The 144,179-nt window shown below is 41.0% G+C and overlaps 2 protein-coding genes across 3 annotated transcripts; one reads left to right on the forward strand and one right to left on the reverse strand.

Moving 5' to 3' along the window:
- Positions 1 to 22,819: 22,819 nt before the first annotated feature.
- Positions 22,820 to 77,034, reverse strand: arfgef3 (ARFGEF family member 3). 2 transcript variants are annotated; one of them, XM_029521566.1, is made up of 43 exons: positions 76,587 to 77,034; positions 73,506 to 73,557; positions 68,358 to 68,439; positions 68,124 to 68,264; positions 67,711 to 67,779; positions 64,430 to 64,546; positions 63,945 to 63,990; positions 62,153 to 62,237; positions 61,867 to 61,971; positions 60,307 to 60,385; positions 59,816 to 60,052; positions 59,517 to 59,629; positions 58,950 to 59,082; positions 58,494 to 58,848; positions 58,241 to 58,376; positions 54,954 to 55,306; positions 53,011 to 53,165; positions 50,389 to 50,397; positions 47,266 to 47,431; positions 46,956 to 47,063; positions 44,785 to 45,000; positions 43,529 to 43,639; positions 42,908 to 43,058; positions 40,922 to 41,233; positions 39,601 to 39,734; positions 39,019 to 39,164; positions 38,716 to 38,895; positions 38,492 to 38,633; positions 38,282 to 38,404; positions 37,841 to 37,944; positions 37,586 to 37,730; positions 37,371 to 37,499; positions 35,608 to 35,784; positions 34,885 to 34,999; positions 34,398 to 34,500; positions 30,377 to 30,508; positions 29,703 to 29,833; positions 28,218 to 28,436; positions 27,929 to 28,100; positions 27,017 to 27,118; positions 26,524 to 26,935; positions 25,159 to 25,541; positions 22,820 to 24,316 (listed from the first exon to the last, which is right to left on the reverse strand). In XM_029521566.1, the coding sequence occupies exons 1-43, from the start codon at positions 76,669 to 76,671 to the stop codon at positions 24,125 to 24,127; spliced, it is 6,657 nt and encodes a 2,218-aa protein (XP_029377426.1). In that variant the 5' UTR covers positions 76,672 to 77,034; the 3' UTR covers positions 22,820 to 24,124. The 2 variants fall into 2 exon arrangements, with proteins under 2 accessions (XP_029377426.1, XP_029377425.1); XM_029521565.1 differs by lacking the exon at positions 50,389 to 50,397 and having other exon boundaries at positions 25,159 to 25,645; positions 26,535 to 26,935; positions 52,999 to 53,165; ... (1 more) ...; positions 59,816 to 60,063; positions 60,261 to 60,385.
- An 8,567-nt stretch (positions 77,035 to 85,601) lies between these two features.
- On the forward strand, positions 85,602 to 88,092 carry htr7 (5-hydroxytryptamine receptor 7). The gene is made up of 2 exons (XM_029521384.1): positions 85,602 to 86,068; positions 87,204 to 88,092. The coding sequence occupies exons 1-2, from the start codon at positions 85,602 to 85,604 to the stop codon at positions 88,090 to 88,092; spliced, it is 1,356 nt and encodes a 451-aa protein (XP_029377244.1).
- The last annotated feature ends 56,087 nt before the right edge of the window (positions 88,093 to 144,179 follow it).

The raw sequence follows: 144,179 nt of genomic DNA on the forward strand, positions 1-144,179 counted from the left end.
CATCATGGATACAGGAGGGCACAGTGTGAAAGTTACGTGTGTGCACAGCCATGGCATAAACAAGTTCCATTGGCCAAGTCTCTGGGACAACATCTGTTGGTTCCATGACTGGCAGGTACTTTGCCTAATACCAGAATCTCAGGCTCTAAATAAGTGCTCTGTACAGATTGAAGCGTCTGCATGGACGTATGTGGAACAGCAACTGCAGAACTGAGCCATGTCTCTGCAGAAAGGGAGTGACTGTTTGGAAATGCGTCCAAGTGATCTTTCTGTAATATTCAGTTTTCCAAATCAACTGTTGTCCACTTAAAAACATTTTTCTTCTTCTACAGTTGAATGTTTGATTTTCACTGTTCAGAATGATGTACAGAGTTTAACGCTAGAAGGCCACATTAATGTCTCATTTTGGGCATCTATTCAGTGGCTGCATGCAGGTAGAGTGGATCAAAACCATTCTGTTCAACTGGTAATTTCCGCCTACATGGCAAAAGGCTTTTTTTTTTTTTTTTAACATAATATCCTTGCATTGTTCCTTGCATTTATGAGGCCCTTCAATGAGATTTCACAACGTGTCCACCCTGTCATGCTCAAGGTCCAACATGGCATGTCACTGTCCACCCTGTTATTGTCATGTTCAATGAAAAACTATTTTCAGTTAGCAAAATCTTGTGTGATTCCTTTGTAAACAAATGACGGCCAAACAGTCCTGTTTGAAAGTTTGACCAAATATCGTTGTTGTTAGATTTTTTTTTTTAGAAAAGAAAGTATTTTCCTCTATTAAATCTGTGAGAAATGCAGTTTGCCATAATTTCATTATTATCAAAATACTTTCGATAATAATGATAATAATAAAAGCAGGCAGGAGACCAGAATGGATTGTGACAGCTAGTGTGTTTCCCTGGTGATCGTGACAAAGCCCAGGATTAAGCCTGAAGTTGCCTTGCTAAAGTGAAATCCAACTTTGTGATACAGGTCTCATAACTTCTCATCTCTGAATTTGGCTTTATTGCATTTGTTTTTACACTGATAGAGACCGTGGCTGCATGTGTCCCAAACGTACTCTTTTGAACAGACGAGTTGTTACAACAGAGGTTGGTCGGAGGTAGCTTCTGAAGGGGTTTACAAGGCCTATTGAAAGTCAGTAAAACTACTTTAGGTCTGGCAAGATGCAGGAATACAGCACAGCCTGAGCAAACCTGAGGAGGAGTATCAGGGATGCTGAGGCAACATACAGGCAAAGGATCGAAGAAAACTTGGACCCTTGGTGCAAGGCTGGCAATTCATCCAGAATAACACCAGCTGCCTGACCGGCAGCAGTGCTTCTCTGACAAGCAGCTAAATAAGTTCTTCTGTCACTCTGAGGTTAAAAGAGCTGAAATTGACAGAAAACAAGCTCCAAACACTGACAGGAAAGCACTTGTCCTCCAATCTCCTGACGTGATGCGCACATGACATCAATGCATTAGAAGCAGCTGGACCAGGCTGCATCCCCAGACGCATCTTGAACGAAGTTAGCTGAAGTACTCACAAGCATCTTTAACCACTTTCTGCTGCAATGCACCGTTCCAGCTGCCTGACACCATCGACCATAGTGCCAGTCCCAAAGCAGGCAGCTGTAACATCAGTGATAACAACACTTGTGATTATGATCATGTGTCTGGGGGGACTGGTCCTCCAACATATTAAAGCTGCTGCCACCTAGCCTGGATCACCACCGGTATGCCTATATATACACAACAGGTGGACAGATGATGCCATCTATGCCACCCTCCACACCGCACTGCTCCACCTGGAACTGAAAGGGGCATACCCTCAGCGCTGCATTTAACCCTATGGAGTGTATGATCATACCTGCGGGATCAGATCACAACATTGATCCAAGATGATGTCGCAGTAAGACGAAAAGAAGCACAGACTTCAAACCATATACCAGTTTTACCAGATAGTTTAGCAAACCACAGCATGTGGCAAAAGACAAATGAGTGAGTGATCAAAGTAATAAATGGTGAGTTTTGAGATAAGAATAATACTTTGTGAAGCATCTGATTTCTTGACAAACAGGCAGTTAAGTCAGTGAGGACACACCACTGTATTGTGATGTGCAGCACATGGAGTGGTGTCTTTGAAGAGGAAGCCAGATCACCACACACTGCTGCACATCAACCAAGTGGTGGTGCATCATGAACAACAAACACCACGGCACTGGTTGAGAGGGCACAGAAGTAGCTGTACTCCCTTAAAATGCTCATAAAGGTAAACATCCCCTTGTGTCCTTTTACCAGTGCTCCATAGTGTCCTCACACATGGCATCCTGGTGTGGTATGGGAACAGGACTGCAGGAGACAAAGACAATAAGGAATGTCTTTATACATTAGACAAAGTTTGTTCCTTATTTCCTTATATTTTAGTACAATGCTTAGAGCAAATAAGTTTCATTGTATGTTTGTACAGTGACAGTAAAGAACCTTGGAAGGCTATGACTGTGTGCACTGTGTGTTGGTCTCTCTGACAGGCAACCAGGGCCGGATACAGACAGCTAATCAAGTTGTCTGCAAGTTCTCTTTTCAACCTGCCAGGGTTGTGCTTTGTCACCAATCCTGTTGGTGATTTTCATGGACAGGATATCGAGGCGTAGTCGTGGGGGAGGAGGGCTGCAGTTCGGGGAGCTGAGGGTTACATCTCTGCTCTTTACGGATGATGTGGTCCTATTGGCTCCATCGGCACCTCCATTGCTCACTGGACAGGAGTGTGAAGCGGCTGGGATGAGGATCAGCACCTCTAAATCTGAGGCCATGGTTCTCAGCAGGAAACCAGTGGCATGCATACTCCAGGTAGCAAATGAGTCCTTACCCCAAGTGAAGGAGTTTAAGTATTGAGTGAGGGTAAGATGGAGCATGAGATTGGCTGGAGAATCAGAGCAGCAGGGGCGGTGTTGCGTTCGCTCTACCGCACTGTTGTGATGAAGAGGGAGCTGAGCCAGAAGGCAAAGTTCTTTATCCACTGGTCGGGCTTTGTTCCTACCCTCACCTATGGTCATGAGCAATGGGTCATGACTGAAAGAACAAGATCACGGGTACAAGTGGCTGAAATGGGTTTCCTCAGGAGGGAGGCTGGAGTCTCCCTTAGAGACAGGGTGAGAAGTTCGGCCATCCGGCCAAGGACGAGGTGGGGAGATTATATCTCCACACTGGCCTGGGAGCGCCTTGGGTTCCCCCAGTCAGAGCTGGCCAATGTGGCAGGGGAAAAGGAAGTGTGGGGTTGTCTGTTGGAGCTGCTACCTTGACTACCCAGCCCTACCTCAAGGCCTGGGAATCAAACCCAGATTCTTCTTGCAACAGCACAAAGCCCCACAATGTTGAGGATATTTGAAGCTTGATTCATCGCGGAGAAAGGAGGATTCATCAATAGGTCAGAAAGGAATGTGTCATTGGTTCATCAGTCATAAAGAAGGAAATGTGATTATATCCTCCGAAATGCAGATTATCAGAACCCCCAACCACTTGTTACTGACTATCCAATGTTTGCTGTCATCAGCAAAAACCCTCAACTGTGGCATTGGACCCAGGACATCAGACTGACCTCTGACCCCCAGTGAGTCATTCACAATGTGGACATGAGCAAACTCCTTCAACCTTTTGTTCATTCATGTCCTTTCCTTTCAATGACCAACTTGAGACAGAAGATGTTGAAATGATCCAGAGAACATTTAGATCACCAGCCATCTCAGTAAAAGCACACTGTGGAGCCAAGCTCTTATATGCTGTGCAGTCTGGGGTTATCACACCGCAGTACTTCAACTGTGGGATATTTCTCTACAGTTGGGGAGATGCTGAAGGTCTTATCAAGGCAACTGTATGCGGAGAGATGAGGAGAGCTTAGCTTGCCCTGAGGCATTTTTGTAATGTCTTTGTTCCTTTCCCAGGATGTAAGGAGACAAAAAGGGTCAAGTAGAAATTCTAAACAATTGCAAGTGTGTGACAGACTTCATTCAAGGGAGCATTCAGGAGCATTTTAAAAGACTTAATTGCATCAACCAGTAATGGTGATGCTGACTAATGTTCAATGCTCTCTCAAGCAAACTAATTTCTATCTTTTAGTTCACGATCTACACTTATACAGGATCTGTGATGGAGACTGCTTACTTTGTAACACTGGGGAAAAAAGGTCAGGCTCTGTGCATGACTGCAGGATCTTTTGAGCAACCTCACTGGCAGAGAGGTTTGCACAAGGCAAGAGAACGTTATTTATTCCCACAGTTTTGTGATGGCTTGTGTGCAGGGTGGACCCAAAAGGCAGGGAGACAAGGTGGTGGTTTTCTTAGGTAAAAACCACAACTCAAAAAGGCTGCTGACAACCAAAGAAAGCAATAAAACATATAAAAAGAGACAAAAAACTCAGTAGACAACATTTTTTTTTTTTTTTAAGTAATATGTACATTGTAGGGGGGTGCTGTTGTGGCTTTCCTCGACAAGTGTGGCCTTAAAAAAGAAAAACTCCTGGGGATAGGGGCTCACAATGCCTCTGTTATGACAGGAATTAACAATGGGGTCCATAAAGTCCTGAAGGAGAAATATGGCATCAAAGATCTTGTGCTTATTCGCTGTGTCTGTTACTCTCTGCAGCTTGCTGTTAGTTTGCTTCAAATGACACAATCCCTCGTAGTGTGGAATACTTGGTACGAGAGACTTACAATTGGTTTTCAGTGTCTCCAAAGCGCTGGGATGAGACTATCAACTGTGGTGAGAAACCCTTACAGATAACTGAGGTGTGTGCCACATGTTGGCTCTCCATTGTACCTGCGGTTTCATGCATTTTGGATGAGTGGGAGGAACCTAGGCTGCATTTCTCAGTCACAAAGTCCAGTGAACACCGATACATGGCTGGGGTTTTATACAACATGTACAACGATCCTCAAAATATCTTGTATCTAACAGTTTTAAAGTCAGTGCTGGGTTAGGCACAGTTGGCCATCAAGGCTTTTGAGGGAGAGTAGGTTGATCCTCTTAAGCTACTTGACAGCAGGGTGCTGAATCCACTGGCAAATGTTGATGTGCTCAAAGGGCCAATAGATGGACACATCAGTCCCAAACCATACCTTGGTTACCTTTTTGAGTCCAAGGAAGCTGAGCTCCACCTTGTGCCTGAGGATGAGAACAATGTCAGAAAGCAGTGTGTAACCTTCACCATCTCACTCACTAATGAGTTGAGGGTGAGAGAATGCTGAAGAGAGAGAGTATTTAGCCAGATGAGTGTGGTAAAAATCTTGGTATCATCATGGTATTTAAAAAGACATGCGCTGCCCAGGGTGCTCAAGTTTAGCGTCTTTTTCTCTTTTTTGTAGTTTCTAATTATGTTTCTTCAGTGTAGTACTACGTAAACAACAGTTGCACTTTGGGCACCATAATTGCGGTGTTGGTCTACAACTTTCCGTCAACTTTAAAACTCCGTGACCGGACGCCTCGTGAAGCAGCCATGGCCCCCATTGTTTACACCGGGGATCAGCTGTTAGTGCTCCTTTATGCAGCAGTGCTGCCCCACAAGATACCCACATCCCCAACCACTTTGCCCCTGAGCCCCAATCTGTCCCTCTCTGCTCACCAGGTGAGGAGAGAGCTCAGGAAGATCAAGGTGAAAAAGGCTGCAGGTCCAGACGGCATCAGTTCCAGGCTCCTCAAGTCCTGGGCACACCAACTCTGTGGGATTGTGGAACATGTCTTCAACCTGAGCCTGAAGCTGTGGAAAGATCCACAACTGTGGAAAACATCCTGCGTGGTGCCAGTGCCCAAAGACGCCACACCCCAAGGAGGTCAACAGCTACAGGCCAGTGGCGCTGACATTGCACCTGATGAAGACACTGGAACGGCTGGTCCTTGTCCATCTTCGCCTGCTGTTGGGACCATTGATGGATCCACTGCAGTTCGCCTACCAGCCCAGCATCAGGGTGGATGACGAGTGGATCACCACCTCACAACTTGGATTACGGACTACCTCACCAACCGCCCACAGTATGTAAGGAATAAGGACTGTGTCTCAGACATGGTGGTCTGCAGTACGGGGGCTCCACAGGGAACAGTCTTGGCTCCTTTCCTGTTTACCCTGTACACTGCAGACTTCAGGCACTGTTCTGCACACTGCCATCTCTGACAACTCTGCCATTGTTGGCCTCATCACTGACGACGATGACAGGAAATACAGAGACCTGATCAAGGACTTTGTTGACTGGTGTCAGTGGAACCGCCTCCATATAAACACGGGGAAAACCAAGGAGCTGGTGGTGGATTTCTGCAGACACAATCACACCCCCCCACCGTCAACGGTGAACATCCAGGGAATGGACATAGAGAGAATGGACTCTTATAAGTACCTGGTAAGAAAGGTCAGAGCAGACTCTTCCTGCTGCGGAAACTCAGGTCCTTGGGAGTGCAGGGAGCACTCCTGAGGACCTTCAACTTCATCTTCGAAACTGTGCAGCTCCTTCAGTCACAGACTCCTTCACCCCAAGTGTGTGAAGGAGAGAGGTCCTTCCTTCCTGCTGCTGTCAGACTGTTTAATGACCTAAGAATAATACTGTGCAATACATAATGTACAATAACAACTGTGCAATATTGTTCTAACTTCCCAGGTGCAACTGCTGCTATGGGTAGCACTACTTGCTATTGTGTGTCTCTGTTTGTTTGCTTCTCACTGTTGTAAAAACGAGAATTTCCCCATTGTGGGACAATAAAGGAAATCTAATCTAATCTAAAAGTAAACTCAGAAATCGGATGTCCTTGCAGACCCTTAACATCCTTTCCTGTACATCCGATATGGACTGAAGCTGTCTGGCGAGGCTTGCTATGAGCACCAGCTGCCTAATAATGTTTTGCAGCTTTTTGGCACATCAGCTGCTTACTCAGTTAAGTCAGGTCCCTCAGTTGCTGAACCTGCCATAGAGAGCCTTGCCACTGACAGTTTTTTTCTATTGTCTCTTTCGGGTCCATTTAGAATTAGATTGTACAAACTGTTTAAAATGTTATAGTTAAAATGTTAATATGTTACTGTGATTTGTTGTTTAAAACCAAACAAAACTTAAAAAAACTAAAAAAAAAAAAAAAAAAAAAAAAAGTAAACAAAACAAGGCAACCAAAAAAAAAAAAAAAAAAAAGTAAACAAAACAAGGCAACCAAAAAAAAAAAACCCAAAAACATCAGTAACTCTGCCAAATTGTCTCAATTGGGTCATTTTTGCCAGTCCCAAGCTGTCTCTTCATCAAAGTGGCCTTTTAACTGCATAGTTGCATGTAGCTCAGTATTTTACAAAAAAAAAAAAAAAATACCACCTACTTTCACATGGGTTAGGTGTGGCTTCTGCATCTATGGCTGGAGGGTCCTGCAGATGCAGGTGTCTCCTCTCACTCCGGGGTTACGGCACATCATTAGTGTTTACAACTGAGAGAAACTGAAATATTAACAGCTGTGGAAGGCAATTGGTGTATAATACCTCCAACATACTGTTCCTGAGCACACTGGGAAACAATTTGTAATGATGTACCAACGTGTGAGTTTGATGAGTGATTAGCTTTAACCAGCGCTGTTTCTGTGCTAGAGCCCATCATAGCACAGAAACAGCGCTGGTTAAAGTCTCCAATGACATTCTAATGGCTTCAGACAATGGATCAGCCTCCATACTTCTCCTTCTAGCTCTTAGTGCTGCATTCGACACCATAGATCATAATATTTTACTACAGAGACTGGAACATGAAATTGGAATTAAAGGAACTGCACTAAGGTGGTTCAAATCTTACTTATCAGATAGACATCAGTTTGTTCATGTTAACAACAGCTCCTCCTCATGTACTGTAGTCAGTCATGGAGTCCCGCAGGGTTCGGTACTTGGACCAATCCTCTTTACGCTTTATCTGCTTCCTCTAGGCAACATTATCAGGAAACACGGCATTCTTCCAATGCTATGCAGACGATACTCAGCTGTACCTATCAATGAAGCCAAATGAAGTCGCTCAGATAGTCAAACTGCAGGCATGTCTATAAGACATAAAAGTCTGGATGACTGGAAATTTTTTACTTTTCAACTCTGACACAGCAGAAGTTATTGTACTCGGCCCTAAGCACCTCAGAAAAATACTATCTAATCATCTCATCAGTCTGGACGGCATCACTTTGGCTTCCAGCTCCACTGTAAGAAACCTTGGAGTAATTTTTGACCAGGACATGTCCTTTGTCCCTCACATAAAACAAGTTAGTCAGGCAGCTTTCTTCCACCTGAGAAACATTAGAAAAATCAGAAACATCCTTTCTCAGGATGATGCAGAAAAACTAGTCCATGCATTTGTAACTTCTAGGCTGGACTACTGTAACTCATTACTATCTGGATGTCCAAACAAATCTCTAAAAGGCCTTCAGTTAATTCAGAACGCTGCTGCACGAATATTAACAGGAACTAGGAAAAGAGATCATATCTCTCCTGTTAGCTGCTCTTCATTGGCTGCCAGTAAAATATAGAGGAGAATTCAAAATCCTTCTTTTAACATATAAAGCTCTTAATGGCCAAGCTCCATCGTATCTCAGAGAGCTCATAGTTCCTTACTGTCCTAGCAGGCCACTCCTCTCTCTAGATGGAGGTTTACTTGTGGTTCCTAGAGTCTCCAAGAGTAAATCTGGAGGCAGATTGTTCAGTTATCAGGCTCTTCTATGGAAAGAACTTCCAGCATCGGTCCGGGGGGCGGACTCTTTAGTAATTTTCAAGACCAGGCTTAAAACTTTCCTGTATGACAGAGCTTATAGTTAAAAAGTTAAAGTCCTCTACTCTTTAGCTATGCTGCTGTAGGCCGAGTCTGCTGGGGGAAGGACTGAGCTTCTCTCTCTCTGTCTGTCTCTCCCTGTTACCCTCTCTCCCCCTCTCCCTCTTTCTCTCTCCCTCCCTCTCGCTCGCTCTCCTTTACTCCCCCCTTGCATACGTTGATAAGAACCATCCTTCTTAAAAAACACAGTTTCACCCAGTTCTAAGCATTTATACTGCATTTACTAACCATGTTCTGCCAAAGTCTCTGTCTCTCCCAGTTCCTCTCTCTCTCTCTCTGTCCTCATCCTGCAGGTGGTGACTCATCTCCATCCCATGTTCCTGCAACACCTGCTGGTCCCATATTTCATGAATTCTGTATTACAGCTCAACTCCATGAACTTCATGCAGCAACATGTTCCTGCCTACACCCTCCCCCCCATCCAATGCCTATCTCTCTCTCTCTCTCTCTCCCACTCTCAACCCAACCGGTCGAGGCAGATGGCCGCCCCCCCGAGCCTGGTTCTGCTCGAGGTTTCTGCCTCTTAAAGGAAGTTTTTCCTTGCCACTGTTGCCTAGTGCTTGCTCATCGGGGGATCTGTTGGGTCTCTTTGAATAAATTTATAAAGAGTTTGGTCTAGACCTGCTCTATATGTAAAGTGCCATGATGTAACTTTGTTATGATTTGGCGCTATACAAATAAATCTGATTTGATTTGATTTGATTTGATTAGCTGCATGCTGTAGCAGGGCAAAGTGGACTGGGCTTCACTCAATAAACAAGTAAACAGGCTAATGTACTGATTATCAACATACTAAAAATGTGAAGTGTTAGGTTTAGGTACCTTTATTACACTTATTGCAATTGTGCTCATAAAGAAATATTAAGTCCTTGATTAACAACGGTTAAAAGCATTAGGTTAAGAGAGTTCAGCAGTATGAGACACATGAGGCAGAATTGGGAAATAAGAAAGGAGGTTGCACTTGTCGTTGTTTCAGGGTGCCATCCAACTGGATTGGACGTGGTCATGTCCCAAGAGGCTGGGATCAGCCTGTGCACCGACGAAAGGAGGGCTAAGTCTAAACCATGGCTCTTCCACAACTTAGCAATCAATCATAATGTATTTTGTGTGTGTTACGGCTGTATGAAGTGGATACAGCGGTCTGTGATGTATGCGTGTGTCTTTCTCTCGCTCTCTCTCTCTCTCTCTCTCTCTCACACACTTAGCCACGCCTCCGTCCCTCCGATTGGAACGGCATCTTTCCTACGGTGGCACCTTGACAGTTCCTCCTTGGTCGGATTGGTGCGGCGCCTGACCGACTGGCCGCGCCTCCTCCCCATCGCCAGGCTAAAGAGGCAATTCATCAGTCTGTCCGGGCGGCTGTCTGAGACGGACGGTTCGCCTTGACTGTGCCATCATTTCATAACTTTGTAATCAGAAAGTCCTGAGAGGGGAAGTTTCTTTGTTCCGGAGAGTTCTTGTTAAGTTCTGACTGAATAGATTCCACCTTACTGTCTGAAGAGTGGCCAGGATTACCTCCTTGTTATTTGGTATATCTGGCGACTGACCTGGTTTCCTTAAATATTTGACGTGTGGTCTTCCGAGGTGCAGGGGTGCTGGTCCTTTTGTATTTTCGGCTTTTAGTTAAGCAGGTAGCTTTTGTGTTAATTTCTTTTGAAATCAAAAGTAAGACAAGAAAATAGCTCAGTGAGTCCTTTTTGTTGATTTGACCAGCATCCACCGGCCCTCTTCCTCAGTTTGTTCCCTTGGTTATGTTACCGCACTTCTTTTGCCCCCCCCCCCCCCCCCCCCCCCCCCCCCAATGGCAATAAAACCTTGATTTGCCTAACAACATCTGGCGTTTGTGTTGCGTCCTCCGTTCCCCTCGACCGGGGGCTGTAACATGTGAAAGAAATGAAACACAGACTTCTGTTTCAGTGACTACTTGGGTTTTAACAAAGAGGCTTCAGTTTTGACCAATGCATGTTCTCAGTCGGAAAAAAACTGTAAATGGATCATATACTGGACAGTGTTTTTCCTGTTTCTTGCATTAATATTCACAAAGCAGTCTTAAACTGTTTGCTCATTTCTTTGTTTCCTTATTGTTTGTTCTTGTGGTGCAAAAAGGATGTGCTTGTAACCAATTTGTATGCTAGATTAAAAGTCAGTGAAAATTTATAAAATCTTTCATAACAAGCTGATTTTTATTATTGATGAACTTGAAATAGGCTGAACTCACATTACAATCCCTCACAGTTCCGACAGAGCAGTGTTAAGACTTAATTTACTCCATACATTTCATTCATTGATACACATGCAAACATAGGGATTAGGCCAGCAGGTGTCGCCATTTTATATTGTATTTTATGATTTGGAACATTGAAACTTTAAACACTCTCTCTTCATCGTGATTCAGTGGATGAGAGTATTGTGCTGCCTGTTACCTGCCTTCATTTTTTCTTCAACGGTGGGGCTTGTGTCTCCATTTGATGAATCCTTTCAGACATTTTAACAACAAAGCCGTCTTGAAATGGCCTGTTTCAGAATCAGTGGTGGTCAGTGGGTCGTCCTCATGTCCGACAGTTTTGCACCAGATACAACATCAACTATGGAGATCCATGAACATCTGATCCAAATCAGTTCCGCAGCCTCTTATAGGACACAAAGCAGCAGCCTGGCACCAAACTGCCAGAACCTCAGATACAGCATAAAGAGTTACTCCCAGTGGTAGTTGATTGAAATATGGAGCAGGGCTATTAGTAAACAATTATAATGATCAGCGGATTGTAAAAGAAACTGTCCTTGACTTGGTGAATGCTGTCATTATTTGATACCTAGTACTTTTTTGTTACAGTGGAATTGTTTTCATTAAACATTACATTCATGTGGTTAGCGCTGTTGCCCCACAATAAGAAGGTCATGGGTGTGGTTCCCGGCCCGGCTCTTTCATGTGCGGAGTTTGTATGTTCTCCCTGTGTGGGTTTCCTCCCACCGTCCAAAGGGTTAACTGGTGACTCTAAATTGTCTGTAGGTTTGAGTGTGAGTGTGAGTGGTTTTTGGTCTCTGTCTGTCTCTGTGTGTTGGCCCTGTGATGAACTGGCGACCTGTCTAGGGTGTACCGCGCCCTCGTCCAATGTGAGCTGGGATTGGCTCCAGCAACCCCTGAGACCTGGAAACGGATAAGTGGTTGGAGATGAACGAATGAACATATGTGGCTGTACATTAAAATATGTCTTCTTTACAGCTAATTCTTCTTCCTGTTTGCCAAAATGACAGTGGTCATGGATGATTTTCTCTGACTTGAAGATAATAAATCTAAGCAGTTTGACAGATGAGTTAGAGTAAGGGCTTCAACAGGTGCCTTTAATTCATTTCCATGCATCCATCCATTCTTGCTTCCTTTCATCCTCTTCTGATTATCTGGGGCTGGATCTCGGTGGCTGCAATGAAGTATATTGCAGATGTGGCTTTTAGTTTGTGTCTTCTTTCTCATTCTTGCCAAATCAAATCAGATTAGGTTTATTTATATAGCGCCAAATCATAACAGAGTTACATCAAGGCACTTTACATATAGAGCAGGTCTAGACCAAACTCTTTATAAATTTATTTAAAGAGACCCAACAGATCACACGATGACAAAACACTTAAACTTCCTTTACGAGGCAGAAACCTAGGGCAGAACCAGGCTCGGGGGGCGGCCATCTGCCTTGACCAAATACATTTGTTATAGTTTTCCAAAGCTGTTGCTGCTGTTTCTTTAGCTATAGGCTACTGTATATAAAATAACTTTGTGTTGCTGCATATTGTACATAAGAACAAAACAAACAAACAAAAAAAAAGATATAGGAAAATAATAAGAAATTATTTTGATTGTCTCACCAGAAAGCTAAATCCTTCCAAATGGAGCTGCACAGCCAAAAACTGGACAGTAACAAGCTAGAATACTTCAGTCATGCAGGAAAAATTAACTGTTTATATTCAAAAGGTCAATGCTGTACTGTTTTCATGAAGGAGGAAACAATATACAGAAAATGACCGTAGACTACACTATAAACATGTATTTTCTGCTACAGTTGGACATTTTGGACATTTAAACATGGGAGTTTATTGGGACTGGTTCAATGTTAGAATAGGACTCCAGTGAGAACAAGTTCTCAGTAGAGAACTTGCACTTTTTGGTGCGTTAACAAATTGGGTGAAAAAACCAGAGGAAAACATGATTTTATGACTTTGACATCATCAGTATTTCTATTTATTTATTCTTGTTTGGCTGGTTATGTGTTCTTAATCTTACTCATATCCTGAGACATGATATAAAAGGCTGTTGGACACTGTTGGAAATTTTTTTGGTTTATTTCATCAGCCAGTGTATCCACAGATCAGACGTCAACAAAGAATTACTGCAAATATCACACAGCAAATGTAAATACAAGCATTGGTATTAGAAAATAAAGATTTGCCTGTTTCTATAATGCTCATTTGGAGAGAAGGTCTTACACTTGGAAAATGGAAAAAAAAGTAACACAACAAACACATGAGTAAAAAAATTTCCACCCAGATGTATGTTTGTAGTGAAAACGTACAATTTAGTAACGTTCTTCTGTTGGGGTCGAAGCAAGGAATGAACGTAAAAATGTGAACAAACTAAGAAAAACAAATTAGCATCTTCAGCCTCTTTAGGGACATCAAGGATGTTAACAGCTGAAACATCAGAGCTGTGATTACTGTCATGAAACAACTAAATACTGTATCAGAGTCTCAACTGTTCAGTAGCGGTGAACTGGTCTGTTAAAAAGAAAATCACTGGAGCTATGTCATCCCATCAGAGGTCTGAAGACAGCCTATGTGTTCTGCATAACTCACCCAAAACACTTCCTCTCCACCACCCACCAGCCTGTACAAACGTTGTGTTGGAGCAATGTCATTGTCTTCTAACATTTTTCTCCAGATGTAGATTCATGTATGGTCCAGTCCATTCTTGGTATTCGAGGAAGGTGATGTTGGATATGCTACTATCCTTTGATTTCTCTTCTTGTTTTCTCTCTGGGTTCAGTCCCTGTCTTCTTCCTCTATGATTGCCTTGTCGTTCAGCCTCAGCCCTTCTTCTTCTCCCCTGCTGCCTGTCTCTGGGCTTGGACTTGGAGGTAGCAGCTCCATGTCCTTGGAGCTGCTGGTGCTGGCTGCTCTGGCAATCCTGGTCAGGGTTTGTTCATATGGCGACGGCAGGTAAACCATGAGGAACACGCCGTCTGTCACGTCCTGCTCAGAACTGGAGCTTGGGACCTGGTATTGCCCCCTGCTGCGGCGGATGGATGACAGCAGTTCACAATTTCTCTCTGGGTCCTGCAGGTCCTCCAGTGCGATCACATTGGCCAAGCCCAGCTTGCCATTTAGACTGAAACCTCGTCTGCGGCGCCATAGCAGGAAGCCAAATATGCTGAAGAAGAGGAGGAGGAAGGAGACAGTTGCTACAGTGATGTAAGTGATGGATCCTACACTGAGGATGGATTCGCCGGAGCTCTGGCCCTGTAAGTTAAACACAGAAAGATTACATAATTTTAACGTATTTAGTATTATATCTCATTTAGCCAAAGAAAAAGCTTTTTTTTTTATATCTTTTTTTTGTTTTTTTATTTCTAAAATTGCAACATTGCAAAGCAAACTAAAAAAAAAAAAAGTGAAGCTACTTGATGCTAAGAGAAACAATCTTCCTGACATCAAGCACAATCTGTTATACACAGACACATGATAAAAATATGTCTACACAACACAATGAAAACATGATGACTGTCTCTTATATCAGATTCAAATCAGATTTATTTGTATAGATTTGATTTGATTTGATTTGATTTGAATCTTGTATCACCAGTAAAATCCAAAATAATTTATATTGGGTTTTTTTTTTTTCAGGTCATTCAAATGCTACAGGATGCAAACTGCTGTAGGCTATACAAAACACATCAGCACATTCAGTAACAAATGCAATATTTCCCATTTTAACATTTCAAAGGGGGCTGTCAGCCACAAACATCTGTGTGGCCCCATTCCATGAGTTAATCTGTGCCACTGAAACTCTGATGGCATGAGCTGAGCACAAAGACCCTGAACATACTCAGCATATGTTTTTATTGTAAACATTTCCATTTTCTTTTTTAAAGGCCAGCGTTATTGCTCTGTTTTCATCACCTCTTGAATTGTAATCAAATATTGATTGATTTTATTGATTATAAAAAGTAAAAAAATTGAATGGTATTTTTCCATTTGGTATGAAAAAAATGAAGAAAATTGTGACTTTATCAGAGGAATAAAGAATGCAAATGTGCCATCATCACCTTTGTATTGCGTAAACTTTGTAACTTCATTACTAAAATGTGTCAAAATTGTGTAATTTTAGTTCACAATATTTGCCATTAAAGTGCTTCTGAAAGCTTCTCATTGGATCATTACTCTGCTGCATATATATGTTTCCTGGAATTTGGCATTTCACAATTTTAAAGACCAATAAATTATTAGAAAAACAAAGGCATTCACAAATAAGGAAAATAATCATAAGTCCCCAAATGCACTCTTTTAACTTCAAAACTTACCGATGCCTGTCTGTCGGTGGAGGGCAGAGCTGAGGGGCTAGGCGACCAGTCCAGAGAGTCCCGTCCAGCTGGTCCAAACTTCATCCAGCTGCTTTCCAGTAAGGACCGCATTGTGGACAACAGATGGAGGATCTGAAACCCACCCGGAGCCAGGGGGAAGGGGGGTTGAGGTGGTCAGGAGTGTTCAGAAGAGGTGCGGTCAATGGATTTAACAAGGAGGATGAGCGCACTGAGAGCTCAGAGGGGACACTGACCAAGAGCACTGAAGTGATCAGCCTGAAATAATAAGTCAGGGGGAGGGAGGAGGAGAATTGAGGGCACCAGACAGTCCATGTGGGTCTGGGTCTAGAGTTTGGTCTAGACCTGCTCTATATGTAAAGGGCCTTGATGTAACTTTGTTATGATTTGGCGCTATACAAATAAATCTGATTTGATTTGATTTGATGTGTCCAGCTGAGCGGTCCTGATGGGAGGATTTACAACTGCTGGGAGTAGTCAGCTGCAGCACAACACACTTCTGTGTGTGTGACTGTGAGAGACCTGAATGGACAAGACTTACATTTATTCAATTTGATTAATTAAACACACGCACACATACCTGACCTTAACCTCTAACTCATTTAATAGACATGTATGCTTTTTCCTCAGTAAGTAAACTATTTTCCTTCCTTACTTCCTGGTTTTTGAAGGAAAGACTGGTTACTTAAATAAACAAAGGGTGACTAATGGCCACAGCTGGACATGGTGATGATTTAAATGTTTCCACTGGTTTAAGCGTTCATATCAATAGGCTTTTGTGTTTATCAAATAAAAATACATTTCAGACTCCTCAAAGGTTGAATAGCAGGTGCAGGTGGTTGATGGTGGTGACTATTTTGTTGTGACATCACAAAGAAGCAGCAGCTGATTTTAAGGCTCAGTTTATCAATAGAGGCTCTGGTTATTTCTCTATGGACTGAGACCTTTGATAATTTCACTGTATTAATACAGAACTGGACCTGATTTATAATCAAAGACCACTTGGAGGTCTACCTTTAGACTGCATGGATGTTTAACTAAGTTCTCACACGGGAATATCAGCTAGTCACACAGAGGTTGGTTTATCCCTACATGCTTTGCCTGTGGTTTATTTTGAATGTCCCTCTCTGACCATTTTAATTCAACGTGTGGAGTGCCACAAGGTGACCAAGGGAGGTATTTAAACACACCGCGCATCAGAAGGATCTGAACATCATGACATCATGACGAACATATGAGACAAACTGCTTTTATTGTGCAACACGGAGAAGCCGAGGGCTGCAGGGAAAGCGCTTTGAAACATACAGCAGTAAACACACCTGTAAGATTGAGCTCAGGGGAAAAAGACGGCAAAGTCTAGATCAAGTCAGAAACATCAGCAGAAAAGTGTACAGAACTTCTTTCTTTTTTTGAAATATCAAAGGCAGAAAAAAATACAACTTTAGAAATCACAGCCACATTAGCTGACTTGCTGACATCTGCCTAGTAGCGGGGCGTTCAGGTAGGTGGACAGAGCAAACCTTACTGAATGTGCAGAAAGCAATCATGATAGGAACTTTCTGCACATTCCACTGGCACAGCTTTACATTTCAGCCATTTCGGTCTCACAAAAAAGCATTCAGTTCTTTTGAGTGTTGAGTTTTTTCCTCTACTCAAACACAAAGCTCTGAGTATTTGTATTAAATATTTAAGTGCCATCCTGTCTGTGTATCAGTAAAAATAGGCACTCCCGGGACTAAATGAAATAAATGGTCTTGTTTTATGATTTCCCCGTTAAGGACACAAATGTAATGGAGGCCGCGTATGGTTGGAACACTGAATTTTTGAGCTGCAGCGCTCAAACTTTTACACAAAAAACCCACATTTGTTTACGACAAATGGCACCTATTCAAAATCTAGCAAGAATATCCTAGATCTTGTGTGTTAATGTCAAATACATGTCACAACCCACCCTGGTAGCAGGGTGGGTTGTGACACATGCTGGGGGAGAGTTTTAACAATTATACCAACTGTATTGGTATAGTGGTTTTAAATTAGCAGGCGGAAAATACATCACATTTTGCCTCAAGAGCTCAAGTTTAATCTCATGATTTTACCTACAATAGTGTAAGTACCAATCAAAATTTTGTTTTGGTCTTATTTTCTTAAGTCAAAATCAGTGTTTTCTCAATAAAATTTGCATGAACCGGTTTCCAGCCTTGACAATCACCACGTGAGATTGGGGATGAAGCGTGTAAACACTGAAATGATCATATGACTATCTCTTCCCTGATTTGTGGAACTGGTGGTGGTACAACCATACCCGATCTGCCCTTCACCAAACACCTTGTGATGGGAAGAAAATCTTGAATATATCATTCAGCTACAGTGAGTTTTTGGATCTTTGGACAGATTCAATGACCAAAGTTCCAGAGACTTCAGTGTGAGCTATGATGCTCCGAAAAATCAGATTTATTGAAATGTTTCTAAACTAAGTATGGACGGCTGAGGGCTGGAGGTTGAAAAAGCCTTCAGGTTAAGAGAACATCATCAAATGTAAGGTCCTATGATTAGAAATTATATTATGAAATGGTAAGTTTAATGTGAGATCTGTTTAAAATTCACTCCAGCAATTTAGTGCTCAAGCCTCACTAAGTGGGAGAAGGAGACTCAAACTCTGACGTTTGTCATGATGTAATATGTCACAAAGAAATCTAATTTATATACCACTGTGGAGTAATATAGTTAATGATGAGCTCAAAATTAGTTCAGGATCCATTTCAATCATGATACCTTGACAGGGACATCCCACAATCTTGATTGTAATGCCTGTCTGGGTGTCGTTGCTGTGAACATGGTGATCCAGCAATGACAATATCAGGCACTTTTGACGATGATACTGTTTTCCGGACCAGCTCAGTGGCTGCAGAGGATAAGTGAGGAAACACGTACTGAAAAAATGCCCATAGTCAGAAAGCAATGAAGCTTCAAATGACACAGCAGACTTTTTAAATCTGATTATGGCCCTAGTCCCTTCTTCTAATGAGAACTGTGTCGAACTTGTTTTTCAGAATGCTCTTTGGCTCCACCTACTTTAGTTATTTCTGCCTTTCGAACTGCTCGGCCTGCTTGGTCACAGCAGCAGGAATATAAGGAACTGCATCGCTCATTACAAATAACAAATACTGTGCACATACTGTGCAGAACTACAAGTGTAAAGTTGTCTTCTTTGCAATTTAGGAATTTACTTTCACTTTCTTGCTATTTTTCTATTGCTATTTTTCACTTTCAGCTATTTAATTTTGATCAAAAGACAGATCTCCTTTTAGCTGAAGGCTGATGTACCTTTTACTTATCTCCCTCTATACATTGGCGTGACAGTTCCTGTTCGGTTATCTAGTCCATTCAGAAACTGTGTCACATGCCTGGGTCATGTATATATTTTCTCTGTTAGTGTAAGAAAACTGGACACACAGTTAAAGTTGCTTTGCATTCCCTCCTACGCTCTCAGACAGTTGCTCAAGTTCCCTGCAACTGTCAGGAACTGTCAGGAATAACTATTAGGAATTCAATTATTGGGGCAACAAAGCAGTAAGTCAGTCAATCAGTCAGTCTGTCTGCTGACCAACAAGCCATGTCACTAACTTCTGAGTTATAGCCTGAGCTCTGTTCAGAGCAAGTATAGTAGGTCACAGCCTCTGCAATCTGTTCAGAGTCCAAATAATCCTTCAACTGCACAATAAGAAACTAAACTGTAGATGATTTTACTTGTTGGGAGAAATGCGATTAGTTTCCTGGCACAATGACTGAGGAAGGAGCTTGTGACTGGAAATCAGAAAGCAATCAAAAGCTTGAAAAAAATACTTCATAAATTCTTTCTGATGGTGGAGCCTGTGACAAATGGGCAGATTTGGAGACCCTGCACACTGCTCAGTTATGCCTATGTGCATCAAATCTGCTTAGAGGGAAGATGAAGTTTGAGGTTGTTATGATCTTCATCATGTCATGATTCAATCTCTGTTAATCTCAGAGCCACATTAGCAAATGCACATTTGAACTAATACTAGGAAGTGCAGACATAAGATTTATCTTTTGGGGTTTTAAATAGAAGATTCATGGACACAATGACAATATCTGAGAGGCTGGAAGAGCAGGACAATCGTCAGAACAAATGGCTAAAAAGCAGGCAAAGTTGAAATCGACACAAACTGCTGGCAGAAGATTGCTGAATGTCACCAGATTAGTCAAATGCTTTTTTTAGATGGAAAACACTGTCATGGACTTAACACCAGCTAAATCCTTCTCTTTGCTGCTGATCATACTGATGCCTGACAACATCTGTCCAATCACTGCTTGCCCTCAACCAGCAAGAAATAAGAACAAATGGGGATGGGTCAGGGACACTGGGAGGAGCTTAGGGACAGCAGAAACAGGACAAGACAGTCTGATTTACTAGAAAGTCGCAAATGATTTCTTCCTGGGAGCAGATGTGGAAAACAATTGACCCGAAAAGACATGAGAGATGTCCAAGAGGGAATTGATATTATGATTTCTCTAATGTGTTAAATATGAAGTGTTTCGTTGTTTCATTGATGCTTGTAAATCCAGCAGGCACACAAACATTTAAATCTGTACTTTTATCCAAAAAAAAAAAAAAAAATCAAACTGAAGAAAAAAGTCCACGTTTTATCGTAGGAAGAATTTGACAAATTGGAGAGCCTGTAATTTATCTAGTTACCATTAGGTAGCAATTGTGAGATTGTATCGAAGTCTATGTAAAAACGCCCCTAGTTCTCTCTTGATTTATTAGTTTAGTGATGTTTCTTCAATAATTTTATGGCCTCAGTCTCTTGGTTCAAGGATTCAATATGACATAATGTTAATTTTTTAAATGATGGTCTTGTTTAGAGGAAAATAGACCATCAAGCACAGGATATATAAAGGGGCAAGGCTAATGTGCGATTGAAAGACAGTACTACCCAACCCGGATAGGGTACTGAGACGGTAAGTTCCAGCCCCTTCCCCTCCTCAGCTCCACCTTCTCCTCTGCATAGGATTTTGACTGGTTCCAAAAACACAAATGGCCAAAAGATTCATTCCAAACTGATAATGTGCATTGTTTTGGGATGGTTGAGGGGTGGGTGAGGGCTGACTTGTTACTACCAAAAATATACAAGTGACTGGGAATACTGAGAAAAATGAGCAGCCTGAACAACCACACAGTATTTTTTAAACCATCAGATATGATCCATTTGCACCAACCATTTCCATATGGTTATATGGTTAAATGGCTTGGTTAGAGCACTTTGGTACTTTGTGAACATTAGACAATCTTTGTTGTGAATAAGAACCTTGTGGAGAAGGCATGTATTATAGCATAAACATAAACTGTGACTTTGGGAATCAAACACCACTATGACCACAAATGTCACCTTGACACAAAACTAACAAAACTATGACTCACAATAACCTGCTGAAAAACGGTGGCCTTGTTTTTATACAGAGGAGCCATCTCAGGACATGTCAGAGTGAATTACTAAATCTCTAACTAAATCCAAATGATAAGATGTAAAAGCTGAATGTTCTTTTGAGGGACCTTAAGGCCTGTGGCTGATTTTGAAACAGACACTCAGGTTAAACCAGGAGCTTTTGCTTGATCCAATTTTAGTTTAGTCAAAGATGAAGGTGAAGTATAAAAATCTACCAGAGTCCACACTATTTACTGGCCAAGGAGAGTTCTAAGTTTCATTCTGGAATCAATTGGTAAATTGGCAACCTTGTTCCATCTACTTCAAGATAACCTCTGGTATGTTGCATGATAGGCTGGAGTTGCATATCAAGTTTGAGCCATGTTGACACAGAGAGAGACATGGGACAAAGCAGTGAATGAGAGGAAGCGAGGGAGCAGGTGGAGAGAGAGGAGCAAGGGCAAATGAAAGGAACACACTCAGATGTTGACAAACTGGATGAAAAAATAAGAGTAAATCTTCTTAGGCGTTCAAATGACCCGCCTTCCCTGACCTGCCCTCAATATGGTCCAAGCTGCTGAAGTTAGCAACATGTCCCTCTTTCATTCATTCAGTCCTAATCTGTCCTTAAGTGCACAGCGGCATGAATGGAGGTTAGTCCAATCGACTGACTAACAACCAGCAGAGTGAGCAGCAAGTCCAAGTTGGGATCAACTGCTGATCTTCTTTGACATGACTGCATTTTCAATATCATCTCGCTGGAAGGTGGCACAAATGTTTAGGAAGACATAAGCTACCAAATAACTATCCTCAAAGATAATATTCTACCGCATATTAATTTCTGGGTTGCAGGAGAACTGGAGACAATCCCAGCTCAGATTGGGCAAGGTACACCCTGGACAGTTCACCAGTCCATCACAGGGCCGACAGACAGAGACAACCAACCACTCACACTCAGAAGGTGGAAGGAAACCAGAGTATCCGGAAGAAACCCACGCAGGCACAGGGAGAACATACAAACTCCACACAGAGAGGCCCCAGGCCGGCAACCAAACCTGCGATCTTCTTATTGTGAGGCAACAGCGCTAACCACAGTGCTATGCCACATTATCCTCAGAGGAACATGAAGAATGTGCTCATTAACATTTCAGGCAACTATGAAATACTAAAATTGAATATATGGAAGTGGAGATTTGGCTTTGCGAACATATAAATAGGATTTTTCCTCTAGGGACTAGGACAAAAACCAATTACATACAAATACATGCTGGTCTAAATCGAAGTTGGGGAGATGCGGGTGAGCATTGTCACTATTTTCTGACGTTTAGTAAACAAAAATAGGAAACAGGGATTAAAAAAAAGAGAAAATGATAATAGTATGCTAAAGTTGTATTTAGTGACTGGATGGTTGAATAATATATATATATATATATATATATATATATATATATATATATACGTATATACGTATATACGTATAAGTATATATATATATATATATACTTATACGTATATACGTATATACGTATATATATATATATAGTGAGGAATGGGTTTACAGTGATGACAGATTCCTTTAAATGAAGCAGCACCAGCAGCTTTAAAACCAAAACATCAGCCTGTGTTAGAAGAGTGAAAACCATCATCCAAACCCAGATGCACATTTAACATTAGCATGGATCGAAGCTCAAACAGTCTTTTGCTTGCTCTTGTCAATGCCACTCACAAACAAGCAGCACAGCATGAACAAGTCAACACAAAATATGAAAAACAGCTCAGACAAATAATAAATTATGCTCAATTTGAGAAATTAGATATTTCAAATAAAAAAACCCTTAACAAAGCAAATGCATAGCATATACAGTGCAGTGATATTAATATATGCATACTGTGTGTGGTATTTTGTTAAAATATAAAACCAGATGGTCCCACTTTGGTAAAAGACTAATTTCAGAAAGTTTAGGAGTAACTCACGGACAAAGACATTCAACTGTAGGTATATGATAGAAAGATATTGCACAGTATTTGAAGCTGGATACAGAAAATATATGTCTAAGAAGAACATTCTTATACAGTCAGGTCAGATTTAACACACAGACTCTCAACAGTGTCACATCTATCAGGTCTCAAATGGCCTCACGGTCTGATTGATAAGAAATAAACTAGGTATTCTCATCTTTAATCAGTTTTGACTATATTACTGATGCTACTAATTCAACAATTAAGCTTTGGTATTGATGCAGCAGAGGCTGTGGTGCTGCAGTGAGACAGTGTATTTGTCCTCCTTGCACTTCCTATTGAGAACGTTAAGCTCTGATAATCAAACATCATTTTCACAACCAGGTGCGGCCAAAGCACGAGACCCAATCTGGAAAAAAAAAACAAAACAAAACAAAACACAAAAAACACAAGAACTGAAAGTTAACTGTGAATGTTTGGAACTGTGGAGCTGTGGAGCAATGTCCTGAGGTGCTATACTGGTACTGTACGTACGTAATGCAGACTTGACTGCAGAGAACAATTCTACTAATGTGAATGCAGAGGAAACAAGGAAGGGATGATGTTGAACAAGTGAAGCCTGTTAGTGAACTCAACGACGACAGCAGACCAAGAACTGTAGCTATGCAATGAATGGAAATCTAATTGTCTATATATACACACAAACTTCACAGGCACCAAAACCAAAAACGAATGATCATACAGTGAAGGAAAAAGTATGCAGGTGAACCACAGTACCCATAATTCATTGCACATTTACATCTGCATCTGAATTAGGATCAGATGATAATTTTTTACTGTTACAATATAACAATATAATGAATTTCATGTCATAATTATGGCCAATTTTACAAATCACATTTGAAACTTTTCCATAGTGTGTGTTTGTGGATGTATGTGTGGGTTTTCTCTCAAGAGGCAGAGATTACGCATTTACTGTCAAATTCTTTGCAAACCAACAAAATCCTTCATTACTTCTCATCACATCCTTCATTGGCCAATCAATTTATCTGTCTTAACGTCACATAACGTCTGCCAGTGTATTCCTGGTTTTCAGAAAGTGTTCACACAACACAATCTGAGGCTGCCAATCAAACCCATCGTCATCATTCCACCAATAAGCTGCACTGTAATGTGTTGATGTCACAGGCTGCTGTTTCTCCTCCTCTGAACAATCTACCACATAGTGATAATGACACAAGATGGTGTCAGACAAGTCTGCTGCAACACTCTAAATGATGCTATGACCAGCCATCTGCACCCCAAATCTGGCGCGTTAGTATTTCTCCGCTGCAGCATCACATGATGATGTCATAGAGTCTGCCGACACGCCCCAGCCACTCGCGTAGCCCCTGGCGCACTCGGGCGTCAGTGACGTGGCAGGAGAGCTGGCTGAGGCAGGGGTAGAGTGCTGGCTGGAGCGCCAGGAAGGAGGAGTCTGACAGAAGGAGTACTTGATTGAGGAGAGTCAAGACCATGTTGGTCCAAGCCTGCAAGGATTGCAACAGATTGAAAGATGTTTGTCTCATACATATTTGTCACACACATTCATTTTAAAAAAGGTTATTAATGAATTCACGCCTTCTTTTCCATGACAGAAATCTGAATTCACATTTGCTGGTCTAAAACAGTCAATGCCACGAATGTCAAGACTGTAATGTGACGTGATTTAATTTTTTCTCTCATATCTCAAACAAATATTTGGAGGTGAAACAAAAATTCTCCTTCACTTGAATGCTATCTTGATTTTAAAAAAATCTTCTTAAAAGGTCCCATATTTTACACATTATTATGATATTTTTTAAAAGTATGCCAATAAGAAGAGTAGCCGTAAGTGTCTCTTCTCATTGGTTGATTGTCATATATAGCACAGATATAGCTCATGTTAACACTAAGAGAAACCAAGCTTGGATGGTGGGCATGGCTGAGGGAATTGAATGATATGTGAAAGGTCCCAGCAGTCCTAAGAGTTGTATTTAAGGCTCAGTTTTCATAAACAGGCTCTGAGCTCTTTCTCTGAAGACTGACACCTTTAACACCGTATTAATATAGAACACAGACCTGTTTTATAATCAAAGACCACACGGAGAGCTAACTTTAGAAAACAAACAAACAATGCCAGAACTTTAATTAACATTTACATTTGCTAGTAAAAAATTTTGATCATGACTAATAAGAAATAATAGACTAAAATCAATTGAAAAATTGATTCCTAATCAAGGTGTATTTTATTGCATTTATCTCAAATAAATGTTTGTGTTTTTAGTGGTAATTTCCCTGATAAGCCAAAAACACATTGTAAGTGTGAATCTCGTCAGCTGGCACACAGTACCTGAATCTGAGCCTCAGAGTCCCTCAGGGAGATGCTGTGGGAGCTGATGGTGGATCCTGATCGCGGCCTTTTTTCCTGTCTCAGGACCTCAGGTCCTGCACTGACTGAGTGCCTCAGAGGAGGTCCCTGCTGGTCCACTAGTTGCTGTGGTCTCTGCAGGGGTCTTTGTGGGTCCATAGGACCCCTCCTCTCTCCAGCACTACCTCCTGCCGATGTGGCTGCCCGACCCTGCTCCTTCATGAATAGGTTGACATGGCTCTGCTGTGGCTGCTGCTGCTGCTGTTTCCTACGTTTGTACTCCATCATCAGCTTGCTGATGGTTTTATCTGTTGCGATGGTGTACAGTTTGTTCCCGGCACTTTCCCACCATTCCTTCCTTTTCCCTGACCCAATGCAACCAGGTCCGCTTCCTAATGAGCTTGCTGTGAGGGTGGATTCCCTCCGGTCTCCGCTGGTCCGGAAGTGGTGGGGCAGACTTCCCGTGCAGCTGTAGAGATCCAAGAAACAGCAAATCTAACTTGACTGGGGACTCAACACACCGTGTAAGAGCAGGAGGCTGAAGCCTCTCAACAGTTTTTGTGACGCAACTGGAACTGCATTTTGCAAAACACAGGTGTTAACGCAGGCAAAAAATCCTCTGGAGACCAACACATCTCTGGTTCATCCATACTCCATCCATTAAACTGAAACTGAAGGAAGTTGGAAATTAAATCAATCTCTGATATTGTTGGATCTTAGGTCAGAGGATGGGGAATATATGGTGAGCAAATTCAGTCCAAATGTTCATACATATCACTCTGAAACGGATGAAACTGATGTTGGTGTAAAACTGCATCTTTTCAGTGCTGTAGCATCTTTAGACTCGGATCCCAAAAGATAAGCACATGTATATTATTGTACTCCAACCAGCATCATTTCTATGAACTTCATGCAGCATCATATGTTCCTGCTTGCACCTGCATTGAATATCCCCTCCTCATGCTCTTATCTTTGCCTACTCTACCCAACTTTGCCCCCCCGTGTCTGTGTGTGTCTCCCTCTCCCCCTCTCTCAACCCAAGTGGTCGAGGCAGATGGCCGCCCCCCACGAGGCTGGTTCTGCCTCTTAAAGGAAGTTTTTCCTTGCCATTGTTGCCAAGTGCTTGCTCATTGGGGGATCTGTTGGGTCTTTTTAAATAACTTTATAAAGAGTTTGGTCTAGACCTGCTCTATATGTAAAGTGCCTTGATGTAACTTTGTTATGATTGGCCGCTATATGAATAAATCTGATTTGACTTGATTTGATTTATAGAAAGTGAGGAAGGGAAATTTGCGAGGTAAGTCAGAGTTATACCATAACAAGAGAATAAATTTGTGTCACAGTGACTAGAGTCAGACCTGAATCCTGGGCTGGGTGTGGGCGTATCTCCAGGGGATGCAGCACTTAGGTCTGCTGTGTGACACCTGTAGCCGCTTTCCTCCGACGGCGTCCCCCTCGCTGAAAGCCCGCCTGCCGATGACGGGGTGGAGGTCTCTGACTGGAAGAGAGGTAGGAAGAACACATGGTCCCCTCCTCCTCCACCTCCTGCTGCGGTCCCTCCTCTCAGCAGAGCCGTCTCCTCCAGAGTGCTCTCCAGGTCGCGGTGCATTTGGATGTAACTGTTGCACAGATCCATGCACAACTTGTACAGACGTTTAACCAGCCAGGCCCAGTCGGCACTGCCCAGTGGCTGCACACTGAGTGACGGGACAGGGGCTCGCCACTGGTGACGTTTGTCCCGGCCGCGAGGGGGGCTGACCTGGCGAAGAGACAGAGTGTAAAACTGATGATATAAAGATGTTCATTAGTCCTTATGCACCTTGCTGTGTTGTAGCCTCACCTGTGCTGTCTCTTCAAAGATGTCTTCATCCTCTGAGGAAGCAGATCCAGGGTGAGAGGAGTCCGAACTTCCCTCCTCCTCCTCATACAAGATCCTCTTCACCTGCAAAGGAAAAGGGTCAAACTGTTGATTTTCCACAGCTAAAGACTTCTAGATCTAGGTCTAAATGCTAGAGGCTATATAGCCATTGCTGATTTTTCTAAGATGTTAATTTGTGGCATTTTCTGTATGCAGCAGGTAACGACCTCAGATGGGAAGATGTTCAGGTTGAGAGATGCAAAAGGCATAGTGGTTAGTGCTGTTGCCCCACAATAACAAGGTTGCAGTTTGGTTCCCAGCCTGGGGCCTTTCTGTGCAGAGTTTGTATGTTCTCCCCATGTCTCTGTGGGTTTCCTCCGAGTACTCTGGTTTCCTCCCACTGTCCAAAGTCATGTTTGGGTTAACTGGTGACTCTAAATTGTCTGTAGGTCTGAGTGTGAGTGTGAGTGGTTGTTGGTCTCTGTCTGTCTCTATGTGTTGGCCCTGTGATGGACTGGTGACCTGTTCAGGTGTACCCTGCCTTCGCTCAGTGTGAGCTAGTATTGGCTAAAGCACCCCCTGCGTCCCGGTAATATATAAGCGGTAGAAGATGAATCAGTGAATGAAAAAAATAATTCTAATGTGATATTTTTATAACACACACACACACACCTGCATATAAACTGCATTTATCATGTTTAAGCTCAAGATTGTCCACATTTTTGAGACATTACAGCCTCATGAAGTGGATATATACAAGATGACTTAATGTCCTACACTAAAACTGACACTACTCCTTTAATGTCAATGTAAACATGTACCCATGCAGCTTCAAACTAAAAGTAACTTTACAATTAATTAAAGTTAAAACAGCGGAAACGTGTTGTTTTCTACCTGCTGTGCAGTCATGCTGTCGGTCTGGCTCAGTGTGGCGCACAGCAGGGCCTGGAAGTACAGGTTGAAGCTCATGGCAGACTGACGGTAGAGATTTGCTGCTCCACAGACACCTGACACCTTCATCAGCAGGTACTTGAGACCTGGCCGAGTGTCAAAGTCACGTGCTGTCCTGCAGAAAACAAACCAACAGGCTCTATTATGTAAAAGAGTGTCATCAACCTTTTCTTTTTGTTTGGCTATTCTTCTTTAATTAAATAATTAGCAGCAAATCTCCTGTTGCAGTCACCTGTATGAATCCAGCAGCAGGTCCAGGATTATGGCTAAATTGGTCATGGAGATATAACGCAGGAAGCCTGCTGTGGGTCTGCTGGGGTCTGAAGTCACAGGGGTAACCGTCTCTTGACTTTCTGGCTGTTTGACGAACTCTTCCAGGAGGATGTCGTAGAGGTTTTGGAGAAGGACCTGGTGGGACAGCAAGCTCACCACAATGGTCCGAAATGGGATCCTGTACAATTCCAGAAACAAGATCAAAGAAAATCCAACTTTTACCTGAAATCCAAAATACCAAAACCAATAATGTTTATCTGCTGTAAATGCTGTGATAAATCATTTCAGTTGTTCAGGTTTTATGTCTTAATTAGAAAATAATTTAGCTGTAACTTCCATTATAGAGACTAGTATTTATTATTTATAGATGGACTAATGAGGACAGGCTGACAAAACTATTAAATCATCACTATGTTTGTCATCAATAACAGATTTTTCTTTGGCTGTATCTAGGAGCAAGTCACGCTCAGCATCTTAACTCCATAAAGTTGTCATATCTGTTACTGACAAAAGGCTTCATCATCCTGCTGACCACCTCCTGCTAAATCTATGATTATTATTATTAGCTTAATTTGTCTTTTTCTTTGTCATGCAACAGAATGAATAAATGCAGGTACTTGCACTACTGTATGCATAAAGATAAATATACTCGACTTGACAGACCTACACATTTAACATTAGAAGTTTCTGACACACTCCCCAGATGATACATGAAGAATGGAATACACACACATTCACATTTCAGCAGGACTCTCATAGTTTCTGCGTGGGTACAGAATCTGATTAAATGTCTGCTTAATAAAGTAAAAACAAAAAGAACACACATGACACAGCTGTGCCCTAAATGTGACTGAACAGTCTTACCCAATTTTCCTGTGACCAAGGCAGCAGTAAGAAAACATAAAGAAAAGGTAAAGACAGGCAAAATCTAAATATATTCACGTGTGAATGCAAAAAATTGCTGAACTTCCTGAGCGCAACACAGATTGACTCTAACCAACAGAAACAGACTTTTTGTGCAAATCGCCAACACAACTGGCTCTTAATAGAGACCTAGTGTCTATTAGAATGGAGGCAACTAATAAAGAAAATTTGGTATTCAAACTGAAATAGTGAAGTACAAAAAGAAAAAATTAGCTTTTTTAAAATACTTTACAGGATGTTGCCATTTCAAACTTTGTCTGTCATAGGTCATAGTGCCCATCAAGAAATCCCATCAAATTTGGGTGCAGATATAGTAATGTTTTCCCTCAGCAACTTTCCTTCTCATTATTGAGGAAATAAAACATTTCACCTCCATGGTACTGAGAACAATGACTTTGTACAGTATGGTGAAGACCCAGATCATAATTACGGTTGGATTCGAGGTTAAACCATGAAATCACACAAGAAGTGAACATTGTGTCTGTGGTTGACTGCGTGTCTTTGTATGGGTGTTCTTCACCTCTTCTGAGTGTGCCCATTGGACTGCTGGTCAGATGGTAGCTCAATAATGAGAACGCAGGACTGAGCGTGCTCAAATCCGTCCTTATTGTTGGGCGTCTTTGGGGAGCACTGTGTGTCCAACATGAAGACCTAGACAGAAAGAGACCACATTACTGCACGAACAACAGAGAAGGTGAATTACATCTTGATGGAGAAATGTCCGTGTCTTTGCATTTAAACTTTAAAGTTCCTCGTGTCTGTAAAATAATGACATAAATGTACTCAGATCAACACATATGAGATGAGGTTGAAAAGTGAAACAGATATCCACACTGTTAGGAATATATATGTAACTTTTATTTCCGAGTAAATTCATCTATTGGGGGAAAAAGAGAAAACGAATATTATTTTCAATCTTCATGTTAAACAAAAGATTTGGATCTAGCACTCGAACATCATGGGATCACTTTGCTGTATTTGGCTCATGTGGGGTAATATTCTTCCATATATTACATTATAATTATATTATATATAACTATTACATAATACAACAATATAAACTGGAATATTTGGGTCAGACTATTTCAAGACACATAAGTTGGGATATTGGCCAAACCCAAATACAAACCCTAAATATTGTTTATCACATGAGGTTAATGTGAGGTTATCTTTCAGTATTTAAGTCACACTGACCTGCTGAGCCATAGCTTTGATCCTCCAGTACTCGGCCTCAGCTGAGGGCGAATGAGATGGAGCCGCAACCTTCACTTCACAGGCGTCTCCAGAAAAACTGTCTGACCCACTATGAAAACAGGCGAGGAGGTTCTACATACACACACAACACAAACACAAACATACACACAAGCAGTGACATTTAGACACAAATCCAGAAATCATGTATGTTTTTCTAGCATGCAACTGTTAACTGCAAAATTTATTCTCAAGTTTAAATGTACTATATAGAAGTTTTTTCTAATTCACCTAGCCTGGGCTTGAAATAACAGCTGCTGTGTTGATTATGCAAAAAGGATATGCTGATCCCAGTTGCTTCGTCAGACGAGACAGACATTGCTAGTTAGCGTGCTGGTTACATTTGAGGAAAAAGAGATAAAAATGGAAGCACAACAAAAGTAACACATAGTGTTGCTTTCCACTGCTGTTGATAGAGCTTCCAATGCTAGTGTTGGCTTTATAACAAAAGCAAACACTAATAGCTCCTTTAAGATGGTGTCCATTCAACAGAGGAAAGCTCCTGTTTTTGACATTCATACATTTATTTAGTACATTCAGTCTTAAATGATTACTAAGGCAAGCGACTGATGAATCATTTTCAAAATATATGAAAAATAAGAAAGAATAAGCACTTCACCATCCACTTTTTCTACAAAATATACATGAATTTGATGCAGGCCATTCTACATGATAAAGTGATGATGCTGGTGGAGCCACCTCCACACTCAAACAGATAGAACCAAAAAAAACAAAAGAAAAACAACAAAGCTTTTGCAATCTGGATAAAGTATTGTAGTTTAATGCAGTCTATACAATAAATGCATTGCTTATGAATAAAATCAGCTTTTCTATAAACCCAGTCAAATGTCATGTGTTAATGTCTCTGCAAGCATACACTACATGTTAAGGGCTGACATGCTGTAAGCTTCATGTTGAGAAAGTCAGTGTGACACAGACTGGATTTTAAAGGGAATATTTTTGCTTTCTAATTCATCCGGCTTTAATGATTTAACAGGCAGAATAATTAAATGTTGGTGGTGTGATGGAGGAATTAACAGATTGTTGCACTTAAGGATAAACTATTTGTTAATTAAAACTAACACGTGCTGTGAATTTCCCCTTTGGGCATTAATACACTTTTCCATTCAATTCATTTAAAAACAGTAACAAGCATTTGAAACACTCAGGTTCTTCTATGTGTAGCAAGAATGAAAAACATCTCACCCTAAAATTATATTATCCAGCTGTTACAGAGAAAACAAATATCTAGTACTGTGATTATGTTTGCTGATGTGGATGGAGCTGCATGAATCTCCGCATTAGCACAAGCAAAAGGAAAAAACAATCAGCCTAGAGATTGTGTGCGAAATTGTTTTCATGTATGAAAACTAGCCCTGAAAGACATTTTTATGTTTTCTTTGAAGGAAAATAATAAAAAATTATTTGGTTTATTTAAAGTTTCCACAAACCTTTCCACAAAAGAGATTCAACTTTACCAAAATTAAGAGCAATGATGATAGTGTCAAAATCAGGGCATATAATCATCGGGTATAAGTTTAACATGTGAATTCAAGTACTTGTCTACATTCTTGTCTTTAATTCAGGTGGCTCTAATGGATAAAAAGTGATGGTTTTAATGATTTTTATATTTTACACAATGAACAGTAAATAACCAAATATAGCAACATATTTCTACAGCTCACTACTCTTCGTGCCACTGCTGCTGTAACCTGCTTTAGGAGGAGCTCTTATATAAATGACCACCAGACCTCAATAAATATGATGCACCACATAGAACAATACTGACAGACAGCATCAGCACAGAAGTTGTTATATAATTATAGCATGTCTGTCATTGCAGCTGAGCACACCTTAAGCTATATGTTCAGATTTGACATATTAAACTGCAGTGCTTTTATTGAGCCCAAAAAACTCATCTCCACTCCCCTGTGAGATAAAATTCTCCACAAATTTTACACAACATGGGCACAATTTATTGGTTTTAATTTTGACACTTTGCTTAAGAAGCAAAGCAAATAACTCATATGATGTGTTACAAGACGTGAAGTCATATTTTCCAGAAATGAGAAAAGAAATCGTCAATGACGATTAGATTATCATCATTATCATTGTTATCATCATCATGCAGTCTGACACACACACACACACACGTGGCTCTAAGCTGTAAAGCTGCTTAGCTGCAGCCTGTCAGGCAACTGCTACAGAACTGCAGGAACACACAACATCTACTAATAAAATGCCTGGGGAAGTCACCTCTACAGATGGAACACACACACACACACACACACACACAAACCAAAGGATCAGCATTGTAGCTGAAATGGGACAGCAGTGGTTGGATTCCTGTCGAGGCTGTTCTCTCTAAATCTGTGATCTCCGACAATCCTAAAACACCACATCCAAACAGCAGTTACCATCATCAACAAATTAGTACAATACCCATTTTTCGTGAAGCAAAGCACACTGGGAAACCGTGTCAAACACCACAGCTCCAATTTTGAAGATTTCCCTTGTTAGTAGCCGAACAGATTTCTGTATTTACTTTTCCTTCTGGTGTGATTTCACGTATTTCAGGTGTATGTGTATTAGAACTGTCACAATTACATTATTGTGGCCAAAAAAAAAAAAAAAAAAGCACGATTACATTAGTAGGAAATACTGTCAAATTCATCTTTAACTTTGCTTATTTTGCACTTGGGGTCTTTTCTGTTTTCTGTCTGACTTGGACAAAAATCAGTCTAAGTGTACAAAGATGGCAAAACTATTCCACTTAGTAAGAAATAGGCAACAAATGCACTCCTAAATCCAAGATAGATAAGCTGTAACATTTATTATTAATGGCACAATATCAATATTGAATTTTTGAAAGAAAACAGTAGCTTCATTTCTTCTGTCATTAACTACTGTAACTGTGAATGATTTGCAGTTATAAAATCATGAGCAATTACTTTTTTTTTTATGTTGACTCTTCTCTCTTCATGAGACAGTCGTCAACACACACCTGACCACAGGTGGATGTGGCATCCAACTTGGTCACAGTGTGGCAAGTACTGCATAGACAATCAGACCTTGCATTTACTGTAGGTATTTAGGTTTGTGTGAACGCTGACCCATTAACTGTTTAGAGGGAGGCATTTCTTTCAATGTGAACATTGTCGTTTTATTTCTTGTTAGTCTTAGACAACTTTATATTTCTCCTTAGTACAGTTGTGTTTCCAAAGTAGCTCCACCGAAACTGATGTTTGTTAATAATGGTACAAAATAACTCACCTAATCTATGTATTTTAGTTGCATCAATGAATTTAAGGAATCCCTGATCACATCTCTTTATCAGGTGGTTATAATTTTTTCAGAAACTAAACCTGTCTGTTTTAGACTCAAGTCTACTTCCTATATGAGTCACGTAAAAAAAAAACCCAAAAAAACAACAACTTTGGTTTTTTTAACAAAATGTTGATATTTAAAATTTATTCATCAGTTAGATTTGTTTAGTAAAGAAGGAGAGAGAGGAGAGAGGAAACAACAACACCTTGACAAAATGAGGGCATAAACAGTTGTGCAAACCTCTACCTTTTGTGTGTGTGTGTGTGTGTGTGTGTGTGTGTGTAAGGTTAACTGGGGTTATCAAGCTTAACGTGGAGTGTCAGCATGTTTTCAGTATTAACTGCAAAGGCTTTTAGATTACTTCTATCCCAACCAGCAGCTTCAGATTGGTGATGGATTAAGTGGTCACTACAGAGGGCTGGCCTGTTGACTGGAAGAGTGTGTGTACATATATGTGTGTACATGCGAGAGAGATGGAGAGAGCATTTTTTGTTTGTGTGTATTTGTTCATTTTCTTGTTTCAGTGGAGTTTTCTGTGTGTACTGTGTTTAGAAATGATAAATAAGACCACATGTAGCATTACATGTGTACACTCCACTTCTGTGTTGTGTGCAGTTGTGCGTGTGTGTGCTTCTACCTTGACAGGCTCTAATGTGGCAGAGAAAGCATCCTGCAGTGCACAACAGGCCAACCTCCACATCTCCTCTGTGAACACTGGACCAACTGTCACTAACACATATCTGGAGAGAGGGAGCATTAGAGAGAGAGTGGCTGGATTATACAGAGAAGGAAAATGCACAAAAACCTATTTTCTACAATTATAAACACAAAATCATAAAATGAGATGCCTGGCCCTGCTCTTGATTTGTTGTTCATTAACAACAAATCCCCTGAAATACCATCAATGTGCCTGTTTCTAAAAATCCCCATATCTGAAATGCTGCCTAGATCTGACATAGAGCTGGTTGTTAATGGCACAGAGAGCACAATAACCAGATGAGTGAAAAGGGTTTCATTTTGTAGTTTAGCAAATTATTCATCTTAACAAGCAAAATTGCTGCTGTTGATACGAACACTGAAACTACACGAGTGTGTGGTAACTGAGCAGGTGGTGTTGTTGTCACCTGATGCAGGAGCAGCCCACCCTGGAGATGGTCTCTGCAGGTTCAGACACACAGGCCACTAGCAGCTTGAACAGGTCTTTCAGCATTAGGTTGATCAGACACTCATAGCCAATGTCTGCACAGACACAACAAGAAACATGACAATCCCATGAGCACGTGGTGAAGCGTTGTTACCACCATTAAATCTGACTAAAGAGGACAGTGGCACAACAGGGGGTCAGTCACGCTCTACTTCACACCAGAGAAACAACAGCATAATCATCACATATGTGATTCAGAGCATTTTATCACAGATTCACAGTCTCCAGGTGTTTGTCCCTCATTCTTTTCCTACTTCATCTTCTCTCCTTTTTCTCCCACGGTTTTTCTGATGACCAAAATCAAAATAATTGATAATATTTAGAACTGAAGGTTTAAAGTGACACATTGACACTTTGGAACATTTTGGCATTCAAATGAAGGCTCAGCTCTTAAAGCATGACTTTCAGAATCTAGCAGGTATCTCTGTGTTCATCACAGATTAACTAACATCCTGATACTCAGCCTTGAAGGCACGCTGTAAACTGTAAACTTCAGGAAAAGGTGAGGTTGAGAGAGAAGCTTTAACTCACTGTTGACAAACTGTCCGAGCTCTTGTGGCTCCAGGTGTACAAGGGAATGAGTTGTGATTTGTATGTGTAAAGCAGATGAGAGACAGTTCTGAAACTGTCAGCTGGGTCCCACCTGAGTGTATGAAGCTGTTGACGTGCTCCACCACCAGCTCACATGACAGGCCAATGGCATGCTTGAAGTTTGCAGCTGCTACGTCCCAGTAAGAGTGGTCCCCATGGCTACGCTGCAGCCATAGTGACATCACAGGGAGCAACAGCTGGATGACAGAAAAAATGGCAAACCCTGGACCTAGAGGTAAGAGATTGTGAAGTTGCATTGAAATTCGCTGAAACAGAGTTAGACACCTTTTTTTATTCAGCCAATGAGTGACCTGCTTCATTTCTATTTAAAGACACAATATAACACAACTGAGTCTTAAAACCAGCTGTCAGGACTCCTGTCACAGCAAAGGCTCAACTCCTCCTATTTGATTGGACAACTGCCCCACTGTTACTTGAGTTCCGGATTAAGCCTGAGAGCAGCATAGATTGTTTATAAAAGTGGACATTGAGTCTGGGGCTGTTAAGTGAAGCCAGTGCTTAAGGGTCCTGAACCTGCACTCTATATAATGAATCTCAGGGTCATTAGATGGGACTATGCTGGTTGCAAAAAGAAGTCAGATTATTTTGAAATCTATGGGAAAATGCCTCCTCTTTCCAATTAATGAGGAAGCTCAGTAAATATTTCCAAATGAGTTCTCAGTCTCTAGTTTCCAGTGCTCAATACAAAACAATTGTCAAACTGACATGATGGCCCCATTTAGAGGAAAATAAACCATTAAGAAGGGGATTGTTAACTAACCAGCCTGCAAGCCCCGAACCGTAGAAGAGGGATTCTGGTTTAATGTGAAGAACACAAAACAAAAACAGGCTTTTTTCGTCTGAACAGGAGAACTGTATTTATTCCCAGCTCTGCAGAGTAACAGTCATCACACAATACAGCATCAAACTGCTCCTCACTGTGGCTGCTGCTGATAACTCTTCATAATTTGACTGCACACCTTTCCCGTAGCTCAATGTATAGCTTATTGCTGTATTGAGTGTTGCACACACACACTGATGTCACACATACACACGGTGCAATACCTCCTACATCACAGGTACACACACACACAGCTCCACCTACGCACACGTAACACACATCAGGCTAAACCTGTAGCAGGATGAATAGGGGGGACCTCCTCAGCTTCACCTTCTCCTAAAAATATTATTTATTTTGGTTTCAAAAAACGAAGATTACCACTAGCCAATTTCAAAATAGCAGCTCGCATACCAATCGAGAACATCAAATTGAGCTGCAATCTCAGTGCGGCCTGACTGCAGTGCTAGTCTATAGAGTAGCTGTTTTTTCTCAACAAAACGTCTGTCAGATTTAAGAGGACCAGCACAGAAAGAAAATTGTTTGTTTCTTCCAATTTATTTTGGTTTTTTGTGACAGCCATGTTGTGTCGCCAAGGTTTTAGCAGTCCTAGGATTTCAATAGTAGTTTTATCACCAGTGGTGTGTGTATTTGTGCAATATGTGCTATGTGAATTAATTTCCAATGGGATATGCAAAATATTGATGTGCAATTTACTGCTGATGGTACAGCTGTCTTAAGAGTTGTAGTCTTGCTGTTTGTCTGTAACTTTATTTGTGGCTATCAAGGCATTTATGGTTGCAGTGTTGAGTTCAAAACAAATGGTGAGTCAAAATGTATCATATTGTATCAGGTGAACTGAAGTGAAGTTAAAATTAAAAAAAAATTGGCATTCATGAAAATCTCATTGTTTGCCTGTGAAAGACACATCTATGATGGCTTCATATTTATGTTTCGAGTCACTGTCTGTGTGTTACCTGGTACTGTGGTGACCTCTCTGAGTAGAGTAAAGAGCAGGTCCAGGGTCGGAGGCTGGTGTTGTCGAGGACAGTTTGAAACTGCTGCTGTGAGCTGCTCCAGTAACAAAATCCAGACCTGGATCAGACCTGCAGGACAGAGTGACCCACAGCTATGTTAAAGTAAGAGTGGAGGGAGGGTGAGAAAGAGATAATGGACAATAACTTGTCTTGACCCGTGTCATCATCAAACTCCTGGAGGACACAGTCCACACCGTCCTCGCTGCTGATGGAGCGCTCCTGCGATCTCATAGGCAGGCTGGCAAGACGTGCCCCTAAGAACACGGGCTTGGATGGCATCTTGTAGATCTTAGCAAGTAACTGTCAATCAATTACATGGTGGCTTTGTTAATTGACAGGAAGGAAGATGATCAAATATCTGAAAATGTATGTGAGAGGATGGGGTGAGTTAGGGTGGGGCGGTTCCCTACCTGTGAACACTTGCGAAGGTAGTCGAGAGCAGGCAGGCAGAGGTCAGTGCAGCTGTAACCTGACACATGGATACAGTCTCCGATCTCCTTGTAGTCCACCTCTCCTATGCACACACACAGTCATTTACAACCCAGGTCATTTACAATGTCTGAAGAAAACTGGTGGGAGTAATACAAGCTAAGGCACATTCCAACATACTGATCCAGTAATGTACCAAGTTTAATTGCGGATATTTTTGCTGAAATCTTTAAGCCTGTGAGAAGAAAATGAGCTTACGCAATTATACATTAAATCCCCTGGTCATCTATTAAAGAAGTGACATAAATACAAACAGTACAACCCTGTCAACACATTGTTTACTGCCGGATTCCAAGAGAGATTAAATCTATGAAGTCTGGTATCAGTACTGAGAAGGAGAACCTACACCTAAACCTACACACCTAAACCTTTGACAAACTTCATGAGGCACATGATGTAGTCGGTGGCAGCGTTGGCAAAAACCTGGATGTTGTCAGTGTTGATGAAAGCCTCAAAGACGTCAAACACTGGAGCCTGGGACTTCCCTACAGAGGAGGAAGATAGCTTGGATGAGACGAAAAACACTCGAAGGAGAGGACAGTACAGAAAAGTAGTATCAGACAAAGGTTTACCCATTGAGTATTCTCCCAGAAGGTAGTCTTTAATATCGGTCTTGCTGCTGTGGACAGTCCTCAGAGCACTGAACAGAGGTCTCCACCCTGACAGGATCTGAGGAGAGCACATCTCCACCAGCTCACCTATTGACGTGATCACCTGCAGTGATGGATGATGAGAAACCAATCAGGCAAAATAAAGCTGCTAGGAGATGAAGCTAAGCGACTGAAATTTGATATACCTGATCCTGTACGTCCTCGTCACAGAGCTCTAGCTGCATAATGTGCTCAAAGGGCCGGAACAATGCCTCGTTAAAGTGGAAGTGTGGAAGCTCTGCCCAGCTCGTCAGCACCTCCGTGAGAACATCATGAATGAAGGAAACGGCCTTCTGGGATACATGGCGCTCTTTGTGACACGCCGCCTGGAAATAGAAGAAACTTTGACTGTAACTGCTCTGCAGTGAGTAAATTCATTACAGATGACTGCTGAAACACACATTGTGCATTGAGGAGGTGCTCACACACAGTTTCCAGCAGTTTCCTACCTCAACCAGGTGAGGTGCTACCACGCTCCAGGCCCTCATCATGTGGAGCAGGGGCCGGCTCTTGTTCCTTACAATCCGCAGCATGGCTTCTCCCAGACGGAAGAGGTGGAGAGCACTGCGGCGCTCCAATGTTGATTTGGCCTCTCCTATCAATAAACAAAGGGGACAAATAGTATCAATGTCTTAAATGTTTTGTTGTGAAACCACTTACGTGCTGAATTTTGTAATTGTAAATCCCAGTACACACAGAGTCAAGACAATATGAAGAAGATATCTGTGACTAACACTGTTTAATATGTTCAAATTATCCCTCAGTGTGTTATTTTCTGTAATAGACAACTTTTACTGTAGGAAACATGAAAGGTCCAAGTTTTAACAGTTTTCATGTACGTTTTTTGCTATCTGTTGCTATCTGTGTAGTTTTACACATCTAGCCAGTGAAAAGAGAGGACTTAATCTTGGTTCCAATCTTGGCACTTGGTTACATTGTGGCTTGGATTTTTGAAAAAAAAAAAAAAAAAAAACAAAACTGTATGCAATTTAGATGAATGTGTCAGTGTGGATGTGTGTTTGTGTGTGTACCTGGCATTGCCAGTGAATAGTCTCCAGTCTCAGTTACAGAGTCAAACAGCTGAGACTGAGAAGCTTTTCTCAGTTGTTGCAGGAAACCAACCAAGCCAACCAAATTCAGTTTGGTAGCTGCTTCTTCAAACAACCTAGAACACACACACACGCACACACACAATTTAACAATTAAATTCATGTAAATAGCTATGCAATAAACATACATGTCACGTGCATAAAATAAAAATATTCATATACGACCAGAAATCATGGTCATATATCACAGATTTTACATCTTTATTAAAATTCCCCTATTTTAAGGGGAAGGGGGGGGATGCAGATGAGTATTTACTATATTTTTGCAGCACTCTGAGCTTGTAAATGTGTTCAGTCCATCTGCTCGAAAAGATCAGAGAAAACACTTTTTTTTTCAGAGCTAAAAGCAGCCTAGATAACTAGTTACATAAGATCCTGATCCTTGGAATAAACACAAACCTACGCTATATCTGTATTTACTGTAGCTGTGTGTCTGCGTGTGTGTGTGTGAATAAACTAAAATCCAAAACTGTTGGCACACACAGAAACAAACATGCTGTATATTAGTATCTCTATGCATGTGAGGACCTTCAACTTAACCAAACCTAACTAATATTTAAACCAATATTTAAAAGTAAATTTATCTTTACAGAGATTATTTGAGATAAAATTTTATATTTAATTTCAAATAAACATCATATTTCTGTCAATACGATACAATAAAAAATGATAAATGATAGCACATGAACATATACAGTTTTGAGGAACGGCTCTGCTCTGCTGCTGCCATCTTGTGGCTGTTATAAAAAGGAGTGCTGTAGAAATTCTGCAGAGTTTCTACCTGCCAGTGAAATTGGAGTTTGTACAGATAAATGCATAAGCAGTCAAACATCACATAGATGATAACAGAAGTACAGATATTTTATCTGCGTGGATAATTTGAATTATGCACGGGAGCATCTACAACAGCAGGCAGCTGTCATTGTCCTGTTAAAACTCATATTCATTGTCCCATTTATGTTCTGTTATCTGTAACAACTGACATTTTGTTCTCAGTGATCACACTTTGACCCACATCTGCTTACATTTTTCTCAGTTTGCTCCGATCAAAATAAAATAGCCAACCAAATTCCAAATTCCATCTAAAATTGCAACAAAAGAACTGAAGTGGGAAGTTCAGGATGCTAGGTGGTCTGTGAGGTTTTTTTTATTGAGTCGTGGACCTTGGTCTAGAGAAGTTGTAGAAACCCTGCGCTTGAGTTAAATATGTGGTATTATCTTTCTAGTTTTGTCTAAATCCTACCTGTCCGTCTGTGTTGACAGTGTGCACACAGCCTTGGCAGCACTGGTCCCGGTCATCAGGCTTCCACTCTTCAGCTCCAGACCTCGGCCTCCTCTGCTGCTTTCCCTCAACAGCTCGTGGATGGACAGTGGTTGGATGACCGGCTGGCTCAGGCTAAGCTCCGCAGCCTCAGGGGTCGGCTCACAGCTCAACTCCAGTCCCAGGTCCACACCAGCTGCCTGCTGGCTGTGCTGGATGGTGGTCAAAGATGATGGCTGCGAAAAGCCATCGCTGAAATGAGTGTGCTCCAGTGAACTGATATACTCGGTCACCCTGAGAGAAACAGAGAAATATAGAGACAGCACAAGAGAGAAGACGAAAGAGAGAGTTCTTTCCAATGCTGGTCAACCTCCATGGTCTGCAACATCAAAACTACATCAAATCAAACCAAACAGCTTCTAACTGTCCCGCCACTACTCCAAACGAGACATGAGTGGACCAAATTTGTCATGTTTTTTGTACACTTTTTTTACTCTTTTACTGCTATACAGAAAAAAAATTGAATGCAATTTTTAAAAAGTAATAATCGGAAGAAAAAAAATAAGTTGAGACAGTTTTCTAGATTCTTTGAAACAATCTCTCTTCACTGTCTATTCAAGTGAATAAACAAACTTTCCTAAATCCAGAACAAGGAATTTTACTTTTGAAGCTTCCCAAGAGTTACTAGAAATGCAAAGACATTTAATTTAGGGATGCACCAATACTGACAACGGTATCGAATATCGGTAAGAAACTGGGCATGAGTACTCGTACTCATAAAATTGCCACTCAGGTTAGGATTTGTTAGGATGTTTTTAACAATTCCCTAACCCTAACCCTAACCCTTAATGGTCCGATTCCTTCACACATATTACATAAACAAGTACATAATAAACACAAATGCAATCTTACAAATACAAAAACTTTATTGTAACTGTTGCACGCTACAATCATGAGGTAGTAGGCTGATTTAATTAACACTGTGTCTAAATAGGAGGCTGAGGTAGTGGGGTGCACGTTTTTTCAGCTGTACATTCCCTTTTGAGATTAACATCGAGTTTTAGGAGATTTCATAGTGGATATTCTGCCACCAGTGTAAGTGATGACTGTATTGTACTTAATACACTTGTCCTTGTTTTCTTTAAAAATGTTAAACTACAACCACACTTAAGATGTTTTCTGTCTTGCTTTGTAGCTCATTGTCTCTGTTCTGTTCTGAGATCACTGGGTGAATCCAACTCAACTCACTCATGTAAATGAACGTGACATCACCATAGTCACTTCAATGCATGGGCCCAGCCAAATGAAATAAGAATTACACAGCTGCCAACAACCTAATTCCTGTTTGCAGGAACCGTCGATCCAAAAGTGATGGAACTGGTTCCGGAAACTGGAATTTTGGACCCAGATCTGGGTCCCAACCCTAATTGCCACGGATACCACTTTATGGCAGCACACAGTTTACAGCACTTGATTGCAAGGTGTGAAGCTACAAGCCATTTCAGTAGTGTGGAACTATTTTCAGGGGGTGTGTATGTGTGGCAGTGACATGTTTATAGCACTTTTGTTAAATGTCAGTACTCAGTATATGACAAAGTTTTACTAAGATCTTACAGTATGCGTGGCAGTGCCATGCTTATAAAAGCTCTAACGTTGAACGTCAGTATATGGCAATTTTGTTAAATTTGTGTTTGTCACAAAATTCACTGCAGTACAGTCACCCATGTACAACACATCTGTGGAAAAATACAAAAACTACTTCAAAGTAACTCGATGTGTAATGGTGCAAGTACTACTGGTGTTGGTGCGTCCCAAATCTAAATACAATCTTTTATCTTTTAAATAGTGAGGTCAGAATAACAGAGGACTGCTGTGCTATTGGATTGGTTTAACTTAGAAATTATAATGAATTAAGTTAATCACTGCCAAACACAGACAAATTGAGTGTACAGGTGAGTGTGTGTGCACCTGAAAACATGTGGCCAGCAGTCGTGATTGTGGCTCCCCATTTCCAGCCCAACATTCAGAATGGCATCCATACACAAGACATGGGCCGTGTGAAGACGAACTCCCTGAGGACGTCCAATCTGCTCTAAACGCTGTTCCACACGCTGTTTCACTGGACACACACACACAGCAATGTGTATCAGAAATATTACATTCACACAAGGAGACATAGGAACATGAAAACTGATGTTTGTAGGTCAAGAACAAAATTCTCAACTTTCAGACTTACAAATAAAATGATCTGAAACTGACTGTCTAACACCATTAAAAGCATCAATCTCAATCTTGTTCTTTCCTTTACAAACATGTGGACAGTAAAAATTGTGATGTTAAGTGACACAGCTGCCACTTGGTGTTACTAAAAGTGGCCTTCTTTCCAAAGCACCTTTAACTTTATTTTGAATAAATACTCATCAGTCTCCATCAGCATTGATGGCACAATTATATATATATAAAAAAAAAAACAAAAAACAAAAAAAAAAAAAACGTTTTAATGATCTTATTGTGTATTCTTGTGTGTGTTTCTCATCATTGTGTGTGACCTTTATAAGGTCTGAATAGTACGATGTGTGTTCTCAGTACCATGTGCGATGGCATCTCCCGCCTCCACTACTTCCTTCTCCTCCTTCTCCTCCTGCACGCAAGAGGCTGCAGCCATCTGCGCTAAAGCTGACGCACAATTGGCAGCAACACCTGATACAAACAAATATATACACAGTGAGTGAGCTTTTGCAGCTCGGATTCATTCATTCTTTTATCCCAAATACACCACTGCCTTGACTTGGCCACTGCTGATATACCATTGCAGAGATTCACACATAATACCTCTGTATTTCAATTTAAAGTGACTGTAAAAACCGGATTATCTCTTTGTGCATCTTCCTGCAGTTTAAGGCTGTACACAAGGTGTACAGCCATTTATATTTATTAGTGCTTTTGTGCTGACAGATTTCCTCCCTGGTTGGTCATGCTGTTCTGCCTGTAACTGATACATTCAGACATCTGAAAGGGGTACGATCATAAAACTAAATGTCCCCTGATATCCCCTCCAAAACTATACAGAATAGTTAGCAAGAAGGTTTAAACTCCTTGTGAGCTGGCTCAGGTTCTTACTGGACTGCAGATACTGGTCAAAGTGGTAAATCTGTTTAACACATAGCAAAATAAAGTGGATAGGAAAGGGTCTCACAGTGGCAGCAGACAGTCATAAGGTTCAGGTTGCCACCATAGGTCCAGTCAAGTGGACTGCTTAAAGCAACTATCAAGATGTTCAGTTTCATTTTCCTTATAAAGATGTATCAGTTTATACAAAACTCTTATTACCAGCAATCCACAGACTGCAAATGATGTTCCTCTGTTACATTAGTAACCATTTCATGTTTCACTCTTTCTATTAACATGTATACATCTATAATATGTGAACCTACAGTGAACTATATTTTTTCACATTTCAAGTATAATCTACTTTTCAGAAGTTCTGCATATTTTCAATTAGCATGGAGCAAGGGGGGAGAGTCGGGGGCCCTGCCAAGATGGCAACAGTAAAGCAACTTACTCTCCGCTTCAAAACATGTAAGTGTGTATATAGGAATGATTAATGTCATATTTTACTGATATTCAATCTGCAACGAGGTAGTGCCTTAAAAAAAAGTCTGAGGAGTCATGGATGATTCCAATGGAAGCTGCTCCAAGTAAATGGTGAAGATTTCTTCTTGGCTGATATTAAGTATCTGGACACAACACAGGACCTCTCTGTTTTGGAGTAAAGGTGAGGCAAGTGTATGCAGGCCATGAGAGATACATCTCCGCTGTCTTATTATTACAGACATTTTACCCACCCAGGGCACAGCTGAGTGCAGCAGCTTTGCGTAGTCCGTCTAAACTCAGGCAGATGGTGTCTCTCTCTCGCTGGCTCTGCTCTTTCACTCCCTCTGCTCCCAGGATGAAGGCCAGGCCCTTGGAGCTTCCGGCCATGCGGCCAGTCAGTGGTGTGGATAGCACATCAATCAGGTTCTTCCAGACACCAGTGAGGATGAAGCGTGAGAAAACAGCTCCTGAAAAACACATACAGAGCCATTAGCCATTACTTATGGCTAAATTTGGACTACTGCTAAGTGGCAGAGAGACCAACAGCAAACAGGAGAATGGTCTTGCATCATAGGGTGAACCTGAGACACTGAAATAATATGACACACGTGCCAACCACGCATTCACCCCAACCCCCAAAACAACACAAAAGTGAAGTAGCCAAATTCTGGTAGAGAATACTGGGAGAGAATTTAAAGGTCACATATTTTACATTTCACACCTCAGGTTTTATCTCAAGTGTCATTATCCATAACAAGATATAATCATGGTTTTAAGAACCAAGAACCAAGAACCATCTCAGTGTAGTTTTATATCTCCTCAGGCTTCTCTCTGGGGAAACAATAGGTCCATCAGCCAATCAGAAGAGAGGATCGGAAATTGTCTCCTAATTGGCTGACTGTTTTCAGAGGGATCCAATAGAATAGAGTAGATTTCAAGTAAAGAGACACCAAATCGTGCAAGGTTGGATGTTGGCACCTGGTTTTGAGGCTCAGTTTCTGAATGCAGGCTGTGAGCATTTCTCTGTGGAATGAGACCATTTTTCAGTGTTCAGATCCAGGTAGAATTAGATTTATGGACAAGTCCCTTTACAAAGCATGTGAGTTTCCTTCTGTTACTTGGTGTTAACGCAGCAAGTGGCTGACAATTGTGACAATTCAAAAAGGAGTATTAAAGTTATAGACACAATAAAGGGACAAGTCCCTTTACAAAGCATGTGAGTTTCCTTCTGTTACTTGGTGTTAACGCAGCAAGTGGCTGACAATAGTGACAATTCAAAAAGGAGTATTAAAGTTATAGACACAATAGCGGGATAAACTGTCATCAGCGGTGACTCAGCAACTGTTTCCATCGCAATTCTGGCCTGTCCTGTATCCTTCAGGGGGATTTGGAAGAAGCACAGGTGGTCCCTGACTCATTTCCTCCTTCTCTCTCACCTTCCACATCTGCTTTCTCTCACCCTTTTGTTTTCTTTCACCAAATTTCTCTCTCCTCCCCATTAGCGCTCTTATACAATTAAGAATTAGCGATCATAACCATGTTCGTCTCATTTAATTCATTTATTCATCTTCTACCACTTATCCGTTTCCAGGTCGCGGGGTATGCTAGAGCCAATCCCAGTTCACATTGGGTGAGGGTACACCCTGGACAGATTGCCAGTCTATTGCAAGGCCAACATACAGAGACAGACAGAGACAAAGAACCACTCACACTCACACTCAGACCTACAGACAATTTAGAGTCACCAATTAGCCTACGTCTTTTTGGATGGTGGGAAAAAACAAGAGTAACCAGAGGAACCCCTGCAAGCACAGCAAAAACATGCAAACTCCACACAGAAAGGCCTCAGGTTGGGAACCGAACCAGTGACCTTCTTGTTGTGAGGCAACAGCACTAACCACTATGCCGCCATGCTCCCATATTTCATTTTCACTGCAGACAAATGCAAGCATACAGGTGAATAAGTTAATCAGACAGATCCTAAAATGTGATGAATTTAAATATTAGTACTTTTATACGCATCTCTTATTTTATATGCATGTTGGGACATTTCAGTCCCTGCTGGTTTTGATATGTGTTTCATGGGAAATTGACTGCCATCTATAACGTACTTAGCACTTTACTGGGTTTATCCCCCAAGGTTGAGGAACTAAGGATGTTATATATGTTACAGCCTAATCAGAGGACGTATGATCAGTCCCACATTCATTCTTTACTCACAGGGAAATAAAAGAACGGGGTATTTCTCTATTCTTGTCTGACAGCATAAGACAAAATTCCTTGTCATTTTCAAGAAAGCACAAAAGAGGAAACAAAAGTAAGCTGGAGGATGTGAGCTGGCAGCACTAATCTGGGAAGATCCACCTTTAATCAGAGGTGAAAATGTAGGCGCTGAGCAGCAATGATAATGAGCAATACTAACCTGCCAGCACGGTGTCACCGCCAGTCTTGTCAGAGGTGAGTGGCAACCGGCTGGATGCCCTCCTGATCAGCTGGCCACCAATGGCACTGCTGCCCAGTCCATCAATATCTGGGAGGAGTGGGAGGAAAAAATAGAATGGTCAGCATGAATCAAAGAAAATCTGCAACATTTGCAATTTATAGGGTTAAGTATCTACTGCAACTAGCTTTGCCTGTTTCTGGCCAAATCGAGTCAATTTGTGTGTCTACCTTAATCTCCTACAATGAGGATAAGTTTATATTTCGATTACACGCTGTTTGTGTGTGTGTACCTGTAAGCATGGTGATTAGCGGCAGTGTGTGGTCATCTGGGGAGCCCCAGTACCCAGCCTCGGCCAGCAGGTTGCGTTCCAACACCTGGTGATAGAGTTCCTCAATCCAGGCCTGGGACAAAACCACGAGGACCCCACTGCTCTGGATCAGACGCACAAACTCCTTCTGCACCACAGGAAAACACACAAATGCACAAATCATACTATATAACCCTTGACTACACTGTACTTGTTACCACTCAGGCGTGGGACAGAAACATCATCAATATTTTCATTGAACTTTCCAATTTTGACTCACCGCCATTACTCTTTCAGTCTGTGCCTCAGTCTCTCTTTGCTTAATGTCTCCATTTCTAAGTTTATATTCTTCAACACCTTCATAAACTTTTATTTTTATGCAGAGCTATGAGACTGGATGACACATTGTCAAGATGGCTGCCGAGAGCAGGGGTGGTTTGTCAGGCTCCACTCCTCTCTCCTTTTTTCACCTAAAATACCTTTTTATTCTCGCATTTTTGGCTCTGCAAACATCTAACTTCAGTTCAAGATGCCAGGGTAAAAGAAAAAGAAGTCTACAGCCAACCAAGGATATACTTCAGGAATAACCAGGAACCTGCTCCAAACAACTGCTATGGAGGGTATGGCTGCACCTGGCTTCTTTGTTTGTGGGTACATGCACAACTGCAGGTGTGCATGTTCCCCCAGATATGCACAACTGCCAAGTACTTCACAACAGCAATGTGGAGACAAAAAGTTTGCTTATTTTTTTGGCTACTACTTTGTTCATGGATTCTGTGTCCTCCTTAGTCAATGTTCCATATCAGATGAGCCATCAAGGGGCACTACTCCAGATGTAAAGTCACAATATATACTGGACATTTCCAAACTTTACTTTTTTGGATATGGATATCTGATCATTTATACACTGTTTTGGCAAACGGAACATATTTATGGAAGTAACAAGATCAAACAACACAACAAAGTAAAAAACAAAATGTATATTTATATTATATTATATTTATATATTATTATTCATGCTGTTACTAAGTAATGATATGCAGCTGAACCCTGGGCCATCAACTAGCAACACTGGCCACACAGAAACAGCAGCAATTGCCACTTGCCAAGTTGTGGACACTCAGCTGATTGTTGGATTGCTGGAACCCTCACTGATTCTAACAGGTCTAAGTGACTGTGTCAACCTAGTTCCCCAGCTAGACTCAATCACTAAAGGAAGTCTGATTATCCCTCAAGAAATCAAGCAGAGTAAGACTCCAACTCAACCCTTTTGCTGAAGACTCAAGCACCTCTACCATCACACCTCCCTCTGCAGCAGGACAGATTCAAAGAAAAAATGGCACACAGTAGAGCAGCTCTCCAGCAAAAAGTATGAACAGTATACCATGGAAAGGTGATTTGGGACCCAAAGAAAAAACTGAAGGGCATTACTGGTGGTCATCTGAACATACAAAGTATTATACCAAAAAGAGAAAAAAATCCACATCTGTTAGTAGACTCCAACTTGGACTTTGGCTTTGACTGAAACCTGACTGTCCAGTCACACCCCAACAACCATGACTGATGTGCCTGGGTACACCTGCTTCCGCAGAGAAAGACGCCTACAGAGACTCTCCTTTAAACAGAATCACAATTATGTGCCAACAGGAATTCCTAAACATAGAATTAATCAATTTGAAACTGAATTAAAACATTTAAATTGGGACAATGTTTTGCAAACTAGTGACATAGACAGATGTTGCGATATCTTGACAAATACTATGACAGTGTAATGTAATTCAGAAGTTCACTTGCCCTCTTAAGTTTAGACAAACAAACCCTGCCATGGATAAATAATGACATTTATCAGCTCATGAAGAAGCGGGACCATGCATTAAAAAAAAAAATCACTGTCCACAAAATTGCATACAGATATCCACATCTAAAAGGGGCTACGAAACCGGGTTGTAACTGAACTAAGAAAGGCAGAGAGAATTTATTTAATGCAGCTAATAAATGATTGGGGAACAGCTCATATCTTTGGAAACATATTAATACACTCTTAAACCGTAAGTCAAAGCACCATGGAGAAATAAAGGAACTTAATATTAAAGGAATGATTTCCACTAACATTGAGGAAATAGCTAATGAATTAAATACATACTTCATACAATCTGTAGATGAACTTATATTAAACTCCCAGAAATGTCAAAAGTACTTGAAAAGGTCATTGCAAATCAATTAATGATGTGTTAATAATCAGTTTTATCACTCTAAACAATTTGGATTTCGCAAAAAATGTTCAACTGAGATGGCACTGTGTCATTTCATTGAGAGAATAAAATGTTCACTTGACACTGGAAATGTGGTTGGAGCAGTGTTCTTGGACTTGAAGAAAGCCTTCGACACTGTAAATCATGAGATACTTCTCAGTAAATTGTGACAACTATTTAATTTTTCTGCTTTTGCTTTTTGTTGGCTTAGCTTGTATTTGGAATATCAACAACAATGTGTTCGATTACAGAATGTGAAAACATCTCCTTTGAACAGTAAGACTGGTCTGCCACAGGGATCAGTTTTAGGTCCTATTCTTTTCTGCTTATACATAAATTTGCCTACCATCTGTATGGACACTGAATGTCAGATGTATGCTGATGACAAAGTGTTTTATGTTTCAGCAAAGAATCCCTGTCAGGCTTCAGAGAGATTAAGCAGACAGATGGTTACTGTTTCAGAATGGCCACAAAAGACTCATTTGACATTTAATCACAAAAAAACAGTATCAATGTGCTTCAATAAGAGGAAAAGTCCCTGAGAAATTTCGTGTAACTATTGATACTAAAGAAACTGAGGTGGTAAATGAGTTTAAATATTTAGATACAACTCTGGACCCACAACTTAAGTTTGACACGCATATAAAGAAGCTATCCAAAACTGTAAAAACTAGCCTGAACTGCTTTAGACTTATCAGGTCATGTCTCTCTTTTAAGGCAGCTAGCTCATCTATATCTGCATGCCATGGTTCTTTCACATTTGTCCTACTGCATTGCCGCCTGGGGCCAAGCCAGTGACTCAGCTACCAGACCTTTATTCTCACTTTACAAACAAGCTTTGAAAATTTTAGACCAAAAATCCCTAAAAATGGCACCACTGCAAAATCATTGAAAAATACAATTTGATGACTTTTTCCAATTTTAAAAAGTTCTCCTTCTTAAAAATTGTTTTTAAATGTTTATATGGACTGGCCCCACATGTGATGTCTCACATCTTTAAAAAGACAGACAACTCTAGGACAATGACAGGAAGCAGAACGAATAAGAACTGTCAAATTCCAAGGTGCAGGACAACATTTGGCCAATCATCCTTCTCAGTGCAAAGTACACACTTATGGAATCCCTTACCATCAGAAATTAAATCTCAGACAGAACTAAAGAGGTTTAGTGTGAAAGCAGCTGAAATTTGAACATTAATTTCTTACAAGTCATTGTTAATATAACAGCAAATTCCTAATGTTAAATGTGAAATCCAACTCCTGTTTTTATCTGTAATTGATAACTGGAAGTGTGTTTATCTTTTTATTAGGTAATTAGGGTTAGGGTTAGGTAATTAGGTAATTTTTATTTTATACAATAAAAAAAAAAGAAAAAAAGAGCAACACTAGGCTAAATATGTAAAGGTCTGGGCAGTATTAGTAACCCTGCTTTGACACACACAAGCACCTTTTTTTGTTTTGCAAGTTTTTATACTTTCATAGCAATTAATTAATAAATCTGTTCAACGACTAAAGGTCAAATATATCTTATGTCTTTTACATTGGAAATTTTTTCACCAAGTGACACAAATGGAAGAAAGGAAAGGGACAGAGAAATTATATATTCATTAGTGTATACACTGAATAGCCCTGTATCGGGCATGAAAACAGAAAGTTCAAGTAGTTGTGACAATTGAGGCCTGTATCACGAAGCTGGATTTCAGTTTAGCGAGGTAACCTGCAAGGTAACCCCAGGTTTTCAGTATCACAAAGGTGGTTTACCTTTATATTGAGGGACATTGCCATGGTAATTTACACGGATCACTTAACCTGCCACGGAGCAGGTTAAATTCAGGATTAAGAGCTAAACAGGAACGCCTACTGACCAATCAGTTCTCTTGGAAAATGGCCTCTCCGTTCCCAGATGAGTCCATTGGGCCAATAAAACCATGAGAGGGGATCTGAAAACAGACTGAGTTAATTTTCCAGTTAGATTTTCTGGTTTTATTTTCCAGACGAGATAAATGGACTTGTTCCCAAGTCCTCTATGCTCCACTGGGGTAAATCAATTTCTAAGACGAGCAACTAAAAAAAAAAAAAAATTAAAAATTGAAGTATAAATTTATGGGACACACACAGACAAAATTTTGCCAATGTGGTAGGGATTTAATCTTATAATCCTGGTAATTTAGGCATTGACAGAGTCAGCGAGAGTCAGAGTCAACTGTGTTACTTTTTGCTTGAATTATTGATTAATAGGCCTCATGTTTTCTTAATATTATAGTTTGCTGCTCCATTGTGAAATATGCACTTTGTGTGTTCTCCATGGTCCTGTTAGTTGTATACAGAAAAACTCTAGCCCTTTTACGTGAACACACACTGATCTAGATGAGAAAACCCTGTTAGCAGGTTGATAACCAGCTTTGTGACACCATTTATCAGGATTTAGGATGTCTGGATGGGAAGCCAGATAATGTAAAGAGATTCAGTACATATTACCACAGCTTTGTGATACAGGCTTCTGGTTTTCAGGCTAATTTTCCGATACAGGTTCTGAGCATTATCTCTGTGGACTGAGGCCTTTCATACTTTCACTGCATTAATACTGAAGATAGACCAAATCATGTATGCATGTATAAATGTCCATGTATGTAAGTTTTAATTTTAGATGTATTGTGTATTTAGGAGCCCGGGGAAAGTGGCTGATGTCATGGCATCAGCTAATGTGGCCCTAACAACAAACAAAAAAACTATACAACTAGATCTGATTTATAATCAAATACCATATGGCGGTTTAGACAGTGATACATTTAAGTATATTATAAAATTATTGAAGATCCACTTCCTCAGTTTTCAAATTTTCTGTATCATCCTCATTGATGAGTTTTCTGTCTGTCCTGCTCACACCATAGGTTTCAGATCCACCCACAGGTCACCAGTGAATTATTGTTCAACTCAGTATATGGGGTATATGGGACATTCCAACCACTTCAGCTTATGTTTCTTTAAGATTTTCATGGTGGATTTTGATTTGTGGTTTTGTGCAAACCAGTTTCCTCTCACCTTCACCTTATCAAGTCTGCTCTTGTTCAGTTTCCTGTCTCGCCTACTGCTACACACCTCCAAGGCCAAATATTTCAATAGTTTACATTGGAACAAGGAGTAATTACTGTTCCATCTTTTATATCTGTTTTACCCTCTCCTCTCCTTCAAGTTCATTTATATTAAAAGTGGATTAACATTAAAAGAAAGGCAAATTTTTAACAACTTCTTGCTGCAGGAGTACCATTTCCTTCATAATAATAATCCTATTTCATTTTTCTCAGGGTGTGCAGTGCATAAAACTGGCAGAGAAAAATCAATACACACCAAACAAAGCAAAGTATTTTAAACACCAGGAGTTGTGTTGCAGGAATTCATTAAAGAGCAAAATACACTGCATTTGAAAACCATCATTATCTCCTTCAAAGCACAGAGACCCTTACCAGACTGAGAACAGGAGCGAGCGAACGTCGCCTGTAGTGGTCGCAGCAGCAGAGTTTGAGATTGAGCAGCAGAGCATAGTACGACACCAGGTACAGACCGTCTGCATTCATCAGAGACTGACAACTCAAAGTGTCACCTGCCTCAAAACCTGGGGAGTGGATCCCACCTGGAGAAAGGACAGAGACAGGAAGGGGCAAAATCTCCAACCAGCTCTTATATAACACTGAGTAAGCACAAACCAAAATATGTAATAACTGTGTGTGGTACTTGTTTTTAAGCCACTTTTTGTCATAAGAAAACATGTAAATGCAACTAAATCTGGATAAAATATTAAAAGGTGGGGAAATTGTTACGATGTAGAAGAAGAGAGAGAGCAGGGGTATAGAGGTGAGAGAAAGAGGGAGGGAGTGATGGACCGAGAGAAGGAGATGGGTGTGACAGGAAGGAAGAGAAGAAGAGTCAAGGAATGGAAGGAAGAAAGGAAAATGATGGAAAGAAAGGGAGATTGAACAGGTTTAAGAGGGTACAACAAGGACCACAGAGTGATAGATGAGTGGATGGAGAGAGGAGAATAGACACTTGCACAAGTGAGAGGAGAAGGCGAGATATGATCGGTCGGTGATGAAGTGTTTCAATCAGAAACTCGCTATGGAGATTTGCATATCCCACCAAATTCATTAACTCAAGTTAACCGTACAGTTTAATTTTACTCTGCTGATGCAAAAACTCCCAGAAGGCTCTCTGTTTTTACAGATGGATTATGAGCCATGTTCCAAAAGCAAAATGTTTCATTAAATTGTTCCTGCTCTAAGGTGATGAACTGATTATAGAGAACAGTGGAGACATTCAGTCTGCAAATTCCCAAATGAAAGTTTTTATTGAATGGTGCTCCACAACAGAACAAGGGAATATTCTTGTAGAGGATTCAGTGAAACAGAAGGGTTGAAATTACTTTTAATAATGAATTTCTGACTTTAATTTATTATTTGTATGAGTTTGTTGCAACTTAAGGCTAAAAAACCTTGAACCTCAGATGACATTGGTATGGAGACAAAGCTGGAGGTGTGAATACAGAGGAAATCATGTTACCATAGTAACTGGATTTAACAGAAACCTGACTCACATTTAACTCATTTAATCTGCTTTGTGTTACATGATGTAATGTTTAGTGTCAGATGACTGTTCGCAGCACTTTAATTGGTGTTTTCTTACTGAAATGCACCCTGGGAGTTGTAATTGATATCTCCCGGAGGGTTTCTAACTATCTCATACCAAGGGTTAGGGTTAGGGTTAGTCCAGAAAAATGAGCCAGACTTGTTCATCTGGAACACCATTTTGTTTAAAGCTCATACAGTATATTTTACACATTTCATGTGTTTCATTTTAAGTTTTGATGTACATGAGAAGACATACTTGTAGATTTAAGAATCCAAACTGTTTCATTGTAGTTTTACATCTCTCTCTCTGGAGCTTTTGTGACAACAGGTCAGTTAGCCTATCACAGAAGAATATATGAATCTCTCTTCCGATTGGCTGACTATTTTCTGAGTAACAGATATAGAATTTTTTTCTATCCATACAACCAGCTTTTTTTTTGGTTGTTTGTTTGTTTGTTTAGTTCTTCTATGTTTTTGTCGCTGTTTTTCACTTTGCCTGTACTTGAATTGTATAACAGAGTCCCCACAGGGCAATGTGTTTATTTAAGATGTACTCTACTGCTGCTCATGTTCAAACATCTGATGTTTCATTTTGAGACTCAACCAATAGTAGTTGCTGAGACTGAAGAGGATGCAGCACAAATCACTCCACCCTCAGCAAATATCCTGTGTTTGCTTTGCTAAGACACACACACACACACACACACACACACACACACACACACACACACACACACACACACACACACACACACACACACACACACACACACACACAGTCTCTATCCCATTCTCACCAGCCTGCAGTCCAGAGCAGAAGGTGGAGGAGAAATTCTGCAGTGACAGGTCAACCTCGGTGGCAGTGGCTAGTCCCAGCAGCCGGGGCAACAACACCACCAGGGACTGGACAAAGAGCCGAGCACTCTGCTGGTCAGCCTCCTGGTTGCGGAGCAGTTTGAGAGACAGGGCGGCGTTGCGGAAGGACCGGTGGCCTGGGCAGTCATGAGGTGTCTGCTGCTCCTCATCAACAAGTGAAACGTTGTCAGAGCCAATGTCAGAGACGTCAGACCGACCTGAGTCCTTCTCAGCAGCCATGGAGTACTGGTCACATGAGTCGAACTCTGTCCGGGACAAATCTTGCTCCTCCATGCTGGTAGAAAAACAGGTTCAGTCATTAGATCATTTCTATATTGTCTTTATTTCTCTGATTTATTTACCATAGTAGGATTATCATTGCCTTGCTTTAGTTAGGTTCTAGGTTCTTTGGTTCTGTGTTCAGGAATACATGTCCCAATCTGACCCAATGCTGTAAAATCAGATGCAAACACTGAACACCCTGGTTCCATTTGCAGTTTTGCATAAAACAGAAACGTTTTTAATAGATTTGCAAATAGTTTTTTTTTTTTATTCCCATCCCCATTACTCATTCTTCAGTGCACTCAGTGCAGTCATATATACATACACATTAAGCAGGTTAATAGAAACATGCCCAATAAGTTCATCCACACCAAGTTGACAATGATAGCATGATGCTGTTTGCATCAATAGACCAGCAACTTTCACTTTTCAGTAGCAAACCGTAAAAATGTATACAGCTCCTCTTAATTTGTTTTCAAATTCTGACCAAAAACAAGTTTCATTTCATAGAATGTTAACGAAAATGGACCTGGATTCTGGGCCTGGAAAGTGAAGCCAGCATGAAACAGCCTAAAAATTTTACTCTGTCTAATGAACATCAGTTCGAATATATTTTGTCTAATACTTTCCAATATATTTATTTTACTGCTGAAATGTGAATAGATATTTTGTTTACTTCTCATTGCGGAATAGTGTAGACTCATGAACAATGAAGGTTTAACACTCCAGACATCAGTTTGACCTTAAAAGCTCTGTATATTTGTACAAGGAGGATAGCACGACCTACCAGAAAGGACACAGCTTGATATGAAACTGTTTATGCTCACACATTACTGTTACAATAGTTGCCTTGGTTGACTGCACTCGAGAAGCAGATGCTGCCTTGCCAATGTCAGTAGAAGATAATAAATACTGTCCGCGGCTGATTTTGGTGGCCAAGTCCATGCACTCAGTGAAGAATAACTACTCCCGATGAAGAAGTAGAGAACTTTGTTAGAAGGCGCGGAGGGCCTGCCCTAAGAAGATAAAATATAAATGATCCTGGAGGTCAGGACTCTTCTCTGTGATGCAGGGATACAGACCACAGCTGACTACACCTTTCATGCAAGAAACTATTCAACTTTAGACTGTCCAGATTCAAGTCTCTTCTTCCTCCTCAGATTCCATTTGAACTTGCACAGTTGAAATACTTGCAATTAAGTCTATGGGAAAATGAATTGTCATTTGATTTGCTACTTCAATAAAGATTTGATGAGTTTCTGTAATAAGTATCTTAAATAAGAGTCTGTCTCTTATTTAAGTCTTCTTTATCTTTCTTTTTTGTAAACAAACAAATATCAAACAAATAAATACATTCATGTGGCCCTCCTATTCATCTTTTAGCCAGCTGCTAAGACAGCCTCGCTTGTTGACTTGAGCAAGTACACAACCATCCGTATCTGTTCAACCATCTACATTATCTGTATTCGTACTGGAAAAGGGCTGTCCTTAAACCGGAAGTGGGCGTGGTTTGTAAGAAAGCTGTACTTTTAATTTTGAAATTGATATGGGTCGATCAGAAGTTGCCATATTTATTGTAAGCCTCAATATATTTTTATTTAGAGCTTAATTTGTATTTCACCAATGCAAGCAGAGCGAGTCGACCGGAAAATAATTTGAATCGGTGAAGAAACTGCAAGAATGAGAAACGCAATGCGGGCTGCATGCAGCCCTGTCTGTCACATAAGTACCGCTTCTGTTACGATTCACTTATTTTAAAATGATGATGTAGTAGTGTGGATGGAGCCTAACTTTTTAATCGCTGTTAGGTTAAATGATGATCTTACCGGGGGACTCGATCAGGTAGTTGTAAATATCGATGTATGTCACCTCCAGCCATTCAGTGGGATCATTTCTCCATAAAAATGAAGGCAAACAGAAGGGACAATGAGAAGTACCCATATATGTGAGTTTTCCATTGTACTATTTTCCCCGGTATAGCTAGCGTGTTAAATACGAATCTGGCATGTTGAAATTACGTTTTAAGCGAACTACTGGACAGTGTTTTTTAACTTGTTTTCCCCTCTGATGGGCGTGGCTTTCAGAGTATGACGCGATGCGCTCGATCTAGCTCACAGGACGCCATGATGAGGACTTTCCTTCAGCCCAGCACGGATTTTGACTCGTATTACTCATAGGGTACTCGTCAGAATTGCTATATCCATACCAGTTACTCGTTTCAGCCGAATATGTAGCATGTATATATAAGTATGCTAGCCGCCATCTTGGAAAACGATTTACGGCAACCCCGCTTGGTCAAACTTCAGCCCTCATATTGCTGAGAAAAATCATCGCGGGAAGAAGGCACAGTAAGATGAATTGAAAACGTTTGACAACTGCAATTGTTTAATTAACGATGACGAGGATGTAAACAAACAGACCATAACATCAATACAATTCTCAACATTAACTACATAAAACTGGAGACCATTTAGGCTACATTAAATAAACAGCTTAGCTTAGCTAGCCACAACGTTGCTCTCGTATTCCACCATTTAACCACCTACGATCTTTTGTTTTTCTCCCGCCCACTTAAAATCAAACCGTAATTGGCTAATTTTCCCATCACTCTCCAAATCATAACACATAGCTTAGCCTTCCCAGGATTCGTGAAGTCCGAACCAATTAATGAGCGAGCGATCCAAGACGGACAATTCTGATTGGATATGGTGTTTCAGGACAGTGACCTTTTCATTGCTGATGTGAACTTGACAGTAAACTTAACTTTAGAACATAGATGAGAGAAATGTATTAAATGTATTGTATTAAATTGAATTAGATGGATATATATATATATATATATATATATATATATATATATAAAATATCGCTATTATTTAATAGCTAGTCATATTTTTTGTCCAAATTTTTTAAGGGCCTTCTGATATATAAGGTAAACACAGCATACCTGAAGTTGCTCTCACTGTATCGTGACCCTCCCGTGTGATGTGACCTGGTCCTGGACTCCACAGACAGGAAGTTGGTGATGTCAGGGTAGACAAGGGCATGACTCCGCTGGACTACATCAGGAGGAACAACACCTCCTCTATCTCCCCCTCCTCCTCTACCAGCTCCGCCTGCTCTTTCTTTTTCTCCTCTTCCTTCACTCTCCCTTGAGCCGCCTGCTTCCTCTCGTTGACTCCCCTTGTCTCGGTCCAGACTCTGTTCACATGTAGTCCCCTCTTGGCCACCATAGGATGAGGGCGAAGAGAGACGAGCATCTTGCCCACACTCTTCAGGAGTAGTGTGGCCTGGACCCAGTCCAAGCTCCCCCGCCTCCAGATCCAGGGTGGTCTGGCCTGTTTCAGTGGTGATGCTGATGCTTATGTCAGGGCTTCGCTCAGTGGCCCTGGTGGCAGCCATGTTGGAGGACGGAGAGCTGGGATCCCATGGAGCCTGCTCAGAGGACAGGATGTGCCTCTGCCATCTGAAGTCGGCCTCATTGATCTCCATGGACTCGCGTGTTGATTCTGTCCCATCCTTCAGATCCTCCAGTCTCCTGAGGAGGAGCCGAGCCTGAGAAACACAGCTATTACTGTCCTGCACATTCATTAAGTTCATTTTAAAACCATTGGATCCCCTCTTTATGTCTGAGACATCCAGCATCAGAAGTGTACCTGTTCAGGTTGTATCCCACGGCCATGAGAAAGTTCATCTAGTGCTCCAAGTAGAGCACAGGCACAGGAGACTGAAGAGAAACAAGCCTCGATGCCTCCCTTCATACAGGCCTCTGTCATCCCATCCATCACTCTGGAAGAGGAAGCAGACACACAAACATACAGCCCTTTGTATATTAAGTGCTTTGTTTCAAAATTTATATTTATTGACTTGTGAAGCACATTATGGAGGTTTTTACTAAACAGTCCCATATTATGTAAAGGTCTACGTCCACATGGTCTTTGATTATAAATCAGGTTTATTTCTGTTTAAAGACACAATACTACATACAGCTAGATGTCTGTGTCTTCTTTGTTTATAAATTAGGTCTACGTTCTATATAAAAACAGTGAAAGACTTCCCCTAGGTTCTATATTGACCTCACTTGGTTTTGGTTCAACTGACTCTTGACAATTAACCACATTGAAGGCCTTTCAATTACCACTTGAACAGATGTGGATACGTGCACTAAACGGTTATTGCCTGCAAAATGGCTAGCAAAGAATAAAGAGAGAGGAGGTGCGAACAGTTTTAGCAGGTCCAGATGGGACTTCCTCTTCGAGAATGAGCGCTTCCTGGTTTCAGATTCTGCCACACATGGACCAGCCAAGTCATAGAGCCTCTGGGGACTTCCCAGAATCTAACGCACAGACAAAAAGCACAACGCATCAAGTAAGAAGTAATATAACATAGTTGTGTTAGTATTGACTAAACATTGACTGTGATGATGCTTTACATAAATCAAACCAATGCCTGTTGGAAGTAGAAATTGTATAAAAGAGTTCAAATGAAATTGGAAGAAATTGAGACACATCTGTCCTCTCACCTCCTTCATGATGCGGATAGCCTCGGTGCGGTGCTGAGGAGGCGGGTACAGCAGGATCCTGTGGTACAGTGACTGCAGCACCGGTTTCATTGACTCCACACAGTTAACCAAACGCACCAACTCCGCCGCAATGTAACATACCGTCCGCACTACCGGTGCAATCCTGGCAGGGGCACTGGAGGAGCAGCCAGACCCCCTACCCTGATCAGACACCCCTCCACCGCCAGTGTCCCCTTCCTGATTTAGTCCTGGTGGAGAAAAAGAAGTCAGTACTATTGACTATTGACTTTCCCTCGGTCAGACCCAGAGAGAGGTCAATACACCTAAGCTAAACGCATTGAAATTCACTTGTCATTATCTAATTTAATCATCTTTATGAGTTTGAACATTTCCATTATTTTAAAAAGTGTTGAAATTTTTTTTTACATATACTAAGTCCAGTTACCTAGATTTAGTCTATCTATGATCCGCTCCCGGTCTAGTGCCCCAACGTAGCCGTGATGGGAAGCGATGGTTTTGTCGTTGACCGGATTCCCCATGATCACCACAAGTGACGGGCACAGCTGCTTCCTGACAGGAGGGATGTTGTTGAGTTTTTTTTTTTTTTTTTTTTTTTTTATTATTATGAACGTAACGGAAAGCAGTAAAACACAAGAAATGGTAAAGATGAGTTCAGGTATTTCATCAATCAAATCAGTTATCAATACCTGCACATTGAGCTCCCTGAATACGTCAAGTAAATCATTGTCAAGAGTTAAATCAGGTAACTGACCACGATTCATCCACTTTTTGTGACAGAATCTCTTAACTAGAAATTACTATGAGTAACTGAACAGGAAATAATTAATTGTCTGCCTGAAGGGAGGAACGTGTACTGCTGCCACATCAGAATTTCTGCTCTCAACTACTTCATATATTTTTCATACTTTTGTCTGTGTGGTTTTAGTTTTGCATCCAACGTCTGGAGAATAAAACAAGTAAATTCATCTATATATTAGATTTGGAATTTGAGAAGAGCAGGCCAATATACCAGCATTCAGCAGCACTGCAGCTTCTTGTGACTTTAAGCAACACCCTTAAACTGTCATTACAGGACACTGAGTGTCCACCATTTTTTTAAATTATTATTATAATTATAATTATTTGTTTTTTGCAGTGGCACTTGCTCTCAGTTCATAGAGGGGCACAAAAAGCTTTAAATGCAGAGATTCCCTGAAGAATCACTGCAAACATGAAATTCAAAAGAACATGAACACTCCTACATACAGCTTCTAGGAATGTCTTCGACAGCTATTGCAGCCAAAGACATTCCTACAACCAGGCTACAGAACAGTTTCCTGTCACAAGCTGTCAACTTAACTCATTACTGTACTAGACCTCACTGCTTCTACGCACGCAACACGTCTTTTAATACATGTGTGCCGTTGCACTTTTTTTTATATATATTTTGTCATACTTTTTGATATTATTTAGTCATAAATTAATTTACTTCTACTTCTCCTTCCTACTGCAGAGGAATGCCTCCTGGTTTGTTTTTTCTGCTGTATGGGAAAAATTACAATAAAGTTAGTTTGATTTGAGCTTTCAGAACTGTAGAGTCAGAAAATACCAATTTTCATACTTCTGAGGATCACATTATTACTCGTTTGCATTATATTTGACATCAAGAGCTGTGCCATATGGTCACAATACCCATTCTAACTGCTGGAAAGTCCAAACTATAGAAACTATAGCAGAGGAAAACACCAATCTGTATATATGAAGTGATTAATCAGAGAATTCTCAACCATATACCCTTCGCCACATCTATTTAACTGCACTGACAAATAATTTATCCAAATAAATAATAAATGATAAATAAGATAAATAAAATAAAAAAAAAAAACCACGAGTAACAGATTAGATATAGATTTACCCAGCTTACTGATGCACATACCAGAAAACCAGGTTTTCATTAGAATCTTTGAATCCATTTTTGGTTGTATTTGTTCAATCATTTTAATGATTTATAAAAACAAATGTTTTATAAGCATAAGTAAAACACACTTTACCATACAAGGTCAGTAAAACCTCTGGACAGGTGCATCGTGGGAGGACAGCTGCTGAGCATGGACAGGATACACTCCAGGTAGAGCAGCTGAAGGAGCTGGTTATCACTGGAAATGTACGAAGCAAAAAAAAAAGACTGCACGTAAATGTCTGATCAAATAAGCAGGTCAAAGAAACAATGCGCTGTTCAGCCTGTTTTTATTCAGCACCGTTTTCAAATTTTTTGTGTGGTAACTGAAGAGACAAAGGATCCTAGCCTGATTACCGACGGGCCAGCAGCAGTGTTACCTGTCTACGGACTCCAGCTTCTCACAGAAAACTGTTAGAACCATCACCACATCTTCACATAGTGTCTGGCTGGTTGGAGAGATATCTGCGTGCACACACACACACACACACATACTTAAATACATAACAAGGGTAATTAACGGCACCTACTTTATTCAGTATGTACGTGTGATAAAAAGGTCCCACCACTATATTTCTCTCTCACTTGTATAATAAATAAAATACACCAAGGGCAGGTCATGGATTCAGTTCCCAGGCGTGGGGCCTTTCTGTGTGGAGTTTGCATGTTCTCCCATGCCTGCTCAGGTTTCCTCCCACCATCCAAAGACATGCGTGTTTGGGTTAATTGATGACTCTAAATTGACTGTAGGTGTGAGTGTGAGTGTGAGTGGTTGTTCGTCTCTATCTCTATGGACAGTCAACCTGTGCAAGGTGTACCCTGCCTTCACCAAATATGAGCTAGGATTGGCTTCAGCACCGCACCCTGCCGCGACTCGAAAACGGTAGCAGTAGAAGATGAATGCATAAATAAGTCAATAGTTTCTATGAACCTGTCCGGCCTCTGGTACAAATCTTATGTGTGTTTCTTTCTAGGATCATTATGAAGCCCTGTGATTATTATATTTTCATAACAGCTTTAAGCACTTTCCAAACCTTCTATCTCCACACCTCTGCGAAAATGTTGAATTGGAGAATTTCTATACTGACCAGGAGACATGAGGAGGATTGTATACATGCCAGAATCGGGACAAGGACCCACACATGTTGGGCCTTAAGTTTCATTATTGTGCATAGATTGGTTGCAACTTGGTTCCAACATTAACAACTTTTACTGCAAACAATGAATAGTTGCCACGAAGCCGCTCTGCCTTATAATGCGGTGCCTCTTATAGTCCGCAAAATACAGTAGTTCTCTGCAGGTAGCCATTTTGGAACTACCAAGCTTCTTGCTAGGTTTAGGTCCTCTCCAGTCTGACCTGTTTCATTGTCCTATGTTGTACAGAGGCTAAACGTAAATGTTCAGACCTCCTCAGCCTTGCCTCTGGAATAATGCCTGTTAAATCAGGGGGCCAAACTTACACCGAGAACAGTGCAAATGTCATTGTTGGCTTCAGACCAATGTAGTTTTACCATCCAGCACCTATGTTGCTTCAACAGCATGCACTGAGAACCCACTGGTGTGTTGGTCTTGAAATGTGTTCAGGAGAATTGTTGATGAATTAATATTTTGAGAAATTGGAAGGCAAATGCACAGTGTATCATTATTTCACAGTTAAAGGACACATTTTCAAGGGAGTGATATCCTCCTTCTTAGACAGGCAAACAAGCAGGGTTAGCCATAATGTTGCCCATTCATCACCTAGACTAAATTTATCCCAGGACAGTTTTATAATGAACCAAAAATGTATTTGCATTTCTCAAAATATAGCATAGAAAATGTCTAATGTTATAATTAGGTCTGCTGGACCTTGGCAGAGCTGTGATTCACTCAGCCTTTTTTTCAGCCCATAAGGGTGCAGATGCAGTAGCTCTGTAAGTCACTATTTGTGATCAGCTCACTACAAAAATTGTATGAGAGACTGTTCTATGAAAACAGCAATCCAATGCCCAAGGGCAAGGGTGGGGTACACCCTGGAGAGGTTGTCAGGCCACCACAGGGCCAACATACAGAGACAGACAACATTAGATATTGAGTTTTGGTTGACACTGTCAATAACATTTAATTAATAAAAAAGTTAATGACGGCTTCTAACATTCTTCCCTGAGCTGCTGACAGGAGCTGGTGACGTACCTCTTCTCTGGAGGGGCTGTGTCGTCACCTCGTCCCCATCTGGACCCTGAGGAGGAACACACAGCAGGATGTATGAAAGCAGACACATATTAAGAGTTGGATATTTAGAGAACTTTACAATATGTGTGTATATTAACTGTAGTGTGGTTAAGATTTACCAAAAATCAAAGACATGTTCATTTTTAATGGATGAAGTGTCAGAAAATCAAGAGCTCAAAACCAAAAGATAATGGCTTCATGAAGGTATTTAACAAAGAAAAGCAGCAAATTATGATATTTAATGTGCAGGAAAAGGTCACGTTTTTGTAAATTTCTTTTTTAATTAACTGGTTGAAAGGTTTCACATTGTTTGTGGTATGAATGCACCAGTTTGCCCAGTTTTCCCAACTAACTGTATTATTCTTTGTAGCTGCTTTATGCTGGGCATTTAGGTCAGTTGAGTTTGTGTGTGTGTGTGTCTGTGTATGTACTGCATTGTGTGCAACCTCTTGTCTGTGTCGCAGCTGCAGTGTCAGGTCTCCCAGTATCTGGCTAAGCGTGGCTCTGACTGCTGTGTTAATGCTGCGCAAGTGACAGCTGGACATGTAGGTCTCGATACACACCTGAAAGGACACACACGCACATACCAACAAAGATAATGCACATTACACAAATACATCTGTCATTTTGTTATCTTTCTTATATCTGAATCATGAAGAGGAAAATTGAAGATGCACAGTCTGGAGAGGGAGCACAGAAACTGAACTGCAAAGATTTATTGGAGGTTTCCATGGCATCACCCGTTGCTGTGGTGACCAGACGAGGTAGAGGGATGGATCAGGAGGGTGTAATGTCAAGCGAGGGAACATCTTCCAGAAAGGGTTAGAAGATTACAAAGTAGGCACACACGTACACTTGTACGTGCAGCCTCACGAGGACACATAATAAGGTCCTAAACTTTCAATTCTATCCCAAACCCTGACACCTTTAACTGGCATATCCAAAATGTCCTCCTTCAGCCAGGAAAATACTTTTGGTCCTCACTATGTGCAATTTAACAGAACACATACGCACACCTTTCAGGAAATACTAGTTTTTACTATAGTAAAGGAGATGCAACAGACACTCATACGGTCATAAGGTCAAGGTTTATAATAGCCTGAACTCATGACAGTGTTGTGGATTGGAGTACTTCATACTGAAAAGGCAAGTTAATTTGATTTTGTCTGAAACATTCATTTACAAAATGTTCAACAGCCAAATATTACATATTTGTGTTTGTGCTTTTATCATCATCTAGAGGTCTGAAAATTAAACTCAGCTAGTATTGTATTATACTGTACCTAAGAAGGATTATAACAGTTTTGTGTATACTGAATGTTGTAAACTTTGTTTTAACTTCATTCATTCCCCTTTCTCAGTTGCTAGTAGTGTAGTTGCCTTTGTGATACTGATCCTGAATATAAAATCCTGGAGCTGTAACAATGGTGGCCTGTAGGTGGCAGGCAGCAGCTACTCTTGCTTTTCTTTCCTCTCAGTTGGATGTTCCCTGTTTGTTGAGATCTGGCAGGATTCCTGTCATTGAAAACATTTTCTCACTTCACCTCAATTTCAACATTAGGACATTTCATGAGCGTTTTCCATTGGATACAGTGGGCAGAGGTTGCTGCTCTAGTTTTTTTGATCAGACATGGGATTACTTTCAGAAAGTCGGTTTAGCACCTGTTGAGCAACAACTCTTAGACTAACATAAGATGGATATAGCATGTAGACAAACACTCCTTACTGAGCCTTAGGATATGGCTATTAATGAGCAATTAATGATCTTTGCCCCTCTAGTGTCTATAGTGTTTTAATAAAAGTGATAAGACAGTGTTATGGTAAAGTTGAAGCCTGCAGCTCCCACTGGCTGAAACTGAATAAAGCCCTCAGCGCTGCCAACCCCTGCATTAAGAACCTATGCTGACCTGCACTGTTTGCATGGGGTTTTACTGATAACGGAGCAGAGCTGCCAACATCTCCTGCCTTCCTGAGTTATGAAACAACACAAACAGGGAGACACATTCACACACACACCAGATGGCCTAGCCTGGTGGCACAGAGCACATTAACACAGCATGTTGACCAGGTTTTTATGAGGTGTTAATGGACATCAAAGAGCACCTGGGTACTGGAGCCACCACTGCTGCTGCTGCTGCTGAGGGAGGTTATTTTACATGAAAAAGATGTACAGATGATTTAGAAAATACGTTTTGGCATTCAGGTTTATCTTTGTTGATAACCTGATCTATATGTGAAGTGCTTTGCTGTGACAAGTCCAAGAAGTTCAGGTGGTTTTAAGGCTGAGTTATGAGTAAAAGACTGTGAGCATTTCTCTGTGGAATTAGACCTTTGATACTTTCAATAACGTGCGATATGAACATCCCAATTTATTCAAACCTACATCCACAACATATCAATTTCAGTTGTTTACCTTTCTGCTCAGTAAAAGTATCTCCTGGAGCCACAGTTATTGTGCATCTTCATTTATTTCTGTCAAATGTCAAATATTGATCTTTTGAGTGTCAGACACTCCGCATGGAGTCTTAAAATATAGTTGTGAAAAGTAGGGACATTGCTCAATTGCATAGAGAGTTGATGTCATGTGGTCTGGTTTCAGGCAGAAAAAGCATCAACTTGTCCAGGAAACAGCAGATTCAGCTGTTCTGCTCCCTCCATTAGAGAAAGCCCAAGTTACAAGGCTTCCAGCAGCTACAGGCCCAGAGGGCTTTTTCCTCAACAATTCAAGTAGTCCTTTCAGAGCTTCTCCAAAAATCCACTGAAAACCCACTGGGAAAGAAAACTGAAAGAAATAAACTGACTGTCGGTACCACCTGGAACCATTTCAATATTTTATCAAAAACTATCTGACACCTTTATTGGGGTTAAACACATAGATCTGTGCATCAGTGATTTTGTTACCACATTGGAGATGATGGAATATGCAGCTAATGTACTGCATGGCCTCCTGGAGAGAGAGATTAATGGCTGCGCTCTGCTCTTAATGTGATGGTGGTAACGTTATACATTGTTCAGCTCTGACATACGGTCTCGCTTATTTAGAGTAAACACAAGAAACATAACATTTGCACAAGATTTATTATAAGTGTAAGATTTTACCTGTTACTTTCTGAATGATGTGCTGTACATTATGAGATAGTGCTGATATTTCAAACAAAAAAATGTGTTTATTAAAAATAATTATTACCTCAAATTTTAAAGGAAGCACTGAACAAATCTCATATGACAGATTAGTTTTATCTGGCTTCATCTTAGAAGTTCTGCAAAATCAGCCTGTGTGTGTTTGTGTACAGACCTCATTGCCAAGTGGCATGATGCAATAGTCTAAAGTGTGACCATCATTACCAGAAAAAAGCTAACTGACAGACAGGTGGATGCAAGCAGATGAAGGAGACCTTAGTCAGAACCCATCTAGTCTTTTCAATACAACTTGAAAGTATTGGTTTAGTTAATTGTACTTTACTCAAGTGCATCTGGTCCACCTAAACAGTCAAATCTCAGAGCATGTACAAGAATTAACTAAAACAGTAGCATCCATGTAAATCAGCAGAAACATATGTGATTCAAAACTTCGCAGAATCACAAAAGCATTTTCTCACACCCCAACAGCAGCTGGGCAACAAAATTTAATTTATCCACAAAACAACGCTGTGGCCTGTTGCTACATGTAAAATATTAAATACCAGAGGCTGATGTGTATAAAACAGACTCTGGCTGAGCGTCCTACCTCAGCAATTCGCAGGATGGAGTCTCCATTAATGTCAAATGTTGGTGAGTAGGTGATGCACAGCAGGACCTGTACAGAGCAGAAAGGAAAATTGTTTGTCTGACAAATGAGTCTCTATACTTTAAGCACGATGAAAAAGTTAAATCTAAATAAAGACAGAAAGAGACACAAGATCTGAGGAGAAGAGGATACTCGGGAAAAAGCTGCAAGGCAGAGATTATTTTTTGTCATGCAGGTGTATTTCAAGTCCTTGACATATTTACATAACCTGCTTAGAGTGCAATGAAATACTATAAAAATAAACACTTTAAACTGTCCACTATCCGCTCTCCAACATCTTCCACTGGGTCTTGAACTGAGGAGGTGGGATCAGCTTCTGGGGAAAATCGAGGTGGTCCATCTCTGGTCCTTACCTTCATGACTTCTACTTGCAGGTCCTCATGCAGGGATGGTGTGATTCTGATAGCCTCCAACATCTGGCTGAGCAGTTGCTTCTCCAGGACTTCCATCTCCATCCCAACCCCACCCAAGAACCTGTCCTCACACAGGAGCTTCTGAATGCCAGAAAAATATTACACAATTAAGCATGATTTTTTTTATACTTCCCATGAAATCTATGCAGAAAGGGTATGTTTTCACTCTGATACCTGCATTCCAGTGAGTGCTGTTTGTCCCAGTTTGGTGTTCTTAGACTCAAGAGCCATCTGTAGAGGCAACAAGCAGCGCTCTCTGGAAGCACACAACACAAACTGGTTATAACAACTGTCCTTTAAATGCAACTCAGAGCTATTTATTATACCTGTAAGGCTGTTTGGCAATTGTATTCGTTTAACATGAATGTGTTAGAGCCAAATGCAAACGCACTGTGAAACCAGAAGAAACAGTATTTAGAGAAGAAGGTTCCGCTGCAGAGTGGGTAGACAGAAGATTGTGTGGTACAATCTGTCAGTGACACACTCCCCAATGCATACCATGCTTTATGGTCCATTCATCTCTAAACATCATGCTGTACTGAAGAAGACAGCATGAAATTATAGAATGAGACCATCATTCCTAAATCAAGGGAAACACAGGACAACTTTCACATGGTCTTCAATACAATCTCACTTCTTTTTACAACCAGGGGAGTTGTCATTAGATAGAATGCAGGCTAAAGACACTTCAGCATATTCCTGTCCACTTTTATTTTAAATCTAATAGAAAAAATCTTATTGGTTGAGTTCAGATTTCAGGGGTCATGCTCTGCTTTTTAAATTAATCATTAATTAGATGTGTGATGCAAAATATTACAATTCCATTTATCTGGAAAGAAACTACACAAACCACTAAACAGCTAAGATTTAAAATATTAAATAAAACACACACACATGCACACACAGCAATGATGTTTTCATCCTGTTGCCTGTTTGATACAGAAAACATAATAAACACTAAATCAAGTCTACCTCTGCAGGGCAAACAGCAGCCTGGAGGAAATATTTGACTTATAAAATAGGATGCTTTTCTTGTGTCAATATTTAATGGGGAGTGAGATTTTGGAGGGCTGAAGGGAAAAGCGACCAGCTGAATATGCTAGGGTCTCTCCATGAACTCCTGCTCTTATTGACCCTGCATATGGTTTAAGTGCAGAATATCCTAACACATCTGAGGGAGAAACCATTTACTTGAACTTCTCTCCTCTAACGTCACATTTCATTGATCACCAAGCCAAACAAAGCTTCTTTAATCAGGGTCTGACTTCCTGAAGGATCTACTGGAACTGTTACCCACTGAGAGGAAAAAGTATTTTTATCACCCATATACAAATATAATATACTGGCGTCATTCAAAAAAAATGAGAAGGCAATTTTTATTGAGAAAAACTCATTTCTAGTAAAAGCTAAGTAAATGCTCTGCTCTTTTTTGTAATGGCAAAAATACACTGTGCATTAAAATTTAGGTTGAGTTGAAAAGTAATTCAAGAGCCTTCAACCTTTATTCTCTATGATAAACATCACAAAGTGTCTGCACTGGTTGTAAAAATAAGTCAGTTTTCACTGAAGTCTATGTGAAACCTTCAGTAAATGTTTTCCTAATGAGTATATGATCTCAGTTACTGTAATATGATGTTCATTTTTCAAATGATGATTCCATTTAGAGTAAAATAGCCCACAAAGCAGGGGATGGATTAGAATGTTTGGCCACCCACTGATTTACACACTGCACCAAAAACAGCAACCTGCCTGAGTCACATCCCTCACTCCTCACAAGAACAACCCCAGGTTTCTCTTCAGCACTGTAGCCAGGCTGACAGAGAGCCATAGCTCAGTTGAACCAGTGATCAACTATTTTACAACTATTTTATCATTACTCATTACTTTTCTCATTACTATCTGGATGTCCAAACAAATCTCTGAAAGGCCTTCAGTTAATTCAGAACGCTGCTGCATGAATATTAACAGGAACTAGGAAAAGAGATCACATCTCTCCTGTTAGCTGCTCTTCATTGGCTGCCAGTAAAATATAGAGCAGAATTCAAAATCCTTCTTTTAACATATAAAGCGCTTAATGGCCAAGCTCCATCATATCTCAGAGAGCTCATAGTTCCTTACTGTCCTAGCAGGCCACTCCGCTCTCTAGATGGAGGTTTACTTGTGGTTCCTAGAGTCTCCAAGAGTAAATCTGGAGGCAGATCATTTAGTCATCAGGCTCTTCTATGGAAAGAACTTCCAGCATCGGTCCGGGGAGTCTCTGTCTCTCCCAGTTCCTCTCCTCTCTCTCTCTGTCCTCATCCTGCAGGTGGTGACTCATCGCCATCCCATGTTCCTGCAACACCTGCTGGTCCCATATTTCATGAATTCTGTATTACAGCTCAACTCCATGAACTTCATGCAGCAACATGTTCCTGCCTACACCCCCCCCCCTCCAATGCCTATCTCACTCTCTCTCTCTCTCTCTCCCCCACTCTCAACCCAGCCGGTCGAGGCAGATGGCCGCCCCCCCTGAGCCTGGTTCTGCTCGAGGTTTCTGCCTCTTAAAGGAAGTTATTCCTTGCCACTGTCACCATGTGCTTGCTCATCGGGGGATCTGTTGGATCTCTTTAAATAAACTTATAAAGAGTTTGGTCTAGACCTGCTCTATATGTAAAGTGCCTTGATGTAACTTTGTTATGATTTGGCGCTATACAAATAAATCCGATTTGATTTGATTTGATTTTGATTTTGATTTTGATTTGTTTGATTTGACTCCTCCTCAGCTCCCCCTTCTCCTCCAAATACAATTTATTCTTGTTTCAAAAGAAGATGGCAAAAAAATCCTAAAAAAATTTTTTTTGAGATGCTTGTACAATCTGTACTGGCCACATTGCCCTCTTGTCTCGAGGCTCACAATGAAGATGAGGAGAAAGTACAACAAAATAAATGTTCACTGCAGTGTGGACTGTACAAAGTACAAAAACAACATCTATTTTACAGCCAAAAACTAATAAATAAAGGAATCTTCAAATTAAATTGGCTACCTTTCTTCATCTGGTTGATTTCCAGTATAGATTCTAGTACAGCTGAGACTTTCTTTAAGCTTTCCTTGTCTTGCTTTTTCCTCTTGACTGCTCAGTATCTCTCTCCTATTATTTGCAGTTGGATGAGTCACCACTGAGCTGCGTTGCTGATAACAGGCTACTGGGCTTCATCTCCATGCTCTGAGCTGTCACAACTGCACTGTTTCAAACGGGTTGGGAAGAAGACGGCTGGCACGGTACCCAGCAGACTACAGCAGTTTCACTGAGCTCTGACTTCATTCATGAGGATGTAAAGAGAAACTAAAAAACAGCACAAACATCTACCCCTGATCAAATGTGCATAAAGTTAATCAGGGATTTTAAGATCAACAGGAACATCTTTAAAAATGTAAATAACACATTTATTCACTCCTCAGAAATAATTGCAAACCCAGCAAACCAAGTGGTTTTAAAATGATAACAAAGACTTAAATAAGTCTGAAGAAGGAATCAAAAAACATTCATTTCCAATGTAATTGTGCTTTTTTCTGATCCAAATGTCATAATTCTTTCTGTCTAGGACAACCCAAATAAACTGTCCTTCAGAGACAGCCATCATTTTATCTCCCTTCTGTCAGTCTGTGTAGCTTGGAGACCATTTTGTAGTAAGTGATCCAAGAACCATCGCACAGCATTACAAAGACATTATCATCAATATTTCATATAATAATCTCTAATAAACAAAAGAGGTTATTGGATTAATTATTTAAGAGGCATTGAGTTGCACCAGCATCCAGAATTTATGGCACCTCCATAATCACAGTCCAACAGCAGCAGTTCTCCATCATTTTACATGTAAACATTTTTACATGTGGAAAAACTCAAAGAAACTTTAGCTCTATCAGAGGTGCAACAATTGTGCAGTTACAAAGAAAAACTGGGATAGGCTACCTAACTTGGTTACCTGTTGATTATGTCATATCCTCGATTCTCAGAAGCTCAAAACTGACATATAAGTCAGACTTTTTACATATTTTTCCCCCCTTGCTGGTTTTTCTGTTTTACAGATGAAGGACTTTAGTCATCAGACATCTGGAACTGAAGTTATCGGAGAAAGAAGCTAAGTAAATATTAGACAGATAGCTCCAGCTGGTCAGACATGGCCTGTGTACCAGATAGCACAGGGATTTTTTTTTTTTAATGAAATAATTGTATTCAGTGTTTCCACCAGTTTTAATATGTTCTCTGTTTACTTTCTGGAGTTTCCATTCCTGAAAGTGAAGTTGAGTTTTTCCCCTCTTTATAAACAAACCCACAGAGATTTTTTATTTTTTATTTAAAAAAAAAAAAAAAAAAGAAAGAGACTTAAGAGACATTTTGACAAACATTCATTTACCTCTCTGAAGTTGTTTTTGCAGTTCAGTGACTTTTTTCCCCTACCAGAATGATTTCAGGGCTTCTGTATGGGAAGCATTAACACATCCATGGAGTTTAAGGTTTATATGTACTCCATTGGTGTATTTCTGGGCTTGCCTGTGTGCCTGTCATTTATCCCAGCTAAGTTTGAAATATGGTACATGATCAACAGCTCATTTAAAAAATATAGTTATCAATGATCCATAAGTGCCTTTTTTTAACAATGTTGAAAATAATTTGAATGTTTCAATGTGAAGTTCTCCTCTGCTCTTCAACAGTTCTACACCTCAGTTTTAGTTCCCTGCTTAACATCCATATTTGCATTATCAACCCAGAAATAATTTAAATTCATTCAAATCATTCACACATTCACGAAAGTTATCTAGTAAATGCAAAGCCTAGGCCAAGCTGCCTTGCGAACAGTCTGACTTTGTTTCCACAGATCTACAACTGAGCTGATGAAATTCCTGCTGTCTTCATCCTTCTATGTTTGGAGTGTTAACACTAGTTTGATTACGACTTCCAAGAATTATAATCCATCAGTCCCACATCTGCGGTTTAGTCTCTGTTTACTACGTTGGTTTCTTTTGTAGCAATTACTCACTCACTCATCTACTATTAATTATCCGTTTCCAGGTCACAGGGGTTGCTGGAGCCAATCCCTGCTCACACTGGGTGAGGGCGGGGTCACCCTGGACAGGTCACCAGTCAATCACAGGGCCAACACACAGAGACAGAGACAAACAATCACTCACATTCAGACCTACGGACAATTTAGAGTCACTAAATAACCTAAACATGACGTCTTTGGACTGTGGGAGGAATGCAGTGATTACAATCAAGTTAAATTTTGTACCGTTGAAGCTTTGAGCTAAAATGAATTAGGATGAAATTTTCAACTCACCGAAGCAGAGAAGGGGAAATCTTGGCTGATCCATTCTGAGACTCAAGGGTTTCTGTAGTTGAATGGAAGAGAGTAAGAGAAAATTACGGTACTAGAAACCCACAGATAAGCTGTATTTACATTAGTAAACCTTAAAAAATTGATTCCATTTGTTAAGCTCAGAACGACCTGTGGAGAATTTAATATTTACTTTGCCCATGAAAAGTGTTCATTTATTTTCTCAACATGTCCTATGGACTGACTAAAAGCCCTGTAACAGGTGCTGTTGTATGTGAATCCAACTCCTGAGACTTACTCCAAAAGCTGTTAAAGGTCCACACAGTCTGGAGGTAGACCCCCATGTGGTCTTTTATATCAAATCAGGTCTGGGTCAATATTAATAAAGTAAAAGTATCAAAGGTCTCAGTCCACAGACAAAATACTCAGTTTATTGACAAACTAAGGCTTAAAACCAGCTGTTAGGACTTCTGGGACTTTGTGATGTCACCACAAAGCACTGTTCAAAGCCATGCGCAAAGCTCTGCCCACCTGAACCTACCATACAACATTTCAGGCTTTTGTTTCTCTGTCTGTTTGCCTGGAATCTGCTATATTTTCATTGGATCCCTCAGAGAACAGTCAGCCTTTAAGAAGACTGGCTGAGATTATCTCCTCTAATTGTCCGACTTACCTATTATTGGAACTCCACAGAGAAGCCTGAGAGAGCCGATGTAAAACTACAATGAGATGGTTTTTGGGCCTTAAAAGTCTAAATTTGTCTTCTATAGATATCATAACTTAAGATGTATAAAATATGGATCCTTCAATAAACACAACAGTAACGTGCACTGTTCCTTTATCGCCATTAACATACATTGTGCTTTCTGGCTCAATCCTTCATGCACTGTCCTGCTGCCCCAAATACTCACTGGAGCACCAAACGTGGCTTAATGTCCCTGTCAAAATAGTCCTCTACAAATAGTTTGAGTAATGTTTGACAAAATCTACAATTTTGGCAAACAACTGAAACTTAAAGCTGAAACACATGACTTGTTTTTTTTATATTTATGTTTTCAAATTATGAAAACTTCAACACAAACAGTCGGTCGAGGCAGATGGCCGCCCCCCCTGAGCCTGGTTCTGCTCGAGGTTTCTGCCTCTTAAAGGACGTTTTTCCTGCCACTGTTGCCAAGTGCTTGCTCATCGGGGGATCTGTTGGGTCTCTTTAAATAAATTTATAAAGAGTTTGGTCTAGACCTGCTCTATATGTAAAGTGCCTTGATGTAACTTTGTTATGATTTGGCGCTATACAAATAAATCTGATTTGATTTGATTTGATTTGATTTGAAACAGTCAAATATTTTCAAGAAGACTCATATTAAGCATGAAAGTGAGACTAAACAGCGTACCCCGATCTGGAAAGTAACTTATGTGAAAACTGAGAAATTTCACCTCAGCTTCATTTCTGCAAGTGAACAGTTACAAACTACAGCAATAATCTTAGCAGAAAGTGGAAAGACCTGCTGACATCCGCTAAACAAAGCGTAACTCTCTTGTTACTCTGCACATGCTGTCACCAAGAACATGTGTCTCAAGCTTCAGTATGTATTAGCCTTGCCCTTTGCATTCTACATTTCCATTCATGTGCATTTGTGCGTGTGTGTGTGTGCAAGTGTGTGAGGTGATGTTCACTTGGGATGCTTGGCATCCTTCAAATTCAGAAGCAACTATGAGTTTCACATTGATTGATCTTATGGGCACATCTCCTGATGTTTCAAGGTAGGCAGTAAATAATTTAATTGGTTCATGATGCCCATTCACTACACTGTAGTCAACTACTCAGTCAACGTCAGTCAGAACACACACATCACTGAAATACAGAATGTGAATATTATGGACATGAATTTTTATTTTCTTTACTTTTTGGGGTGATTTGAGTTCAATGGTCCAGTCTGGTGATGCCTAATAATTATTCTGGAACATGCCTTTTGAGTGTGCTTGCATGTCTGTGTGTGCGTATTAATACAGCTTGTGCACGATGACAACCAACCACCAGGGAAAGGTCAGGCTGACCCATCATGACCATCAATCTCACCTTTGACGTCAGTGGAAACTGCTTTTACCATTCAATGCTCTTTGGGTTCGTTACGAAGTGATGCCGTTTCAGAGCCTGTGCTGCCTTGCTGAGGGCCGGACTTTGTTAAAAATCACTGAGCTGTGCAGCAAGACAGTAATGAGATTTGGGGGAAAAAAACCCTCTTTTTCCTTTTGGTTTCTACGTACCCACTGAGACTCATTTGAGCTCTCTTAATTTGAACAGGCAGAATATGACAGGACTAATGAGTCAGCAAGATGATCAGTCTTGTGCTGCTTTAATGCTATTCAGCCACTATGAAAGACAGAAACATATAAATATAGTACGAGAAATATCCCTGCATGTCTGATTGTCTACATAGTGACCTGTGTTGTGTATGATACCACATCACACTGAAGTGTCGTCAGCTTCCTTGCTGATGAAACAGCTAATTCTTGCCTCTGTGCTAAAAGGCATCTACTTGTCAATGCAAGGCACATTTAAACAAATGCTCTCCTCAGAGTTGCCATGAAATGAGTGTCTGTCTTTAAGTGATGTTCGCTCATCCACACTGTAGCTTGGTGAGCTGAGATCCTCCCTCCCAATAACCTGAACAGGTTAAAAGCAGTCAATGATGAAAAGCCTGCAGAAACGATACATTCCAAGTACCTAGAAGATTTTTTTAGCTGCTCACATTAGAGACTGTAGTTTACATGCCCCGCCCCACCCCCTGAAAAAGCAGGTGTGTGCCAGATTTGGATGATGGTCCAACGCTCCCATATGGGCGCTGACACCCCCACCACCCCCCATTCTGAATCAATTTTGAATAATTCTCAGCAGATGACGTTGATTTCTTCTCGCGGTGTCTTTCAGCATTGCCGGGCCTGAGGGATTAGGAGCTGCTGTGTGCTTCCAAGAGCTAGCAGGTGAATACAGTCGCATATGCCCCCCTCTCATCTCTGCCCCCCTCCCCTGTACAACCGTGTGTGTGTGTCTGTGTGTGTGGAGAGAGGCTGCTGCGCACTCACCGCAGGCGTACCCGCAGGCGTCACGGATGCCTTTGTGTTTGTGGCCGGACGCGTCTTTCTGCAGCTTTCGCAGGATTTCCTCCATGCCGGCTCCGGAGAATAAACGGGCCGTCTGATGTGAGCAGGTCTACGGGGAGCGGACGCGCACGGCGCAGGGTGGGTGAGTGCGCGTACACGTGAGTGCGACTGTTAGATTTTTAAGGGTGCAGCGACACTGACAGCATCTCTAAACCCTCCCCAACCCTTTACCTCCCCCCCGGATGAAGGCGATGATGTCAGACCAGCCGCCAACCCTCAGAAGGAGGAAGGACGAAGCGTCAGGAGAACAGCTGACAGCTGACAGGTGACCATCACACACCGCAGCAGCAATGGACGTCCCCCACCCCCTCCGTCCTGGTTTGTTCCTCTTTGGAAATTCCGTTCCAGCCGATATTAGTCCCCGACGGTATCCAGATCCATTTCCTTCTATCCCGCACAGGAAAACACGGCAGCGCCCCGCCAGGAGGGCGCTCAGTTTATAGGCGGATTTCGCTCCAACTTGGCAACACAGTATTTACAGCGCGTCCCCTTGAGAGAGCCTCAAAGTCAGGCATAGGAGTATGGATTCACTGGAACGGAGTTTCCGCTCAACTCGGGTCCTTCACAATACAGGCCTTTCCACTCCCCACGTATTTTATGAAATACAATTCATACAATGTCATCACAATGTACACGAGCGCCCCCATGAGGCTCTTAACCCTCAGTCTTCACCCAATCCTACTGCTGGCATGCTAACATGCTAAAACTCATGTTAGTCCTTGTCATGATATTAGCATGTTAAATATTTTTGACAATATGTGTCTACAGCTGCGTTCAAGGACGGATTGCCACAGGAAGTCCTTTGGTTCTTTGTCCCAACAGCCATCAGACTGTTTAACAGCTCAGCTTTAATATGTTTTTTTGTTTATATGTACTTAACCTAGTTTTATCATATTAGGCGCACATTTTATTTATTGATTGAATACACTACTGACTGTCTTCATTGTGTGCTGATGTGTTGTATTGTTTTTGTACTGTCTGTTTTCATTGTGCATTTCTTCATTGCTTTGCACTGTCTTGTACAGTATGTACTGTGAGCTATGGATATGGATATGGCTACAGAGAATTTCCCTGAGGAGATGAATAAAGTATTTATCTATCTATCGTTGTTATTATGACTAAATAAAGTTCATATTGCATTTATTCATTTATTAACAACTATCACAGACTGTCTGTTCCTATAAAAACAGGAGTGTACTGTAATGAATAAATGACATGAAGCACAAACTGCTCTGAATGTGAACTTGTAACATAATTGTTCCTAAAAGAAGAATTGCTGGAGGCAATACCAGCTCAATACCAGCTCACATCGGGCAAGGGGCAGGGTACACCCTGGACAGGTCAACAGTCCATCACAGAGCCAACACACAGAGACAGACAGAGACCAACAACCACTTACACTGACGGAAAATGTATGACAAATGACCAATTAACCCAAACATGATGTCTTTGGACAGTGGGAGGAAACCTACGCAGGCACAGAGACAACATGCAAACTCTGGACAGAAAGCACCCACGACCTTCTTATTGTGGGGTGACAGCACGAACCACTACACCACCGTGCCACCTTTCCATATACAATTATAAATGTTAGTTAGCCATTATTTATGGTTAGATCTGGTGCAGTCTATGATGATGTCTGGAGTTGATTCTCAATGGATATGGTCAAGTCTGACCAAATCTTTAATTAACCAGTAGAATAGACATAATGATTAACATGTGAGTCAGTTACCTGCTAACTCAATAAGCAGGTTTATAATGTATAAGGTTAGCCTCAATGATATAATGGTAACATTGTTAGTGTTAGCACGCTATATTAAAATGTCAAAGGCTAAGATTCTGGTTAATTTAAAATGGAAGCTGTCTTTAATTCAAGTGTTAAAGACAGCTCATCTAATTCAATTCACTGGGATTCCTCCTTTTGGATACATGAACATCTTGAGATAACTTCATATTGCAACCTCCAAAAATTTTCCCAGATATTTCATGACCCATTGACTGTGTCAGATGGTAAAAGTAGAGGTTGTCTGGGACAAACAAGATGGAACTTAAATTAAACATTATAAAATAAAACAACAACAAAGAAATATGAACTGTGTTGCCAGGCTGCACTCTTCAATAAAAACATGTGTTGGGGTTTTAATTTTTTCTAATTACTCCCAAGACTGTAATATTTATGAAAAAAATAAAATAAAATTCTGATTGCATGACAGGAACGCATTCACCTTCACAAACATAGATTTTAATGTGTTTGGTTAAAAATATGTGCATGATGGTAGAAGATGATGAATATTCAGTCATGTTTATATTCATATATTCATCAGCCTCATCCACCTTCTCCTATCAGGCTCATTGATAGGGTGATGAAAATGAAATGAATGAAATTACCACAGATGGTGTATTAAAAGGTCATTATACAAAGTCTGAGCAACTCTATTAAGAACTGGCCATGAATATAAAGGCTTGATTAAGTGAGGTGTGAGAGTGATGAACATGATTGCAAACTTGATAGGTTTTTACTCTGTTACATCCCAACATGAAATTCATAAGCAATTAATCAGGTTCTTGCAAAGATGGCAATCAAGCAAGAAGTATTCTTCTAAAGTTGTTCTGAGCCCTGTTCAAGATAAATGTGTTAGATTTAAACTTTAACTGAACACTATAAAATGGGAGGTGGGATGGTGCAAGTTAAAAAAGGTTCAATGTAAAGACCGCCAAGATAAAAATATTTTTAAATAGATAATTTCCATAAGAAGCAGCAAGCAAAAAAATTGAACGGTGAAAATAAATATAGACAATATGGTGCATAATGTATGCAAATGCTTTCTTGTTTGTTGTAATGTCAGCTCTTCATGGCACCGTCTGGGGGGGGGGGGTTGCACTGTATGTGGATTGCATGCAATTTTTTTTTACCTGCCCTGTTCATCAGCTGGCACAGGCAGTATGAATGCTCCTGGTGCCTTGTTGTGCTGAAACAGTTTTATACTCCTCCTGTCACCATTTGCATTTAACTTTATTGGCAATGGTATTTTTTTGCTGGTAAAGCTACCGGGCTGTGGATAGAAAGAATGTGAATGTAAATATGTGTGTCTATATGTAAGCTACAGTTTGTCATTGGGTGCTGTGGGTAGCTGACTGTAGCTAATGTGGGGGGCATGCATGTCATGAGCCAGCAGGGCACACCCTAGAGCAACCTCTAGAGCACAGGCAGACCCAGGGCAACCCAACCCCGGAGACAGCCCCAGGTCCAACCCACGCAAGGATACATAGAACACTGGAGCAGTGGCCCCCACCTGGAGGCAGCCCACAGAGGGACAAAGGAACCAAAAGATACCACAGGCGCTAAGCCTAGGGGCCTAGACCCAGCCAGGACCCCAGCAAGAGCCCCACCACACACCGGTGAGGCTGACACTGGAACCCACCACAGCAACCAGGCCCACCGCCCCTGGACAGACCTGCCCTCCCACTCCCCCATCCATCCTGCCCCACCCCCCAAAGAAAAAAAAAAAGAAGCACCTCCACCCAAACAGGGGCTGAGCTCTTGTCAGACACGGATGTAGTCCAGGGTAACTAGGCCCAGTACGACCACCTCCCAACCATGTTGGAAGGCAGACCACATTCCCAAACCCAGGAATGCCGAACGGACCCCCAGGTACGGATCGAAGCCCCCCTTCAGAGCCCCAGCCCCCTGGTGCAGACAGTGACAGGGCAGCAATGGGCCCAGGCCCCACCCCAGCTGCCTCCCCAATCCCAACATGGGTGTAGGGTGCATGTTGTGTATGGGAGTGTAGACATGATGGTGTGGATGACTAGGATGCAATTAAAATTGGGGGAGGCAGGCTTGGCATGGGAACCCTGTCGTTTGCAGGCTGCAGTCTCCCAATACACTCCCATGCACTCCCCCAGGCCCTTGATGCCCCCCACCCTGACCAAAGCAGCCCCAGGAGGCAGCAATGCAGAGCCTGCCAGCCCAGCAAGCCACTGGAAACGGAAGTAAGCCAGAATGAAAGCCACCTTCCCCAGGGCCAGAGACATGAGGGCCAGCCTCCCCCTATTGAACTGCATGATGCATTTAATGCCAGATCTGTTCAAACTCTACCAATCATTTTTTTTTTCCAAGCATACATTCTACCCATGGAAATGTGGCCTAATATGCTAAAGGTGCTTAGGTTCTTCTTGGATTTCCAATTAATCAGGATGGTCTTTTTTGCAATACTTAGGGCAATAAGGAGTTGTGTAGAGTTGTACAAAGCAATCTGGAGATAGCAATCTGGAGAGCTAGTTCGGAAAACCGTTTGTTTGTGTGAGGCCCATCTTGAACATGTTTTGTCCTGTAAAGTGTGTTCTGTGTAGAACCTTGTAATTTATTAATTGTAGGTTTCTATTTCGAGTATTTTTGAACGTGTTTGAACAGATTTTTATCCAAAAGTTAGGGTCTGGGTTGATCAACAGATCTTTCTCCCATTTGGAGGTAGAAACAGAGATTTTTAGATCTGTTATAGACTGTATAAAGCAAATTTTAGACAGTAGTTTAGGCTCTGAAAGCTGTAGAAATCTATTATTTTGGCAGAAGCTCTAAATCTAATTGGCTAGGTCAAACCATGCCTGAATTAGAGCCGAAGATATTTCAGAAATTTGTTTTTGTTAATACCATATTTTGCTGTGATTTCATTATATATGAATTTGTTGTCTTGGAGGATATGCTTTAAATGTTTAATCAACCCATGCTGAAAAATTTACAGATTTTTTATTATGCCATTATGTCAGGATTGTTCCAGATACACGAGCTTGCAAGAGGTGTTGGAGAACCTATTCCTTCTGAGGAATTCCCACCAAGCTGTGAGGGTGTTGCTGACGCTAATACACTTGAAGCAGCTGTGAAACTTGATAGTAGGACTGATAAAGGGCAGATCAGAGATTTGGATTTCTTTGCAAAATGTTTGTTCAATATCAAGTCACACTTGGTCTAACGAGTTTGGCTTGATCCATTTTACTAGATATTGTAATCTATTGGCCTAGTAGTAATTGTGAAAGTTTGGTAATTCCAAACCACTATGGTCTTCACTTATTTGGAAAGACTTTAAGCTTATACATGGTGGTTTGAAGATATTAGAGTCTAGTGACTTGAACCAGGTTGGGGGGGTTGGGTTAGAACCATCAATAAAACATAGTTAATTTTTGGCAAGATCATCATTTTCACTGTGAGGTCATGTTCTATTTCTGTAATTAGGATGGTGTGGTTCAGAAAGTTTGGTGGGAATGTTGATACCAAGGTAGCTAATGTTTCCTGGCCGTGGTGGGGCGGCTAACATACTCTGGAAATCTGAGTTTATGGGTAGTACTCCAATTAGTAGAGTAGTCAGAGATGGTTGAGAATTTGTCAATGAGTGCTATTGTTTCAGGGAGAGACGTTTGTGCATTTTGTAGGAAAAGTTATACATCATCAGCATAAAGACTTATTTTATGGTTTACATTTGCTGTGCTAATTCCCTTAATATTTTTGTTTTGCCAAACTGCTGCTGCGAGTGGCTCTATAAATACAGCAAAAAGGGAGACGTCTGATAGTTTGCTCTGACACAGGCACTGGGAGAGCTATACAATACTTTGATCCAGTTCACAAAGTTATCTCTGAACCCAAACTTTTGTAATGTGGTGAGGAGAAAATTCCAATTTACCCTATCAAATGCTTTTTCTGTGTCAAGGGAGTCTATTATGGCATCTTTGCTCTTACTGTTACAAAGATCTATCAGGTTAATAAGTCTGCAGTTGTTGTTAGTAGAGTGTCGGCCTTTAATAAACCCAGTTTGGTCAGGATGTATTATGAGCATCTAGAGCCTTGCAAATAAGTGCTATTGGACAATAACTTGATGAGAGTGCAGGGTCTTTGTCCGGTTGAAGGAGAGGGCTAATATTTGAATAGTTCATGTTGGGTGGAAGGGTTGAGGTTTCATTTCTGTTAACATTCAGTAAAAACTGAGTGCAAACTCTGGCCAGAACCCTTTGTGGTTTAGTTTTTTTTTTGTTTTTTTTTTTGTGAGTGTCAGAGTGATTGGTGCGTGGCTGCTGATAGCAATCTTGGTGTCAGAGACATCCTTTACTAATTAAAAAGTGGTCTAAACGGGAATAAGAGTGGTGAACTGGCGAGTAGTAGGTGTATTCCTTCAGTGTGCGGTGATGTGAGATCCAAGCATCGCAAAGACCAAAATCACTCATACTGCATTATTATCTCGGATGATCAGTAGTTGCGCTGACTAACTGCCCTACTGAGTCTGTCTTGTGGGTTGAATACCAGGTTGAAGTCCCCTCCTATTATAAGTGCTGTGTCTGAGTGGGCTGAAAGAGCTATGAAGAAGAAGGGGACATCAACGTTTGGACCATTTATACTTGCAATAGATACCTCTGTGTTGTGTGTGGATATGCCAACTATTATAAACCTACAATCATGTTTTGTTGATTAGAATGGCCATGCCTCTTTTTTTGGTGTTATGTCTAGCAGTCTATGTGTGCGGAAACTGTAATGAGCTTAATATATGATATCCTGCTTTGGGCAGATGGGTTTCATGTGGTAGAACAATGTCTGCTGGTAATTTGTGTAGGTGTGTTAAAATTTTAGCCATTTTTCACATGAGCTGATTTCAAGTGACAAACCGTTTGTTCATGAGTAGACTAATCTACTGAGTGTAAATTGTCATAAGTGAGTGAATGAGTAAAGTGTACCTGTGTGTGTGTGTGTGTGTAGCAGTGCAGAGAGGAAGAGAGTGTGTGTGGCCATTGTAACTTCCCATTATGTAATTGCACTGTGAACCATAAAGTGTAACAGAAAACAACAACAGGAAAAACAACTGGGTGACATAAATACACATGTATTTACGGCATGTGATGTGTGTTCATATATTTTTACATGATTAACACTCGTGTGAAAGAAAGAATGAATGAGAGAAATTGATGTTCCCTTCATCCATTATATTAACCATACTAATACCATACCTAGGTGAATCTGGGGAGTCCGGTGAGCCTCAGGTGGAGAGAAGAGACAGCTGTTGTGGGCCTAACTAGATGAAACACCAGTGAAAGGAAATTCCCACCTGATGACTCCAAAGCAGCAGTTACTGTTTTCATGAAGCCCTCCAAAGAGATTTGTCAAACTGGTTGCTGGGATTTTCTTTTATTTAGCCTCAATGGCAACTGATGCTGACAGATCTGACCTAACATACGAACTGCATTTCATTTCATCCCAAAAGTGGGAGACTTGGCTTCTCAGGTCCTTCCAGACCAAATGCACTGCATATGTTTACAAAGCTGATTTTGTATCTGTTGTTTACGGAAGACACATTATCTCCTAATTACGAGATCTTTTCTCGTAATCTCTTAATTTCTTGTAACTACGAGATAGTGTGTCTAATTTTTTTAATCCAGTGAATGCTGTTGTTTAATTATAGCTCTACAAAAATCCTTAAACTGAAAAATTTTAATGGTTGTCATTGGTTGATCTGCCATATCAAGCAAAAAACAAAAAACAAACAAAAAAAACTAAACTACAAGCTAAACAACAAACATTGCACCCTGTTCAATACTTGCGCAAATGTCTTCTCTTGAAAAACACAATTCTGTGGAAATAATGATATACTTTGAAAAAGAGATACAAATATGTTGCTTTTTTCTAATTTTTTTTTTTTTTTTTTACCGAAACTTGTACAGTCAAATACATATACAGTCACAAGATCTGTGGACTTCCATCAGGGACGTCGAAATCTAAAGGGCAACCATGCAATGGGGTTGTACGGCCACATGGGGGCGGTACTGTCCTGCGCTACCCGCCATTAGGATGAAAGGCTCGTACGGGTTCATTATGGAATAATTGGGTTCAGATTAGACAATGACGAAAACGCTTTCAAATGCAGTTTGAGCTCACGTTTTTACCTGTACTTAGGTACATCTGAGCAGCGAGGTGAAGACGAATCACAGATCTTGTCTTAAAACCCATGATTTAATACTGAAATGACGGCAGGCACCTCAGCTTCCTCTGCGAGCCGACATCAACCGAATGAAACCTGGCTTAATAGGTGAGGTGGGGTCATTTTAACAATCTCGTAGCTGTGAATTAAGTGAATTAATTAAAGTTAACTCTAGAACAATTCATTCATATACATACATACATATATACATATCTGCGTTCTTGCGTGATTCCATCATCAGTATTCCTTTCTCTCTCTCTCTCTGTGGTATGTATGTGTGTGTGTGTGTGTGTGTGTGTGAGCGAGAGAGCGTACAGTGTTTTTAATTATGCGCAATTACGCATAATAATTCATGGCCACACTTTGCCTTTGCTCAGAAATTGGCGGAGTACTGAATTGCAACAAAGCGGATGAGGGTTTGTTCTTGCATGTTTCGAATGCATGCTTAGACACACAGTATCCGCCAGCCTATAGGCGGCTCATTACGCCTTTGACGTCACACATCAACTTTTTTTGTGACATACTTGCGCGCACGACGGTTTTTTAAGTTTCAGCTCATGTACACATTGGGCTGGAACATGTGATGCCAAGGTCTACAGATAACAGGAGAATAAAACCGTATTTTATAGGCCAGGTATTTTGGGAATATGCCTGCGGTGCAACACGTGCGTAATGACGAGTGCCCCTGGAAATAGAAGAATTCAGGCTAGGAGTTTATGAGGGAAAATACAGCATGGCAGAGTAGTTCACCCCGAGGGGGCCGAGGAGAGGAACGACTCATTTCTCACATCAATACCGGCACATCTGTGTGCGTCTATGTCACCACCGGACGGGTCTCCAAGTCCATGGATAAAAGAGAACTGGAGGCAGAAGGATGGTTGTTGCAGTGACGAGTAACGGGACCTTCGGCGACGGCAAAATGAGGTCGGCGTTCATGATAGAGGACAGAGTCGGCGGGTTAGATCCAGGGAGCTCCACCAACATGATGATCTCGGAGGCTCTTGCGTCCCGGTTGCTGAAGTTCGCGCGCGGCGCCGCAGAGGCTGCAGCGGCAGCGGCGACTTCTCCGTCCACCTCCAGTCAGCCGCTGGCCATGGAGAATAACGGGACTCGGTGCGGTGAGCAGATCCTGAGTTACGGCCGGGTGGAGAAAGTCCTGATCGGCGGAGTCCTCACCATGCTCACGCTGTCCACAATCTGCGGGAATTTACTGGTGGTCATCTCCGTTTGCTTCGTCAAGAAGCTGCGCCAGCCGTCCAACTACCTGATCGTGTCTCTGGCTGTGGCAGACCTGTCTGTGGCCCTGGCGGTCATGCCCTTCGTCAGTATCACAGACCTAATTGGCGGTCAGTGGATTTTCGGACAGTTCTTCTGTAACGTGTTTATCGCCATGGATGTGATGTGCTGCACCGCGTCCATCATGACTCTGTGCGTCATCAGCATTGACAGGTGAGATAAACTTCTTCGATGGCCCAAAGTTAAGACATTTGTGCCTGATGAGGGGAGTCAGTGGGAATCATTAGATCGGGTTCAATTATGGCACAAACGCGTTTTCAAGTAGGATTTTTTTTTCTCGGTGATCATCGATTTATTTCACCTTTACGCATCGCGTAGAACCAAACCCTCCAGTCTACAAGAACACCCAATTTGTTAACGTCTTCTTTATCATCACTCATCTGATATTCTTTAGAAAAAAGACCCGTTACTCAGTCGGAGTCTGTTTTTGTGCCTGTCATTTGAAACACGAGGCTGATTCATGTCATTTGTATGAGGGAGGCCAGAGCGCACAGTGGCTCAAGGGCACCTCGACAAAAATTGAAGAGACAAAAGAAGCTGAGGTCGGGAGCGAACTTGTGACTTTGGATCTTCCACTTTACAAGATGGAAACTAGATATCGCATAAAGAGGTCGGCATCCAATCAAATTCGATGTTTAGAATTGAAATATTATTAATAGTAAATGAAAACATCACTTAAAACCCACATATGCACTAGATCCTACCAGCACCACCTGCTTCCCTTCCCCTGTCCATCTTTATTCCCCGTATTCACTGAGGTGTAGCACTGCCCTCACTGCCACACAAAGGTCATTCCAGTCAGTAAAGATCAACAAACTAGCTTCCAGGGAGGGCTGGTGATGATCTCATACACACACTGAAATAAGAAAATATTATCTCTTAGACTAAATTTGCATCAATGTCCCTGCTGTGTCAAACTATGAGGACAAATGCAGACAAAGAAAAAAAAAACAAAACACACATGGCAGCATGTTGTGAGTTGTGATATGTTTCTGAGAGCAAGGTTGTGCTGTTCTATTTTTATCTTGTCTATATTTAACACAGAGACGTTTGCTGCTCACATGTGGCCTTTCTCCATCTGGAGCTCTTTATTATTAATAATGAGTAAAAAACAAACCCCACCCAGTTTCCCACCAGGGTGCTGCATATGGCCAACACAGATTGCTAAGCACCTTGGCTCAACAAGCGTGAGGAAAGCATAAGTCATATTTGAACAAGGGAGGTATAGAACCCTGATTTTTACCCTGTTGTTTTCCTCCGGTTCATTCAGAAATATTTCTCTCTGTAGGTATTTGGGTATCACAAAACCCCTGACCTATCCAGTCCGACAAAATGGCTGCTGTATGGCCAAGATGATCCTTTCAGTGTGGCTGCTCTCTGCCTCCATCACCCTCCCCCCTCTATTTGGCTGGGCACAGAACGTCAATGATGGCAGAGTCTGCCTCATCAGTCAGGACTTTGGCTACACCATCTACTCTACAGCCGTGGCATTCTACATCCCCATGTCAGTGATGTTGATCATGTACTACAGGATTTACCGGGCAGCTAAACTCAGTGCAGCTAAACACACTATCACCGGCTTTCCCAGGGAAGGGGAACATGCTGTAGGGGCAGCTCAAAGAGAGGGGAGAGGAGGTCACGATGCCCACCAGCCAGCAGAGTCGGGTGAGACGGGAAGTGTGGAAGGTACAGAGGCTGAGGAGGAGGAGGAGAGCTTGGACTGTGTGGCGGCAGCATTGAAGCTCCAGCGCGAAGTGGAGGAGGAGTGTGGCACACGTGTCTCCCGTCTTCTCAAGACTGGTGAGCACCACCAACGCCGGAAAAGGAAAAATCAGTCCATTTTCAAACGAGAGCAGAAGGCCGCAGCCACTCTGGGCATCGTGGTTGGCGCCTTCACCTTCTGCTGGCTGCCATTTTTCTTGGTGTCCACCGCCAGGCCATTTGTCTGTGGCGTGGAGTGCAGCTGTGTGCCACTCTGGCTGGAGAGGACTCTGCTGTGGCTTGGGTACGCCAACTCCCTCATTAACCCCTTCATTTATGCATTTTTTAATCGTGATCTGAGGACAACTTACAGTAATCTTCTGCGGTGCCGTTACAGGAACATCAATCAGAAGCTGTCGGCAGCTGGCATGCACGAGGCTTTGAAACTGGTTGAGAAGCCAGACACTGATCTTTAAAAGCTGTGGGTCTGCTGTAGACAGAAAAAGACAGCCATGAGGGAACATGCTCAGTGGAACTCAGAGTATGGCACGGACCGACACACTGTCAGACCAGTTATTTTCCTCAATTTGTCTGTTGATTGCAGAGGCAAGTGGAAAAAAAGGCTGTGATTAAATGGATGCACCTGAAAGCACACAGAAGAAGCCTTGGCTGTACATCTTTGGTTATGCAGACTGAGTGTAATGGTGGGGATGTTAAATACACTGGCAATGAATTCAAACTGTGTGAATAGCAGCAGCTGGCTTTCTTGCTCCTCGAAGCATCTGAACTTTCACTGGTGCACGGTGAAGTCCAAATTCTGAAAAGGATGTTCCATGCTGACATCGACCTCACCTGCAAGTGTGAATGGAAATTTTCGAACTAAAGGGACATTTTTCCTGTGGTAGAAAAAAAAAAGACTCCCTGGAGCTGAAGTTTATAATACCACATGTAAATTGCTCAGTGTTCGTAACTATAATGGGGCATTTTTCACCTCTTCTGTTACTTCAGTGAACAATCAATGTAACAAATTGTAGAGTTATTATAAAGTTACAACTGACATGTATAAAGCGTTGCACAAATGTCAAATGTTGTCCTGTGTCAGAGGTCAAAATGGCTTCCTTTGATGATCAGTTGTACTTAATAGGAGTTTACATCTTTTGAGGATGCTTGTTCTGTTTATTTATTTTTTTGTCAGCATCGTTATCTGTTGAATGTACCAAAATTTCCTCCTTTTGCCTCTTACACTTCTACTAGTTCATCTGTATTATTGTCAGGCAGCTATCTGATGAATGAACAAACAAGACTAACAGGTGGGATCTAAAGACCTGAGGAAGAACATGATCACTTGTGAACACGGCTTTGAACACGGCTTTGAACTATGCATCTTGTGTTTTAGATTTGACGCAATGTGTGATGTCCTCTGGGCAATTCAAGCTGACCACGACTCAGTGTACCAATGTCACAAAATACCATGTTACCTAAACAGGGAATCAGTCTTTTCCCAGTCTTCACAATGGCCTACCTTCTTATATACATATATATATATATATATATATATATATATATATATATATATATATATATATATATATATATATTTGCCTTGTTTGAACAACAGCCCAAAATCCAAAGATTTATACTCACAGAAAACAGACAGGAGCAGGTAATTGTCATGTTTCAGTAACAGTTACCACCTGATTTGAGGCGTTCTTGCTTGTTAAATTAGTTAAAACTCCTGAAAACAAATTTTGAATGGTAAACATATTAGTTGGTTGCTTGGATACTGGATTTTTGTCACTGGATTGGGGATCCACAGTGACAGAGGAACAGAGGAAAGAAAAAAATATTCCATATTCATCCAGCTATACACAGCCTAGTTCAGACCAGTTGGTCAGGGCTTTTGGCATGGATGAGGACAGTTACTGTTTTGTTGTGACATCACAAAGAAGTCCTGACAGCTGGTTTTAAAAACTCAGTTTGTGAATACAGCCTTTTGCATTTCTCTGTGGACAGAGATCTTTGATAATTTCAAACTTTTAATATATAACCTAGACCAGATTTATAATAAAACATGGGGGGTCTACCTTTAATTTACGGACCTTCACTGTTTAGCATTTCTCTCTGACCTTGGATTTGATCAACAGATATGCTTGTCAGAAACATTGCATCCACTTTTAATTAAAAATGTTGCCATACTGACTCAGAAATAACAGGACATCACCTTTTCCCAACAGAACCCCACCCAACTCAAATCATTCGGAATAGTAAATGTTCCCAAAATAACCAAAGCTGCTCTGACCTTGGCAGAAAAAATTATTTTCCATGTCCAATCCTGTCACAGTTTACAAGACAAAATAAGTTTTTTGGACAATGAATGAACCATCGAAATAGCTGTCAACCAACTCAGTCATCTTCATCTGCGTTATTCGTATCACAGGGCTGCTGGAGCCAATCCCAGCACACATTGGGCAAGGAGCAGGGTACATCCTGGACAGGTCGCCGTCCATCACAGGGCCAACAGACAACCATTCACACTCATATCCACAGCTACGGTCAATTTAACGTTGCATGTCTGTGGACGGTGGGAGGAAACCCGGGGAGAACCCTGCACAGAAAGGACCCAGGCCAAGAACCGAACCCACAACTTTCTTATTGTGGGGGGACAGCGCTAACCACTATGCCACCGTGATGCCCCGTCAATCAACTCTCCTTTGTTTAATGAGTTCATCTTTACCAACATGAATTAAACATAGGAGCAGCTTTCACCAGTTCATCTTCTGCGATCATTGAGAGCTATATGACACTGATCACAAAGACATAGAGTTCAATGTCTGCGTTCTGGGTCATTAATCATGGGTGAGGCTTGGAGCAGAAATCTGATGTTCATGTATGTTTGGGGTATTTCATTGATGACACATGCGCATCCCACCGAGACTGGCAGACTCAGAGGTTCATTATTGCCATGCACAGGTCCAGCTCTGGGGAAGTGAGCTGGAGCGGTGCCAGTGGGTGCATAGAATTTACAAGCACATTAAGATTAAAGTTAGTTTATTAATAATAATATGTGCAACAACAGGAAAATTATCTTACAGGGTATTTAGTCTCAGTATGACAGCTGGGATGTGCTTGGAGCTATTTCTTGAAGCATTTCTAATAATGTATCATTCATGTGTACAGCAATTAGAGTCAGAGACATTCATGCTTACTTCTTACAAGACTGTAGTGTTGATGCAGTTGTTTGTCATTATATAAAGGTTATGGGATGGACTTTTTACTGTCTGGCCGGTATCAGTACACTGTGTGTTGGTGAAAAATTGTCCTCGTTATCTTTAATATGTGCAACAACTTACTGAGGAGGTTTAAAGGTAGTTGAACTTGACTGTATCCTCCATCCAATAATCCACTGCAGCTGCACTCTGAAAGATATTTTGATATGAAAACACATCCAGTTTCTGAGCCTTAATCGCTGAGTGTTCACTGAGCCATGTTTCATATTGGAAAAATGAAACGTGGCTTTGATCATTGCGTCCATGTTGGACTGAAGAAAGACATACACACTGTCGGCTTTGCTACAAAAAGTTCAGTCAGAGAGAAATGGGACTCTTACTTAAATAATATATTTGGGGTTACAGCTCGAGACTTTTTCTTCAGTAGCTCAGGCTGAAATTGATAAATAGATCATTGCCTGTCATAGTTTGTGGTTCTGAACATTAATGGGCTGAGCCATATAAGTAAAGGAATTAGTTAACCCTTTGGGCTGTGAGCAGAAAAGGTTCACAGCCTATAAACTGCTTTTTCTGGGCTGGGTGCCGTTGTATCGTGACTGTCAAACTATCTATGGCTGCCAGTGGATGTGAGCAGCAGGCGAATGTGTTTCCAAAAGAGCAGCCCAAATGATACAGGAAGCTTCAAATGAAGTAACTGAAATATTCCTGCTGGTGATCATTTTACTTTTAAAGTAAAAAGTAGGAGCGTTGTAATCACTGGAGACAAACACAAGGCTGCACAACATCCAGATAGTTTTCAGGATGAGGCACTGGCTGCATCAATGAGAGGAGACTGAAATAAAGAGGTAAAATTGTATGTAATTGTGGCATTTAGTTGCATTTAAAAGTCATTCTCTCTCGCTTCACTATCTGAAGGGACCAGCCACTACAACCCCCCAGTGGTCTGATTAATGTCTCTGAACAAAACTTAGGCAGGTTTCCCTCTTCTTTACTTGCCACCTGCTCACAGCTGCGTTTCTCCAGATCAAGAGAATTACGAACTTTAAGGTGCAATGAGGACACCAGTTGTAAATATTATTAGGCTCAGTTTTTCAGTTGATGAAAATTCCTCATTCAGTGCATTTTACTGTCTAGTTTTTATTTGATCAATCAAGAGGTCAGAGGTTAAAAAAGGGAACGGTAACACTTGGTTTGAACCAGTAAGATATGGAGGTCACAATTACACAACACAATTTATTTTTCTCCTGTTTTTCATGAGGAGACAAAAGATCAGACTTTTTTCAAGCACACAGAAGATTCTCTGCCTCACAAACATGCACACACTGACGCCAGATTCTGAGTTTGCTGCCATGACATTTATCTGCCGCCATCGCCTCTTGTTACATTGTGAAGTAAATCATCTACCTGTCAATCAAACAGGCCACACACCACACAGTTTTCAACCTTAATAAAATTTAAAAGGACAAGTTATTTAATAGAAATGAAATGATCTGTACGTGTGTAGGACGGTGTGTTCCACTTCCTGCCAATACACAGAGCCACTGTGAAGAGGACCAGACCAACAATCAACAACCTGATCAATTCTGTACGGAAGAGATGTGTCTCTCCACCAAAAAAAAAAAACAAAAACCCAAACATACATATATAAACTAAATCATATTCAGAAGTGCAGAATTTAATAAATATCTTTTCAGGATAAAAGTCCACATTTTAAAGCAGTTTTTTTATTGTGGGTTTGTGGAGAGATGATGTCTCACTAATAGATTTGAATATGGGAAGAAAATCCAGGACAAAGATGCCCTTTTTGTGGGTCTAAAGTCTTTGATCCTTAATTTCCACTCATGCAAATGAGATTAAAAAAACTTTTGCATACTGATTAACATATACAGCAGCTGTCCTCATGGCAGTAATATTCTGGGAGCAGGAAATACTCTTGTGTGACGGTCATGATTTGAATAACATGACATTTTCCTTGTTTTGAATAAACCTGAAATTTAGAAAACGATTAAAAAAAAATTTCTGAGAAAATTTACCTTGTTAACACGTGTAAATAAAAGAGATATTTCTCAAGTGTAAAATCTCTGTTTGCAGCACTGAAATACATTTCATCCTGTATATTCAACATTTAGGACACGAAGGGTCTGAAGTTGTCTACTGGTGATAGTGTAGATAGATTTTTGTGCCAGATGAGGATGTCCTGACTAAAACCAGAAGGAAACTAAACCACACAATTTTTCTAAAGAGGTTGTATCTAAAGACAATGCTCCTCTGATCTTCTACTGCCAGGACCATCATGAGAAAGTCCATGTGTATCGTGTGGAAGACATAAACTGTGCAGATATTTTGATACTGCAGCAAAGGGAGGTGACTCCATTGCTCAGTCAAGACAGTTGGGTTTAATGACCCATAAAACACAACAAGCCAGGCTTTATGGGTCATATCCTCACAGATGCAACCAGTCTCTGACCAATTAAATCACCAGACTTCATGTATAAATAGCCGATGAGGCTGAAAGAAACATTGCTACTACTATAGTGGTGAAACTCATATACTTACTCGAACTGGAGTGTGTTTTATGAATACAATTATAGCTTTGTATGTCCATGTGAAACATCTTCAGTTGCTGTAACAAAACCTCAACATCAACACTGTGGTGAATGCACAACAGATTACGTGAATGGATGATGGCGGCATCCCACTGTTTCCTATGTAAATGTATATTTTAAAGTTTATACAGCTTTATATGAGCAGTTATGTGAAATGACAGAATTTACTCAAGTGGATCATTAAATACAGCAGATGAAAAAGTTTGTTTCATTTGTTTCAGGTGTGAATGCCACGTCTCCTGTGTGAACTTCCAGTTCTCAAACAAGACAGACATTAATAAACACAACTGTCAGCAATAACACAAGATCTTTATAATACATTTAGACAGAAAGAAATACCAAAATAAGGCCAGCACAGAGTCATAGTAGTTAGTGCTGACAACAAGGAGGTCCCCTGTTCGGTTCGCGGCCTGGGGCTTTTCTGTGTGGAGTTGACATGTTCTCTCCGTGTCTCTGTGGGTTTCCTCTAGGTACTCCAGTTTTCTCCCACTGTCCAAAGACATCATGTTTGGGTTAATTGGTAACTCTAAATTGTCCGTAGACTTGAAAACGAATAAGTGGTACAAGATGAATGAATGAACACCAAGGTACTTTTTTCTGATTGAGCTTTGAAAGACTTTGCCTTGACTGACTCCTGATGACAGATCTCTGGCAATGTGGAAAATTTTAAAATACCACTAGTTTGTACGTTTCAGCAACCCACATCACTGCACTGTGTAGGATTAGACATTACAAAGAATAAAACTGGTTAAGCTGAATAAATATAACATGTCTCCCATCTCTATATATCGGTCAACTACCCATCAGTATTGTTCAGTCCCATCTAGTGAGCCAAGACAGCAAGACTTCACATTCACCAAATCCTAATTATCCACAGGAGCAACTCACTGAAACGTTAACTGTCGCTTCTCAATAAAATGAGATTATTTAATGGTCAAGCTTCTACAAAACTACAGACATGACAAAAGGTTGTGGTCCACTGAGACAGGAGGTTTGGGGTTCAGCTTTTTGGCTCCTTATTTGGTCTGAATGGAACCAACTGCCTGTGAGTGCCAATGCTGAACACTTCTCGCCAGCTCCTTCTGGCACACATCTATATTTGCATACAGTCATCTACACATAATGCCAACACACAGGCCACAGGAAAAGGAACTGATGAGCAAAGAAAAATATGAATACAGACCTCAAGTAAGCATTGAGACGCAGCCCTCAGCTGTGGTTGGGGTGCTGGAGGAGGTCATTCCCTGGAGCTCTCTTATGTGCCATCCATGAATTCTTGCCAGGAACTATATCTGTTAACATCTGGGTTACAGTCAGTAGGTGGCTCAACAAAAGGCAGTATTTCTAAGCTCTGTGTGATCCTCTGGGACTTCAGCGTCTGGGCTTTGCAACAGGAAGGGGGGTCCCTGTGACCACCTGTTAGGATCTTTGAGTTCTTCCAAGGTCTTACCTCTTGTTAGTTCATCTGCAGGATTTTGGCCCATATAATGCCAGGTATAGCTCTCTGTCAGATCCTGTATCTCTGCCGCTCTTGCCCCAACGAACACCTTGAAGTGGCAGGACTGGGATTCGAGCCAGGTAAGCACTGTGGTAGAGTCGGACGACAGTGTGGTGTGAGCCACTTCCAAGGTGAGTTCCTTGGTGAGGAGACTGGCTAGTTGTTCAGCTACACAGTTCCGGGCGTGGGATGGAATGTACACGTTTAGGGGCTCCTCTGGAATGAGCAAGAATTAAAGACAGACAAATCTGGTTCTCTTTCATCTTTGTCATCAGGTAGACCTCAGCTCCATAAGCCTGTTCCAAAGCATCAGCGAAGATGTGCACTTTCTGTATGACAGCCTCGAGGGCAAGGCTGGTGGGCAGGTATGCTTGAGGAAAGGTAAGGAGAGCCAAGAACTCATCCTCGCAGTTGAACCAGGCTTGAAGTAGAGCTGCCGGTAAGTTCAGGTCATCCCAACCTCGCTGCTCCTCCCATTCAGGAGATCATTCAGGAGTCGTCACTCCATACTCTTTAGGAGAGCCATGACTGACTCCTTTGGGGCCTACAATGGGGGCATGGCTGGATGACGTAGAAATGGAGGAGCATACCTCCTCACTATGTTGACACTGATGCAGACTGTCTTGGTGTCCAGCAATGAAACTGCCTGTTGGTCCTGTTGTGCCTGGGTCACTTCTCTTTCTGGTTGGTGAGGTACAATGTCTATCTGCCAGAGCTTCTCGGCATGGCGATACAGCTCGTCCATCTGTGGTGGGAGGAAGGTAAAGAGACACTGGATGGAGTGGTCATGAACATGGAATGGACAGGAGCTTGGAGGGCACATCCCAACCAGGTATGGACCGCTGCTGGACCACCAGGCAGTCCAAGTCTGACTGGTTCTACAGGTGCTATGAGATGTGACTGATCAGTGCCGAGAAGAAGTGATGGCTTGGTATCCTTCAAAGCAGGTATGGGAAGACCACAGAGGTGTTTGTACTTTTTCTGGAGTTACTCTATGGAGTAAGTATTCTGGGCTAGGCTGAGGTGACTAGCTGTGAAGGCACAGTCAATCTGATACTTGACCTTAGGGTTTGCAGCTGGAGAAACATGAAAGGATATCTTATGTCCATGGAGCACCTGGATGTCCTGCTGGACCGTCTGCAGAGGAAGATCTTCAGGGGAACCCTTTATTCCCAGCGATTTGGCTGCAGCTGGTAACAACATGGGCCACTCTGAACCATCATCCATCAGAGCAAAGGTGCTGAGACAACCCCCTTTTTGATGTAGGAGCACTGGAATGACCTTCAACATGTTGGGATCTCTGACCCTATGTTATTTAAATACTTTTATTTTGATAATCATGCTGTTTTAACCTGATATCTGATACCTGATATGAATCACATATTGTTATAATGATTTTATACCCCTTACATGTTTTTATATGAAATATCTATATACAGTATATACAATCATGGGCTTTTTATTATTGAATGAAGGAGATACACTGGTGTTGTGGACTTTGGTTTGTGTCTGTTCTCCTTTCTCATCCACAGAAAACAGGGACCTACAACAGCTGCTAGGGGCTGATCGCAGGAATGGAGCCAAATAATATGAGGAGGAAGTGTGCAACCCGAAGAAGTCACACCCACATACCTCATTTCCTTTGTGTAACCATAACATCGGCTGGATCAGGGAAAGATAGAGCATCAGACTTCGTGAACCGATGCTGGAGTTGTCTGCTGGTCAGGGAAACATAGTCTGGTCCAGAGCTCTGTAAACGATCTCTTTTTAAAGTATATTTTACTGTTAGTGTTCAAATAAAATATATGAAATAGATTTGGACGTCTCCCGCATCCTTCATCAAACGAATGCGTGAGTTCACTTTGGGAACTCAACAAACATAGCCCAGTTGCTGGCTCCAGGTCAGTTGAGGTAAAAGGTGTCAGAGGCAGAGCTAGTCAGGCAGCTCTCTTCCTTCTTAGCAGCCTCCTTATCGCTTGTCTCGGGCCTCAGGTTTATCTAATGAAGGGCTAGGAGGTGTTTCCCTTGACAGATGTGTCAAGGTTTCATCAAACATACACTGAGCTGCTTAATGATTCCGTGCACACCGCCAGCAACGCTTATTAACTTGAATCCACTCCTTGAGCTGCTCTTTAGAGCTTGGCAACATCAATGCACTGACTGAGGGAATGTTCGTCACTCTGGCAGTAGGCAAAATAGGCCTTTCCCATAGGCTTCTTCTTCATGGTATTTGGCTTGGGTGCAGGAACATCCCCAGAAGGTTCTCCGAGGCCGTGTAAGACCGTCACCATCGGTTTCCCAGAGTGAGTATTTGGTCTAGGAGGCAGCCTTTCCCTGTTTGCTTTTGTGCTGATTTGGCTGTTAAAGCTCAGGCACCAGGGCCCATAGCTGAGCCATTCTGACAGATCATGCAGGGTGTGTGAGGTCAATGGTTGCTTGAACCAATAGCAAAGGAAGTCAGTTAGCTCTCTGTTCTGCTTGAAGCTTGGTCAGGAGACAAGCTACGTGAGAACTGCAATTGAGTACAATCTTTCCCTCTGGGCCTAAGGTCTTGAGTAAACCCACTAAGTATTGGATCTAAAGAGAGAACTTCTGAAAGGTTGCATGTCTGATTTCCGGAGCTTCTAGGACACAAGCTATCTTCTTTAAAGCTAGTTGATGAGCTTGGCCAAATCTGTCGTGCAGAGCCCTCATTGTGTCGGTGTGGGGGGGTTGGAATTGAGATAAGCATCAGCTATTAGCTTAGCTTCCTCCAGCTTTAAGTGATCCACTAGGATCTGGTATCTGAAAAGTTCTGTAAAGTCCGGTGGGAGTAGAATCTCCAAGGCGAGGCCAATTCTAGCAAACTTGCTGGGGTCTGGCAGAATGAACTTGGGGATTGAGGTTTGGGGCCTCTATACACTAGTTCTGTCACAGAAACCTGTACAGGGTAGTTAGTGGGGTGAGTGTTGGATGCTGCTCTGGCTGCTGTTGGGGGAGGAGCTGATTGTGGCAGTACTGGGAGTATTGAGCCTGTGTAGGCAGGAGAAGGGTGAGAAAGTGGCTGAAGGGGCTGCACTGGAAGATAAGGCATGGTCCCTTGGTTGTGAGGTGAACATAGAGGATGACTTGGCAGGATTTGGGGTATGGTGAGTAAGGTTCTCTCTTCTTGGCCTAGGTTGGGACCACTCATAACTGTAGGGTGGCCATCCTCAGGTGCAGGCCAGGGTGGAGGAGCAGGCCAGTCCTCCACATCTTCCTCCTCCACCTGTAGTGAAGTAGGATTGGGTTGGGCTGTTGCAGCACTGGCTCCTAAAGGTGTGTTGTGACTTGAGGCTGAATTAACAGACATTCAATATCCTCCCTCAATGAGCGAGCTTCTCCCATTAGCTCTTTCATTTCCTTCCAGGCTTCGTGCTCCCTCAACATAGACTGTAAAGTTTATTGGGATTGTAGCAGCTTTGCATTCTCTTCCTGGATGACTCTGATATCTGGATAGAAGGGGGGTTCTCTATATAAACTCCACAGCTGTGAGGTGGGAGTTCCAGGTTCTTCCTCTGCAGGTGGCCTTGGGCTCGCGTAAGTGTCTTGTAGTGAGCAGCATCCCTAGGGAAGACCCCAAAGGGAGGCTGAGGTGAGTAACGGTGGCTCATATTAACTGGACCATACTGGGGGAGGAAGGCAGCCTGCTCTGGAGGAGGGGGGAGGGTGGTGGCAGGTCAATGTCTCTGGCATTTGGGTCTCACATCGGTGAGACCCAAATGCGAGTTCTTCACCTGAAGGACCATTGTAAGGGAGGGAAGGGTTAAGGCTGATTCTTTAAGGTGGTAACAGCATCCAAGATGGTGTCCATTCTGTCGATCATCAGCTGACTGGTTGCTGGTTGCGGTAAATGTGTTACATCATTTCCGGTCACTGGTGGTTGTGTTCTGTGTCACCTTGTGTCTTGCCTCTACCATTCTTCTGCTATTCTTTCCTATTCACTCAATTAATCCAAAAGTAAACTGTTGTCACACTAACACTCGTATAGAACTGAATATCTTTCCCCTTTCCTAAACTTATAGCCGATTCTGTTGCTCCACTAATCAAACTACACGATTAGCAATGTCCTCTAGCTCTCTCTCTCCACTCTCCCTTCCTCCTTCTCCTCCTCCTCTTCTCTCCTGTTCTGTGTGTCTCATGTGTAGCTATTCTTCTGCCTCCTTTTATGATAGCACCTGTTGTCATAGATGCAGGATGACGGTAGAAATGAAGGCGAAAATTAGCGAGTTAGTGTCGGGGCTCCACACCTTAGCTAGCCCAGCTTATGCTAGTGTAGCTAGCCGCCCTCCCTGCAGCTGACCTAGACAAGCTCATATGGCAGCCGAGAGAATTTCCTTCCCCCCAGTGGCTCCTGAGCAGCCGAAATCTACTCAGGGCGGCTGGGTGACTGTCCGGGACAAGAGGCATTGTCTTAGGCAACAGCCCCCGGTTCACCACCAACCAGTTCACATTTCCAACAGGTTCTCCCCTCTCAGCGACACACCCACTGAAAAGCCAACTGCAGTGATTGGCGATTCAATTCTGAGGAACGTGAAGTTAGCAACACCGGCGGCCATAGTTAAGTGTACCACGGGGGCCAGAGCAGGCGACATCCAGTCTTATCTGAAACGGCTGGCTGAGGATGAATGTAAATATGGTAAAATTGTTATTCACGTCGGCAGTTACGACACCTGACTTTGACAATCGGAAGTCACAAAAATTAATATGGCATTGGTGTGCAAGTTTGCCAAAATGATGTTGGACACTTTAGTTTTCTCTGGCCCCCTCCACAATCAGACCAGTGATGACACGTACAGCTGCATGTTGTCATTTAATCACTGGCTGTCGATGTGGTGTCCCGAGAACAACGTGGGCTACAAAGATAACTGGAAGTTTTTCTGGGGGAGACCTGGTCTAATTAGGAGAGATGGTGTCCATCCCACCGTGGACGGGGCCGCTCTCATTTCTAGGAATATGACCGATTTTATTAGAAAGCCAAAACTCTGACAATCCCGAGTCAAGACCAGGAGGCAGAGCTGCTGTTTAACACGCTCCTCTGCGCCTCAGTCAGAGCGGTCACCTGCCGAGAATAGAATAGAGTCTCTGTCTATAGAACTAAACTGTGTCTGACCCCAACAACCTAAATTTAGGAAAATCTGGCTGCAGGTCTTTTGAAAGCCTCACTCTTAGTCTTTCCCACTCAGACTGGAAAGGTGAAAAGCCAGTTCTGTTAGCTACAGTATACCGTCCACCTGGTCTGTACTCAGAATTCCTATCAGAGTTTTCTGAGTTTATATCAGAGTTAGTACTCAGCACTGATAAAATCATTATCCTGGGAGATTTCAATATACATGTTGATGTAGAAAGCGACAGCCTTAGTTCTGGGTTAGGGTTAGGGTTAGGGTTAATTGGCTTTTCCCAGCATGTGAATGAACCCACTCACTTCTACAATCATATCCTTGATCTTGTTCTAACATATGACATTGAAATTGACAAGTTAACAATTTTTCCTCAAAACTCTCTCCTGACTGACCATTACCTCATTACATTACAAACTTTAATGGGCTCCACAGCATTGAGGAATAAATTCAGCTATTGTAGATGTTTATCTGAAGCTGCTGTGGCTAAATTTAAAGAGAACATTCAGTCATCATTCCAAACAATGCCATATCTAAATTCAAATGAGGATTTCTCCCATACGCAGGTTGATGACCTTGTGACAAGCACTATGGTCACACTGTGTTCAAAAGTATTCAATCTGAGGAGGCTGGCTCCCTGGTATAATTACCAAATTTCGTGCCTTAAAGCAAACATCAAGAAAATTAGAAAGAAATTGTCGTTCCAGTAAGTCAGAAGAGTCTCACAGAGCCTGGAAAGATAGCCTAAAAACATATAAAAAAGCTCTCCGCAGTGCTAGAAGTTCATATTACTCAGCACTCATAGAAGAAAACAAGAACAACCCCAGGTTTCTCTTCAGCACTGTAGCCAGGCTGACAGAGAGCCATAGCTCAGTTGAACCAGTGATCCCCTTAGCTCTAAGCAGTGATGATTTTATTAACTTTTTTACAGATAAAATTCTCATGATCAGAGAAAGAATTTATCAGCTCTTGCCTACGTTAGATAAAAATCTCCTACTGAATACAAAAACTCCTGAATCAACTGCAACACCCATTGTACATCCAGAATCATTCTCACCTCTGAATCTCTCAGAGCTAGCTTCTATAGTTTCATCATCCAGACCATCAACCTGTCTATTAGACCCAGTACCAACTAGCCTCTTTAAAGAGATCTTTTATTTAATTGAGCCGTTCAATCTGGATTTGATTAATCTGACTTTATTTCTGGGTTATGTACCTCAGGCACTTAAGACCGCAGTCATCAAACCCCAGCTTAAAAAGTTTAATCTTGATCCAGATGTTTTGGCAAACTATTGACCCATATCGAACCTTCCATTTATTTCTAAAATCATTGAGAAAGCTGTAGCAAAACAACTACACGACCATCTGGATGGGAACAGTTTGTTTGAACAGTTTCAGTCAGGATTTAGAGCCCATCATAGCACAGAAACAGCGCTAGTCAAATTCTCCAATGACATTCTAATGGCCTCAGACAATGGATCAGCCTCCATACTTCTCCTTCTAGATCTTAGTGCTGCATTCGACACCATAGATCATAATATTTTACTACAGAGACTGGAACATGAAATTGGAATTAAAGGAACTGCACTAAGGTGATTCAAATCCTACTTATCAGATAGACATCAGTTTGTTCATGTTAACAACAGCTCCTCCTTATGCACGATAGTCAGTTACAGAGTCCCGCAGGGTTCAGTACTTGGACCAATCCTCTTTACGCTTTATCAGCTTCCTCTAGGCAACATTATCAGGAAACACAGCATCAATTTCCACTGCTATGCAGACGACACTCAGCTGTAGCTATCAATGAAGCCAAATGAAGTCAGCCAGATAGTCAAACTGCAGACATGTCTTGAAGACATAAAAGTCTGGATGAACAAAAATTGTTTACTTCTCAACCCTGACAAAACAGAAGTTATTGTACTCGGTCCTAAGCACCTCAGAAAAATACTATCTAATCATCTCATCAGTCTGGACGGCATCACTTTGGCTTCCAGCTCCACTGTAAGAAACCTTGGAGTAATTTTTGACCAGGACATGTCCTTTGTCCCTCACATAAAACAAGTCAGTAGGGCAGCTTTCTTCCACCTGAGAAACATTTGGAAAATCAGAAACATCCTTTCTCAGGATGATGCAGAAAAACTAGTCCATGCATTTGTAACTTCTAGGCTGGGCGACTGTAACTCATTACTATCTGGATGTCCAAACAAATCTCTAAAAGGCCTTCAATTAATATTTACAGGAACTAGGAAAAGAGATCACATCTCTCCTGTGTTAGCTGCTCTTAATTGGCTGCCAGTAAAATATAGAGAGTAGAATTTAAAATCCTTCTGTTAACATGTAAAGCTCTTAATGGCCAAGCTCCATCATATCTCAGAGAGCTCATAGTTCCTTACTGTCCTAGTAGGGAACTCCACTGTCTAGATGGAGGTTTACTTGTGGTTCCTAGAGCCTCCAATAATAAATCTGGAGGCAGATCTTCCAGTTATCAGGCTCCTCTTCTGTGTAACCAGCTTCCAGTATCGCTCCGGGGGTGCAGAAACTTTATCCAATTTTCAAGATCAGACTTAAAACTTTTTTGTATGACAGAGCCTATAGTTAAAAAGCTAAAACTCATCTACTATTTAGCTATGCTGCTATAGGCTTAGGCTGTTGGGGGAAGGACTGAGCACCTCCCTCTCTCTATCGCTCACTCCCCCCTTGCATGCGCTGACAATAACCATGCTTCTTAAAAATCACTGTTTCTCCCAGTTCTAAGTATGTGTACTGCTGGTGTGGAGACCATAGGAGAGTGGTTTAGGGGCGGGGAAACACTCATTGGTTTCCAATGAGTGGCGAGGTCAAAAGGTCAACTAAGATCAAAGGAGATTTGATCACGTAACCCCAGTATTAATCACTCTCCATTGGCTCCCCATCCACTTTAGATCTAACTTCAAATTACTTCTAACTTACAAATGTTTACACGGATGTGCACCCGTATATTTAATCAAACTAATAACACCATATGCTCCTACACGTCCCCTCTGCTCACAAAATAGTAACCTTTACACTGTTCCCACAATCAATAAAAAAATCAGCTGGTAGCAGAGCCTTCCATTACTCTGGAACCAACTCCCCCAATCTATCAGGAATGCATATTCCATTGACATTTTTAAATCCAGACTCAAAACCTATTTATTTTAACTTGCAAATGGAACCTGTTAATGTTACTCTTATTTTTCTCTCACTATCTTATCCATCTTTAATCTCTATTCTTTTAGTTATAGTATTCTGTAATCTTTTTCTAATTTTGTTTGTAATTTTATAATACTGCTGTTTTGATTGGTTGACTTAATGTAAAGTGTTTTGAGACCATGTTCATGGTGATTTTACACTTTAAATAAAACTGAATTGAAATAAACACATTGCTGCTGACATGTTTTAACAGGTTAATGAGGCAATAAAAGCAACGATATGGACGATCCTCACATTCGTCATTCATTCCAACCCAGCGTGTCAACACAAAGCACACTTCCAAACACACGTTCACAAAAAAATCCCCTGTAACTTTCAGGTCTTTCTCTCAGGGACATGAAAGGGTAGAGTGAATTGCCATGGCTGTTGTCTTTTTTTCCTGTTCTTCAAGCTGTGCTATCGTCACTGCCCGTGGTTATGGGCACACTTACAATAATAGTCTTTTATTCAATGGTGTTTTAAACTTCCAGCTGGTTGACTTTTGATTTTTATTGCTTTGCTGGTAGTATTTTACTGTATGATAATTGTAAAACAGTGTTATATAGTCTGAAGTTTCTAATTCATCCAGGATATAGTTATCCAAAGAAAACCAAGCCGAGTCTGTTATATAATCATCCCTTGCAGGTAAATCCATTAATTCTTGGTTAACTATAACAAACTAAAATGTAATGGTAGCATTTTAGGTCATGGGGTGAAAAGCGGATATAGTAGCAATCAGTATGTAGCAGGTTCAAACATGGAGGTGAAATTTTCTTTATCTTGTGAAAGTGTCCACTGTCCTGAGAATTTACTACTCACATTGAGCAAAATTAGGATGTTGTCACCTTGCAGTCATTTGTATGTGTGTCTGTGCTGCCCTTCGTTGCATATTTCTTTGAATTAAATAAAATGATATATTTAAATAACTTTGTTATTTTATAAGTTGAGTGTTGTGCCAGTTTTGGTCCCCTGTGTGAAGCCTGCACCACTCCTTAGCCCAAAGACATACATGCAGAGGTCGATTGGTGACTCTAAATTGTTGGACTGGTTGTTTTTCCTGTGATGGACGAGTGGCCTGTCCAGGGTGTACCCTGCCCCCTCAGATAAATAGAGAGAGATAAAAATCAGTACAGGTCAATCTGAATCAACTCACAGCTTAAACAATTAAAGCATTCACTTTCCTTATGTGACAGATTCGTCTGTAACTGTATGGAAATGCAGCACTCCAGAGCTCAGGAACCGTTGGTAATGACTTATTTTCACAGCAGTTAAACAGGAGTCTTAGCAGGTGAATTATCTTAGCGTTCAGTTCACATTTCAGACTGGTAGCCCAAAAATAGTCTCTGACTATCTGGCTTGAGAACGGAGAGGAGTTCAACCCGGCCGTGGGACCGAGGAGGGGGGCGTGCACCCTCGGACCCGTAAAGCTCTGTCCTTCGGCGGCCAGGAGAAAAGGGAAAAGGCTTTCTTTGAATGAATCGACGAGCGGCGAGCCGCGGAGGAGAGAGTGCTGCAAGAGCTCATACGCCAGGCTGATGAGACAAGCTGCTACTGAGCAACCAGGTGAGTGGAGTTGAGCTGATGAGGGGGCGTGGCTGAGGCAGGGAGAGTGGAAGAAAACAGAGGGGAAGCAGGAGAACAGAGCTGTGACATCTTAGTTTTTGAAGCTGATCTCTGTTTGTGGTTGGGATAAATGGTCAGAGTTTCTACTCAAAAGGAATAAAAATAAAAAGAAATCAGGGAGAAATAGCTCAATAATTTGATTGAAGTTAATGAAAATGAAAAATAACCAACTTTTTTGAACAATGTTTTTATTGAGTTTTAATAAGAATATACAAAAACACATCCACACATACCATACTAGTTGCACAATGGCACACAAGCAAATCTCACTGCATGCACGTACAAATAATGACACACACAGAAAAAAAATAATACAACAAAATGAAATTAAAACATGAAAACATAAATAAAATAAATAAGATTGTCACACTCAATGACCTTACAGATAAATATAATCCGTTATTGCTTGAGAAAGTCCAATACGGGTGCCCACACTTCTTCAAATTCTTGTACTTTACCCCTAATAGGTCAGCTTTTTTAATGTAACACACATTGCCATCTCTCTAATCCAAGATTGTGCAGATCATACCTCAGTCTCTCTCCAAGATAGCGCAACCATCCTCCTGGCCTGTAGGAGGCCAAAACTGACAGTCTTACACTTAGACAGCACACTTAGTGCTGTAGCAGTTTCATTCAAATATTAATGTTTCTACTTGAGCTTTTAAACAAGCTGTCGCCCACTCAGCTTCACCAATGTCTTCCTTAATATCTAAACTCCATGCTCTCCTTCTATCATGACTACATTCTTCATCACATGAGACAAGTGCTGTATATAAAATAGAAATTTGTTGTTTCCCATTCAGGTGTTTTAACAAAATGCCCTCAAAGCAGGACAGTGGCAGCTCATGTGTGGCCTGGTGACTCTTTGATGAGATAAAGTGCTTAAGTTGTGTTTAAAAAGTGTTTGTTTTTTTTGTTTTTTTTTGGAATTGAATATTACAGGCAAAGGTTGTTAAATGTTAGTAGAGTGCCCGTACAAGTCTCCAATCTTTTGCACCCCTCTGTCGGCCCAAACCTGAAAACCGTCATCTGCCCTTCCAGGAGTGCATTATGCCAAATAGGTGGAAATGGGGAAATGGGGGGTGTATCACCAATATATCTATGAGCCTTAAACCATATATCAATATTTGTTTTTAAGAAAGGGATTCATTGTTTTTTTTTTTTCTTTAAAGTCTTACAATCTGCTGAATAAAAATATAGGCTTAATGGCAGCTTAGTGTCACGGGAAAACAAGGTGTAGTGTTGCAGGATGAGGACCCAAATGCAGGAGCCAGGAACCAGGTAGGTGACGATAAGAAACTTTAATCAGAACCAAAATTACAACATAAACTGAACAGGCTGAGACACGAGTAGATAGACACAGGTGGAGACACAGGCAGAGGCATGAGCAGGGCAGAACAGCAGAACATTGGACAACAGACATGGATCAGAATAACAATGGACGAAGTGGCAACAGACAGCGCAACAGTGGATGACAGAGTATGGACAAGGATCTGACAAGGACCAAACTGAAAACAGGGCTTTAAATACACAGTGCTAGACAAGACACAGGTGATCCACATTAGGACAGGGAAGGCAATCAACATGGGAAACAACCATGTTGATTGCCTTCAACTTTACTTCCTCCAACCAGGAAGTAAAGTAACAGGGAACAGGACAGGACCAGAACCTCAAAATAAAACAGGAAGTGACAAAGAGAACACTAAACACCAGAATGAACTCAAATCCTGACACTTAGGGTTAGGGTTAGGGTTAGGGTTTAGAGTGAATTATGTTGAGGACCCTTCCAATGTTATAAAATCCCTGGTGACTCTGCACAAAAACCAATTCTGATCACTATGTACCAGAAAAGGAATATGTGGATCTATCCTTTTAGCAAGAACTTTACACAATATTTTTGTGTCTACTCCCATAAGACTAATAGGTCTGTATGAGGAGCAGTTAGTTGGTATTTTCCCTGGTTTCAAAATCGCGACCCCCTTCCCTTACTTAAACTGAACATTGTAAGGGCAAGTACCGATCCACACCTATGAGGAGTGGTTCAACTGTGGGCACATCTCTCAGCCCACGTGGTTCCCCTCAACCCTGCATCCCAAACGGACCATTCAAGCATTATCGTCCTAGAATGATAAATATCAAACTTTAATATTTGTTGATAGTCTGACTGTGACTGTAGCGCCCTTAGCACTGCAGCCAAGTCAGACTGTGGGCTAGCTTCATTGTTAGCATTGTCAGCTTCTGCAGTAGTTGTAGTTAGTAGTAGAGCCATGGGATCTGGAGCTGCTTTCACAGTCTTTAAGTGTTGATTGTTTAGACGAATTGCGAGGAGCACAAACTTTAAGCTACCACCTTGGTCCGTGGCTCCACAGCGCCCCCAAAAATAATTTACTTAAAGCAACTGAAGTGAACACTGATTAACACTTCAGTGAATTTTATCACCACAATGCAGATGGCAAATGTGTCATTTTAATTTTACAAACATATAATTAAGTGATAAAATGCAATGTAACATAACAGTTCTGTGAGTAGCAACATCCTCGCAACAAGTAAGTACAACACCAATGAGAGGATTGGAAAAAGAAATTCTTATTACTACACGTGAATTCACAGGTCAATGTAAAAGAAGCAACTATTTTTATGCTAGGGATGAAAAATGAACAAAATGAGCTGCCAAATTTGTTACTCAGCATCCCCTTACTTTTTACTTGTATTTGTGTTCATCATAAATATTTGTAATTTGTCTATTTCTTCAGAATTTAATGCTAAAATGGTTGTAATTGTTTACATGAAATTTATTTGGCTTCCTCTTTCTACAGCATGTTGTTGAGACAGCAGTATTTCTGTAATCCCTTATCGATATGTAGGAAGCACGTTAATTATTTTTTATCATAGTATTTTTCATTTATTATTTTATATATAGCCTTAGGGGGAGCTAGCTTAGCCTCAAGAAAATGTGTTGTTTTCAGTCCCGACCACCAAGCTTTTCTCAGTTTCTCATACAGATGTGTAACAAAGTGGGTGAGAATACACCATTTGTCCCTACTTTTGCCATCATAGCTTGCCAATTTAACCATGCTTGTTAATTATTTGTTCAGCATCAATCATTATTTTGCAGACACTTACTATTCCAGATTTGTAGTTTGCATTACATTTGGTTAAAGTTCACATTTCAGTAACATCTATGGTTGAAGTAAAAGTGTGTTTCGGAGAGACATGTTATATCCCAGCAGCAATGGTACAGTCCAGTTGCCTCTGATGGACTGCTGATGGAAGGACTATTTGAGCAGTTGCTTTTTAGCTGTCTGCGGGGGTAGGACATCAGTGTGTATCTTTGTGCACATGATAACGGTTAATTTGAGTTTTGATAAATTAAGTATTAGCGTTTTTGTGCTTTTTGTACATATTTCTTTTTGGATTTTTTTGTTACGTGTAGCATGGTGCAGCTTTTTGTAAATAAGCCACCTTGTGGTACCTGAACAATGTTTCCTGTGTCTGCCTCCTACCAAATGACCAGCCACTCTGGTCAGGCTACCTCACACATGCAACTCTGAACTGAAACACATTCATCAGCTGATATGGTTTTCCCCAAAAAAAGCTGACGAAGTGTGAACACGGACAGTGAGGATCCAACAGCAATCCATTTTCCCCTTCAGTGTTTCTTCCCACACACAGGTTGTTTTCAAGCCTTGATGTGACAGTGACCAATATACTTCTCTGCAAACTGATCAATGTTATTATTCCAGTGTTACCTGACAGGACAATCTTTTATGAATAAAGTGAGAGAAAATGATAAAGCTGAAATTTTGTTGTATTCATCTTACCTTGCCTTACATTCAACATGTCACGATCACTAAGAAGAAAACATTTAATCAGTCCCTTCCAGTTTTTTGTGATCGCATGAAATCCCACAAAATCAGCCATATATAGAAAGTTTTTGCAATGCCTGCATATTTTCTGTTTTGTCACATCATTTTTGCAAAAGACACTAAAATCCTTCACAAAAACCATCTTTTCTACACCCCATGCTGGTGGCAGTGTACTTTTTCTCCATGCAGGCATGACCACTTCTCTGCTGCCACACATGCCAGATTTTCATGTCAGCTGAAAGCAGTGGTTGCAATGATTGGCGATGACTAGCAAGTCCAACAAATCACACTTACACTCTTTTATCGCTGCGAAGGGCCAAGCGAAAACAATATCCCTCGGTTCTTCATGAAAGTGGGGGCTAGCGTCTCTAAGCCTAGAAACCCCCCGGAACTAAATGGGGTGGATTGCTTTGTCAATATATATATATATATATATATATATATTTCTGCATGGCTGCATGGAAAAAAGAGGGTTCCAATGAAAACTGTCCACAGTCCAATGTAGATTATCCACGACAACAGAGACATTTTCACTTTTATTTTTTATGTATTTTATTAGTCAGCCATATTTTGGCACCAGAAAATTTAAGATAGATGTCTGAAAATCACAGCCAAAATAATACATTTTTTGAAGATTGAAGATAGTTGGCATGGGCCTTTTGCATTTGAACACACATCCCTACACAACCTGTACAACCACAAAGAAGAAAGGTTAATTCATTCACACGAGTGGAGCTTCAAGGTTATTATTCAAACCAGCCTCCTCCTGCATACTGGACAGCTTCCAACACCAAACTGGTCTCTCTTTCAAGGACACAGCTATGGATGACAGTAGAAAATCAAATGAATGGAAACGCCATACAGCATCATAAATCACAGCTCTTGTATTTCAATTGCAGTTTGTCTTTGTAACTGTCACAGAAAGTTACATAGACGTTGTGTTGTTATTGATTACACTGAATGTGTGATTGATGTCCACAGTGACGCAGTTTGTTGTTTGACTCATTTACTTTGCTGCCCAGGGCAGCGCTTGCATGGGCAGCCGCTATTGATTCAGCTTCCCACATTTACGGTTCGAAATATCATAAAGAGTCAATTATGCTTTCTCCAAAACACAGCAGACAGTAGGCGAGAAGCTGAAACTTCCCACCTACTGTGCTATGCATTCAAACAAAAGAAGTATTCTGTGTTTTTTGACACGTTATTTCACTGGCCTGGTCTATAAAGTGTGAGTTTTCTCTCAATTCAGAAATCAAGTCGTGTTGTATCCCTGGTAAGGCGGAGAAGGAGGGTGAGATTTAAAGAAACAGAAGAGGATGAAAAAAGAGTGGAAGGGTGATAAAGCAGGACTGAAGTGGAGGATGAGAAGTTTTTGAATGAAAGTGGAGACAGAGGAGAAAAATGGAGGAATTTTGAAAGGGGCACAAAATGGTGACAGAAAAAAGAGGGGGAAGAGCCCCTTTTTTCCTCTCTCTCCAATTTCTCCTTGAAATGAATGGAATAACAGAAGAGGTGAAGAGGGAAATGTACTTATTGGCTGTCAAAGTCACTCAACACTGAATCATTGGCTTTTAGCCTTATTAGGATGACGTGAGCCAGCTGGGCATGTTGATTCCGATGACTGGGTGGGAGAGGAATAATAGTGGCAACCTCACCGGTATGGCCGACACACTGACAATGTCCTTAAGCAAGTGGTAGTGCAAAGAAAGGGCAGTGTAATCTTTCATTTATCACTGGTGGAGGTAAATCAGCAGCTGCATGCTGCTGATCAATCACACAGCCATGAACAGTGGTGCAAAAAGTGGGTATGCACTATATACATCGCATGGGGGCGCAGCGCTAGAGGGAGCGCCAAAGCGATTGGGGGAAAATTATTTTCAACCTGCATTAGCTGTCTAAATTATATGATCAATAGAGTAAGCACGTCACTGATTAGGCACCCCTCCGGCACTGCTCTCCTCCCTCCCTCCTTCCCGCATTCCCTCCTGTTCATCATGTTAGGGACAGGGAGCATGGAGAGGCAGGTGAAATCGGGAGCGCAAAACAGAAAACAAAAACACAAGAGGGAAAAGGAGAAAGATAGTATTGGGATGAAAAAAAAAAAAAACTTCTCAAGGTGGTTGAAAGAAAGTCGGTAAGTTGAGGAAGCTTGTAAATAGACTATTCAGGTTAGTTAAAACTAGCCTACTAGCCTACTAGTGAAATGACAGGTTACTGTTGATGCTGTATCTGATTAATCTGATCGGCTGCAATCCAATCAGCCGTCCAATCACTAACTGATACCCAATAAGGATATCATTTAAAATTTAAATTTCATGTATTTTACATGTGATTTGACTGCTGTATTTCTGAAACCTCCTTAACAAAGCTCATGTCATTCAGGTGTGAGGATGGAGAGAAAGAGAAGAAGAGAGAGAGAGAACCAGGCCAGACAGGGGAAGGCAACAGGTTGGTCTAATATCAGGTGGAAGTGTAGGAACAGCCACTTGATACCAAGTGATTCATTTCTAAATATTATTTACTACTACTACTACTACTACTACTACTACTACTACCGTAACAACTACTATATAAAACACAGGATCGAGAGTAAAATAAATAAATAAAATTTTTACTATTCATAGTAAAACACTGCATTAGCAAGATCTGTAGCCTAAGTTATTCAAAGCTATTAAATAATGCTTGTTGCACAAAAAATTAGATGTTAACATGAGTTGAATTTCTGCTGACCAATCTGTTTACTGTATCCTTTTGGTAAAAGGGTTAGTAACCTCATATGGGGGTATAATTTTAGGAAATTTGCAGTCATGCCTGAATGCACCGGAGAAACTCACTGAGATTCAGTGGAGAAGATGTCCTGGCAGCTTATGGCTGAAGAAGATTATAATAGCTGGTGCTTATTAGTATAAAGAGTATAAAGGGCAAGGAAATTAACTGATGACCAGGCTCTACTGCAGGGGTGTAAAACTCATTTTAGCTCAGGGGACACATGGAGGAAAATCCATTCTTATGTTGGCCCGATTGGTAAAATCACGGCATAAAAACTTAAAAATAACAACAACTTCAGATCGTTTTCTTTACTTTGGTCCAAAATAGTACAAGCATTTTTCTGAAAATGACAAAATAAATAAGAAATAAATAAATAAAACAACGCTTTTATGTATCAAATACCTCACTTGTCATGTATATATTTTAATCCTGCGCTAACTCAACAAACAATACAAACTGAGGTAGAAACTATTGGGTTAATTTACTCCCCACCTTGAAGGCTATGCTATTTATTGATGGAAAAATAAAAGCTGTGCATTGCATGAAACCAAACTTATTAACTGAAGTGAGTGACATTCTTACAATAAATCCATACTGTTAATTTTCTTTACATTTCCACAGAAGGCAATCATTTTCACAGAACTGTATCAAGGTGCAGTATGTCATGCTGCATTTTCAGCGGGGTTACCCATTGTTTATTTAATTCTTGAAACCTGGCATCTTTTAGCTTTCACAAGTGCATCAATATCAGGCGTCGCATCCTGAGTGGTAGCCAATTTCAGGATGTTATTCAAGTACTTGTGTGTGAGCCTTGAACACAGCTTTGTTTTATTGATGCTCATTACAGAGAAAACTTGCTTGCAATAGTCCCGTTATTTTATCTTCCAACTGCTTCATGTCTGTGGCATGTTGGGTCGCACACACATATCTTTCAGACAAGGAAAGTGAGCTGCATTGCCGCCTGCGAGTTGCGTCTCCCACAATGACAGCTTCAACTTGAACGCACATATGCTGTCATAATACTGAGTGACAATTTTGTTGCACCCTTGCAGCATTTTGTTCAAGTTATTCAGGTGCTCTGTAACATCTACCATGAATGCAAGGTCATGGTCATGGTCTGCATCCATTCTGTGGTCTTTTTTCCATGAACTGTTCCATTTTCTCTCGTAATACAAAGAAACGCCTAAGCACAGCACCTTGGCTTAACCATCTTACCTCTGTGTGGTATGGCAGCCTGTAGTTGTGGTCTTTCTCTCTGAGAAGGCTGTCAAACTGATGGTGATTCGGGCCTCTGGATCGGATAAAATTAACAGTTTGGACGACCACCTTCATGACGTTATCCACCTTTAATACCTTGCAACACAATTGAAACTGATGCAAAATGCAGTGAAAAGTCCAAAAATCACATCCTCCATTTGCAGTATGCACTTTCTCTCTGAACTTTGTCACCACAGCTGCTTTTTTTTTCCGATCACTTAGGGCGCACTGTCAGTTGCCGCACTGTCATGTCCGTGCTTTCGTCAAAGGCAACTGAAATAGCAATAAATGACTTTAGTCTGCGATTCAAATGGCTGTCCAAATCCGCCAAAAGATCAGAAATCCTGTCTGCAACTGTATTTCTTGTCAGGCTGATATTTGCCAAAGCCTGGCGCTTTTCAGGGCACACAATCTCTGCAGCCTTCAGCAAGCATGTTTTCACAAATTCCCCCTCAATAAATGGCTTTAAAGCCACTGCAGTTTCATTTGCTATAATGTAGCTGGCTTTCACTGCAACATCACTGATTTCTCGGCTCGACAAGTAAATACAGACTGTTGTTTCTTCAGATCCGCCAACAAGTCATTGACCTTCTCTCTTCTTTGTTGTCCTTAAAGGTTATTGTATTTGTCGGCATGAAGAGTCTCAAAGTGGCGACAAACATTATATTCTTTCAGCACTGAAACATGCTGCGAACAAACCAAACACACAGCTTTCCCATTCACTTCCATGAATAAATAGGAGGATGACAACCGCTCAATTACGTTCATTATGTCTTATATTAGATATAATTAGTTTTTTTTTTTTTTTTTAATCAGACATCTAGTTTTAAGTTTGTTTACCTGACATGTTTCATCCTACATAACTGCTGTCTTCCTCAGAGCATCACCAGACCTGTCAACCCAGACAGGAAGGTCACGCCTTCAGAAACATCAGCTGATAAGATGCGTCACCAACAACATCTGGTGACATTCTGAGCAAGACGGCAGTCATGTACGTCGAAACATGTCAGGTAAACAAACCTAAAACTGGATGTCTGATAAAAAAGAAAAAACTAATCAGGAAGATGGCAATTTTTCTTGGAAAACTCTGCACTCTGCGTCCACTTTTCTCTTTTTTTTTGACAGAGACATTTTGGGGCTATGAGGGTACCAAAGCAGGTAATGTTCAAATTGGTCTGGCAGAAAGACAAGCTCACTCCAGACTAGCTGTAGCCTACTTGTTCAGCCCCGATATAAAAGTTTGCTTTCTTAACAGAATTCCTGTTGCGACATCCAGTGGACACATTTAGAACAGCAGTTTCATTCATTGAAAAATTGCAGCTCATTTTTATGCTTTGCAAAATCATCTCACGGGCCAGATTAAACCCATTTGCGGGCCTGATCCGGCCTGCAGGTGGTACGTTTGACACCACTGCTCTATTAGGACTTGAACCCAGTACATTTTAAGGATAGGTGCTTCTACTAACTAAGTCATAGGACCACCCAGTGTGCGCCTTAAGCTACAATCAAAGGGGTTGATTTTAAAACAACCACAGGACCACTGTTCACCCCATTGACTGTGTGGTTCACTTTACTGAGATATTTTAGTTTTCTGTTGACCAAAAATGTGGCCAGGGCCTGGTATCTGGTATCTGGTACTTTGTTTGATTCCACCTCCATCAGCAAAGTTGAGGCTATGACAAAAGGGTGACGTTAAGAATGATTAATAATTAATCCGTCAGAGAGAATGCAATATGTTCACGCTCTGGAAGGGGATTTAATAACAAATCAGCCAAATGACGGCGTACAGCTGAAACGTTGCAGATCCCAGTTTTTATTCGGGTTATCCTTCCTATTCTCTAACATAAGACAGACCTGCTGGGATTTGAATGCAAGATCTCCGTTTAAAGGTGCTTTGACTGAGAAAACCCACAGCACCGCTGCTAGTGTTCAACCATATGGCATGACCTTCACAGTCACCAGCTGGCATTTAGGAGATCTCTAACTACTGTGAGATACAGTGCCTTTCCAAGCCAACATCAAAACATCATATGGGGGAATCATTTCTGAAAAAATTGTTGTCATGCCTGAGTACACTGCAGAAACATATCGCCACACAGTTGAGTGGAGGAGCTTTTCTGCCAGCTTGAAGAAGGACTTGATAATATAACAGCTAGTGGTTTTCATTTTAACACGGAAAAGAAGATGACTTTCCAAAATGAGTTTTTCACTAAACTCCAGCTAAACTGAAATCAGATCAAAGGCCTTCCAACAACAGCAGCAGCAATTGTCTGTTATTAGGAAACAAGTTCTGATAAACCCATTGTACATTAAGTGCATGTGTTCAGTACCAGATAGCAATGTTTGTGATGAGCAGGTGAAGAAAGCATGAGAAAGACCCAGAGAGGAGCTGAAAAGACAGCAAATATTAAACATTCATCAAAATGCAACCACGAGTGAGACATAGTTATTGTATTGAAGACTGTGTGAAAGTGTCCCTACTTCTCAGTTTATTTAATAGCTCAGGAAATGTCGTCCTAATGATTTTCATTTCATTTCAGACTGGACCACTTTACCTTTACACAAATACGACAGTGTTAAGAACCATGGCTGTCTGACCATAATGAAGAGCTGAGTCATGTGATGAAAATCTTAATTAAATTCACATCCATATCTGCAGAGTAAGAGAAAGGTTTCAGATTAGTGCTTCAAAATAAATACAATAAATACAATCCAAGAGCACCTCAGTACACAATGTCTCATTTCACCTCAACACCACCATCCAGCCAAAGTATATATATATATATATACCTCCTACTGATGTCCACCATGAAAGCTTTTATAAAGTTAATTACTGTATGTGATTATATACACTCTGTCTTGCAGAGACACGCGCACTTAAATGATAAAAATGTAGTTTGAGAGCCACACAGAGTTGGATGAAAGATTTAGAAATATAAACATGACGATTTTTTATGTTCATTCACTTTACATGCAATGTGGAATATATTTTGGATGCAATGAAACATCCTTTTTAAAATCCCTCTAAGCTTTTGAAGCATTTAAAGATTGCTACTTGTGTGTTTCTCTGCTTTCCATGAACACTTGTTTGAACGTTACTCAGGCTGACATACCATTGCTGCCATTTTACTTGTGCTTTTTCTTCCAAGAAAACATTTTTTTTCCTCCACTGAATAGATGTTAATTTTAAAGCCTGCAGCAACACTAGAAGCCTCTGAAAATGCAACCCAAGAACAAACATCATGAGTCATCGTAGGCTGCCGCGTTTATTCTGTGAAATTTTTACCTAAATATGTTGTGTGATGTCAGTTCGAAACAGTTTTATCCCATGTAAGAGCCTAATCTTGTTCCGCAACATGTACTGTGCTCTCGTCATTCCTAAAAGTTGTTTCTATTTTTTGGGTCTCATTCATATTTCCTGATGTTCAACTTTTACTAATTTACAAATTTGATCTTTGTCCTGTATTATTTTCACAAGTCTTTTGTTTTTATTCACAAACTGTACTGCTGCTCTCACTTATACAGATCAGACCTCTGACTCTGCCTCATTCATTCAAAATCACTGATTTCTTCTCACTGCTATCGTCCTCTCTCAACTCCATCTTAATCATTGATACATTTGACCTCATTGTCTTTTTCTCTACCTCAAACAAGTGTTTATGCTTACTTGAAATCCATCCCATTGAGTCTTTAAATTGTTAGCAAAATGTTTTTCAGTCTCTGTATATATGGAACAAAAATATAAAGGCAATGCTTCTTTTTTGCACCATTGTTTTATGTCAATTTTTCTCTACAGACAGAGTTGATTTATTCATATAAATTTCCCCCACAAATGTTTTCAAATCTGTGCTAGTGAGCATTTCTGTGCCAAGATCATCCGTTACCAGGCAGGTGTACTTTTATCACACAAAACAAATATACAGATGTTGCATTATTTTGAGGAAGTGTGTATTCAGTATGGTGAAAGTCTGCAGCTGGGCCATTTCTGAGAGCATGGCTATATGTCCAACAGCATCTCACTCACCAAACTTGTCTGGGTGGTTCTGGTTCTCAGATCATTAGAGTTAATGATCTGAGGTTTATCTTCAATGTTCCTGTAGCAGGGTTTTTTTACAAGTGGAGTTGGTTTGTTCGTCCCCTCCCACTAACCTATTGTTTTCCAAGCCATGGATTTGTGACGGCCCTGGCAGTGTCATTTGTTCCCTGTGTTTATTCCCTGTCCTGTTTCCCCTCCTGTCTGTGCTGTGGGCGTGGCAACTCCCTCTCTCCCCTGCGCTCCTAATTGCATCATTCAACTCACCTGTTCCCTGCTGCTCACCTGAGATCCATCCAGTATCAACCCCTGCAGTTTAAAACACCGGCACTCTTCTCCAGTCTTTGCCAGATCGTTGTATCAACCACTGTGGATCGCCTGCCTGCCACGCCGCGGACATCTTCCCCTCCTGCTACATTCTTTGTTCCTGCAATAAACTCCCATTCTTTCCTCCCCACACTCCGGTTGTCTGTGTTCTGCATTTGGCTCCTCCTCATTGATTATAACAGGATTAGTCTAATACCACATGAGACCAGACTGGTTTTAGCTTACAAGGTCAACACGTCAACCCCAACCAACTCCTGCTACTGTGTCGTGAAAAGGTGCAGCCAAGGCAAGCGTTTTCCAAACCAGCAGCGTGAGGGGGAAAAAAAAAAAAAAAAAACGGCTTGGTGGTACGGTGGTTAGCATTGTCATCCCCTGTGGTGAAAAGGTTCTGGGCTACAACACTGGAGCTGGGGTCATCTTGTGGGCCTGCCTTCAATCCAGGTTAATAGATTGCTCTTAATTATGAGTGTGAATGTTTGTTTGCCTGTGATTAACTAGTAATCTGTTCAGGACCTATGATGCACTTTCTCACTGTAAGCTGGGACTGGCTCTAGCCCAGACCAATTGCAGTATGTAGACCATGTGGCCAGACATATCCTCAGATTAATTTTCATTCTGGTAGTTTTGCTGCTGACCTAAGCCAAAACCATATTATTACTGTTACAACCAGGGGGCAACCAAGGAAGAACAGGAAGATGTTTTTTCTGATGCAATAGTGAGAGCAGCTGGTGATACAAATTTAAATTCCACCTTAAACAAGATCATCTCATTTTCTTTTGAGCTGTTGTGGTTTCAACAGATAGCCCTAACCCTAACCCTCCTGTGAAGAATACAGCCATTCAGCTTATGTTGTTATGCCCCGGCCTAGGGGAAACCAGGGCAAAACATAAAAATCTGACCCTCTTTCCCAGCTCCCAAGTAAGTCTCAGTCACAGCTGCTGAAGTCCCAAAAGAGCTTTTATTTGCATCCATCCATCTTCAGTTGGGCAAGGTCACCCTGGACTGGTCGTCAGTCCATCACACAGAGACAGACAGAGACCAACAACCACTCACACTCATGAACAATTTAGAGTCACTATTTAACCTAAACATGCATATCTTCGGATGGTGGGAGGAAACTGGAGTACCCGGAGGAAACCCATGCAGGGAGAAGATGCAAACTCCGCACATGAAAGCCCAAGGCGAGGAACTGAACCCATGACCTTCTCATTGTGGTGCAACAGTGTTAACCACCCCTATTAATTCAAATTCAAATGTATCCTTTATTTCAGACCCAGATGGATCCATATTACAACAGACAATAGACAGCACAATAAAATAGAATTATAAAAAAAATAGGACAGAAAAGTACAGAGTAAAGTTAAGTAAAAAATAGTAGAGTAAAATACAAAATACGAAGCACAGAGCCTTCCCCAATTGTACATACAGACATGTTCTGAAATGTCTGGATGTAAATCTGGCAGAACTGCACAAAGGGTTGATCAGGACAGCAATTAGGTTGCTTTCTGATTTAGACATCCTACACATAAATTTATACATCAGATTGCGTAGGACAGCATGAGCACAATGAGATACAAAGTTGCAAAGACGTCTGGGAGGGCACAGCCAACATAACAAACATAGGCAAAAAAGACTGTAACCTGACAAAAGAAGGAAAATAAAGACAACAAGTATACTTCCCTGACAAATACGTAGGAGAAAAAGTGTAATGAACACAAATTGCTTCCCTCTCGTACAGCTCCTCGGACTGTTATTATGTATAAACTACATATGTAGTAAAGCAAAAACGCAGTTCAAACCAAAATGCACCACAGCCAAGCATGGTCCAGAGTTGGAAGAGGAGGAGGAGGAGCCACACCAGCACAGGAGCACTTCCCTGCAAGAGGAGAAGCAGCCAGCCACAGCCAATCACATCTCTCCACTTGACACAGGAAATGGGACACAGCCATACACACATATATACAGGGACTTGACCCTGTGATCAAGCACAGCAAACAACAATATATACTAATGACCAAAGGTCAGAACAATGTAAAAGGCAGTATGATCCAGTTTTAATGCTGAGCACAGAGGGCTTTGTATAAGAAATGATATGGTGGATTCACTCGGAATAAACCCGTTAACTGCTGGAATAAAAAAAGGGGCCTAACGATAGAGTTGTTATTCTGATAAATTTTACTGTACCACCACATAGGTGGGAGGGGGCGCTTGTACTGTGGTGACTGCTCTCGCGGTCACTATCAAAATATCAGAGGTGAAAATAAATAAATGAATAAAAATGCTGACATCCACAAACAGCAGCTTCTGGCCTTTGCTACCAGAAGAGATTTGAAATAGCAAGCTAGAGCCGAACTATTAAGAGTCTGACATGTAGATGATCCCTAAATAAATGTGCCTTTAGTAAGAGCTGGGAGCCACAGCTCAGAAAGTGCTTAGGAACCAGCCAGGATCTTCAAAGCAGTGACCCAAAATTTCCATTTAAAAAGCAGAATCTTTTCATATTTTTCTTCTTCCTGCTCATGAAGAAAGCTCTCTGGTTATGACAAAGCAGTGGCTCGAGGCACCTGGGCACCAGTCTCTCCTCTGATTTCCACCACAGCAGACCTCTGTTTGCTTATTTTGTCACACTTACAGCACACACACTACATTGATCACAGTACCCACACCCTTACACACACTACTGATACCGATATTCACACCCCATTCCTTCTTTAGCCTTTATTTAAGAAATGACTTTTGTTAAACTTTGATCAGTGCGTTCGCATCTCCCCCTTTTTGTTGCTGTTTGAGAGCCGGTCGTGACAACATGGGGGCTCGTTTAAATTGAAGTAAAGGCCAGACATTTTGGGGTTTTTCTGGAATTTACTTGTTAATTTTGGTTGGATTTAGTCTGGCTGAGCGAGGTGTGCACATGGGAGCTGTGTGTGTCAGTCCGGTCATTTGGCTGCACATGGGGAACTCCTTTGGTAAGGTAAAGCTTTCGTGTGTACATGATGGTGTGTGTGAGGGGTTTTCCTCGGTTTGCTGTGACGTATGTTACCTTATATGGTGAGATTGTTGCACTCTGGGAGATGCAGGGTTTGGCACGCACGTTTGCTGTGGTGTTTGTGGTAACCTGTAGTGTCTGTTAAGCTGTTCTCCTTATTTTGTGGGTTTTGTTGGAAGCATAGGATGGTGAGTGTTAATCTGTTTGTGTGTGCGTTACCTGTCTGAATTTTCACTTGTAGGTTAAGCAGCGTCTCCCCTTTGGGTTTCGGTGGAGGGGGTTGTTAGTGTTGGGGTACAACAGTTGAGAGTTTCCTTTTCCCTTTTTCCTAAATTTGCGCGGGAACACTGTCCGTGGCCTCAGGGTCATTGCCAGTTTCTGGTCGCTTCTCTTGGGCCAGTGGACTTTAATCCATAAGTACCCGCCGCTACACCTCATGAAGACAAGGGGGGAGTTAGGTAGCAAGCTGTTTGGTTAGGTAGTTAGTTAGTGGAGAAAGTCTGCGTGGAGGCTGTTTATTCCCCCAGTGCGCACAGGTGGGTTTAACATATTAGACTCCTTTTGGTTTTCCAACTGTTACCCAAGTGTTAAAAATGGCTGACATTATAAATGTGTTTGTAAAGGAGCTGTCTGAGCAGTTTTTTGACGAGTGTACAAAGGACCAGTTAGTCAAAATAGCCCACTACTATGAGCTAGATGTGGGTGATAAACTGATGATAAAATCACAGTGTTTGTCCTTTGAGCAGCAGAAGTAATTGTTTAAGTTGGAGACAGAGGATGTTGTCTTTGGAGAAGCTAGACAGATAAATTGAAATTGAAGCTAGAGGCAGAGACAGAAACTGCATTTGATTGATGAGAGAAAGATTACAGCTGAGTCATTGTTTGGTGATCCCTTTGGGTCAGGTGATGCTTCGGGGTGTTGTGCACTGGTAGAGGTAATTTGGAGATTGGCAATTAATAATCAATGATTATGAAACTGATTATAGAGATCTAGAATTATTTACTATAAGTAGTAAACTTCGGGGCACCACCCTGTTGTCCAAATTAGCAAAATCAATATCAAGTCCCAAAAGGGTTAACAGCAGCAGTAAATCTGAGCACTAGCTGTTATAAATCCAGCAATTGTTACAATTATTGTCACAATAATCACAAACAGTGATAGTTTAACATATAACAGAATTTATTCACAGCAATAATTATTCAAAATAACATCACTCTGGATAAATGGATGTTATAGTTTGATTATTCAATAACACGCATCAACTACTGATCTACAACAGATAACACACATGTAACAGGGATGGGTTAGTAATGTGGATAGCCTTAGCGATGGTGATAGCGATGGCGGTAACAATTGTAACATCATATGCAGCAACACTAATAAATAGCAATAATCACAATAGCACAGCAACAGCAACTGTAATCGCACCAGTCTATCTACGGATCTTGAGGGTGTGTGTGTGTGTGTGAGGAGTAAAGATGGCCAGAGAGAGCCGTGGGTGACGTCTGCAATGGCCAAGATGGCGACGGAGTGACGTCAATTACACACCCGTCGGCGCCAAGATGGCGGCTGGTCGCCACGTGTGAATGTGTGTGAGGGGAAGAAAAAGAAGGTGACAGAGATCGCGGACGACGTCACCACAGTTGATTGTTACAATATCACTACACACTAGCCGAGCCGGCGGACGGAGTTCACAGGTCGGGTGTTGATCCTTTAACTAGTGATATTGCACAATCACCGATCACGTGATGGCCGTAATCTGTAGCACCTATTACTTTTGCAATTTATGGAATTTAAGGGAAGAAAACTAAACAAAGCAAACAGATAAACTAAATCCCAAATAAACAAAAGACACGGTAAAACAAAATACAATGCACGGTTTTCTAATTGTCTAATTGATTGGTGCTACAGATCTCGTGTCAGCTGTCACCGTGATCAGTGATTGAGCAATATCACTAGATAGAGGACCAATACCTGACCCAGGAACTCCATTCGCCGGCTTGGCTATTGTGTAGTGATATTGTAATCATCAACTGTGGTGACGTCGTCTGCAATCTCTTTCTCCTTCCCTTTTCTTCCCCTCACACACATTCACATGCACCGACGAGTGTATAGCCGGCGTCACTCCGTCGCCATTTTGGCCATTAAAGACGTCACTCACGTGACTCTGTAGCCATCTTTACGGTTCACACGCACACTCCTCCTTTTTTCCTCCCCACATGGACACCCTCAAGACCCATAGATAGACTGGTGCGATTGCGGTTGCTGTTGCTGTGCTATTGTGATTGTCATATAAATATAACTATTTATTAGTGTTACTGCATATGATATTACTACTGTTACCGCTATAGCTATCACCATTACTAAAGCTATCCCTATTGTCCCTATTGCTAACCCATGGTCATTACATGTGTTATCTGTTAGATTAGTAGCTGATATGAGTCATTGTATAATCAAACTATAACAGCCATTTATCCAGAGTGATGCTATTTTGAATAATTATTGCTGAGAATGAATTCTGTTATAATTTAAAATTTTCATTCGTTGTGATTATGTGGCTATAATTGTGACGATTGCTGGATTCATAACAGTCAGTGCTCGGATTTACTCCTTTTGTTAACCATTTTGAGACTTGATATTGATTTTGCTAATTTGGACATTGGTCCCTGGTAACAGGGTGGTGCCCCAAAATTTACTACTTATAGTAAATATTCTTAGATATCAATAGTCAGTTTCATAATCACTGACATAAATTGCCAATCTCCAAATTACTCGTACTAGTACATTCCTATGATAAAAGCTCGGTGGGACACTTTTAGCTCCATTTAGCACTTAAATAGTCACAGTTTGGCGGCCAAAAAAAGACAATGGGGGTCACTCAGACGTGACAATATGGAGACCAATCTTAAAACAGTGCTACAAATTGTAGCATGACTTAACTGTAGATGGAGGTTTTATATCTCAGCTACTAAGTTTGAATTTCTTCATTGTGCATCTCAGATGCTTAAAGGTGTACAAGCGGCCTTTTTTTCTTTTAATAAATCAATTCAACTCTATCCACATTGTCCCAAGGCCATGAGTAATGCTCTGAGTCCGGCTGTGGCTGTAATAGTTTCACCTTTTTTAAAATCTTAATTGACATATTAACAAATAAAATCAGAGCGAGCATGAAGGACAGGAGGGGAGGGCTTGGTAGAGGAATGCAGTGGGAACAAGAACGGGAGGAGAGAAGATGCCATGGATAATCTGAGAGAACCTGGGGGAGAGAGAAAGAGCATCACAGAGAGAGGGATGGAGAGAGAGAGGAGATAGATGACGGGGGGGTTCAATGTAAATGTTTCTGATCTTTACAATATTGCGTAGATGAAAGAAGGGAGTCCTAGACACAGGACATGTCCTGATCAAAAATGACTCCTAACAGTGGAACTAGAGACCAAACTAATGCCATCCAGAGTGTTTAGGTGATCAGATAATGCTTCTCCAAGGTGCTTAGGACCATATACAATGACTTCAGTTTTGTGTGAGTTCAGAAGCAAAAAGTCCAAGGTCATCCAGGTCTTTATGTAAAACATGCCTGAAGTCTGATTAGCTGATTAGTTTAATTCAGTTTCACTGAAAAGAACAGACCCTTAAATACCTCCAAATGAATTGTGTGTTTTTTTGTTTTTTTTTTTTTGCTTCGTGTGAGGAAGGAAATTTCATGTTTTCTTTATGAGACATTTGGTTGCTCATTAGTGGCAATACAAGATTTAAGACTCACTCACCGTGAGTTGCACTAAGAGATGAGAACAAACTGCACCAAAATATCACTGCACTGATGAGATGCTGATTAAATTAAAACTATTGTATCCAGTTTACATTCTCTTGTTGCACTAATTTTCAACCAATTGACAACTTAAAGGGGCCTCTCGGCCTGGGTCCTTTCTGTGTTTGCATGTTCTCCCCGTGTCTGTGTGGGTTTCCTGTGAGGGACTGACAATCTGTCCACGGTGTATCCCACCCCTTGCCCGAAATGTTGGCTGGGATTGGCTCCAGCACCCCTGGAAAACGGACGGATGGACAACTTAAAGGATATAATAAATTTGAAATGAGCCCAAGTGTTGGGCTCTGTTATGCACTGTCTCAAAAATCCTGTGATTATAGACTTCAAAAGCTTCCTTCCTTTTGTGGAGCCTTTCACTGTAAATTCTAGCTTAAACAGTTACTAGAGAAAATGAAAATAATACTGCACATTTTGAACTAGTCCTTCTTCAAAGACATTTCATGCTGTTTCAGTCCAAATATGACAAATGGAAGCCAGCAAGAACAATCCCTGCTTTTTTGTTATACCTCTGCACACCTCGCAACAGCGGCAAAAAAACAAACAAACAAAAAATTTATGTGATTGATAAGATTGTCTGTCTTAGAGAAAACTGAAAAAGCTTCCTCAGAGTGTAAGTGGGTTTATGATGTTTATTAAGCCTGTGCATGGTTTATAGCTACCCTGCAGATCCTCAATAGCGTAGCTGTGGGAGAAGAGCGTGGCACCACAAGAACTGATTTCTTGGCATAGACTTTTTGAGACCTCCGGGACAGTGCTTCACGATTGTGCTTATTACTAATTATCAAACATGCCAAAATAAGGTTGAAGATGCCTTCTTTCCTCTAGTTGCACTGATATTACTCATGTGGAAGTTTTCACTTGCCTCAGTGCAACAGCTTGACTTGCTCGACATGATTCCTGTTCGGCTGTTACAAAACAGACATACTACCACCATCTTTGATGTGTATTCAGAATTCGGTGATGCAGTGGGGCTGCCAAAAGGAGAAATAGAATTAATGATATATCAAAGAAACTTAGAATATATATATATATATATATATATATATATATGCATTTATTAACCCTGTGGATCAATGGTGACAGTTTGTTTAGCATGTGGGTTTGTACTGCAGCTGCTACCATGATTCTGTGTTACATATCGGCACAGATTTATTGGCTCAGTCGGTGCCTGTGAGTTGCAAAACATGGCACGGTTTTCAAATACTGTGAATTAATGTGCTCTTTTAGATTTAGATAGCTTTATTGATCCCAGGTGCAGCTTACCCCATCACACACACACACACACACACACACACAAACACCATGCACTGTGTGATATGTCATGCGCAAGCCAGCATAAGCAAAGCAAATGTATTCATCTATTGCTTAATCATAGCAAAGTTACAACAAGGCACTTTACATATAGAGTGGGTCTCAACAAAAATGTATGGAGTTATTAAAGAGACCCAACAGATCCCTCTATGAGAAACCATTTGGCAAGGAAAAACATCCTTAAAGAGGCAGGAACTTCAGAACCACACTCAGGGAGGGCAGCCGCCTGCCGCGACTGGTTGGGTTAACAAGAAGAGGCAAGGACAGGGAAAGAGTGAGAGAGAGGAAAGGTCAGGAGGAGATGCAACAAAAGATATTTATCTCCACTGATCCTGGAGCCAATTTAACATATGTATGACCATATAAGTTGTTTTGCATTTTGGTGGTAGAAATGTAAAATTACAATTGAGCCATATTTTTTGAACACTGAATTATTCATGTAATGGTATATGGCACCCTGAGCTAGCTAATTATCCTCTGCACTAAAATAACTTTCTGCTCTTTTGCTGTGTGCTCTGCAAGAGCCAATTGTGCCAGTTACAGCAAAGGACAGCTGAGAACAGTAACATTTGTCATTGGGCAAGATAAAGTTTCTTTATGAATATGTGACTGGTAGAATCACTATATGGTCAACAGGACAAAGAAACTCTGTAAGTGAGTTACTCATGGGTGCCCACATACTTTTTTCTCTGTTTAATAAACTATGTGATTATGGGCTGTGGTTTCTTTGTCCTAATACATCTCCCTGAACTTGCCCTGTCCTTGATGATGATGATTCTATTTCCAGACTATAAAAGCTTAACCAAAAAGTCATTCTTGGCTTGAGACCAAATTAACAGCCTCTTCTACGTCCATCTCTCACTCGCCACTCTCTCCAAACGTGCTGTCTCCTTCTTTATATAGCACTCGCTCCTTCAACGAGCACATTCTCTCCATGTAGGAAAATTAATTTTAATAAAAAAAATTAGTGAATTAAAAAATTTGTTATTGACATCAGTGTCTCTGTTCAGTCTACGTAAACCAGAGCTGGATTGAATAAGACACAGTAAGTTGTTTCACACGAAAAGTCTCAGGAAGCAGTGATCACTCATTGTAAAGGTTGCATTTGCTGAACACAATTCCATCATTGGATCAGATTTACTTAGTGCACAAAACCAACTGGGAGTCGTGACAGCTGCTGCTGACAAACTGTAAACATTCAGTTCCTCTGGAAATGTAATCAGCTCCTTTTTAACAAAACCACTTAAAATGTGTGGCACATTGAAAATCTGTTTTATGTCACATCTTTATTTAAACCACGGTGCTGCTCAGAAAATGTGGACTTTGTTTCACTTCACTTGCTGCCCTTGGGTATTCATGCTGGACCTGTGTCTAATTGTCTCCTATCTCAATGGATTTGCTCTGTATTCTTTCTTCCTCTGGTGCTAGTTTCTCTTTGTCCTTTGTGTCAAGTGGTCTATGCAGTTCGCTTCCTTTGTGTATTACCATTGCTGAGCCCGTCAACTTCACCTCAAGACTTCTTCCTTCAGTTAGGTCTCACTTCTTTGCATTGCACAGCTTTGTCCTGAGCGTTCTCTGTCTGATTTCTAGAAATCAGTATCACACAAACTACCCTACTCAAACCATTTAACTTTCATTTGAGAAAAAGAGCTCAAAGATTTCCCCATTGGGAACAAAGTCTTCTTTGCCAGTGTCCCACAGAAACATAGTAGGACATGTCTATATGCTAACGAGACAGCTGTCATTGTGATGTGTCACTTTGTCATTTTTATTGCCGCCATGTCCTTGGATAAAGACAATTACTCAGAGGTTAGCACTTCACACTCCTCACCCCTCATGTCTTTTATTCATCACCTTGAACATAAATAACACATCTCCGTATGTTAGTTCCTTCATTTACAAAAGTCATATATTATTTTAATTCATGTCCATCCTGATCTCCTTCTACACAGCTTTTGAAGTGATAGCCTCAAGCCTCATCATTTTTCTGCTGAGAGTCATAACCAACCACATGGGCAAAGAATGTTGATTTAAGTATCCTGCCCAAAAAGAAATAGCTGTCATTGCTTCCATGGCAATATTGTGTCTTATATAGAGAACTGGCCCTTCTCCTCTATCTTTTACTCTCTTCAGTGCCACTGCCTTAAACATGCATCCAACATAGCGTTACTTGATTTTAATAATTTAATAAAATATGTTAAGTCAAGTTCATGTGGCTCTAGCTTTCCATCTCCCACTCAACAAAGATCTCAATGTCTGTGTGTAATATAATTAATGTGATGTAATATAGTTTTCTGTGATTTTCCCTCAAAATAATAGGAAATTGGAGAGGAAAGAATGTGGATCTGAGGAGGAGTGAAGGCTGTATCTGACCTGCTCTTCAGTGATTGTGTGGTACAGTCTGTCAATGACACAGTAGCCAAGCGCTCTAATTCATCCTCTTCTTTATGTTCTATTTTGTCCCCTAAATAGGACTATCATTTGGAAAATGAGCATCATGTTGTATTAAAGGCTTGAAACTAGAAGCTGACATTTACTGAGCTAATAAATCAAGTGATAAACAGAAACATTTTCTCATACACAATAAAATCTGACTTATTTTTTCTGACAAGTGCAGTCACACCCTGATGGTCAATAAAACTACACCTTTGCACTTGCTTTTACCTGCTGAGGACATAAATTGTGCATTTATACAGTGGTATGTTGCTATAACTCATAGGTCACACAGACACATGGGGGTCCGTGTGTGTGTGTGAGTCAACCTCTCCCTCTGACCTGATGCCTCTGTGTGTAATGGGTTGCTCTCACTGGCTCGCTGAATGGATGACTGCATAAGTGTGTATGTCAGGAAGCTTATTTGTTCAGGTCTGACAGGCTCAGCCTCACCCAGACAAAGTCTTTGTCTATCACACAGTCCAGTCAGCTGCCAGACTTGTGTAGGCACATATCTATAGCCATCAAGTTGCAGATGATATGCTCCACATATTTCCAGGACAGACAAGAATTTCACAACAACAAAAAGAAAAAAAAAAAGATCAGTATCAGAAATGCAAATGATCCAGTTTTGGTTGAGCAATCAAAAGAATTTCTACTCCCACAGTATAAGGAAGCAGAACAGAATATACAACTCCTCCAGATCTTCCTGGTGAGCTGTGACTCATATTTTGACAAATTAAAATCAGCTATCTATCTTGCTGTGTTAGTTCTGATGCTGTATCTGTCTCCTCCTGCACAATCTACCCATTGGTCACATTGCAACAGGTTCATACTGCCTTAGAGGCTGTCAAAAGGCATTCTGGGAAATACAGGAAGGAGGCAAAGGAGTGAGGGCAAAAAAATGATTTAGCAACCATTTAGCATGGCTGATTGTGGAAATAGTTTTAAAGGATCAGAGGGATCATCTTGCCCTCTAACTTGTCACTGCAGTGGCACAAAAGCAAATTGTCGCAGGCAGGGCTTTGATTTTTCTAGATAATATGAGACATTTTACCACAACTCCAGGCCAGTGCTGCCACATCGGCTTGTTAAAAATGTTCTTTTCTCTTGGTATAGGTTTTCCATGAGCCTTACACCAGCAATTAAAATTTGATTTCAAAAATCCTTCTGTGGTTTTGTTGATTTGAAATGGAAAAACACTAAAGTTACTATTTTCTCATGGAGCTGCAACCACTCAAGCGCCCTCCTGTTCATCATGAATCTTGTCAACTGAGCCAGACCAGACTGTCTGTCTTGATTATTTTGACTGTCTCAAAATATCTGGGCTAAGAGACAGAAAATTGCTTTTGAGAAAAGCCACTAACTCCCTAAAATGGAATTTGCAAAGAAGAAATGTTGCTTCTGAAAAACACCTTGGTAACACAACAGCTTAGGTACTTGATACTTTCTGACAAGTTGCCCTCAACCCTAACCCCTGGATGTGAATGCGTATAAACTGAATGAATGTGAACTGTTTGCCCATTGGTCAGTCAACATTTTGCTAAAATACAATTCTGTTGAAAATGATGTATGCTTTTATTTGTGCTTGTGTTGGATTTAAATGTACCAAGCAAATACTGTCTCAGTTTGGTTTTACTCTTTGTTTCTCTCAGCCCCTCTAGAAACAAATCACAACAGAGATCATAGTCTCTCTCTTCATTGGCTGGCTTCTTTTAGTGACTCAGTAAAAATATAGCAGAGTTTAGTTAAAAACACTCAGTTAAACAAAATCCTGCAAGGCTGGACAGTAGGTCCAAATGGCCAGGTCCAAGGGGTGGTGACTATTTTGTTGTGATCACAAGGTTTCAGAAATAATTATGTCTGGTTTTAAAGCTCAGTTTCTGAATACAGCTTTCACTGTATTAATACAGAGCCTACACCTTAGTACTATATGGAACCTTTATATCCGAGGATATAACCCCCCTCTCTGCACATGCCTCCCAGTTCCATCTCTTTTTAATATTTGTTATTGTAATGCATGATGGACGGTGCATCAGAACTGAGACGATGCTCCACATAACATGAGCACTGATGTCTGCAGCAGTGTGATTACACATAGTGAATTACCCGTTCAGTGCCTCCTGCACTTCTAATTTTAGCAGCAGGAAAAAAAAGAAAAGAAAATTCTGAAAGAGAGAGCTTCTGTCTGATATTCAAACGCTTTTTTGTTTGTTGTTTGCATCAGTCAGATTAAAAGGTTTTACACTCTGAGTCATCATTTTCTTTTGAAGTAAAGCTGGTCACTGTGAGTGCTTTGAGACAGTTAATTGAGAGTCAGAATGGACATAATACCGAAGGCCATCTCTCACAGAAGGTGTTATTTGACTGTAACATTCAATAAAAATTGGTGTTATGGTATCTGTCTTTGATTCTAGATTAGGTCTAGGTCCTATATTAATACAGTGAATGTATTAAAGTTCTCAGTCCACAGATAAATGCTCAGAATAAAGGATCAGATCCTCTCCTCTGATTGGTTGAGTGACCTGTAGTTACTAGTGCTCCAGAGAGAAGCATGAGAGAGCAAATGTTCAACTACACTGACTGGTTTTTGGTTCTTAAAACCACAAATACACCTTCTCATGAATTCAGCACTTTAGATTAGATTTAGTTAAAAGAGAGTCCCAGTGTCATATTGTCATATTGATTTTTTTTTCTTACATGAGACAGTCTCTACCAAGTCCGTTTGTAAGTTGATGAGTAAAAGTTAGTTCTCTTTTCACATTTTGCATTCTATTGCTCTTTGATTTGTTCCAAAAATGCTCCAGAAGTGAAGCTACTCCTAAAGAGAGAGCCATCGAAGGTCCTCTCTGCTCCCTGTGGTATCTTTAAAACATAACAGGCCTCCAGAGTGTGAAACAAAGACATTGCAGACTGATGAAACCTTTCACAGATTTTTTGTATTGCTGTCCTTTAATTGTATTTTTTATAGTGTTTGCCCTGCAGTCACTCCAACCTCCTCCATCTTCCCCGCCCCTTTACTCCCTCCTTTAATCTCCCTCCGTGCTTATCCTGCAGCAACATCACTCTGTACTCTTATGCAATCAAATGAACCATGTGTTTTAGATGAGCTTTTTTACCTCCCCAGCGACCCACCACTCTGTAATGCCCCCACACACACACACACACATACATGCACGTGTGTACACACAATGACATACACAAGTGAAACGTATGAATATGGTAATAATAGTTACATTCCCACTCAACTACAGACAAAAAGGGTCACCTAGAAATACATTAATGCTACTCACAGACACCGCTGCAGAGAGTCTTGTCAAACATCTTTATACCCAGCACTTCCTGTCTATGTTGTTGCGTCACATGACCAGTGGCTATCGCTAAAAGTCATGAATAGCATCATTATGAATGAATTATCAAATTAGAACTAGCAAAACTCTACACTGTCACAGATGCGCTTGTGTGTGAGTGCACTTGTATGTTTGTGCGAGTGTGCTTTTATGCATTTGTGTGTGTGTGAGTGAAACAGAGATTTGGGTCATTGAGGATTGTCATCAATATCTGACTTTTAGGATTTAGGGAAAGAATTAATGAAAAACTGCACAAGGATGCTGTAGGTGTGTGCGTGCGCACACACACAACTGGCTGACCTGTCAGCAACCAACACACAACAGTCCCAGTCACATCTCGGGATTTATTCTGCTGCCAATACAAATGTGTTTCAGACGCTTTGCTGTTGAATCACACAACATCAGATGTTACGGTGTGATGGGAGTACTTGTGTCAATATACAGCCTAATGCATCTTTTTCCTCTAAGGCATAGAGCCCCCTCCTTCACTATTTCCACCTTCTCCAATAGCACACACTGCAGTTTGTTGTCGGTTCCACACACACACACACACACACACATACACACCTTCCTGCTGCTTCAAACAGCTCATGACTGAACATAGAACCCAACAAATGGACCATTTTCCTCCCATTTGAAGAGCCTTTACCAACTTAACAATGTTACACTGCCCAGTGTGAGCTGGTATTGGCTCCATCATCCCCACGACCAGAAAATGGATATCTGGTACAGAATGGATGAATAAAAAGAAACTTTGGATAACAATTATTACCAGGACCAAAAACTGGGATTTTCAATTATATTTTGTGTCATATTTTTGTCTTTACGTCACAGGGAAAGTGGAGTGGGACAGTAAATACACAAGAGTTAGTAAAACAGCAGTAAGGGATCCAGCCAGCTAGTGTCGTCCTGACACGAGTGCTGAATTGAAAAAAGACATTACAAACAGGCAAATGTAAATGGAATAGAAGAAGTTGTTCTATAAGTTATTATTGAGCTGCATCTCTAGTGATTTTCATTTACCTCTGATTTAATTGAATTGAAAGTTTGCTGAAGTGGTTTTCAGTTTCTATGCTCCTCACTAGTAGATTGAGCTTCTGCTGACACTAAGGTTGTTGGTTGGGGGGCTGAAAGTCGCAAAAATTTACTGTGTTTACATGGTCTTTAGTATCCCGGTGTTGACGCTTATCCCAGCTTTAAGCATAACCGGGATATGATGTTAACATGGAACACAGGGAAACCCGTTATTCATATCTCTGTATACATGATGAATACCAGTAACCCATTTTCTGATCACTGCATCCAATCTGTGCAGGCGTGTGTTATGTCTTAAGTCTTTTGTTTAGAGATTGAACTGTAAAATAAAATAAAAATGAGACCTCTGTGGCTTCTAGTGGGCTTAGCTTTATGAAATACTCACGCAATATTACAGCTTTCGCTCATCCACTTAATCTACACTCCAGAAATGTGAAGATCTCGGGGCCGCCATTTTGCTTGTTTATCTGGCGCCTGCACAGATGGTGCACAGCTGTCAGAAACCAGGATACGGCATATACACGCTCCAGTATCCGGGCTGCTATCAGAGTACTCCAAATGGCAAAGCTGGGAAAAGAGCTTGACCCAAGGGGTGTACTACAAAGTGCCTTAGCGAACTATGTTGAGCCTAAAGTCAGACTTTCCTGTGTCATGGAGGCGGCTCTCTTTAAAGGTGTCTATATCACTGGGCTAACTTGTGCTGTGAACATAACCTGGTCTGGACCAGTTTTTGTTCCTACTTTCAGGTTTAAAGTCGGCTGTAAAAAGTGCTGCCCCTTCACCGATCATCCTCCCTGAACATGGCCTCACCATTTGTAGAAGATCCGGTGGATTTAGGTGCTCTTTGGAGGGAGAGAGTTTTTCCAGACCGGAGTGATCCGATATTCTCTCTGAGCGATCCAGATTCTCAGCTGAGGGAAGATGTTACGTGTGTAATCTTGTTGACCAGATTTAAGTAATGGCACCAAACAAAGCCATGCATTTACAGCAACGCAGGCATCAGCAGCAGTTTTTCACCTAATAAATGGCAAATAAGACAAATCAAATGAATTTCACTTTGGTTTGGCCCTAATCTAAGTGATTTCCATGCATTCTTCCTTGTGAGACAATGACAGGGAGGGAATTAAAGTTATATAAAGATATATTATATCGGCTATATTAACTTAGACGATTTTTTTGTCAGGTTTCCTCTCCTGCCTTGTTTGTAGAAACAGTGTTTTAGATTTTAGCTGTTCTTATCAGTCTGAACTCCTCATAGTTCTCCATTATCATAATCTGCTCCTCTTGGCTGAAATATGCAGCATGTAATCTGTCCATTTTTCTGCAAAAGCCTGCCTGGGTTGACAAATCAAGATGATAACCACCGTTGGGAAACTCTTTCGTACTAAGTAAAAAATGGAGTGTCAATATTTCAGAGTCAACCTATTTTAACCTAGATTGAGTATTTTCAACTTTATGGAGAGTAAACCCGCTCTAAGAGTAGACTGTTAGTAGAGTGTTAAATCCTGCAGCCCTGCAGTGTAGACTAACTCTACAGAGTGACGAGTACGCACCAGTCGTGACGTAACGTCTTGAACGCTCTGGAGGTACATGTGACGTTGCCGGTAATCTGGAGCAGGTCTGGAGTCTTGTCATGGTCGGTAACTAATATTAACATTCTGGTGTTCGTAACATTGGTTAATAAGTCTTTTCCATCTAAACGCGGTTTTATAGGTTCATAAATGTCGATTAAGGACATGTTGCCAATTCCTGTGTTGAATTTGTCGAGTAGCTACATGCTAACTGCGCGTTTTTCTCCTCAATGGTAAAGTTTTGTGTTACTGTTTATTAGCATGCTAACTTAATAGTTAGTAAAGCTAACCGCTTATTAGCTTGAAGCTATTAAGTGTACTGCAATGCCATAACAGTAACATTAATCCCCCCTTGACAATTCAATAGGTCAGTTGGTCAGTTTGCCATTTTCTGAAGTAAATGAAGTGGCAGAGAGCCTCCATTTTCCCTGTAACAAGTTACAAGGCATTGATTTAAGCAGCACTACGACTCTGAAGCTGGGAGTCAAGGTTAAATGAACATGAGGCAAATATCGTATCGAATTCACGGTGTTACACTTAACAACGGTTGGAAGAAACATGCTGACCTTTATGCGTCATTTATTAAATAGAAATGTGTAAAAAAAAATCCTGATTTGTTTATCACAACTCAACTATGTCAAATTTGCCTTGTCTACTGTAATTGAGCAGTTAAAAGTGAGTGTAAAACGTGGACTGTAGTTGGTAAGTAGGCTTAGGTTATGGAACAATGTAGCATGTTAATAGGTAACTCTTTGTTTGAATTAAAAAAAAAACAAAACATTTGTTTGTTTTAATAGAATATGCTGCTGCGTGTTTCATTCAGTGGGGAGCAGAAGTATGTTAGGGTTAGGGTTACTTTGGATGCCTTCATGAAAGAAGGTTAGTGAGTACATCAGGACAAAACAACATCACAACTTTGTACTTAGCTCTGAACTACCTGTGGTAATAATTGTGTCTGCTGTGTCTTTGAATGCATGGGAATCTCCTATTGACTTAAAATTTGACTCAACAGCATTTTGTGAAAACATGAGGCTCACTCTACGCAGTTATTGTTTTGATTCTCATCAGAAGGAAATTGTCTTTTAAAGCTTGTCACAATTTGTGTAACATCCTTCTCCCTTAATTTCCTTTCCTTTATTGTGCCTAAAATTTAACATACCAGAAGTTAGGCAGCCAGATATGAACATATTTGACCAAACTGGCACAGAAGTTGATGGAAAGGTCTTTGAAGAAATAGTGAAGGAGTCACTTGGAACCGTCCATGTCAAGTTGAGCAATGAAGAAGTTGGTAATCACTGACAATTCACAAATGAGTTCATGTATTAAACTTAAAGGTTTAGATGGGAGTAATTACAGTTCATTTTAATATGCCTCTCTTTTGTTCATACTCCTTTATGCACAGATGCTTCCCTGTCAGCAGCATCATCATCATGCTCAGCAGCATCTGATGACGCCATCATTCTGAACTTCACATTGTGTGACCCTCCTCCACCTGAAGAAGGAGCTGCTGCCGAAGGAAGTCAACCTAAAAGGTTTAAAGGCATAAACTATGAGGCAAAAGAGGTGGGTAGTGGACATTGTAAATTTTAATCTGGATTTTGTACCATTTTAATGGGAGTGTGTTTATGTTATCATTTCCTTGTTATACGTATGGTTTAAACATTTCTGACTGTATATTTTGTTTCCTTTAAAGTTGATTGAAAAAATCCTCACAACAAAGCCTGGCAGTGAGAGCATCATGCAGAGTATGCAAAAACCAAATACCTGAGAGATGCCACCAGAGGACAGATGATAAGCATACTTGCTGCTGAGATGACACAAATACCTGGATAAGAATCATACATGTAGGCTCTAAAGAAACATTGTTAGACAATTGAGTGATTGTTATCATTGAATTCATACTTTAGGACATCCTCCCCTAAAAATGTCAGGATGATGTATGCACAGGGGATAGTTGCTCTATTTCTATATCTGGAAATACGTAAGTAAAAACACTTAAATTACCCTTAGAAATGTTAAGCATAGTCAGTCTGCATCGATCCAGAGAGTGGTTCTGGATACCTTGCATGGCGGCTGAAGACCATTCAAAGAAAAACTGCAAAGGAAAGAGGTGCCTCTGCCAGCAAATCTCCCAAGAGTAGGTTTCCAGTACATATGATGTTGATGACTTCTGTAAGCGTCAATAAAATTGGGTTTTGTCTCAATGTGGTGGGCCAGGCTGTGGTCAACCCAGACCCTTCACTGCTGACAAAGTGTCATCTGATGAGGATGTGGAAGCAGCTATTGCTGTTTTGAAACACTGCTGATGTAGACACTGTCCGTAAGAAGATGTAAGCTACCTTCACTCATCGTCATTCAGTGGTCAACGATGAAAAGAGAGCAGCAGATGTCTTCTCAGTCTTCCCATGGTTTCTCAATACGCCAGGACTGGTAAGACATCTTCACGAATTCAATCACTGAAATATCTCATATGTGTTATGAGTAATGGGTGCAGATTTCTGTTAACAGTTGTATTTGTGTCTGTGAACTGACAGAATGTCTCACCATTGACAGGACATGGCTACTTCAAGTCTAGTTAAGTTCTCAACACACATTTTATCTATACCACGATACAACATAAAACAGAGACATAAATCATTATAATCTTAGTTTTGCCAGTACTACACAATAACTAAATGTGGCACCCCCATTTTACACAACAGCGTTTAATCTATTTACTTGTGCCTATAAACAAAATGTCAACTGAACAATAACTGTAAAGTCACCATAACACACCATAAGTTCGAGATAAGACTGACCTGAGAAAATTGGAAAAAAGTCATACTTTGCAGGACATGGCTGCTTCAGTCAAGTTCTCGCACATATTCGGAAATTCAGGAAGAAGAGCCTGGAAATCTATGCCTCTAGGGTGACTCCTGGCCTTCTACTGCCTCCTATTGTTCAAATGAGGAAGCCCCAAAAATAAATTCTCAAAAACAGAAAATAATTAAAATCTACTAATGTGGGCATACATCAGTGGACATCATACATGCAGTGTCTCTCATCACTCCTTTCTTTGTACTTTGTTTTTTTTTCCAGATAGAACAAGATTTCAGGCTTTGGCACCTCGTACAGTCCTTCCCTTGCCAACTTTTTCACTTTTCTGCAAACCACTATCTACAACATTGACGTTGGGGAAACAAAGGAAACTCCCAGAGTTGCCGAGTTGCCGAATTGCAAGCAAGAATAGTGCGTTAGTGTCTGCTTATATCAAACAATGCAGTGTTTCCTCTGTAGAAGTGAGAATGGGAAATCAAACAGCCTTATAAAGTATCTTAAGATAATTCATGGTCTCTGTACCGGCCAGACTCTTCATCTTAAATGTGGCCAGGCAGGATGCCCACGTTCTTTTGGTAGCTTTTCAGGCTTTAGAAAGCACCTGAACAAGTGCCACATAAGCAGTTCATTTGATTCTGGAGGAGAAGGTGATTTTTCACCTCACCAAAGTGTTCAACACAAATAATGCCACTGATGTTGATGTTTCATCTGACCATGTAGAGGCTGCAGCAGGCCTTGTAAATAGTTGTGCATCAGATTGTTCAAGATATCCATCAGCATGCTAAAGAAACTGTCGTTAAGTATGTATTTAATGATGAAAGAGAAACTGAAACATGCAAGAAAGTTGAAGCATGTTTTGATGAGTTGGAGAATCATATCACAATTCTTAATTCAGAATACAAGCAATCAAAATTTTTATCTAGCAAGTGAGAAACTGTAGAACCAGTCGAATGTGTAATTGGCTCCAGATTTGACACACAACGAAATAAAAAGACTGGGACATATGATCAGATAGTTGTTCAAGATAAATTCATGTATGTTCCAATTTTATCTACATTAGAGTCTATATTTAAAAGTAAGTATGTTGCAGAAATGTTGAAAAATTCAAACACTGATGACTTGAAACTAAGAGATATTTGTGATGGATCTTTATTTAAGACTCACCTTCTGTTTTCAACTGAAAGCAAACAGTGCAGATACAAATGTTCTATGATGACTTTGAGGTCACAAATCCTCTTAGTTCCAAGCGAGGTGTTCATAAATTGGGTGTAATATATTTTACCCTGAGAAACTTCTAACCCCTAAGTTTTAGAGAAAGATGGTATAGAGATTCCACTATACAGAGGTCATGTTAGTGGCAATGTGTGATAATTTAGGCTTACATAGCTTGTTTGGTCTGGTGGAGTCTTTCAGCGCAAGGTACTGTTTGTTTGGCTGAAAAAGATGACTTTCAAACTGAATTCTCTGAGCCTTCTAAAATAGTGTTGTGCACAAAAGACACCCAAACTGCTCACTGTCAAGAAATGGCTGACAATCCATCTCTTCCATATGTTTTTGGTGTGAAGAGGTCAAGCTTGTTGAATTCACTGACATATTTTTACATAACTTCATTGGCCCTGAAAAAATTGTGTCTTTAGAAATGGTAAAAATCTGGTGAGTATTAAAGCAAGTTGTGACTGTAACCTTGTTTGTTATTTCTATTTCATAGGTTAGGTCACAGTAATTAGTATAGCACATATCACCTAGATATAATAAAGTAATAATAAGAATATAAATAATAAATTAGAAAATAAATAACACTGGAGAAATGAAAATTAAATATGACACTTAAGAGTGTCATTTTAGTAACTAAATTTGGCGTAAAATTAACTATATTGTGTAGTCGTATTACTCTGAGCAGTGTGAACAAACTGCAGTGATAAATATTTTTACACATTTCATTGTTAATTTTGACACTGAATTGAGTAGAATTGAGTAGACACTGGACAAAGTAGGAGGAGAAATAACATTTATTTGAGGGAACGCAACTGTTACTATAATCCTATCGTAGCTTGTCAGGGATTGAAGCTGTTCTTTTTTTAACTTTGACAGTGTAACATGTGACAACGTATTGGCTCAGAGTTTAAGAACTGTGACTGTTGGTAGTTGGTGGTTGAGTTTGTTTAAATATGCCAAAGTGTGAATTTATGGGTTATTATTGTTCAGACGCTTGACCTAAGCTAGCTAACAACTGCTAACGTCAGCGGTCAGTACTTACATTTGGTCCTGTGCTTAGTTCAGTGAGCATTCACACTGCATACAAACCTCACCAGGGTTTACTTGCAAGCGAACCAAGATCCACGATTTCAGGCGAACCAGAGTTCACTTCTTTGGTCCGCACCAGAGTTCGTATGAGCTTTCACACCTGGACAAACAAAGCGGACTATCTAAGGAAATGAACTCTGGTCCGTTTAAAGCTGACCAAACAGGTCTGGTGTGGAAGCAACTTAAGGCATCCAGCTTTTAAATTGCATGTAGACACACACACACACAGACAGAGGTAAGTGCATTTTCACAGCAAGAGCAAATGCAACAGTAGGGGAATGTCTGATGATGGCGTGGGCTTAATCTAGTTCTGAGAAGATCCAGAGCAGTCTTGTTGCTGAACCAGTGGCACCATGTGATCCAGGATCAGTCGGCAGGTGTGACCTGAATTGTTTGTTTGTGTGTGTGTGTTAGGAAGAAAATGTTCTGTGCCCTGCTCTTTGAATTTAATTCAATACTCTGACTGAAAATTTGGAGGGACACTGAGCCATTGTGCTCTGTAAATAATAGATGTAGTCCAGGATGTTTTGTGCCTAAGGGCTTGCCTGGGAGTAGCTTTCATTAATATTCCCTCACTGCAGCGTGCTCTTCCAACCACACCTCTGGCATTTTAGAAAATCAGAGGTCAGGGGGCAAGAAAGTGAGATGATTATGATCTGACTCATGTGTCACTTGGATATTAGTGAAAATTAAAACGGTGTTTAAAAGTCAAAAGGCAACTCATGTTCAAGATGCTCTCCAATAATGTTTAAATTACATTTTCATGAACATGATTTTAAAATAAATAACAATAATTAAAATCAAAAACATGCAGACACAGCAACCTGGCTTACAACATTATCTTTAATGTGTGCAGTTGAAGTACGGTCAAGTGAAATATAAATTAGAGACTAACCAAAAGGCACCCAAAAACCAGTGGTATTCCCTATAGTGCTCCCAATCCTGGATAAACGGGGAGGGTTGGATGATTAAGGGCATCCAGCATAAAATGTAGGCGAAATCTGATCATGTAAACTGACTTGTCATGGCGACCCTGAATAGGGAGAAGTCAAAAGAGGACACCCAGAGTTGTAGTAGAAAATAATTGCATTGATGAGTTTTAATGCAAATGATGATACTCCTATCTGGTTGTCCACCAGTTCTACCACTTACACCCAGATCACCAGTATTCAAACCATCCATTGCTCTTAATAAATCACCTGCCTGCTGTAAGCACGATGAAGCAGATTATACCACAAGACACAAGGACAAGCTTGTCGCTGATGTACAGTGCTAAGCCCCTGGTGCTAAGTGAGAGTTGTGCCATTAGAGATCAAATCAAATCAAATTTATTTATATAGCATCAAATCATAACAAAGTTACACCAAGCCACTTTGCATATAGAGCAGGTCTAGACCAAACTTTTTATGGAGTTATTAAAGAGAGGCAACAGATCCCCGATGAGCAAGCACTTGGCAACAGTGGCAAGGAAAAACTTCCTTTAAGAGGCAGAAACCTCGAGCAGAACCAGGCTCAGGGACTGGTTGCATTGAGAGAGGGAGAGATGGGGGGGCGCAGAGAGAGAAGCTGAGGCTGTGACAGGGAAACAGTGAGAATGAGCGCAAAAGAGGGGGCGAGAGAGAACAACAGCAGAAGACAAGATACCGTGGAAAATACTTACAAAACATACAGTGATTGCAACCTGGTAGGACTAAATGTGAAATACTAACTATTAGCAGCAGAGAAGAGGTTACAGTGGGAAGTGAGTAGTAGTATGCAGTGAAGGTAACTCTTGCAGCAGCAGGTACTGAGCAGGAACATGGAGATGATTCAGCACCTGTAGGACAGGAACAGGAAGAGAGAAGATAGGAGGAACAAACCCAGACTGCAGGAAGAGATAGTTTAGATAAAGAGAAACAACATTACAAACATGGAATGTAATGTACATGCATGGTGGTGGAGGAGGGCCAGAGAGAGGGAGAGAGAGAGTGAATGGAAGGGTGAGCTTGTATTTTGTGTGTATGTGTGTGTGTGTGCTTTTTACCAGTTTTTAATCTAACTTTACACATCCCACTTCATTCTCCTTATTTGCTATCACTCAAACTCTTCCCACAGGAAAAGCCAAAAAGAGAAGACATTCCATCAATGGAAACATTTCCCCATTCAGGTGCTGCATCCTTTGGAGGTCGGACCTTGCAAAGATCTTACAAAGCCTTTTGTAGACATCAGAGACCACAGAGGACAGACAGAAATAAGACTGTCTGTCCTATGGAGGATTTTTATTTTACTGCATCACCAATTATGCCCACTCCTACAGTTGAGTCACGTAATGACCTTGACAACACATATACTTTTTCATAGAATGTTGATGTTATAAGGCTCTTGGTCTTTTTAGTTGCATTGTTAGCCACTGAACTGAATTGAAACCCAACATTACACTTTGATATGTGTAATCTGCTGTCTGAGTGGTGAGGGCATATATGCCTAGAGAATGGACCCCCCGTAAAAGTTTTTCCTGCATGTCACTATCCCTCTCACCATTACCTAATTTCTTGTCTCATTATACTGTCCTATCTAATGCTGATGCAAGAGTCACCCAAAAAATATTTTAAGGAAACCATCAGTGGTGTTTTCTTTCATTGACATTGCCCAAAGAATGCTGTGATAAGTTCTGTCAGATCCATCTGAAGGTACATCCACACACATCTCTCAAAGACATCTTCCTCACACCTGCCTGTGTGTTGGCCGTGTGATTGGACTGGCGACCTGTCCAGGGTGTACCATGCCCTCATTCAGTACATTGGCTGGGATTGGGGCCAGCACTTCCCATGTCCACAGAGAAATGCTCACAGTCAGCAACTGAGCCTAATACGACTAATCAGAGGAGAGACTCTTCTGGGTCTCTCTTGTGATCTGTTGTTGGTGACCTGTTATGTCACCAAATCTCCAGAGAGAAACCTGAGAGATTTGATTTTTAGTTTTAAAAAGTACAGACTTATTTGCTCATGGACACTACACAAAGTGTAAAAACGGATCCTTTAAGTGCAGTACATTACTTCATTACTGTTGATCTCTGGCATTATTTGGCAAACAATTCCAATAATTACATAACACTTTTTTGACCCCTGTCCTCCATGACTCTCTATTTTTTTTTTGTTTACGTGGGATTGGGATTGGCTCCAGCATCCCAGCGACCCAGATAAGCGGTAGAAGATGAAGGAATGAATGAATGAACCAAGAGGAGGTGCAGAAGGCTCCTGATCCTGACATTTGTATGCCAAAAACAGATTTAAACCGATCAAATAGTTTTTGTGCTTGAACAAAACCAAACCAACAAAACCAGCATTAACCACAGTGTTGTTGAATGATGACACGGATTCATTTACCAGGCAGTGATTTCTAACTCTTACAGTCTGTCTTTCATTCTAACAGGCCTAGACAAACAATATATTCTATCATGTAATTTGAGGATTTCTCAGACAGATCCCTACAATAGGTATAAAGGATGTATTGGTCTATCAATTAAGTTGTTAGCATTTTATGTCAGATCAACAAAAAATCATAAACATACAAGTTTTCATCACTGTAATGAAGGTGTGGCTTGAGCTATGGCCATTTATAAGTGGCCTTAGTTTTCCTTTTTCTATACCATGCTATACATTTTTTCAATACAAAAAACGTGGAGAAAACAACAGGCCACAGATATCTTAAAAGTCAGACAGATAGTGGGTAAGCACGTGTTTATAATGAGGATGGTTGCTGATAGCACGTAAACATAAACACTATTTCCAAGGCATTTGGGCGCAAATCTGGAAATTTCATACAATAATATGGTGCCAAATGAAACTTTTGTTCTGATGGTGGCCGATTGCTGAACACAGCTCTAATGAAGCATTCTGGCAAAAAAAAAAAAAAAGCTTAAAACAGCATTTCAAGTCAATTAATTAAATTAAATAAATTAAATTAAGCTAGTCACACACTGCTTATTAATCCTCCATAAAGGTTTTTGTATTGCAAATGTTACCAAACCTTACAACAAATCAAATCAAATCAAATCAGATACAACAGACTGTTGTCGTTGTTGAAATTTATAAGCCATCAAACCTTAGCCATGTGTATTGAGTCTGCACCATCACACTGCAAAATATTACCCAAATAAAATCCTAAAATCTTTTTTACCTAGAGTGGTGGTGATTATTTGATGTTGGTGTGGCTCACATTCCCCAGTCCACTTGATGAATTACGTATTTGATTTGGTCAATAAAGGTTGAGAGGCTGATATTAAAACTGAATTTGATTCAAAAGTCTCACTGTTTTGCAATAAAGAAACCAGAGGTGGGACCAAGTCACAAGTAAGTCTCAGGTCTTTGTCCTCAAGTCCCGAGTCAAGCCCCAAGTCAAGTCCAAGTCCTACAGATTGACATTCGAGTCCTTTCGAGTCCTTTCAACAACAGAGTAATAACATATTTAGTCAGATCATGAATGCTTTTAAAATGTGTATTTATTTATCAAAACAAGTGCAATTGTAAAAAAAAAAAAAAGTGCTGACATAACACTTCCATATTTCACTATTAACCAGTATTATTTCCATTTAACTCATATTTCTAAACTATTCCTTCGCAGAATAAACACATCTGAAAAAATTAGTGCTACTGAAATTATTTGTACAAAAAGTGCTAAAAAGGTATTTCCATAGTATATTGCATTATAACTAGTTCCACAGCAGTTTCTGTCCTGTCTTTTATTTATCTCATGTCATGTTGTCTGTGTGTGTGTGTGTGTGTGAGTGAAAGAGAGGGAGAAACATAAATACATGAACATAATAATGAACAGGGTCATGCTTTTTTTATTTCAGGGCCGTATGCTGCATTGCACTTGCAAATTACCAAATTGGCCAAAGTCTGTCAGCCATTCGTGCACGATGAGGACGTAGTATGACGCCATCATGGCTGAAAACCCGCTCCACTGGAGCACTGGAGGCAGGCACTGCCAGGGAGTCTTCATGTTCAATGCACAGAACAAAAGGGCGTTCTGTCCTTCAGCTATGTCAAGGTAGTGACTTAGCTGTAGTGCTGGAGTGGTCCCAACATCCTTCTTCTGCCTCTTATGGTATGCAGTAAACAGTCCTTCTGCTTTTCCAAGGTCCTCTCGCTCTTCTTCATCAACAAGTGGCACAGGTTGCACAGTCTCTGCAGCATCTTGCAGAACAAATTCTGGCAAAACAAAAAAAACAAAAACAAAAACAAAAAAAAAAAAAGCAGAAAAGAGCCCTTATTACCATTTGTGTACGTGATGCAGTGTGGTACACTGAAAAACGTAACTATTGTTGCAGTCAATTAGATCAGCTTATGAGCGGGAAAAAGTTACATTAAACAAAATAATATTTACCTTTAACTTGT

Source organism: Echeneis naucrates, chromosome 15 (genome assembly GCF_900963305.1).
Source record: "Echeneis naucrates chromosome 15, fEcheNa1.1, whole genome shotgun sequence".
Lineage (NCBI taxonomy): Eukaryota > Metazoa > Chordata > Actinopteri > Carangiformes > Echeneidae > Echeneis > Echeneis naucrates.

What these genes read in the sequence shown, in the direction of transcription:
- htr7 (XM_029521384.1), top strand. Translation starts at nt 85,602, where the DNA reads ATGATGATCTCGGAGGCTCTTGCGTCCCGGTTGCTGAAGTTCGCGCGC. An exon ending in TGCGTCATCAGCATTGACAG is followed by an intron (nt 86,069 to 87,203) that starts GTGAGATAAACT and finishes TTCTCTCTGTAG; the next exon opens with GTATTTGGGTATCACAAAAC.
- arfgef3 (XM_029521565.1), bottom strand. Translation starts at nt 76,671, where the DNA reads ATGGAGGAAATCCTGCGAAAGCTGCAGAAAGACGCGTCCGGCCACAAA. An exon ending in CCATCCTGCGAATTGCTGAG is followed by an intron (nt 64,547 to 67,710) that starts GTAGGACGCTCA and finishes GTGTCCTTTCAG; the next exon opens with GTGTGTATCGAGACCTACAT. An exon ending in TGCTGGCCACATGTTTTCAG is followed by an intron (nt 41,234 to 42,907) that starts GTGCACACACAC and finishes TGTTTCTCTCAG; the next exon opens with GGTGACCGAGTATATCAGTT.